Below are 139,787 nucleotides of genomic sequence, written 5' to 3'. Positions count from 1 at the left end.
CAGGTCAGTAGCGAGTGTTAACTCAACACTAAACATTTCTAAGGTCCCTATGTATCTTCTCTTCGTTGTTTTTACAAAGTTTGATCAGAATACAGTACTTTACGTCGAGTGGAAAACAAACAATTGTCCTGTGTAGCAATGAGTTTTGCTAGCTCCAGTGTAACCGATGTAACAAGATGGCAGCCAGAGCTTTTCATTTTATTGTCACTGTAGTACCTTTACATGTGAATGTTTTGTTGACTAACTTAGTTTTGTAACAATATAAAACCATAATGTATGATTAAGTGAGTGAAATTAATCAGTAAAATTATTTGCTTCCTTCATTTGTATTGTTCAGGTCATGTTCCTGGAGCAGTATAGTATAATTGCATCATAGCAATACTTAGATATGGTAAACATGACCTTGACAGTGTTAAAGCTGCTCACAGATATTGTGGAAGCTGGTAAACAACAGTAGCTGAATGTAAGTCACAGTGCACAGTAAGGTTACTATTATTTGGTGACTGAAATATTTCTGTTTTATCTAACAGCATAATTGTACATGCATAAATGGTATGTTAGGCCAGAAATGTACTATGTAGACCTGTACTGTGTAAATGGTAATGTAAATGGTGGATTGCAAAAGTTGTTAAAGGGAGGATTGTTCATTTTTGTCAATAAAAAAACAAAAAAACAGACAACATCCTGCTGAACAAACACAACTAATGTCTCCTGTCTCTGCTTTTCCTTTGCAAAACAGGACATCATCTGTTACCATTGCTCATCTTTGAGGCCTATAGCAGAATTTTGGAGGCACTGCTGGGGCTGGCATGTGAAAGGTCGGATGTTAATCCCTTAATCTATGAACCCAAGACATAACAGGACTGGTGCGGTGGAGCAGCAAATGTGTGACTGAAGCAACTGTGGGACCGTAGATCAAGAGGAGGACCACGGCTGGAGAGGTGCTGTGCATCTGGCATAAAGTGTCACTCAAGTGTCAGGTGATGAAGGAAATTGTTGTAATTGTGATTACATATATGCTTACCAGAACTGAAAAAGTTTTGTGATTTAGAGCAGTGGTTCCCAACCTGGGGTCTGCGCCAGAGATCAGAGAGGGGGCGCAAAACTTTGTCTGCTCTGAGGCTGTGAGGTTATAAAAATTAGATTTTCACATTCTGGATAAAATCAGAGTAACAGACTCACTGTGTCATCACAAGTCTACCTATAAAACAGTTTAAAAAAAATTTATTTGCTCTTTCCTAAAAAATTATTTTGCTGCTTTGATGGTCACACCTCCTTGAACTCTCAACTTCTGTCCATGCATTCTTCAGGTTGGCTCGTTAGCTCATCCCGATTCATTATTTTTGTGTGCAGTTAGAAAATTACGGACAGGAACGATGTTTGAAAAACACAAATCTGATGAAGACTCATTAGTACCTTAAAAAAAACTCCGGCTATACCTCGAGATTTACTTTAAATTTGGTTTTACTTAAGGGCAAGACAGAATTGTGTTTTTTGTGGTGAAATGCTCACAAATGACAGCATGAAACCGGCAGCATCGGGAAACAGAACGCAGTCGGAAAGATACTCACAAATTCGGACTTCCGGCATCAGTAACTCGATATACGTTGTCAAAACATAAATGATGCCTCTGTCAAATCATTGTAAGGTAGACAAAGTGCTACAAGCCCAGTTTTGTCCAGAGTAACTGTTTTCTAAGCTGCAGAAATAACATTGGTGTCTATGTGCAGCCGGCTGTACGGTGAGTGAACAGGGACCGTCTGCAAACTGCAAAATTGCTGCAACAGCGAAGAGAGACACAAATATTCAATAACTTCACACCTATACACTGTAGTGTCACCAAAATCACTGCAGCCAGCAACTGACTTCTGCTGGTCAGACTACAACTCTTGGTTTGATATTAAATATTTTTTCAGAATTTTAAGGAATTTGTATAGTAAAAAATTCAGTAACTTAACTCTTATGTACTGTAGTGTCACCATATTTACTACAGCCATAAACTGCCTTTTGCTTGTCATAGTACAACTCTTGGTTTGATATAAAAAATATTTTTCACAATTTTAGGGAATTTGTATTAATACTACAATTCAATGGGGGGGTCTACCCCCACATATCTCACAGTCTGTTCTCTGTTAGCTGATCATCCATAACACCTACAGATGTTACTGGAGGACCAAAACCATTCTTCATTGCTGGTGTCCACATAACAAGTTGAATGTTCCTCAACAAGCCTCTGAGTGACCTTAAACAACTTAATTTTATTACAAACTGAAGATAAAATAAAAGTAATTATGGTGTTCTGGTTGGTAAACAAAAGCACTACACCTTTGCCAAAGGCCTGGGAGAAAAAGCCGAGTGAAAGGGTACCGCAATAGAGCCACTTAAATAGATATTGGCATAAAAATGTAATATCGGTTGATATCGTTCTCGGTTTTTTTTTTGCCTATCGTGAAAACCGATAAAATAATGCCTGGATTTCGCCAGCATTTACCGACACGCAAATGGTCACATTATCAAACCATAGACTGTATATAAAGATGGACGTAGCACTTGTGACGTCACCCGTTGGTTTCTGCACAGAGAAAATGAAGCCTCTTCTTCCTGGTTGACATCTTGGATTTTTGGAGCCAGTGACGACAACTAGATTCTCAGAGGGCGGAGCCGGAGAGCACTGATTGGTCAGACTGACTGAGAGCCAGAGAGCAGTGATTGGTCAGACTGACTGAGAGCTGAGGACTCTCTGTCCCGCCCTCATTTACCGGATCTGCTGTTTAGCGACGCTGCTGCTAACAATGTTAGCCTCCAAAAGTGAAGATAAACTCTACAGGTAAGTCCTTTTTGTAACTAGTTGTACTCTTCTCCACATCTGGACAACATCACATATGAAGCAGTGACCTACGTTACTGTAGCTGAAGTTACTGTAAGTTAACATCAGACTATAACCTCTGATATAAACATGTTCTAACATCGTGTTTTAAAGTTGTTCTGTAAATCTGAGATTACGTTTCCTCATTTAGTGTTAACGCTGATTCTAAATCAGGTTTGTCAGTGTCATAAACTAGTTAACTGCAAGCTGTAGCTAAGTTTCCTGCAGGTCACAGCTGATCAATCATAACCGATTGATTGCTGTTTTAATTATCAGCAGATATAAATCTACGTTAATGTTCCTCCACAGAACTGTTACTGATGAATGTTAATCTCTCAGTTTAGTTCTGAGTTAATATCTGTTATTTGCTTCAGTTTTTTTCTCTACAACTGTATGGTGAGATAATTGTGGAGCTCATGTTAATGCTAAGGACACATTAGAATAAAACAGAATAAACTTTATTGTCCATCTAAGGCAGTAAAATGTTCTTTGGCCTCAGCCAGGAAAACAAACATTTCCACAAGATTAAAAAATTGGAAAAAATACAACACTCTGTTGTGTTCCATTCATATCCTGCTGTGTTCACTCTGATATTTAATGTTCCAGCAGTTGGAATGAAAGAACCTTGTAGATCTTTTTCTCACTGTTAGTGTCTTTTCCTTCCAGCTTTGGTCTGGATCGTTGGGAACATCTAGTCTGATATGGACTGAGAGCTCCAGAGAACATGAACATCCAGCTGTGGTTGTCTGAAGAGTCTTTTCTCCTTCATCATTGTGAGGAAGAGCAGCACTGATGTCCTCCTCATCCTTCCAGTAATAACAATAATGCTGCAGATTCAGCTCCTCTCTTCAGAATACAACTTGTCTTGTGACTTCAGTTTTTACATTTCACTGTCAGCAACACATTATTTATTTCATCCATTTATTATATGTGTTTACACATCTTTACAGTTCAGAATTGTCGAATGTAGTTTTTAAATGTGCAGTAAAGGAAATAACGAAGCTCTTGACCTCAATGTGTTGATGTTTTAATGCAGCATATCTGCTATGAATAATGGCAACATGTAGTCTGTATTATCATTATGCTACAACAGCAGAGATGAAGTTAAAGGTGATGAATGGAACCTGTGAATACTAAGAACAGAGAATAATAAACTGCTGAGAGTTGGTCTGTCCTTCTGTAAGTGAAAGCTAAACAGGAAGTGGTTCACTGAGGATGTCATCCATTCAGTCTCCTTCTTCACAACCAGATGAGGTTTTCCTTCTGTTGGCTTCACTGAGAAGATCCTCAGTGAAAATGAGACACCTGAGATGAAGACAGACGTCACAGTATCAGCATCAACAGCACAAATTCACATCTGTAGGTGATATGGGGACAAAATTAAGATTTTAATGAAATAATCATATTTCTTGTATGGACCCACAGTGCCACCCAGTGACGTCGGAGGACGTGACGATGTCGGGACAAAACCCGTATTAACCATTTTATCGGCTTCAATTAAGAGTGTAAAATGTGAAGTTGGTATCATTCATAACCGTACACATGAAATATAACGCATATCCTAACAATAATGTATATTTTTAATATCTAAAGCACATTTGATATATAGTTTGTATGTATAAGGTAACTCATGTATTTGTTAAAATGTAAAATCTTGATTTTAGCTTATGTTCTATTGATGGATCATGGTGAGAGACGGACAGATCGTGTTTGTGCTTATATGTTTTAATTCGGTTTAAATAATGCCATTTTTCTTCCATCTGAGAACAAACAGTAGTCAGATTACCAAAAGTCGCGGGAAAGTTTTTCCCCACCCAGAGCTGTCTTCCACTATAAAAGCCCAGACAACGCCTCTCATAGAGCTCTCTTATTCTCTTGTCCTCGCTTAGCTTTTTCACCTTCTCCTGAATGCTTCGTCTACGCAGCAGCTCTGACGCCTCATCTCCATTCTTTTCTTTAAACATTTTCGTCCTTTGAAATTTTACTTTGTCTTGGCGTTCTTCTCTTGAGCCCATTTTTGTCGACGTTTTAATTTTGCGACTTACTTAAACACTGCTCACCTTCAATACAAGCCTGAGTTTATATTTTTAATCTGACTTTCAATAAGAAATAATTTTTTTTCTTTTGCTAAATTTCACCGCGTCCCAGCTCTCAAGTTTCACTTTTTTTGTTACTCTGCTAACGCCAACTGGTAAACAGAACGAGAGCCACCATTAAACAAGTTACTTTTTTTCCATCAACCCTGGGAGACGCACAGACAGAGCGCTGAACACCGGCTTGACTCATCACCTGCGTTCCTACCTCAGACGTCTGCTGGCAGACCCCCGACTGCGCTGAAGAGCTCCTATGGCAGAACACGTTGCTGATAGATAGTTGGAGATAGACCACTCAAGCGCCTCGTGAGGACGTCACTGACTTCCTACTACGTTCCGGCCAAAAGGAGACTCCGACAAAGGCACAGTGCTACAAAAAGGAGGAAACGCTAAATTCTCTCTGTTCCTGATTTGGGTTGATGTCATTTATAACTTGATTGAAATCTAGTCACTCTTTAGCATATCGATTGTAGTCTAAATTACCGGTTCATTGTGTTAGATCGTCCGCTATCTGGCCTCCTTTCACCATAATTCTCTTCCTTTGATATCTTAATTTGATTCCACACACACCCACCCGTACGCACACACACACCATATTTCTCACTGTACATAGCTCACCTGTATTGTCTTGGTAGAGTAGTTAATAAATGTTTCTCATTTAGACCAATTCACGGCCTCTTGCATTTCTTTGTGTGGGAATTGAAGTCAATTTAATCAGAATTCTAGACTTTCAGATATCAGACTTGTCAACTTTATTTTAATCAGAGTCTCCTTGAGATTTTGCTTAAATTAATTATTTCCTCAGACAAACTGAGGATGGTGCCCCTTTTTTAACTGGTGCAAACGCAACTACAGTGGTTACGCTACAGTACATTACCATCAAAATTACAGTTAACACTCCCCTCTCTGGTGTTCAACAGGGTTCAATCACACTGACGGTCCAGTCTTCTCCCAGCCAGCAGACGCAGTGAATGATGATGCTACAAAATGTGACAAGACTCTGCAGGTGAGGAGCACTGCATACACTTCAGTACATGACAGTGAACAAGTATTGTTACAAATGCTGAGACTCTGGTCAGCTGCTGCATTAAAATTATCCTCCTTTTCTGCTGGGCATAGTGTGGTAATAATCAAACCAAATGAGTATCTGAAGAAAAAAAACCCCACTGTTACAGGACCAGTGGTCCAATATGGACAATAAGCTGATTTCTTGCTTACAAATACACCTTTAAAAAAGGACGACTTGTGGTGCTACAGCGAGACCAGAGGTACAAGACAAGGAGAGACAGAAGACATGGGACGAGTGAGGGAGAGGTATAGGAGAGACAGGCCAGAGAGAGTAAGAATAGGAGAGACAGATGGCAGACAGGAAAAAAGGAGGGAGAAAGAATGGAGAAGGATGGAGAAGAACAAGGGCAGGAGCAGGGACCATAACATTACGTAGTGCCAGAAGGAAAAGAGGGAGCGTCTGTCATCGAGTTTGTTAATGAGTTGTTTAAGAGTCACCTCACCCTGCCAGATGGAGTGGAGCCCCAAATCCAGCAAGCACCTAGAGCACTGATTCCAAAACCAGCCGCGACTTCAACTCAGAGATCAATAATAGTAAACTTTTTACAGTTTCATGTTAAAGAACTGATTCTCAGGAAGTCATGGCAGCAGAAGATTGAGATGGATGGCAAACGACTTTACTTTGATAACAATTATGCGACAGATATCATGGAGAGGCAGAAGGCATATGGTCCCATAAAAGCGGTGCTGAAAGAGAAGGGGATCCGATACTAGACACCCTACACGAAGATGCAAGTGTACTGGGACTCCGGACTGCAGATCTATGCGACAGCGGATGAAGCAGCCCAGGACCTGAATCGAAGTGGAGTCAAGGTGACGACCAAGACGAGCGCCGCAGCGGCCGCAGAGGAGCAACTGGATGCAGTGATGCTATGGAAACGTACCAGCGCTTTAGACAGAGCAGCCCATCATTCAAGAGAGAGGCTGACAGAGTTCAGACAAGGTACAGAGTAACAAAACTGAAACGAATGAAGAGATAAACGTGGCCCAGGTGAATTCGCACATTATTATCACTTTATTCGAATGAATACGTACTTTTGTGAAATTTGTTTAAAACACATCACTGAGGGCCACACTGGAAAAATGATTCATGATGTATGTAATTAGGTCAGAGGAACCGATTAGAGGGAGTGCTTTTTATAACACTAAATGTTGGACAATTCTTGTAAAAGTGGGTATTCTCACAGTACTAGGGAGGGCCCCTACAGCGAAGAGGCACTTTATCCTCTTCCCACCATCAGGGACCTTGAGGGAATGTTAACTACATCCCTTTTTTTGGAAGTCACAATGTTCTGTGTTCAAATGATGTTCCACAGTTATGTTACTCATGTTCTGAGTGGGATTGCCACACAAACCCATAAACAGTAATGTCAGAGTACAACATCGAGATATTGTCGTTGAATATTAATGGATAAGTCACAGATTGTATATTTACAGGAAACCCATTTGTCTAGACAGGAAAGTGAGAAGCTTAAGAGATTTGGATATGTAAATTCATTTTATAGTTAATTTCGCCATGGATGTAGAAGAGGCGTAGCCATACTCATTCCTAACTCAGTGAAATTTGAATGTATCAAAGAAATTAGTGATAAAGAAGGGAGGTTTATCCTTGTGAAAGGAAAACTGGAAAATGAAATGGTGACATTGATTAATGTATATGCCCCGCCTAACAGTGGAAAACAATTCTTTAAAACTTTGCTTGATACCATGATCTTAGAAATGGATGGAATTTTAATATGTGGTGGTGACTTTAACATTTTGATAAATAACAAACTGGACACAACAAACAAAAACAATAATACCAACCATGTTACTAAATTGATCAAGACAGCATTTAAAGAATTTGGGATAGTCAACACGTGGAGGGAATTACATCCCTCTAAAAGAGACTACACACATTACTCAGCGCCTAATGACAGTTATGCTAGAATTGACAATTTTTTATGAAGAAGGAACTACATAGAGTAAAGAAGTGCGAAATTCAGGAGGCAGATATATCGGATCATTGTCTTGAAGTCATCTTAAAAGTGTAAAAGAAAAGTACATTATGGAGGTTAAATTTGGGGATATTAAATAATAAACCAATAGTTGAAGAACTAAAGAAAGACATCACAATTTATCAAAATGAAAATGACAACGGAGAAGTCAGCCCTGTTATCTTGTGGGATGCTCTTAAAGCAGTCATAAGAGGAAAACCTATCGCAAAGACAGCAGCAATTAAAAAAAAATAGAGAGGAAGCCTATAAGAAGGAAAAGGAGAAGCTGTTTAGAATTGAAGAACAACATAAATCTACACGAGACTCTATACTGTGTCCAAGAATCAAAGAAATTAAGGATAATATTGATAGAATACTAACCACTGAAATCGAAAAGAAGACAAGATTCCTGAAGCAATCCTATTTTGAAGTGGGGCCAAGGGCAACCAAACTACTGGCAAAAAATGTAAAAAACAACAGGCTGACAGGATTTACAAGATAAGGGATATAGATACAAATCAGATAATCTATGAACCCAAAGAGATTGAAGCCAAGTTCATGAACTATTACAGAGACTTATATGCCCAACCTCCTTCTGCCGACATAGAACAAATGAAAGACTTTCTTGAGGAGCTAGATTTACCAGCAATTGGGAAAAATCAGAATGATCTTTTGACCTCACGCATTACCAAAGCAGAGATAGAGAAAGCAGTGAGTAAACTAAAGACAAACAAATCCCTCGGAAGTGACGGCCTACCATCTGAGTGGTACAATACATTCAGTGAACAACTTATACCACTACTTGAATTGTCATTTAACTATACACTTGAGTATGGTAAAATCCCGCCATCCTGGAAGGAAGCTATAATATCATTGATTCCCAAGAAAAACAATAGTGAGACTTGTTCAGATTATAGACCCATATCATTACCCAATGTAGACTACAAATTGTGTACTTCGATTATACAAAGATATTCAAAAAGATATGAAAACTTTATTAGTGACATTATAGATGAAGATCAGACAGGCTTTTTTAAGGGGCGCCAGACCCATGATAACATAGGGAGAACTCTACACATTATTAATCACATTCAAAATAAAAATATCAGTGCAGCCTTAATAAGCCTTGATGCCGAGAAGGCATTCCACACCGTTAATTGGACTTTTCTATATCAGGTACTTAGAAAATTAGGATTTAATGACAAAGCCATTCAATGTATTAAAACACTCTACCAAAAACCAGCTGCAAGGATAAGAATAAACAGCAGTCTCACTGAGAGCATAAATTTAGAACAACCAAAGAGGCAGGGCTGTTGTCTTTTACCAACCTTATTTATAATCTTCATAGAGCCCCTCGCACAAGCAGTCAGGCAGAATAAGGATCTTAAAGGAATAACAGTTCGGGGAGAGGATCACACCTTTGGACTTTTTGCTGATGATGTGGTCTGCTTCTTAGAGGACCCAGAAACTTCTATCCCCATATTAATTAACCAACTCGAGATGTTTGGCTTCTGGTCTGGCTATAAGCTTAATTTACTAAAACACAAATTTTAACATTCAATTACACTCCATCTAAAAACATATAGCTAAAATATAATTTGAATTGGAGAACAACGAAAATGAAATATCTTGGGGTCACCCTAACACAAAAAGCGGATGAACTATATGAAGCTAATTACATTCAAATGGATAAGGAAATTAGGAATGATTTGGATAGGTGGACTGTACTTCCACTAGACCAGACCTGGGCATCCTACGGCCCGCTGGCCACATCCGGCCCGCTGGATGACCCTGACTGGCCCGTACGAGGTCACTGGAAAATATTAGAAGTCAATGCAAATATATTCCATCACAATACATGCAAACAATACGCCTGTACTGCTTTTATTTTGAAAGATCTGCTAAGTTAACGTTTTTTCGCGCGTGCTTTCCATACTTAGCTGATTGGTTTGTTGGTCAGCTTCAGCCCGGGAAGACGTCAGCTAACGGCAAAAAAGAAAGATTGATTCCGAATGCAGAGTTTTTAATAAGGCATGGACTTCCAAGTATTTCTTCACGGAAGTCAGAGGTAAAGCTGTGGGCTAGTTTGTGGCGAACAGATGGCGGTCCTCAAGGATTATAATATGAATCGACATTACGAGACCAAACATGCGGAGAAGTACAAACATTTGACTGATGCAGAGCGGAGAGGCTATCTGAAGGTTTGCTAGCTAAACTGCTAAAGCAGCAAGGATTTTTTTTTTTTACCAAAGCTCACATCAAAGGATGCAGCAGTCAAGACGAGTTTTCTAATATCCTACAAAATCGCCAAAAGCAGTAAGCCATTCCCTGTTGGAGAGTTTATAAAAGAATGTCTGGTGGACTCTGCAGCGTTTATATGCACGGAGAAGAAAGGAGCGTTCGTTAATGTGGCCCTTTGGAGGCGAACCGTAACGAGGCGGGTGGAGAGCAGCGCCGAGAATCTGGAGCTTCAGCTGCACAACAAAGTGTACGATTTTGACATTTTCTCCTCGGCTCTGGACGAGAACTGTGATGTCCGTGACACAGCCCAGTTACTCATCTTTGTACGTGGACTAACAAAAAACCTTTGAGATGACGGAGGAGCTGGCAGCTGTGCAGCCAATGAAGGGACCACGACGGTGAGTGATTTGTTCCCTGAGGTAAATACATGTATGAACAAGCTGGGACTAAAATGGGAGAATTTGGTTGGTGTTACAACTGATGGCTGTCCAAATTTGACAGGGAAAAATGTTGGACTTTTGAAACGGATGCAAGATAAAGTGACTGAAATAAACCCAGAACAGAAACTGATATTTTTGCATTGTATTATACATCAGGAGGTGCTGTGTAAGTCAGTGCTAAAAATCAACCACGTGACTGATGTTGTAACTAAAGTAGTTAACTTCATCAGGGCAAGAGCACTGAATTACAGACAGTTTGTTGTCTTTTTGGAGGAATGAGAGTGAACATTGTGACCTTGGTGGCCAGACAGCTGTCAGATGGATCAGCCTGGGCAAGGTGCTTAAACGAGTTTGGGATCTGAGAGCAGAGATTCAAGAGTTGGGCACTGTACATCACTGTATTGTTTCATTTACTGTTTTTATTGAGATATATATTGAGCCGAGCTTTTAAGTGTACTGGTCTGGCCCTTAACAACCGTCAAAGTTTCTCATGTGGCCTCATATGAAAATTAATTGCCCACCCCTGCACTAGACATTGGGTCAAGTATAGAGACCATCAAGATGAGTATTCTCCCTTGGCTCCTCTATTTTTTCAGTCTTTACCCATTCAGATACCAGAAAAACAGTTCAGAATATGGGATAAAATCTTCTCAAGGTTTATATGGAATGGTCATAGATCAAGAATTAAATTTGAAACATTGCAGATTAGGAAAGATAAGGGAGGGATGGCGTTGCCAAACCTTAAGGAATATTTTCATGCAGCGCAAATTAGATCCGTGCTTTGCTGGTGTGACAAATTCTATATGGCAAAATGGAAAAATATAGAGCAATTCATACAAGGAAGAGAAATTCGGCCTAATTGGATAATTGAACAAGTGGATACTGTCACTCAGTTTACATTTAAATTGTGGTTTAATTTAGAGATCTTTTTCAGGAACTGATATTTATCAATTAACCACTGATTCAGTAATATAATTTCTCATGGTCTGTTCTCTGTCAGCTGATCACTTCTTGATTCTGTCTTTCAGGAATTCTTAATGGTTCAATGATTCTCAAAGCATTTCTCACCCTTCAAAACTTACTGTCTTTGTTGTGTAGCCTATTGTAAAGTTCTGTCGATAGTAGCAATACAGAGCTAGATGCAGGCGCTGTGTGTGTAAGTGCAAGGGGACGAATTCAGATTCATAAATTAGCAGCACTGGAAGATACCCAATTAAAATACGTGTTAAAAAAAGTTTTAAAACATGCCTTATTTAATGTATCAATATTAAAAATATACTTTAATACACTTCATAATAATGAAAATATTAAGAACCAAATATAACATAAATACAGATAAAATTAAATAAATCGAATGCGTAATATAAGATGCAATGTACCAGATCCACTGGATCCCCTTACTGAGGCTCACTAATGATGTCATTAAGATTATATAGTAAGAATAATAATGGAGAGCTGCAGTTCCTTTGGGCAGCCACATTGGACAAGTCATGTTTTCAGTAAAACATACAGTCAGAAAGACTAACGAGTCTCAGATATTGAGGTCAGTCGTATCCAATACCATGCTCAGTCCAAGAACTAAGACTTTTATTTTCACTATGTTGTAGTGACAGTTTCAGTTCTGTGATATGTTCTGAGGTTTGACAGAAATTCCTCCAGGATATATTTTTTCTCTAACTGAAGAGTTTATTAATTCTTTAAGTTTGCTACTGAATAGAAGCTTGGATATCAGCCTACAGCTCATTAGACTCAGTCAGTGCACCTGTTTTTAGACTTTAGTGGAGCAGCAGCATTTCAGAAACTAATATCAGAGAACATAACTGCCACCAGGTCATGTAGTAACCACTTTTAGCCTGAGTTAAGAGCTGGTCAGCATCAGAAAATAAAACAGTCAGTGATGCTCAGAAATTCAGGTACATAAACATTATCAACGTTCAGTCCTGTTGTGTGTCGTCATACTTATGAGTGGCTTCATTTACTGAGTTTACTCCATAGCTTAGGCATCATTCTTTTCATAGATATGACAGATGTGAATATTTAAGTCTCTGCTCAGGATGAATCTTTGATATCTGATGACACCAAGTGAAATCAGCTCTGAGAACTTCTCAACAAAACATCCTGTGTATCTTGGTGGCCGATACAATGTAATGATGAGTGCTGGTACTTGTGCTTTGAGTTTACCAACAAGGTATTCAGACAATGTAAATTCATCAAGGTCAGTGTCATTTCATACAAACTATAAAGATAAACAGGCTGCAATCTCTCCTGTCATGTTTTGTGTCACACTGTCCTGATCAGTGTCATGCTGCTGTAGCCTATCGCATCATTACCCAAAAAGATTTTTTTGCCAGTGATCTGACATTAAGAAGAGCTCATTTCAGCTGCAGGGATTCTGTCATCAGAACAGAGACTGAATGTGGATGAACATTAATGACTGAGACATGTGTAGATGGTCTGTAATTCCTGCAGCATGTCTGACCATGGTACCGTTTGTTTCAGTCACTTGTATGCATAGAGAGGTGGTATCTCTGGTAGACACCTGAGAAATTATCTCTGTTGTTAGAGCTAGTAAAAAAGTTCAAGCTGCCTGAGTTTCTGTACGGCAGATTTACAGACACTGGTAAAACTCAAGTTTTTTCCTTGTTAGCATGTTCATATGATGGTGTTTTTTATATGATAGAAGACGTAGAGGGACGCAGGGACTTCATAGATCTGCAGATTCTAGAGGAAGCAACAGTGTTCAGTTACATTGAGATCACTTTAAGCAATGAAGCAATATTTCTTTAAAGCATTACATGTATAACGTTAATATACAGATTTAAGTTTCCAGGATTTAAATGCCAACCATAGAGGGACTGTAACTAATGGTTTGACTTGTGTCTATGGTGGGGAGACATACAAGTTATCTGTCTGCGTGTTCTGTCCTCAGTGCTTATCCTCATATGATTGCTTTGGTTTGGCATCCCAAGGACATGATATAAGTTGGCACCAAGTAGTCTGGATCCAGAGATGTCTGCATGACTCTCATCAGATTTTGAACAGTCTTTATAGTCTCAGCAGGCATTGATATTGTCAGAAACGTTATTGCATTTATGAGGTACTCCGATGTCAGCCATGTTTTCGGACCACAGAGTCCCCTGAAAGATCAGATTCTTTTCTCCAAAATCAGCTGTGGAACAAGATGACACATTCTGTGATTTAAACTTGGCTGATCTCTACAGCTGCAGGAGAAAGTCTTTTTCAGCATCTCAGAGCCAGTTTTCTGTTGTAGACACAGTGTGGACAACAGTCCTCATATAAAAATATTCATGTTACTTGGATTTGTAAAGAGGGTACATCACATCACGCTGGGAAAAGGGCTTTGTTTCAGAACTGCACTGACTGTCACTCTAATGCCTCCCACTGATGTAGAGAAATAGCATCAGTTACAGGCTGCAGCTCTTAGATGTGCCTTCGTCACCATGGAAAGAAAGTGTCAACCTTAATGCTGAGAATATATCCTAGATGATGTTACAGCATCTGATAGTGAAGCTGGAATACTTGCATGAAGTTACAGATTTATAATGTTCTGTTATTGTTCAGACACTGTTGGAGAAATGTTACAGCTCTGAGTGTCGTATTGTCCACTTTTAGTAAATGCATCTGTTACTGTACAAACTGAATGAAGTTGGGGAAACAAATCCACATCAAATATGACTTGAAATGATTTTTGTCAACTTCAGACCTTGTCTGTTTAAGCTGCTTAAAATAGGCTTTCATTAACTGTATAAGATCTGCAAATGAAGTACTTGTGAGATTCCTAGAGTCCAAGGAGGGGGTTGCATGATGAGAAGGGGTGTGTTTGTGAGAGAGAAGCTGGGCTGGGTTTCTGTATCTGCAGCTATTTAACAGATGTTGACTCTGAGGATCATCACAGTCAGTCATGGGTCGTCCTGGGATTCAGACGTGGACATGGGCAGTGTGTGCCTTCTGGATGTGTGTGAGCCGAGCACTGGCTGGGCCGTAAGTTTATCTCTACCGTCTGAGGAAATAGCATCATTTGTTTAGTCTTTTTGTAAATGAATTTTTCAGCTTGTTCACATGAATACTGAGCTGAGGTTTCTTCCACACCAGAGTGAGAGTAACAGCTGTGTATGTGTGAATCTGTCTGTCTGTAGGCAGTATGTGGTGACGTTTCCTGCAGTCCTTGAAGCTGGAGCTCAGACCAAACTGTGTGCAAGTCTCATGCAGCCCAGCGAGACTCTGCTCATGACCGTCACTTTGATGTCCGAACGCGAGAACACAACTCTTCTCCAGCGGACATCCAGCACAGACTTTCATGAATGCTCTCGGTTTACGGTCAGCTCTCAACATTGGTTTTGATTTATATGCTCATTTTCAAAAACAGTCTTTGAAAATGTCCTCATTCAAATACAGATTTCTTTAAGTTGGACAATATTTCTTGGATGTTATAACATTTAATACCAGTATATTGATACTACTTTAATACAACAAAAACAGCCTTGCTATTGGCTCTGTTGACTCGTGTTTAAAATATTTTCTCTCAGACTCCTGCAGTGCTCAATGAGGAGCTGCAGAATGTGGAGGTAAAGGTCCGAGGCTACACATTTTACTCAAGAGAGGTCAAGAAAGTCATGATCAAAGCCTATAAATTATTGACATTCGTCCAAACGGATAAACCAATCTACCTCCCAGGACAAACAGGTAACTGCAGGAAGCAGGAAATAGGAACGTTATGTTAAAGAATGCAACACAGATAACAAAGGGGACTGCAGGAGTAAATTATATTCCTTCTAACCTTATGTGATTTGCTGAGATGTAAAAATGGAATCTCTTTGAATTTCTTTCAGTGCATTTCAGAGTGGTCACACTGGACACCAAGTTTAGACCTGCTGATCAGCTGGTGAGTGACTGAACCGTTGCTGTTTTAGAGCTCATTTACTAAGTGTTTGTGATAACGCAGCTGTTCATCATTTGTTCAACTGTTCGCTGGGAAACGTACATCAGCTGGTAGAGTTGAACAGAAGTTAGCCAATCAAGTGACTGACATGGGAGATCAACATGGGTGTGCACTTTAACCTGAGTTAAGTTATGGCCACAATTAATCACCTGTTGGTCGTTCCACCTCAGTTCACCAAATGCCCCACACCTGACCATCTTCAATTTAACAGATTTTTATGTGTGTTTACAACATCATGTAACTAGTTTGAAAAGTTCTGTCAAAGCAGGGTTGTGCCATTGAAGACCAGATGTACAATTTCAGGAGTCAAGCTACATTATTTGTGAAGTTATGGCACCTCATCTTCTTTAAGACTTTCTAACTCAGAAAGTTACAACACCTGTAGCCAAACATTTTACATAATTTACTTAGTAACATAGGTGTGCACAGATAAGTAATCAGACAAATATGAAATGGTAAGGCACGAACTTTTCTTAAAGTTGGTGAACTGAACATTCCTGTCAGTGGATCAGTAGTCGCCTACAGCCAGAGCCTCTTCAGGTCAGCATTGACTGCACTGAAGCTGAAACAAAGGAAACTGTCTCACGCAGACTCATTAAGACACTGAATAATGAGAAAAAGATACACTCTCCTGTCTTTTGACAAATCTCTCTCTCTTTTTTGTTTTTATTTGCAGTACGACATCATTGAGATCGAGGTAAGAAAACCAAACTCATGCATTCTGTGTGATCAACTAAAATAAGTGCATAGTTCAACAGCTATGAGATGTGGATGTTGATTCTAATTAGGGCTGCCACAAACGACGCGTCGACTAATCGCCTGAGCACGATACGTCATCAAAAGCGGAAGTGAGCGCGCAATGCAACAGAAATCACCGTCCGAGTGGAGCGCGGAACACGCATGGACATCCGCGCTGTATCGTGCATATATAGCATATGCACGATGCGGCGCAGATGTCCGCGCTGTATCGTAAACGCGGATGTCCACGCTGTATTGTGCGTATATAATATATGCATATGCTATATATGCACGATACAGCGCGGATGTCCATGCGTGTTTCGCGCTCCACTCGGACGGTGATTTCTGTTGCATTGCGCGCTCACTTCCGCTTTTGATGACGTATCGTGCTCAGGCGATTCGTCGACGCGTCGTTTGTGGCAGCCCTAATTCTAATATCAGTATTTCACAGTTAGCAAGGACTCCTGTCACTGTTGAATATACATTACATACTGGACAAGATCTTTTTACAGTTTTACAGTCTTTCAGCTGTAAAGTGTCCATATTCTGCTTTTGGGTTTTCTCTCTCTTTCAGTGTGTTATGCAGCTGCTTTTCATTCATGTTAAAAGTCTGCAAACTCCAGAGTAGTCCAGAGTACACACCACATTAAAAGTTATTCTCTCCTGCAGAAAACACCTTTCTTTAGCTGTCTGAAACACCTTATTTGAATTTCAGTCTTTTCTTGTCTTACTGATTGACATCATCATGTAACACATTAGCACAACACCTGCCTAGCGGCTAGTGTGGTCCTCTTCCACGCAGTCCGTCATCATTTATTCATTACCACTGCTTCTGTTAGAGCTACATCTCTGCCTACACTCAGAAATGTGGAGTTACTAACTAGGGTTACCTCATGTCGGTTGGGCCGGCTGACCAGTCAGAGGAGACGGGGTTTTCCAGGAGGGGGGCTTTACAGAGACGGGAGCTAAAACGGAGCATTTTAGACAGAGGCTGAGAAGACGAGCTGCATCATGTACACTATGAGTAAAGCAGTGTGTGTGTTTGAGCATTATAACATGGAAACATATACTAGTAGACCCTCAAATACAATTGTGAAACTACAAATGAACATCACAGGAGTTCTCTATTAAGACAATTACAAATCATGACATTAAGTCTAGCAGCAGCTAACATGATTGACAATAAATGTATGTAATGACGACAGTGAGCAGGAAAACCTCGTTCAACCTATGTGTTAAAATTCATTCTTGACTTTGGAAAAGCTTCCTGACTTAAAAGTCATGTTTTAGTTAATGTAGTTCAGCAACCTTACCTCAGTGTTCACTTACTAGCTTTTTCCAGAGCTCACAACAGGTGGAGTTTGATCAGTTTGTAAAATTTGTTTTGCACAACTTCCACCCAACACCTTACACCAGTGAGATTTTTGAAGCAGTTGCTAGTAAATGGACTTCACTAGCAAGTCCATTGAGAGTAGTTTCAAAGTGTGTGAACAAAGAAAGATTCAGCCTTGCTTCACCCAAAAGTACTCTGAGTAATTACGCTCCTCTCAGTCTCATCTGCACTTCTTTGGAAAGAGAAAACAACACCAACAGCATTGTACTTTCATTTGTATTCACAACTTTCCTGTTTGCATCATAAATGCCTGTTGCTTCCCACTGATTTCACTGAACAGGATCCTAACAAGAACAGGATTGGACAGTGGCTGAATGAAGCATCTGATGGTAAAATAGTGCAGCTTTCTTACTCCTTGAACTCTGAGGCCCGTGAGGGAATCTACCAAGTCATTGTGTCCATTGGTGAAGATAAAATACATCACACTTTCAAAGTGGAGAAGTATGGTAAGTTTGGGAGATTGTATTTGTGTGCCAGTTGTGTTCATTTATAATGAAGTACAAATGCTAACATGAATGTTTTGTCCCCAGTTTTGCCTAAATTTGACGTAACACTAAATGTAAGTGAGGAAGTAAGTATTGGGGACCAAGAAATTAATGCGAAAGCATGTGCAAAGTAAGTAAAAGGCCTTTTATGACAAATAAAATCTAAAGTAGGCCCAGTTTGAGAAGTGAATAACTGGTTAATTGTTTCTTTTTTATTTAATTAGTTACACGTTTAGACAGCCTGTGCCAGGATATGTTACAGTTGAGATGTGCCGACCTCTTAATCGATATCTTTCTCGTCCTGATCTCGAGGATGAAGAATTAACTCCCCCCTGCCACATAGAGACAAAGCAGGTACAGTTTCTGTTATTACAGTCTCCTCTTTCATTCTTTCATAAAGCAGAGGCTATGTCAATACAGCATTCTGTACAAGTATCTGTACTACATTCACCATTTAATATAACCTGTAATACGTATATTCTACAACCAACTAATTAGTATCCAAGTATGTCTTTGTTCCACCGACATAAATGACTTCTAACTTTGTGGACTGAATTTTCATCCAGTCAGCACACTTGAGGAGATGACAAAAGTGATATCACACAGACACTAACAGACCTGAGCAGACTCTTGTGGATCCTCGTGAACAATGCATTTTCATAGGAAAAACTTACCCAGAAGAACATGAAGCAATGTGTTGAATTCACCCACAGAGCTCTATGTTCCTCATAGTGACATGCATGATGACCCACAGTCCCCCTTTTAGCCGTCTAGCAAATGTCAGGGGCTTGAAGGTCCTGGGTTCAAATCTCAGTCTGAGATCTTTCTCTGTGGAGTTTGCATGTTCTCCCTGTGACTGTGTGGGTTTTTACCGGGTGCTTCGACTTCCTCCCACAGTCCAATTAACTTCAGGATGTCTCCTGAAGTTAATTAGTGATTCTAAATTGTCTGTAGGTGTGAATGTGAGTGTGATTGTTTGTCTCTATGTGTAGTCCTGTGATAGACTGGTGACCTGTCCAGGGTGAACCCTGCCTTCACCCTAAGTCAGCTGGGATAGACTCCAGCCCCCTGCTGCCCTACAGAGGTTATAGCGATGTGTAGATCATGGTTGGATGGATGGATTATATTGCATGACCTCCATCTCACTCCATCTGATAGTTGAAAGTTTGCATCTCTGATGTATGACATAAATCCTGTGTATTATTTTGTATCTTTGTGTTTTTCCTACTCTGTAGGCAGACAACAACGGCTGTGCCACTTTTGCATTCAAGATGTCAACTTTCACCAAAATTGCTGGAAAGGCATTACAAGATGTGCTTAATGTCAGTGCTGAAGTGGAAGAGGAGGGGACAGGCAAGTATTATTGTTATTGTAATAAATTATATTATTTTAATAGATCACTTTTCTAATCTGAAAGGAGAGTTACTGTTTCAAGACAATATTATGTATTTCAACAATAAGGCATTCACAGTGTTGTAACATGGAGGCTTTTCATATTCAGGTATTTTACGCCTACAAAAGGGCAGAATAAAGATTTCGTATGTTATTGGAAGGCTGTCTTTCTTTGACACGCCCAAGATTCATGAGCCAGGATCAGTTGTGGAAGGAAAAGTAAGTGAAACATGTCTTGTGTTTTTCTGCATCATGTACTGCACAAAGCAGCCTAAATCATGTGCATTCCCAGTGATACAACTTTGTGCTTTCAACAGGTTAAAGCAGTTCACTACAATAATGCACCCATTCCTGACATGCCAGTGTACCTGTTTGAGGGTGAAACATGGTCGTCACGACGACTGCAGAATCTCACCACTGACAGCAGTGGTGTTGCCAGCTTCTCATTAAGCACAGAGAACTTAAATGGGGATATTCGCCTCCATGTGAGTAAAAAGTGGTACTACACTCTAAAAAAAAATAATGTTTCAGCAAAGATAAATAAATGTAGCAGTTAGCATTATATTTAAGTTAAGACAAGTTTTAATAAAATTATGTCCAACCAACAGACTGCATTGAGTTGGGGGATTAGCTTTTCTTCTGCAATCAAAAGTATTTTTAATTAGTACTTAATTAATGAATGTCAGCATTAACAAAGGTTTTTAAGTTGACACATGAACAAAGTAGCTCCAAATAGGTTTCCGTGTTATTTCAAAGAAATGTTGTGTTTTTAGTGTATTGATTACCATAATATTGATCACACGTTGATCGGCATTTAAATAACTTAGTGGCTCCTATTAGACTTTGTTCAGTAGTGTTTTGATTTTCCATATTTTTTCCATCTTACCGCTTTTATGAAATAAATGAATTCAGCAGCAAGATTATTTCCTCTCTTCTAGTTTTTTTCTCATATCACATTTTAAAATATTCACAAAGTTGAATTTATTTGTAAAAGACCTTGAGTTATCAAGTTATCAAGCCAATTTCATAAAGCTGCCTCAATCTGATTTCAGGTTTAAATCAACAGAAGCAGAAATTTAAATTTAAATTCCACACAATATAGCGGTTGATGCAATTATCAAAAAATTCACATCACCCCAACTTATTAAAACAATGTTTGCAACCTAAGAGGTTTGTCTAATCAGTAAAATACTGTTTTTATCTTTCAATAATGCATTTAATTAAGTGATGAGAATATGTCCCTTCAACTTGTTTTTTTACACTGAAAGCTGCCATGAAAGTAACAACACAGACTAAAAACCAACTGTAAAATGATCTCTTAGTATACTGCAGTTATTCAAGATGCTACCATTGTAACTAGTGATCATATTTAAACTGTTTAGTATTTTGTTTATCTACCTTCTCCTCCACAAACAACTGCTAACAATATTTCTTTTTTCCAATGTAGATAAGCAGCTCACCGACACTGAAGTACCCCCCATATAAAACTCCTTTCTATGAGTCTGGATCTCACACACTGTCTATGTTCCAACCTCCGTCTCTTGACACTCAACCAGTCAGCTTCCTGAAGGTGAAGACGAACGATAAAACACTTGCCTGTGATGCAGAAGCAGACATCACCATCCAGTACGTTGTAGTGGGAGAACGCCAGGACACTGTGGACATCATGTATCTGGTGAGTTGGTTGTCAACTTGTCACCGGTTCTCTTCCAGAGACAATGAACAGTTGAAAGATGTTTTTAACAAATGCTTTAATTTCATTTATTGACTTCTTACTTTAAGGAACACTTCCATTGAGTGTACCTCTTATATGGTCAGTGGTACTATTTTAGTGTGGAATAGGTTTAGTCCTAATCTTTACCAGGACCTGCCAGCATGAAGCCTACTGATCTCATGCAGTATTATAAAAGAGTGTTTTTCAAGCTAGTACATTCCTTTTTTTCAACATGAGTTCATTTGGTCTTATCAGTGGTGGAGGAAGTATTCAGATCCTTTACATCAGTGAAAGTACTTTATTGTCAAAGTACTCTGTTACATGAACAGGTCCTGCATGGAAAATGTTACTAAAGTGAAAGTACTAAACATCACAGTATTCAGTGCAGACAAATGTCCCCTTTGACTGTTCTATTACATAATTAGATTAATATTGGCACATGTATTATTACAGAAACAGGAGTTCACTGTTGTATCCAGTTGATGTGGAACTAATTTTGAACTATTTTATACAGACCCAATGGTTATTTAAAATATTATCCATTTATTTACTATTAGTTGCTTGTGTAAAGGCAAAAATCTGAAAATGGTGACAAATACAGACTAATTCTGCAACAGATGATCAATATTTTCTTTCACTTGGCGAATTGGTCGATTTGTCAGTTGATAAATTGATGAGTGGTTTTAGCTTGAACTTGTATAAACTGTCAGGTTTATCAATTTATCAGTTTCCATCAATTCAAAACATCATATTGTAAAAGTTTCTCATGTTTTGGTTGCAAAAATATCAGTTTGTAAAGTAACATAACTTTCACAGTTGAAACTTAAAGAAGAAGTTTCTTTCAGGTTTACAGCTCAGAATATTTGAAAGTGATTCCTCCTCGTGTCAGTGGTGTGAACAGAATTAGTCTTACAGGATCTCAGTACAGTCAGATTAGTGCTTTCACAGTGAAGTGACAACAGAACCAGACATACTGTTACAGTTCTCAAGGAGGCTCAGATGCAGGGAAAGAGAAATGACACACTCGAGGAATAGTATAAGGCTTTTATTTACAATATAAGATACAACAAAGCGGACTACAAATCTAAACCGAGGACTACAAACGAAAGGGACGGTTGTCACAGAATGCAAACTAGAGTGACCGGGAGAACTAAACCCTCAAATGGGTAGGCAAAATAATTAATCGAATTCAGATTTAACCAGAACAAAAGGGCTAATCCATGGAAGGTACTACCTATGCAGGAGAGCAAAAATACAAGAATACTACGGCAGGAAATCTATGGTACGTAGAAATAACAATCTGAGGTGCTCTGCTAAACGGGGCAGCTAAACAACACTAGGAATATCCTAGCAAGAAGACACAACAACTGAAAGTACTAAGCAAGGAACACAAAAAAAAAAAAAAAACAGGAGCTGTACAAAGCAGCGTAACACTACATGACTATACAAAGTACGCAGAAGCAAATACAATAACCTGAATCCAACAATACACAACAGAACTACCAGCCTGGCTCGAGATTGGGGACTTAGCTGATATGGAACCGAGTGGGAAACTGGGGAAGTCGTTGGCAGGTGCAGACGTTGGCAGTGGTGTGGCGTTGAGTGGAGCAGGAGATGGCATGAGGTGGCACGTGGTGGCCAGAACCAGGTGAGGTGTGAATGGGGAAGGATCTAGGAGATGGAGCTGCGGGCGTGACACATCCTTACAAACCAGTACAAACATACAACATTCGTTGGCAGACTACTTGAAATATTAGAAATGTTCACAGAACGAGTGTCACGTTCCTGTTATGAAACAGCCTCTGTAGTTGAAAGATGGTTGTTTACGTACTCTGACTTTAAGTACTGTTTGTCATTGGGCCACATTTTAGTCTTGTCTCATTTTTGTATATTTAATGTTGATATCATATCAGTACTTTGAGGCCAAATCCATCTTTTCGTAAAGTCGCCATGGTAACAGGTGTTATTCTCATCTATGAGTTTAGTGGAAAATGCTGTGTCCAGGTCCCTCTGCAGTGATATAGCAGACAGATTTTCCTCAGCAGATCCATTTGTTATTTAAAAAGTCTGAACTCTGTCACTCTGTCTGTCTTGCTTAGCTTAGCATTAGCATTACCGCAGCTACATGCTCTCCACTGAAGTGCAGCACCTGATGTTGCAGATGATTCATTTTCTTGTCCACTGAAGTCCTTTTTAGTGCCTGGTCTTAGCAATATGAAATATATCAGGCTGAAAATATTGTTCATGTTACATCCTCATCAGTTTTTCTCGTAGACTGAAACACATTGCACAGACTGGCTGCTGACAAACTCCAGACTGTTTCATGTGCACAATCTGTCAGATTTAATCATTTTATAATAGAGCTGGTTAAAGCCAAAATATGTTTAGTGAAACCAAAAACCTCAGACAGACCAAGTTATTACCTGATCAATGGACAGAAATGAAGTGAAGATGTTACCAGTCCATTCCTCATTCTGTCATTTTCTCTCAGGTCTTGTCCAGAGGAGCCATCGTCGATCAAGGACACAAACAGGTTCAATTGAAAAATAAACAAGGTGTGTAAAGACTGGCTTGAAATACCAAATCTTTGACCTGTTAAACTGATTTATGGAAGCCATTGTGGAAGATGACTGTTCAAAGTAAAATGATGTGTAATATTTGGGTTGCTATTTCAGTCAATGAGGGTGAGGTGTCCTTTAAGTTGCTAGTGTCTCCAGAGATGGCTCCAGAGGTCCAGATTGTGGCTTTTGTTGTCCTCCCCAGTGAGAATGTGATCGCCCACAGCGCTGAGTTCTCCACTGAGAATTGCTTCAGTCACAAGGTCAGTGTGGCACCAACAGCACTGATGAGATTTAGGTATAAACACAAAGTCGATTTTAGCTGGTGATACAGAAGATTAATATGTTTCCATTTATTGTCTGTTAAATTACAAATACTTTTACATTCAACTCTTTCAGTTCATGCCATAAATTAAAAAAAAACAAAACAAAAGAAAACATATAAAAATAAGTTTCAGTTCACAGGACATTGCAAAACCGTCAACCGTTTTTCATTCAATTTTGAAGTTTGGCTCTTGGAGCTAAATTTCATAATTTTTGATATTTATTCAGTTGCTTATTTTTCACTACTAAAATCCATAAAGAGCATCCTGACTCCAGGCGGGTTAGGACTGTATGAAGTGCAACCGAGACAGCATCCTCTGTAGATCTGCTCATCTGATACACAAACTGATGTCTGTCCAGATCTGTAGGGATGCTCTCTTTATATGTGTCAAAACCATCCTCTCGAAGCACTCCATAATGACCGGGGTGATGGTGACTGGGCGGTAGTCATTGAGGGTTGTAGTGACAGACTTTTTGGGAACGATGGTGGTTCATTTGAGACAGGTGGGGACTGCAGGTTGTCGTAGGAGAGGTTAATGATCGTTATGAACACCTCAGGGAGCTGGTCAGCACAGGTCCTCAGTCGGCGGCCTGCCAACATTGCTGTTGGATGTACCAGAGAAGTAAGCAGAACACTTGACCACGCTGTCTGTGGCAGTTTAACTGTTGAACTATGTACTGAACAATGATCTACCCTGAAGACACAGATCTAAACTAGTGTGTTGTTGCATGTATAAAAGTTAGAACTTATGGCAACATCGTAAGTTTACATGTGATGCTAATAAAGTCTGACTGGTTTGATGTGTGTTGTGTGTGTGTGTGTGTGTGTGTGTGTGTGTGTGTGTGTGTGTGTGTCAGGTGTCGTTGGAGTTTTCACCATCCTCAGCTGTCCCAGGAGAGGACGTCAACATGCAGCTGACGGCAAAGCCAAACTCTCTGTGTGGTGTGAGCGCCATCGACCAGAGTGTCCTCATCAAAGAGCCTGGAAAGACTCTGAATGCAGAAAAGGTAACTGCTGGTGTTAGCCACAGATAAGATAAATAAACCCCTTTCAGACATGCACTCCTTCCTGATGACATCATCGGAACATGTCGGTCTCATGTCTGAATAAGCACTTGGCTCACTTTTCCTTCAAGGTGTCAGCGGCAATTCATTAATTACTAATAATTCTAAATAAACTTTGACATGGAGACAAGATGGATCAGAATGTAACCACAAATCACACTGTCCTTTTCTTCACCACAGGGAGGTGAGCTGACACAAAGTCACAGTTTATCAGCTGCAGTTCAGTTGTTATTGTTGTTATTGTGTTGTTATTAGTATATTTTATGTAGCATACATCACTTGATGTTCTGTCCAATCTTGTATGTATAACAAATGTCAGTTTATAGCTTTGAAACTTTTTTCTTTTTCAGATATTTCGCTTGTTGCCTGTCAGGAAGGTAACCTTTATCCCATATCAGGTTAAAGACCCCACAGAATGCCTGCATGTGAGACCAAAAAGATCCATTTTTCCCTTTCCTGGTCAAGACATAGACGATGCTCACACCGTGTTTGAGGTAATATACAATACAATAGAGAGACTGATTGATTGATTGATTAATTGATTGATTGATTGATTGATTGATTGATTGATTGATTGATTTCAGCCAACATTACATGTGACAGTTGAAGTCGTTGTACCTGTAGTGAGTTGAATGAACTTTCTGGTGATGTTTCTGTGTTGTTGGATTGTCTAGAATGTAGGACTGAAGGTGGCAACAAACTTGCTCATTGAAATCCCTTCATGCCTCCAGTACAGAGGAAGAGAATACCATCATAACCGCTTTGGTGACTTTTTTTTCTTTTCTACTTGTTTTGATCTGTCCAGTGCCACATACTTCATATTTACTGAATTTAAAATGTCCTTACTGCTCTCTGTTTCTGGTAAAAATGTTTTCTTGTTTCTGTTCAGGTATTGTTACTCGGAGGCGAGGCCCTTCAGCACCCATACTGGAAGCAGCACGTGGAGAAGTTGCTGCTCCTTCTTCTCCTGATGCTGCACCAATAGAAACAGTCCGCACCTTCTTTCCTGAGACTTGGATTTGGGACCTAATGGAAGTTGGGTAAGCTTGAAATGAGGCAAAATTAGAGCACCTTTGAGAATTTTCATGGTGCCATATGCACTTTCAGCCTTCTCATTGAAGAGATAAATGCAGTGAAAGTAATTTTGGTCAGCCACTGAGACGTTGAATTTTAAGAATGTCTGTGATGCTTTGGGAAACGTATGAAATATTTTATAAATGGTTGCATATGGGAAAAGGTCTTTGTGCATCATGTTCAGAATTATAATATTTCTTCACATGAGAATTATTGTCTGAATTTCTTCAACAGCAAGGTATTCTCAGGTCACAATAACTCACTGTTAGACTTGGATTTTAACAAATCTGTTTTTTATAACTATGCTTTACCATCTGACTAAATGTGTTTATGTGTATCTGCTGATCCAGATCATCTGGAACGAAGGACGTGTCCCTCACTGTCCCAGACACCATCACCACCTGGGAGACGGAGACTTTCTGTTTGTCCCCTCAAGGTTTTGGTTTGGCTCCTCGTAAAGAAATCACCATCTTCCAGCCCTTCTTCCTGGAACTCACGCTGCCCTACTCCATCACCCGTGGGGAGCGGTTTGAACTGAAGGCAACCGTCTTCAACTACCTGTCAAGCTGCATCGTGGTAACGAATTATTTCATTTGATCTAAATGTTTTTGGCAAATGCTCATGAAGACACATGATGATATGGTGTGTTAGCATACAAACATTTGCTAATTGGCACCAAACACAAAGCACAGCAGTTAGCTTAGCAAGTATGTGTTTGTCATTAACTGAAGTGAGAAGCAAGCTGACTCAAACATGAAAAGCCAGAGGGTCACCGAAGTTCCAGATGAACCAGTGGTGAAAATACATTTATGTACCAAATTTCATGTAAAATCATCAAATGTTTCATACCATTTGTGGTTAATTTATGATTTGCGATTCACCAATACTTACATACTGTCAGTGCTTCTGTTCTTCCAGAGGAATGAGAAAAAGCTGACTTTATTCATTAGCTTGAGATTGATCAGTGATGAACATGAATGATTTCACTCCTAATTAAATGATTGTATACCTTAAATGTCAGGTCCAGAGATATTGAAATAAGCTGATATTTTCTAACTCATTTTAGCTACCTGCAAATCCTGACACATGTTTGTATTTTTTCCATCTAATTACAGAGAACATCAAGTCTCCCCCTGTAGTGGAATTTACACAGTATTGTGTCTGCGCTTACTGTGGTGGCCCGGTAGTTATTTTTATTAGCCAGTGGAGATATTTCCTCCTAATCAATCGTGAATTATTTTCTATTTTATCTCACCAAGGCCATTCTGCAAAATGAAACTGTAGAACTGTAGAATTTTACCTTACCTGATAATTTCATATCTGACTTTGGAACGCGGGCTGCACAGTGGCGTAGTGGTTAGCACTTTCGCCTTGCAGCGAGAAGATCCCTGGTTCGCGTCCCGGCTTTCCCGGGATCTTTCTGCATGGAGTTTGCATGTTCTCCCTGTGCATGCGTGGGTTTTCTCCCGGTACTCCGGCTTCCTCCCACAGTCCAAAAATATGCCGAGGTTAATTGATCATTCTAATAAATTGCCCGTAGGTGTGAATGTGAGAGTGATTGTTTGTCTATATATGTAGCCCTGCGACAGACTGGCGACCTGTCTAGGGTGTCCCCTGCCTTCGCCCGAGTCAGCTGGGATAGGCTCCAGCGCCCCCCCCGCAACCCTAATGAGGATTAAGCGGTGTATAGATAATGGATGGATGGATGGACTTTGGAACACAGTGTTTTTGCAAAATACACCTTCAGACAATTCAGCCTTCTTTTCTATACTGAAATACAATAATTTTTAAAACCAACAGTGTCGTTCTTCCATTTCCTTCAAGTCCTGATAGTAAATTTTCAAGTCCCTCCATAGTTGTTGATCAAACCCTTAATATCTCATCTCTGTGCATTAAAGTTACTTATTTAGAAGTTTTTTTCCATGAAAACAGTCCCTTTCTGCCTTAAATGACTTCAGTGTTACTCTGCACTGTTTGTGACTGCTGTCTATAGACCATGCAGATCTATGAAGTTCCTGCCTGTCTCTCCATCCATCCCTTCCTGGTGTAGGGTTTGGGGTTAGACAGAGGAAACTATCTGGGGGAGCTGAGGCAATGCACTGACCGACACACATCATCTGCAGCGTTCCATCCCCATACTACCCGTTGAATTGCTTTGTATCTTAATATATACGATTGTCCAGTTATTGGATTTTAAACTTCTGACTTTCAGGTTCTTTTTTCTGTGCTAGGATTAGAGCCGGCTTTGGTATAAATTAAGCTGTTAGATATTAAAAGTTAGGCCTTTTATGGGGATGAGTTAAGGCTATAACAGCCTGTTAGTTTAGGTTTGAAAAGCCTCAACAGAGCAGCCATTTACAAGAGCTAGCTGGGTGAGTGACTGACCGAAAGAGACGTATCACAGCCTCCAGGAGACACTGAGAGAGCTGTATATGGAAAAACCAGCATTGTCCTGCTTTAAGAGTCACAATATTATGATCTACAGGCAATGACACTTGCTAGAGAATGCAGTTGTTACAGAACACATCCTTAGTAGTAAACCTCAAGAAGCATGATATGGCTGGTGATAACTGACAGTATTAGGTTCTAGGACACAATCATCAGTCAAACTTCAGGAGGGTGTTTCACTGCTGGACACTACACAGTGACAAGTTGTAATATTGGAGTAATTCAGCCATACATGTTCACAACAGGAACTTATTCTGAAAAGAATGATGATACACAAAGTTCCAACCTGCAAGTTATCAGGATACAAGTCTGTAAGTCTGAGTGCATGTTTCTGCAGTGTGAAGGTTCATTATGTCTTCCAGCATATAAACCCACGATATGGACATGTTAACATCGTAGAGAGGATAGGAGAAGTCTTTAAAGTACACAGTGACTTTAACACTCAAGGACTGTGGTGACGTTCTACATTTATGCTGTGACTTAAGTTTGATTGGTACAATGGTATTGTAGAAGTGTTACGTAATATATTGTTGTGTTTGTTGAACAGGTCACAGTCACTCCAGAGCTCTCCTCAGATTACACCCTCACCCCCCTCCCTGGTTATGAGTACACTATCTGTCTGTGTGGCAATGAGCGCGAGACCTTCAGCTGGACCATGAACCCCAAAGTCTTAGGTGAGTCTCAGCCTTTCATCCACCTTGGTGTGAAGGTTAAAAGGAGTCTGGGTGGAGGAACTGCTGCCTCTCTTTTCCCAGCACATCTCTTTTTCATCTCTGTGAAATCAGTGAGATTTATCTCAGCTACAATATGTGTTGATACTGGAGTAATTTACAGCGCTGATCTTGTTTAGGGGATGTGAATGTGACAGTGACTGCTGAGGCTGTGACATCTGACGTTTTTTGTAACAATGAGATGGTGAGCGTCCCAGACAGAGGTCGCATCGACATCGTCACCAAAACTCTCATAGTAAAGGTTGGTACCATGTAAACAAAATGGTATATATATCTGTATATTTAAACCTTTTTTTCTAACATGTACAGGGGATTTAATAATGTTTTTTTTACTCATAAAATTTACTGAATCTCATCATCAACATTATATCCCTTTCTCAGGCTGAGGGAGTTGAGATGACCGAGACATATAACTGGCTGCTCTGCCCTAAAGGTCAGTATGATTTACTGCAGACATGAGTGGGGGGAGGACCTGCAGCAAAGGGCCATGGGCTGGACTCCATCCCATGACTACTGAGTCGGGGGACTATAGTCCCTGTCTATGGGTCACCTGCTCAACCAGTTAAGCTACAGGAACACCCTGGCCTGTCAATACTTAGAGAAAGGAGACCCAAATGTTAGAAGTCTGAAGAGGTCTAGTACATTGTATGATTCATAAATGTTAACTGAGAGGTTTATCACCTTCTTTCAAAAGCAATTACTTTAAACATTTGATCACACAGATAGAATAAGTGATGATGCCCAGAGACCTCTCACTTTGTTGGCATCTAATTATCAGTATGGCCGTTTACAATTCATGATCCATTGGACATTGTTTTATAACTGACTTGTTTTGGAGCTTTTCTCTGTTAAATAATTGTCTCTGTCTTTACACAGGAAGCACTTTGACAGAGGAAATAGAGCTACAACTCCCTGAACATGTGATTGAAGGATCTGCCCGCGTTTTAGTATCAGTCCTGGGTAAGCTGAATTCATTTGACCTTGTTTTAGCCAACCAATCAATGGCAAGTTTAACAGGCTCCTAGAAGCCATTCCTGCAAAAATCCAACAGAAATGTACCATTTTTCCAAAATGCTGTTAAATACTGTCAAAACTGATGCTTTATTAGAGGCAAAAATAAGAATCAGAATTAACAGCAGGATACTATATAATCTTATGATGTGATTCAATCAACAGGACACAAAGCATAGCTAAGAATATTATTCCAAACTTTACACTAATGTCTTTAAATAGTTTTTTTTCTCATATTTTTTCTGTTGACTGCAATTTTTTCTCATTTTCTAAAATATATTCATGAGAATACATGTTGTTTTCCATCGTTACCTTTGAATAAATGTTCCCAGTTCATAAAAATGTAACTTGCCTTAGCCCTTACTGTTAATAGTTTTAGGTGTTTTTGAGGTACATGCATTTTAAATGAGTTTGTATATTTCAATTCTGAATCATAAAGATTAAAGACATTGATATTTATTGTATGCGTCGGCAAATAACAGTTAATAGATTTTAAAAGCAGAAATTACCATAATTTCCAGGTAACAGCTACAATGAATTAATGTTGATTATAGTGGCAACACTATATAAATACACTGTGTCATTGGAAAGTCTAGTCACAGTATGAACAGTAAACCTCATATTCTCCTGCCGTACTGAAATCTAATATACAATAATTAACTATGAAAGTGAATTGCGATTATTACAATTATCATGGTATATAGAGAAAATTATAAGTAATTCTGGGCATTTTTGTGCATTACTGACTGTTTTTTTCAAAATATGTTGACCTGTGTTAGACCACCTGTATGCTGGAGAATTTATCTGGATACATGCATTTCTCTAATCCATTTAAAATCATAGGCTGGGTTAGTTGTATCTGCTATGTCTGACTGATTTGGCGTTTTGTACAGGTGACATCCTCGGCCGGGCTCTGAAGAACATAGATGGTCTTCTGAGGATGCCTTATGGATGTGGAGAACAGAACATGGCACTCCTGGCCCCCAACATCTACATCCTGCAGTACCTTAAATACACAGAGCAGCTGACTCCAGCCATCAGACAGAAGGCTTCCAACTTCATGACCAGTGGTGAGTCGGACAGTTAAGGCATTCAGGACATTCAAATCTACCATGTGACAGTCCTATAACAGTGTTCACGATTCTAGTTAGTGGCTACAGATGGTTCCAATCACAGCATTTCTCATTTGTGTTTGTTAATTGTCATTCCTCCTCACTCTCCATTCATGTCTTTTTGCTTTTCTTTTGTCAGCCAATGGCACCAAATTGCCACCAGTTTTTCTTTACATCCCCAGATAACATAAACAAATCAGCTCAGAAGCTACACATACAAAAATTCTGTTAATCTGACAATGTGTGTCAGTAATGTCCTAATTGGGGTGTTTCTCTTTTCACACAGGCTACCAGAGACAGCTAAACTACAAACATCAGGATGGTGCATACAGCACATTTGGTGCAGGAACAGGAAACACTTGGTGAGAAAACTACTGATCAGTAACAAAAAAAAAAACATATATATATATATATATATATATATATATATATATATATATATATATATATATATATATATATATATATATATATATGTATACACACCAGTAGGAGAGACTGTCAGTGACTAGTGATATGAAAGATAAACAATTGCTACAATAATTCGAAGAAAGAAAAGTCATGCACCTGTTAAAGCTACTGGTGTTGATGCAGATGTCACTGATTATGATGAGCAGTCATGACAGATCTACAGTGTATTACTTGAGTGAATGTATTCAGTTACATACCAACACTACCTTTACTGCTAAAACTGCATGAAGTAGCTTAACTTACAACCTTAAGAATAACTTATGTTCATAACGCAAGGGGTATGAGTCTGTAAGTGTATTTGTAACTATGTGTTTCCCTAGGTTGACTGCTTTTGTGTTGAGATCTTTTGCCAAAGCTAAATTATTCATCTACATCGATCCCACAACGATTGAACAGTCCAGGAAGTGGCTGGAATCGAAGCAACGAGAAAATGGTTGTTTTGAAATGTCAGGAAAACTTTTCCACAACAGAATGAAGGTAAGCTGATGGTCCCTGTCGAGTTTGTACAGAACAGAAATGGTAATTTTCACAGAGGAGCATCTTATTGTAGAAGAACCTAAATCAGCTCCGCTTTATTCATGGATCTATAGCAAATAACACCAGCCTGGATCACATTTGCAACATGAGCTGATTCCCTCTCAAGGTGTCTGTGTAGATGTTCAGTCCTCCAGGTCATCATGGTGATCCTAAGTGCTTCAGTAGAAGGCAACTGGACTTCATTCAGGTTCTTGAAGACATTTGACCTGCCATCCAAGATGCTTCCTTGGTTCTAACCAATGTATATACAGATGGACAGACCATTTGTGATGTCACCCATAGGTTTTCTGAGCAGCTGTTTTTAAGCTCAGTGTGGTGATTGCAGATGTTGCCATCTTGGCAGTGCCTGACTCCTCAAGTCCTGCTAATTCAAGTATGAGCAACTATGTGGAGTGTGAGTGGACCTGAGGTGTTCCATACAAATTTCTGTGGACTATGGACTGTCCAATGGCTGCACACCTTTATTGTACATATTTTTGAGAATTATTTCAAAATAAACAGGTGAGTTCTGGACAATTAAGCCTCTGTACTGATGTGAAGAATGGGTAACATAAGCGAACGAGACCAAAACACGTTTTTGAACCCGTCTGTACAATGTTTATACTACTGTGAAACTGGAGTAAACCTCCCCAAGTGGACATTAAGGAAAATGCAGATTTTGGTACACTTCATTTTTCAGCCCCAGAAGTTGCAGCTTGGATCTGATTAAGTGGTGGGGAGTCCCAGATATTTATTGTCACTCCCAGCTCACGTGAGTCCAGGCTTGTAATGACCTGAGACCCAAAAAACATCCAGTTGCCTTCTAATGAAGCAGTCAAGTTAGATTTTGCAGGTTTCACCTCTGTTAACGCGACTCCTGACTGAGCATGCAACGGCTCGGTTGGACTCGCAAAGTTATTGCAAGTCTCTATCATCTGTGAAACAAACTACTATTTGCAATATGCATATAAGCAGTGTTCAAAATGACTTCTGGGATTAAGTCCTTGAAATCAGCAAATACATTGATGACAAAGTCTGTACGATGTTCTCTCTACAGGGCGGTGTGTCTGACGAGGTGACTCTCAGTGCATATGTCACTGCTGCCTTCTTGGAAATGAATGTGTCTGCAAAGGTGAGTAGTCTAGAGTAGGGCTGCAACAACGAATCGATTAAATCAATTAAAATCGATTATTAAAATTGTTGGCAATGAATTTCACTATTGATTTGTTGTGTCGCGCGTTTCATGCGTCACTCGCCATGTCGCGGAGCCGTCTACTTCACCTGCAGATCTTTGTCAATGCTGGTTGACTGAAATAAAGTTTAAAAAAAAACTCCAACTGCAGAGTGAGTTCAACAGAGCGAGATGGAGGCAGAGCGGAAGAGTAAATTCAACAAATGAAACATGACCGGCATGGAGAAAACAGTTTGACCGAAGTCCTAATAAGTGTGGGAGCATTTTACGCTTCACAAAACAAAAAACATGCCGCCTGTCCTCTACATGTGATTTTCCCACATGGGAATGCACGCATCTGAAAATCGCACGGACGGCGGGCGGTCACTAGCAGGCCACAACATTGTCACATGACCGAGCTTTCAGCTCGACAGTCCGGCAGATGAGTCGGATAAACACAGCGGATTCAGCAGCAGTGGGCCGCCATTCCTAAATCCTAGCCGCTGCTCCTTAAAATTTCTTTTTTTTTTTATTGTCGCAAACACCACCGCCGCATGTCTCCACCTTCACAGCAGAGTCCTGCACTGTGTCGGGTACTCGCGAGTACTAAGGTACACTACAGATAACTATCTTGCTCAGTATTTACTCTTTGATAAGTTAGGTTCATACGACGTTGATGTCACGAGAGCGTGGCCTTGAAAGTGACGTCACGTCAAGCATCCAGGCAACAGGTCAGAGAGTCAGAGGAGTCTTTGAAAATAGAGCAGCGACTTACCAGAGAAAAGTTATTAGCTGAAGATAACTCATAGATTTTACAAGGTAAATAGACATTCGCAAAATATTGATTGCCAGTAAACGTTACAAGACATATCGGTAGCTTCAGTTAATTTTGCCCGCTGCCAAGTCAGTGGCGCTAACGTGAGTAAACTATTGATAGCATTAAGCTAATATCTACACTCCATGATGTAACTGCTGACTGCGTTTTCAGATGAGCTTGTTCAAATCTTTTTTTTTTTTTTTTTTTTTTACATTCAGACTTTAAAAAGCCATTTTCAACTGGCCATTCAATAAATAGGTTGTAAAAGTAAAATCTGCAATCAAGTGTCATTTGTTTAAGCATCACAGCTCCCCGGAGAGCCTGCCGCTGCTGCTGAAAAAAATCCTAGAGGAAACACTGATCACTACAATAATCTTATTTGCTCTGTCAGTCCAAATCTATTTCTGAATAAAGAGGCGGAAATAAAAATTTGGGTTTTTTTGGTCCGATTAATCGAAAAAAAAATAATCGACAGATTACTCCATCATTAAAATAATCTTTAGTTGCAGCCCTAGTCTAGAGGTAAAGGTCATCTGTTGGACAACAACACAGGAAACATAAATTGCTCGATCATTTATTTAACAAAAATATCAGTAGATGTTATATTTGTATGTCTGTGGCAAGAGTAAGTATACCTTTGGCCTCAACAGCTACTATTGCCCCCTTTAACATAAATAACTTTGTACAGTTGTCCACTGCAGGCTTGTTGACAGTTTTGACATCTCTCAGACAAAATCCCTTCAGTTTCAAGATGCGTGGTGGCTTTCTTGCATGTATGACTAGTTTCAAATGTCCTCACAACAATCCAGTGAGGTGTTTTAGTTTTTACTAGTCCATTTCATAACTCATTTCTTCTGCAAGCTGCCCAGTCCCTGGTTAGTGTAGTGCTGTCACCATCATCCATTGGAGCTGTTTGCCTAAAGTTTCCTGGAATATAAGATTCAGTTAACATAGTAATCAAACACAAAGTCAACACTTTAATTTACTACTTCTATGCCCTCAAAGGTTGAATTTTGTTTCCTTTTAATCTGTTAAAGAGTCCTGTGGTGAATAAGAGCCTGTCGTGCCTCAAGGAGTCCATCAGTGACTTGAGCAACACCTACACCACAGCTCTGATGGCGTACGTCTTCACCTTGGCAGGAGACATGGAGACCCGTGGTGTCCTTCTGGATCACCTTGACAAGGTTGCAATCAAAGAAGGTAAAATATCCTCATGCAGGAAGTCATTCAGGCTTTGTTACTGTGACTGTAACTTACTCTGTGTGTGTTTGTGGATGGCTGTTTTTAGGGGGTTTCTTGCACTGGTCTCAGAGATCAGCAGAAACATCAACTTCTCTGTCTGTGGAGATCAGCTCCTATGTGCTGATGGCCAAACTCAGCGCCTCCCCGACTAATGAAGATCTGGGCTACGCCTCGGGCATCGTGAGGTGGTTGACGAGGCAGCAGAACTATTACGGAGGCTTCTCCTCCACACAGGTACTGCACAGCTGGAATGGCCAAAAGCGGGACTTTGATGTGAACAGATTCTGAGACAAACTTGATGAAAACCATGTTTATTTACCTGTCAGAGACCAGCTGAGACCCAGAATGGAAGCTTTGCTGTCCAGTCTTGTGAAAACCAACTATCTCCAAAATATCTACTTTTCTTGAGAAACTTCTGTTGTTGTTTAATTCAGCTTTCAGCTGATTTAGTGATCTTTTACACATTTTATGTTATGAAATGGTAGGTTTGTCTCAGCCTCGAAATGAATACTCCAGGCATGGCAATTTTCCGCTGTTCGGCGGAAATCCGCCGTTTTAATTTTCAAATTGATCATTTCTGTGAATCGTCCAAATCCGTTGAGAAAATTTTAGGGGGGGTGAGGTATGTTTTTGTTACTCTTGCTCCCGGTTTTTGAGAAGCGCGCAGCGTTTCTCCCGCAGCGTAACAGACAAAGAGAACCAGTCTAGCTCCTGCTACATTGTAAAAGGCCTTGCGATTGGTCGAAATTGGTTAGCTGCCACCGATTGGACCAATCAAATTGCTCGATGCATTCTTTTGTTACAATTCATGGCGGCATGTTTGTGTTGGAATTTTGAGCTATTGGGATCGTCTTCGGTGGAATCATGAGGTTTTTATCGAAAGATCAAGAGTCATCGGTGCTAGAAATAGATAAAAGTGTCACAAACCAGTTCCGATGGAATTGGCTTGAGAGAAAAGTGACGGTAAAGGTGAAAACATGACAGTTTGAAACCTTGAGTCAAATATTATCAGAGTGGGTCAGTTTGCTTTAAAATAATCATTTTGATTTCTCAAGCCATGAGTCAGAAGTACTCACTATAAGTAAAATATTTGAGTCATTTAACAAAACATTGGGTATTTGACTCATGACTCAGGGCAAAATGAATCCCTGATAGTGTTTAAAGAGTGTTCTGGAAATGTAAAAAAAACTGACACAGCTGACTCCATAGAGGAAACTGTGACATTAGAAGTGACTTTGTGACCAGTGTAGAACTCCAGTGTAAATAGTGTTAAAAGACCTATAGAACTGTAAAAATTGTAGGACTAAATGCAGTGAGACAACATTGAAGAAAAAGTAAGTTAACTTTTCATTAAATTAACTTATTCATTACAATCTAGTCTTCTGTAATTCTATGCATGTTTTTCATTCTAAATCACCTCTATTTTACTGAAAACCTCTCGGCTTCAGGGGGGCTGTACCCCCCTGGACCCCCCCTGAAGATTGTATACCGAATATTTTCAGCTGAAATCAAAATTTGCTGTTGCCATGCCTGATACTCTCATCCTTCCATTTATCAGAAAATGTATTAGTTTGACAGAACAGCAGAGTTACCTTATGTCTTTTCTACTTGATGATTCCAGGACAACAGAAGTCTTACAGACCATCTATCACTACAAATCAGAGGACCTTAACCCTCCTAATATTTGAACCAGTTAGGTTAATTTGTAATGTCAGTCACATATTTATTTGTGTTTTTTTACTGGTGTAGGGAAGATGTTTACTCCACTGTGTTCCAGTTGATCCTACACTGGAAAGCACTTTAGTACAGCAGCTGTTTTAATTGTGCTAAACCAATAATAATGACTTGAGCAGACTAGAGATATTTAAATAAGATGACATGAAAATTGTCTGCATTCTCAAAACTGAAATGTTATCTGTGCTACAGTACTTTGAAGGAATAATACTCTTTACATGGCTCATAATATGGACTCCTGCAGAGACTTGCTCCTATTGTCAGAGTTTGCTTGGAGAGGACCCAAGCACAGACACTGATGAGGACCAGAAGCTTGGTGATACGGTGTTTATTATCAATATGTGCAATAACTGGGGGAAATACTATAAACTGATCCAACAAGGTGAGCTAAACAAACCAGTGGAGTGAGCTAGGAAAAGTGAGAAAACAAACTAAACTAAAGGCCAAGTTGACCAGAGGGAAGTGAACACAGAAAACCAAAAACACTAAACTCACAGAAGAGCTACTAGGAATAACACTAAGTGGATTCCAAGAACTGATTGAGTGAATAAACAAAACTGACAAAAGACACGGCACACTTAGCTAGCAGATTGGGGCTGGAACGGACTGGCAGGAAAACCTGAAGGTTAGTGGAGAGTCTGGAGGTTTTGGGCTGCATGGCAGTAGAAACAGGCAGTGAATGGACAGGGTGAAAGTAGAGGGAAAGGCAGGGAACCAGCCAGGACATGTGCAGAAGTTGACAATCTGACAGAGTGGAGTTGGAGCCAGGGTTTTATTGTGTGTGTGGTCATTTGTGGCAAGTAACCGGCCTCTGCTCAGGTGTTCACACTTGCTGTTGATTCGGCAGCAGCTCACCAAGACCAGGAGGAGGGAAAGGAGAAGCAGAGACTGTCAGCAGATCAGGGGCTGGGGCAGGGATCCTGACACATATACAATGTTTACATTTGTATGAACTTAATAGCAGCTGCTGTTTTGTGTCTGTGTGTTGTAGGACACAGTGGTGGCTCTTCAGGCTCTGGCTCTCTACGCCACTCTGGTGTTCAGTCCTCAGGGTTCAAGCACAGTGAAAGTCCAGTCTCCCAGTGAACAGCTGACATTTAACGTGAATCAGGACAACAGACTGCTCTACCAGGAGAGAATCCTGCAAGACGTGACTGGAAAGTTCAGCCTGGAGGTGCAGGGCACTGCATGTGCTTCAGTGCAGGTCAGTGAACAGTAGACTCACGTAACAATACCAATCTCCACAGCACTGAAGCACTGGGTCAGTGCTGGAGAATGGTCTGACTGAACCTCATTATCGTTCTGATGTGGCTCATTTGTGTCAAATAGTGGGGCACGCCCCCCTGGGGGGACCCAGAGGCATGACAAGAGGTGCGTGAGCAATTGGAAGGAAAATGTACGTCTACACGGAACTAATTTGCTGAACTATTGTTTTAACATCAGTGGGGTTTTTTGCGGCGCACAAACTGCACTAGCCTTTGTGGAAGTACCGACTCCCGAGAACTGGATAACGCATCTTTAATGTGCAATTGGAGCACTGGCGTACTTGATACAGTCACCACCTCGGCCCATCTACTTCGATTATTTTTACCAGGGGTATCAAACATATGGCTCGTGGGCCAAAACCAGCCCGCCAGATGGTCCATTTTAGGAAGGGCATTTTATGAGATCTGATCAGAGAAGTGACTGTGGTTGAGCACCCAGCATTTGTGGCCAGAAAAAACGTTTCTCATTCTCCCTCTGCTCAGTCCACCTTCTGACATGGCTGCCTTCATTAATGTCTGCTCAATGCAGATGTCACACCAAGTGCCGGACCACTCATGGCTGGAGTAGTGGACAACGTGGTTCCTGTGGGCAGTGAAACATTCTAAGGTGTCCTTGTGAGCAGGCAAAGTTTCAAGTTCCTTCATGAGTTGACAGTACAGCTGTGCACCCTTGGCTTATTGATGATGGCCTGCAGCAACAAAGATGAGAAGCATCTTGGCAACAATGCAGGACAGATGCCTTCGATTCTGACAAAGACCCTGATCACACCTACCATGTGGTGGTACTGCACCCAGAGTGCAGGTGTTCTTCCTCTTTCTGCGAGTCATTTGAAGATTTCTTCAAACCTCTGCTCAAACACTGATACTACTGAGTCTGTGTGTCTGGCTCCCATGTTCCCATCAGCTACCTGCTCCGTGAAGGTCCTCATGTCACAATGCTCCTTCCCAGTGAAGGCAAGTTTCATGATGTCCTGATAGATGACTGCATCGATCAGAAGGTGAGCATGGATTGCCTTGTCAAAACATCCTCCATCTAGGATGTGGTTGGCTGTCGTACTTCCAGGATAGATCAACTGGATCACCTCTAGTAGTCTAGAATCTTGCATGATGTTACCCATTGATCCAAGACAGAAGAAGCTTCTGACATTGTGAACGAGAAATAACTGAGTATTATATAAGTATGTGAAATAAAAGCTACTTTGTAAGTAAATGTAATAATGAGTGTGGCCTTTTTCCATGATGGAATGTTTGTGGTGAAATGTGAATGCTAACAATCAACTCAGAATCATGAAAAAACCCTGATTTGACCCCTCATAAGTTACTTAAGGCCCAATTTAAATTTATTTTTCACCAATCATTTATCGGTACCCGAGCTCGAACAGGTTTTTTCAGGGTTTCCCACGGGAGTTGAATTTCAACATTTTAAACCATGTTATAACACACTCTTAAAAAAGTATTGGTGAAGAAATTGTTGGGTAACAAATTAGCTGGCCAGATATTCATATGTTTCCTTTACTATTGGCGAAGGATAAAAATTACAGAGAGGACATTAACTGTAAATTTGTAAAACTGTAAATTTATGCTGTGATTTTTCTGGTGCGGCCCACTGGGCATCAAATTGGGCTGAATGTGGAACCTGGACTAGAATGAGTTTGACACCCCTGATCGTTACTGTGAAAAACAAAATAAAATCTGGAAAAAAATAACACAGCCCAGCATATTCACGTTTCAAATATATATATATATACATACATACATACATACATACATACATACATACATATATATATATATACATACATACATACATACATACATACATACATACATACATACATACATACATACATACATACAGATATATATAAAAATAAACTCCGTATATATACAAAATTGTTGCGGGGGGGAGAGGGGGGTGCGGAAGTGTTTTGTCCTCCGAAGGGGAGCCCGACAGAAAAAATTTGAGAACCACTGCTGTAAACCAATCACATTCATGTCGTGTGGTGCCGAGTCCAGGATGCAGCAAAGAATCCCCTGCAAAATAGTGTTGTTTTTGTGGAACATTTGCACACAGGAAGTGGTGTTATTAAAATGGCTAATTCACTGAAAGAACTAAGCAGGCCAACCTTACAGCGTTTTAATTCATTAATGAATGGCCTTTAAAACTTTCTGCACATTCTAAACATATCCACATATTGCTATATCGACACTCTGAAATGTGCCTCAAGCAACTATTTCCACTGCTTAATTAATGTATGGATGCAAGATAAATATTCTAATTTACTAATTTAGATCAAGCTTTTAAGTTGCTAACATTATTTGGTGGAATCTGTTGACCTAAAAATGTTGGTCATTCCACCAATTTAATATTGTGTGGAATTTAGGTTAGGGTCATTTCTTCAAAGAAGTTTTTTCAGTGTGCAAGTACCCTTTACTGTGTTTTGTTTTGTTTTTGTTTTTCAAAATAAAAGCCGTTTTTTTCTTGTTTCTGCTAGCAGAAGACAAAGATACATTTTCTAAATATTGAAGCTGAAGAATCCCCACTGAAATTTACACCTATGCTTCTCTGCTTGATGCTTTTGTTCGCTGCTCATGAATCTCAAACCTTTCTTGGTTTCCTGCCTCCAGATTTCTCATCTCTACAACGTCCCACCTCCTGCTCAGTCCAGTGATTTCAGTGTGGAAGCTACCACAGAGGTCAACTCCACTGGGGCCAGACCCAAGTTCATTCTGAAGCTCAAGGTCCAGTAAGTAGTCAAGAATCAGGATGCAGATGTGATGGAAGAATTTAGTATCTACCAGTGAGCCAAAGTAGGTGGATTAAAACACCTCTTTTCATACAGTTCATCAGGTAACATCACATTCTTTTGCTTCCATTACAGATACAATGGAAAAGAGAGCAGTACAAACATGGTGATCCTGGATATCCAAGTACTCTCTGGATTTGTCCCAGACTCGGAGTCTTTGAGGAAGGTGAGTTCTTACAGTGACTTTCACTTAAATAAAAGCGTGGTGACAATGTGACAGTCATGTTGACAGTGATGATGAGAATAAGAATATCATCTCCTCGCAGCTCAAAGTTGCCAAGCTGGTGGACCGTGTTGAACAAAAGGATGGTGGCGTTCAGGTGTACATTAGAGAGGTGGGAGAAATCCACAGTGGGGAAACCTACATGATGCTCTTTGAACTTGGTGCTGATTGTGTTGTCTGTTTTTCTGTCTTCTTCAGTTACCACAGAACACAGCCATCTCCTACACCTTGAAGTTCAGACTGGACATCCCAGTGCAGAACCTGAAGCCTGCCTTGGTCAAGATCTACGACTACTACCAGCCAAGTAAAAGCAACATTCCTAAACCACATTTTAAATGTTTTGGACACATAACCAGTTTTTTACTAATACTTTTTCTTTTCCTCAGGTGACCATGCTGAGACAGAATATACCTATCATTAAAAGGTAACAAACTGAAATCACGTCGCAACATTTCTTCGAAAATTTGGAAAAATATGCCATTTTTTTCCGAAATGTTGAAATCGTGTCTTTCGTTAATCCTAAGAGATCTGTCTAACATGCATGCACTGCATTTTAAAAATCAATTTAGCTTTTTTAAATGGAGTTTAAGCCAAGGACTAAGGTCATTCTTGAGTGAGTTATTTATTGTTACTTTCTATTCTTTTCTTTGCAACTTGAGGAGAGACGTGGGATCAGTCCTGAGGTCATCACTGAATCCATTATGATGTTAAAGCCAGCATTTCATTAAAGATCCCATTTCCGTACATTGCATCTCTCATTAACATGTACAGTGTAACATAATTGGCTGTTAGTATTGAGTCACAAACTCCACACAGCTGTGTAAGTGCTGTTGGTGTTCAACATGAACAAGAAATAAAATCATCAGAATTGTTTCACTGAATTTCTAGCATTAATTTAGGGTGTTTTTAATCTCTGTTTAAACACTTGTGTGTAATTTTTTGTGTATGTACTTGTTTATTTGTTATCTTTCTTCCTGCTGGGGCCTCTTGCCAGGTCATCATTGTAAATGAGAAATTGTTCTCAACTGATCTTACTTGGTAAAATAAAGAATTTAAAAAAAAATTCTGAATGTTCTCCTAAACACTGGTCTCTGTTTCTCCACTGCTTCATCTGCCAGTACAGCTTTATAATTTTACAGTTCTTTGCTTGTCTCATGTATTTTATCCACCAGCTGGAAACAAAATTATGCAACTAAACTTGCGCTGTAGAGTTTCAACATGTTTACAAAAGAAAAATGTTACTTTTTTAGATTACTCAGTTTACAGTGTAACATATGAGCAAACAGTCACAGTCAATAGTAGCAAGCTCTTTAACTGCTAAATCTTCCACAGTCAGGTCCATAAATATTTGGACATTGACACAATGTTAGGCTCTGTACACCACCACAATGGATTTGAAATGAAACAATCTGTGCTTTAAGTGCAGACTTCCAGCTTTAATTTGATGGTATTTATGTCCAAATCAGGTGAACGGTGTAGGAATTACAACACATTTTAGATGTGCCCTCCACCTTTTTATGGGATCAAAAATGTTTGGACAAACATAATCATAAATTATCACTTTTAATATTTGGTTGCAAATCCTTTGCAGTCAATGACAGTCTGAAGTCTTCAACCCACAGACATCACCAGATGCTGGGTTTGGTCCCTGGTGATGCTCTGTCAGGCCTCTACTGCTGCTGTCTTCACTTCCTGCTTGTTCTTGGGGCATTTTCCCTTCAGTTTTGTCTCCAACAAGTGCAATGCAGGTTTGTGGGATTCGGGTCAGATGACTGACTTGGCCTTTGCAGAACATTTCACTTCTTTACCTTAAAAAACTCTTTGGTTGTTTTCATGGAATACTTCAGGTCATTGTCCATCTGCACCATAAAGCGCCATCCAATGAGTTGTGTAGCATCTGGCTGAACATCAGTAGATAATATGGCCTGAAACACTTCAGAATTTATCCTGCAGCTTCTGGCTGCAGTCACATCATCAATAAATATAAGAGAACCACTTCCATTGGCAGCCATACATGCCCACGATATTATACTACCACCACCATGCTTCACTGATGAGCTGCTATGTTTTGGATCTTGTCCCAAAACGCCATCATATACATCGTATATTGTACAAATAACAAGTCAAAGCAAAGAGACATACATTGTAGAATTGTAGTAATTGTGGGCTGACTGATTTACTGATTATCAGTATTTTATTTTTTACTGATTTACGGTAATAAATACATTTAAAAATGGTGCTACTTTGGCTCTGAACCTTAATCTACCTGTGGTCGCTCTGTCTTCTGGAGTGATTTGATTGGTTATACGTCACAAATAAAACTCCTTTAACTTAACATCTGTAAACAAAACAAAAACGTATCAACAAAGTTTTCTGTTAGAGTTTGTGTTCTTCTAAGTTTAACTCCAAGATTTTAAATACTTTCATTTACTGCAAATGAATATCTACTCCAAACGTCTCAGTAATAATCATTATCAGCCTTAAAAACCCACAAAACACCCCTCTATACTCGACCACACTTAGTACAGTCCGCTTCCCCCTTCTATAAATCTGCTTGGAATCTTCCACTTCCTGTTTGTCAAAGTGGCTTTCTACCTGGGCGGGTTTTGTTGGAGCTCATGCAACAAACATTTTGGGTAACTGCACTTTAATATGGATGGATGACACTGAATTAGAGTCTGTTTTAATGAGACCGAGTTAAGATGTGTAGCTCTGTCATTAAATAGGAAATTATTTCTCAGAATTCACAGAGAAAAGTCTGAAATGTTTGCTAGGTTAGCGTCCCGCATGTTCTTTGGCTCAGCTAAAGCTAACTCTCTCCAACTTCTGGATCTCTTGAGTTGCTTGTTGCTGAAATATCTTGCTAGAGGTGCTGAAGCTCAGAAAGTCTGAGATGTTTGTTCAGAATAAGCTCATTCTCAAGTCTTCTCTGAACTGTCCTCTTTTGTTTTAACTTTCCCTAAACTTAAGAGTTAATGACAGAGCAGCACATCCAGACTCAGTCTCATTTATGTAGAGATTAAACTTCAGTGTCATTTAAAGATGTTAAAGTGCAGTTTTTCAAATGTTTGTTGCACATGCTCCCGACTAAACCAGTCCAGGTGGAAGATGATGTGAAGAGAAAGCTCCAGAGGATGAATATCGCACATTTATGTTGGAAATTAATGTCCTTTAATTAGACATTGTCATGCAAAAGTTGGATTTCCCTTTAATGATGTTCAAATCTTTGTTGAGTGCTTTGTTGATGTTGGTTTCTAAATGTTTTTGACACTCGGCCCCAAAGATTAAAACCTTCTACGGCTCACAAGCTGCAACAATTCACACATTATCAACTATGTTTCTGACTAAACTAAGATAAAAAGTGAAAAACTGCCTGATTCCTGCATCATGAATGTAAATCTTTTTGGTTTTTATGACAGTAAACTGAATATATTTGTGTTTGACATTTTATAAACCAAAACAAGAAATGAATTACTGGAGAAAACAATCAACAGATTAATGGACAAAAAAAATGTGTTTTCCAACATATATGGCTGAATTACTCCAACATTACAAGAAACATACCATTTTAATTCAATTTTATTTATATAACGCCAATTACAGGTCAAATTGTCTCAAGACTTTATTTTTATATTTTTTTGTCATATTTAAAATATGACGATGTAAGAAATTTAAACCTCTTGACTAATCCAATTTATTATTTAGTTTTTAAGAGACTAATTGACAATTAAAACTTTCTCCACTGAAACTAATAAACATGAGGTCAAATAGAAGGAACAGTTTTAAATACTGCAGTCCCACGATGACAAGAATAAAGTTTGTCAACAAAAACAAATCTGCTGGTGGATTCCATTAAAGTCATAATAAATGATAAAGTGTGATACTAAAGGTTTGTGGTGCTAAAAATGTCAAAGTAAAGATATGAAGTTGAACATCTGGATGGAGGTTGATAAAAGTTGACCGTCCTTCATTTCTCTGGAGTCGACTCCATGGATTTTATGGATGGTGGTTAAAGACCTGCTCTTCTAGTCGTCTTCCTTCTAGTCGCTGTAAAAAGTCAGTCCATGCTGGCCGACTTCAACACCTCTTCATGACAACTTGTTCTGCCTCCGACCTGGTGGAAACTCCAGAAACTCGGGAAAACCTGTCAAGACTCGAGGAACTCATCGAGACTCGAAGAACTTGTTGGGTGGGGGAAGGTGTGGTGGGTGGTGTGGGGAGGTGGGGGAGTAGAGGGGGGAGGCCGCCACCCACCTCCCCGCCTACTCTCCGCCCTGACTCCACCCAGACTCCGCCTTGGCTCCACCCATGTGGTCAGTTCATGAACTACCATGTCAAAGGGACGACGAATTTATTTCTTTTTATCTGATCTGTAGCTCAGTGAGTTAAGGATTTGCCTGTGGAGCTGCAGGTCGCTGGTTCAAGACCAGACCCTTCTTAAATTTTATGAAAATCCTGACAAAGACAAACAAAGAAAAAGGCCAGTGGTGGGTCTTGAACCTGCGACCTTCCACTTGGTAGTCTTCTTCTTATCCTCCTGAGCTACTCGCTCAGATACTAATTCTTCATTTTTTTGCGGATTTATCATCTATTTTTTGTCGTTTTCAAGTTGTTTTTTTTTAACTCGAGTCTCGACTCGACCGTTTTTCTCAGGAGGTTGGACTTCAGCCTTTGTGCTGGAGGGTGGAACCCTCAGTTCCAAGACTTTCCAAAGCCTCCACACCTCCCGAGTCCTCAGGACCTGAGCTTTCACACAGTCTGAGGGCTGAAATTTTCTAAGTCCCACAGTAGTTCTCTGTTAGATTGAACTTTCAGACAGTCCAAGGACTGATATCTTCTAAGTTCCTGAGTAGTTCTCTGTTAGTTTGAACCTTTCGACAGTCTGAGGGCTGAAGTTTTAAAGGTTTCTCAGTATTTCTCTGTTAGTTTGAACTTTCTGGTCACATTTAGACCATCCATCTGAGTTCTTCTCAGACCTTCACCTGTGGGTTTTTTAGAAATCCTCAACAAACTTTGATTCTCTTCACTGAACAGTAAAGTTTGCGGAGATCAGAAGGTAACATTAGTTTGATCGATGCCTTCAACTGCTAGTAGACTTTATCTGGAAAACAGTTTTCTGAAATGAGTTCTTAGTAAATCTATCCACAATCAAACCAAGAACATAGAAAGAGGAAATGTTTGAAGAAACAACTTGATGTTTTCGTTTCAGACTAGAAAACGCTTTAAGATCTTCATCTGTTTTCTCTCTTTTTGATCGTTTTATTGTCTCTTCTGTTGAATTTGATCTTCTAAAGTCTAACTGATGTCTTTTCAAATGTTTTGTCTTTAGTTTGATTCTTCTTAAATGTTTAGTTTTGCTCTTTTCTCACCTTTTATTCTTTTCTAATGTCTGATTTGATTTCCAAATGTTTTGTCTTTTTAATGTTTAATTGTTTTTTCAAATGTTTTATCGGCTTGTTTGAGTTTCTTTTTCTTTCCCAATATTTAATGTTTCGATTAAATCTTTAAGGTTTTTCTTTTTAAATGTTTTACCACCTTTTAATGTTTAATTTTCTTTTTAAATGCTTCATTGTATTTTCTGTGTAATTCCTATTTGAAGTTTTATTGTCTTTAAGATGTAATTTTCTAATTAAACATTAAATTTTTTAATTAAACGTTTTGTCTTTTTAAAGGTTTAATAATCTAATTAAATGTCTTGCATTTTTAAAAATGTTTAATATTCTTCTTGTTTAATTGTATTTTTTAAATGTTTAATTATGGAAAATATTTTATCTGTAATTTTTAATATTTGTATTTTTAAAATTTTGTTTAATTTCATAATGTCATGTATTGTATCTTGTTGAATTATCTAATTCAACATTTTGTCTGTTTAATAGAGTTAAACATTAAATACAATTAAATTATATATATAAATCTTTTTAATAAAACTTTTTTAAAGTTTTATTGTATTAATTTTTTTCCTTTGATTTAATTGCTTTTTGTTCTGTAGTTTATTTCTTTAATCTTCTTTTTCTGTCAAGATTTTTACCCCAACCTTAAAAATGATATAAACCCTTTAATCACAATGAAAATACTTCTGTTGTCACAATCATGATTTAGTCAGTTATTCAGTTTATTAATTCAACATTACTGGTTTAGCACCTTTTACACAGATGACAAAACTAAACAAGCAAAGAGAAAAAACTATGCTAAAACTATGATTAAAACTCAAAAACATAAAAAAAAAACAAAAAAAAGATTTAACATGGTAATAAAATATGTTGTGTCCAGGGGATTGAGGGAGTTTATTGAAGTCTTCTTGGGCTCACATGGGAAATCATTTAATATATAAACTTGATATTCAGTCTAAGGAAACTGCAGAGCGACAGAAAAACCAACAATATCTCCTGTTTTCTCCTTTAATGAGTCGACTCTTCTTGTGCTTTCAGACCAAAGAACTACAGACTCTTCACAACCTGCTCAAACTCTTGGTACAGGACCTCACCACACGGGTCAAGAAGGTTTCTGTCTCATTTCTACTCTGAAGCTCACCTTCTCCTGCTCAAACTGCTGACAAATGTTTCTGCTGCTCTAAAGTCTGCTCTCCAGAACTTCCTAAAAACTCTCAAAGTCTTTTCTGCTGCAGGTTGCTATGTAGAACTGTTCCAGAAAACCTCACTAAACCACATGGAGGGGCCTCAGGATAGTCGTCCAAATGAAACCATACAAAAACCAAACTAGCACAACCCAAACGTTAAAGTCTCCTGCAGCCTACCAGAGAACCTCTGAGAACAGAGAATCAGGACAGGAACTCTTACCTTCTGGACAACCAATGTGGGTTCTCAAACAAGAATACAGAATGTGTCTGACCAAAAACCTCTAAAGACTCACTACAGCCAAGATAAAGACACAACTCAGCTGCACCAAATCCACTAATCACTGCAAATATTAGCACCATGTGCTAACTGTGGCTAAAGAACCACATTTACCAAGACAACTATCCAGTACAAAGCCCTAAAACACACCAAGAAACACATTAAAGATGATTTTACTGCTGGAAGCTGCAAGCCAACGCCTAAAGAACAGACTAAAGCAATGGAGCTAAACCCAGTTCACTGGTGAAGAGAAACAGAGGAAATGTTTGTCTGCAGCTAAATAAAGCAGGAAGACACTGAGCTGCTCAGGTGTTCCTGATAACACCAAGCTGCTCAGGTGTTCCTGATAACACCAAGCAGCCACCTGGACAGCCAATAGGAACACAGCTTACTGGAAGTCCAGAGGGCTGGGTTAGTGAAGGAATTTTAATTTAAAGTTGAAGCAGAAAGTTAATAAAGAAAGTTGAAAACCACCTTCTGATACCTGAAATCTCTGAGTTTTCACACAAAGAACACCTGAACATGTCAAACTGGTTTCATAGTAGAACCATCATTGTAAAAACGTCATAGTATGGTGTGTTGCTCAAAAAACATTAGGACCCGGCTGTCAGGGGACAAACATGTAAGAAACATGAGAACAGAGAGAATCCAACCAGTTGGTCACAGTTTATCATCCCCCAGTCATCTCCTGAAGTCCATATGGTGAGAGACATCAGTATCTGGTTGTTAATTTACCAGAGGATGCTTATAATCATGCTGATGTGGTCTGTACTCTACAGTATTTTAGTGACTCAATAAATGCCTAAGTTGTTTTTTTAAAATGCTTTTTAGTTTTTAATAAACATTTAAGAGCCTATATGTGATCAATAAATGGCCTTTGCCTATCTTAAGAAAAATTCACTCAGAACTCTGATATGTTAACAGTACTAAATAAATCAATAAATACATGCATACACACAAAAATAAGTTAATACATTAACTGTGTTAAGATAAGATTTAGATTTTAAAAAAAGTTGTTTATGTTTGTACAGAATCCAGTATTGCTCACTGGTTGGTCATTACATTTTATTAGTTTGATTTCACTGTTTAAAATGATGCCACCTCTTTTCAGACAGAACCTGTGATAATAAAACAATACAAAATTTTTAGTTCCGTGTTAATAAAGCACTTAAAGCTTTAAGTATGGCTAAATGCTTTTTTCAAAATTAAATATATCACTCCTTAGGTGGTAGTGGCCCCAAGTTCAGTAAAGTTGGAAAGATATTCACAGATTCGGACTTCCAGCATCGATAACTCATTAGATATAGGTTGTGAATACATAAACAGTGCCTCTTTCCCATCGCTGTAAGGTAGACAATGTGCTACAAGCCCAGTTTTATCAACAGTAGCTGTCTTTTAAGTTGCAGGAATAACATTGGTGTCAACAGGAGCCAGTTGAAGGCTGCAGTGATTTTGGTGACACTACAGAGTACAAGGTTTAGGTTATTGAATTTTTGTGTCTCTCTTTGCTGTTGCAGCGGTTTTGCAGACAGTTCCTGTGCATTCGTCACACAGCCAGCTGCATATAGACATCAATGAAAGACAGCTACTGTTGATAAAACTGGCCTTGTAGCACATTGTCTGCCTTACAACGATGGAAAAGAGGCATTGTTTATGTTTTGATAACCTATATCTAACGAGATTGACAGGATTTAGGCCTGCGACAAGACAGTGGCAGTGTGGAAGGAGGACAACACTGATCTCTGCAAAATCCTAGAAGGGCTCAAAGGCACCACCATGAAGAAGTTGGAGAGAATGGGGGATCTGTAATATGCCTATGGAGCAGGAAGGTTCAGAGTGGTCGAAGGTTAGCAACCTACTCCGTTAATTCCCACCAAATCCAGACGGCAGACAGAAATAGATTGCTTAGTCAAGGAAAGGAGGCAGCTGAACAAACAATGGAGGAAGGCCACAAAGGAGGAGAAGGAAGGCATAAACCTGTTACAGGGCGAGATCCAGGGGAGACTTGTAACATTGAGGAGAGTGGAAAACCTTCTGAGGAAGCGCAGGAGGAAGGAGAAAAAAAGAGCACACTTCTACAAGGAGCCTGTTCGCAAAAGAGAAGAGTGGAAGTCTCTCAGTGTCAAAGGCCACCCTGGAAGAATACCAGAAAAAGGCCTGCACAGACGACTGATACTATGAAGAGGTGACGCTTTCACCCGACATGCCACCACTCAATGTTAGGCCTGCCACAATGATCACATTACCAGCTCATCTTGAACAGAGTCAGAGTCCAGAACATTTTATTTATTGTCTTAGATTTGTGGTTTTATTTTTTGATGCTCTTTATTTGGGACATTTCTTACATTTTTTCCACTCTATAATTCCAATATTTGGATATTCTTAAGAATTAAGGATCTACTTATCATCTTAAAGACTAACTACATCAGATAATAATTTGTCCAAAAGTAATTATTGCAACAGGTGTACCTCTTACTCAGATATATTATACTGAAGCAATATTCATACCATGTTGACCAGTTGGACCAGAGATAGTCTCTGATTTACTTTTCTCTGTCTGAGCTCTACATGCCTTCATTTCTTTCTCTCTCTCTGAACTCTTCCTCCTCCATCTCCTCTCTGGGATGCTCTTCCTCCTCTCTTCTTTTAGGCTGGGAAAAGCTGCTGGTGGTTCCCTTCCTCTTCATTGTTTACTGTCTCCTACAAGATCCACACTGACTTCACTATGTTTTTCATTTGATAGTCTTCATTATTCACTATGATACAATCTTATGTGCACAGCTTAAAGAGGTACTTAACATCTAAACATTTGACTGTACTATGATGAAACACATCAAGGCTGGTGTTACTGTGACACTAAATTTATAAAACCAGCGTTAAACAAGCAAGATGTACTTTTCAAACAGTGCATGAAAACCTGGTGTGACTGGAAGTTTAGTTACACTTTAATGTCATGTAAAGTCTGAATGAATGTGTGATGTGTGGGATGCTGCTGCTGACCTTCCTCCAGCCCACTGCTAAAGCATCTTGAGACAATTTAACCTGTAATTGGCGCTATATAAATAAAAAAGAATTGAATTGAATTTCTTTTGACTTACAGTCTGATTTCAGAACCACAGGATGTAATTATCAAAAAAAAAAACCTTTCACTAACGATCCCCCCCACCATCCTTGTGTGGCTGTTCTCTAATGTTAGCTAGTTACATAAGTGAAAATTAGCAAGGCCCAGACTCACTGGAAACCGTGGCTCGTCTCACAAGCAAACTACAGTTTATGGTCAGATAACTGTGTGGAGCTCATGTTAATGCTAATGATACATTAGAATAAAAAAGAATAAACTTTATTGTCCATCTAAGGCAGTAAAATGTTCTTTGGCCTCAACCAGGAAAACAAACATTTCCATCCATCCATCCATCCATTATCTATACACCACTTAATCCTCACTAGGGTCGCGGGCGGGGCTGGAGTCTATCCCAGCTGACTCAGGTGAAGGCAGGGGACACCCTAGACAGGTCACCAGTCTGTCGCAGGGCCACATACAAAGACAAACAATCACTCTCACATTCACACCTACGGGCAATTTAGAATAATCAATTAACCTCAGCATATTTTTGGACTGTGGGAGGAAGCCGGAGAACCCGGAGAAAACCCACGCATGCACAGGGAGAACATGCAAACTCCATGCAGAAAGATCCCGGGAAAGCCGGGATGCGAACCAGGGATCTTCTCGCTGCAAGGCGAAAGTGCTAACCACTACACCACTGTGCAGCCCCAAACATTTCCATAAGATTAAAAAATTGGAAAAAATACAACACTCTATTGTGTTCCACTCATATCCTGCTGTGTTCACTCGCATATTTAACGTTCCAGGAGTTAGAATGAAAGAACCTTGTAGATCTTTTCCTCACTGTTAGTGTCTTTTCCTTCCAGCCTTGGTCTGGATCATTGGGAACATCTGCTCTGATGGACTGAGAACTCCAGAGAACATGAACATCCGGCTGTGGTTGTCTGAAGAGTCTTTTCTCCTTCATCATTGTGAGGAAGAGCAGCACTGATGTCCTCCTCATCCTTCCAGTAATAACAATAATGCTGCAGATTCAGCTCCTCTCTTCATAATACAACTTGTCTTGTGACTAAATAGAGAGAGTAGTTGTATCTATTCTATCCAGCCCTTCTGCAATATCCTTTTTAAATTGCACAGTTTGTTCCTTATCATTGAGATCCACATTATACCACCTTCCTAAGCTCTTGACTGACTTCTCCCTAATGGTAGGAATTTCCTCACCATCTATGGAAACCTTCTTATCACTTACTTTACCTCTGTATATCAAAATGCTCCTTGATTTACTAGGCTTGATCCTCTTACTAGCACATTTGAGATTCCAATTTATTCTATCTAACAACCTCTTTGTAAATGGCACTGTTGTAGTTGTCAGTGTCATATCATCCATATAAGCTCAAACTGGTGGAAGACGCATTTCCTTGTGCCATCTCTCTCCACCTACGACCCACTTGGAAGCCTTGATAATTAACTTAACGCTCTATATAAAATTCAATATTGATTTATTTTAATATCGGCCACCTGATCTCTCATTTTGACCATGAAAACTAACGAAAAAACATCCTGAGCCGTAGAAAAGCAGTCTATCGAATTTTATTTTTTTATGTGTAAAATTGGGGTCTATGGAGCTTTTTGGAGCCAGCCCCTGGCGGACGGTGCGATATTGCAAGTTTGTGACACTTCCTTGTAGGAAGTGTCATTTTTGGAGCCAGGCGCTACGTCCATCTTTATTATACAGTCTATGGTCCCACCTTCCTTTTCTGGTCCGTGTAGTCATTTTTGAGGTGTTTTAAGTTTGTTGAAGAGTTAGTCGAGGCTTCGCTTGTACCGGCTGCAGCCATCTCCTGCTGAATCTTTTCGAATACCGGCTTGGTCCGAGAGGCTCCCTCAAACTTCAACTGAATTTCATATGAAGACTACAGTTCCAGGAAGCATTGGGTCTCCTCCTCAAACCACTGCTGCTTGGATTTGGCATCTATATTTACCAGTTTTCAAAACACAAACATTTAACACTACTACCACTACTACTACTCGCTCAGCTGTTTAAAATGGCTGTTCTGTGTTTTCACCGTTGATCGTCGGTCACCATAACCCCACCCCCAGCCCGTGACGTACTCGGTTCTTTACTCTGGTCCAGCAAAGAATTGGTGCCTGAAAAGCACCAGTTTTTGGAGCCTGGAGTCGGTGCTCAGTTGGTGGAAACACAAACAAGTAGTACTAAATCAGGCACTGGCTCCGAACTAGAACTGGAACCAGCTTGATCCAAAAGGGGCCAATAATACAATAATATAATAATTCAATTCCATATAATGCATATATTACTGAAATTTAGCTCAGCCAATTCGGATCATGTCAGTTAAATTCAAATATTTCAGAAACTGCAACCTAAAAACCCAAATGTCTACATCGTATATTGATTATAGTCAATTAAACTACTCTGACAAAAGAAAACTTTGAGTGACTTTTTGCAAAAACAACTAATGCAAAACGCAATAAAACGCCAAACCACATGAGTCAAATATTCAAAGAAGTGCCATCAGTGAAGTCATCAGCTTCCTCAGAGGGACGGGTTTCCACCTGAGGGCCGCCCTGCAGATAAAACACAACAACTAACTTCAGAGCAGCTGCTGGAAATGACTGTTTTTATTTGGACATGTTCACACTGTGACGTCTAGAAAACATTGCGCTGTAATGCTCCATCATTTCTGCCAGTTCTTCTGCAGATAAGTGAAAAACGAGGGCTGTCTGACCAGATGTTGTTGAAATCCAGCAAATACTTGTTTTTATAGATCTGAACCTGAAAGTTGTCAGGTTGAAAAATGAACCTAACGATTGATCAGTTTCTGCCGGTTGAATAATCACATGTAGGGAACTGGGAGGACAAAAATACATGATTATAGTGCACTGGTAAGGTCCATTTAGTGGCTGTTTTTGATTATTTCATATAATCTTCACGAGCAGGTGGATTTTCCAATTTGTTATGGAATTGTAGGCATTCAAGTTTGTTAATTTTAAAGAACTTTAAGGATTTTTTCTTTCGATGTTGGTTCTGAAAGATGAGATTCAACGACTCAAACGGATTCCATGACAACATGGAGTTAATGCCACATGACCAACAGCTCCAGATCAGGACAGGTACTGAATTGATCTTCAAGACTAAACTGTGAACGTCTGCATTGGTATATTTCTTCATTAAATCATTGTCATTTCCACTAATTATTGTATTCAAGGATCAAGTACAGCCGATGCCAGCATTTGATGGTGGATTAGAACGATTTTGCAGCAAGTGGAAAAATCTTTCTTCGAAAAAGTCTTTTAAAACCTATAAGATAAAGCTATCAATACTTTTTGTGTCAAACAATTCTACAAAAAAGACCACAACCAGCTATACTTTTGAAATAACCTCCTATGTCTTTTTTTTTCAGAAGAGACGGCGCTTCATGGTGCAGATGGACAATGACCTGAAGTATTCCATGAAAACAACCAAAGAGTTTTTTAAGGTAAAGAAGTGAAATGTTCTGCAAAGGCCAAGTCAGTCATCTGACCCGAATCCCACAAACCTGCATTTCACTTGTTGGAGACAAAACTGAAGGGAAAATGCCCCAAGAACAAGCAGGAAGTGAAGACAGCAGCAGTAGAGGCCTGACAGAGCATCACCAGGGACCAAACCCAGCATCTGGTGATGTCTGTGGGTTGAAGACTTCAGACTGTCATTGACTGCAAAGGATTTGCAACCAAATATTAAAAGTGATAATTTATGATTATGTTTGTCCAAACATTTTTGATCCCATAAAAAGGTGGAGGGCACATCTAAAATGTGTTGTAATTCCTACACCGTTCACCTGATTTGGACATAAATACCATCAAATTAAAGCTGGAAGTCTGCACTTAAAGCACAGATTGTTTCATTTCAAATCCATTGTGGTGGTGTACAGAGCCTAACATTGTGTCAATGTCCAAATATTTATGGACCTGACTGTGGAAGATTTAGCAGTTAAAGAGCTTGCTACTATTGACTGTGACTGTTTGCTCATATGTTACACTGTAAACTGAGTAATCTAAAAAAGTAACATTTTTCTTTTGTAAACATGTTGAAACTCTACAGCGCAAGTTTAGTTGCATAATTTTGTTTCCAGCTGGTGGATAAAATACATGAGACAAGCAAAGAACTGTAAAATTATAAAGCTGTACTGGCAGATGAAGCAGTGGAGAAACAGAGACCAGTGTTTAGGAGGACATTCAGAATTTTTTTAAAAATTCTTTATTTTACCAAGTAAGATCAGTTGAGAACAATTTCTCATTTACAATGATGACCTGGCAAGAGGCCCCAGCAGGAAGAAAGATAACAAATAAACAAGTACATACACAAAAAATTACACACAAGTGTTTAAACAGAGATTAAAAACACCCTAAATTAATGCTAGAAATTCAGTGAAACAATTCTGATGATTTTATTTCTTGTTCATGTTGAACACCAACAGCACTTGCACAGCTGTGTGGAGTTTGTGACAGAATACTAAAAGCCAATTATGTTAAACTGTTTGTACATGTCAATGAGAGATGCAATGTATGGAAATGGGATCTTTAATGAAATGCTGGTTTTAACATCGTACTGGATTCAGTGATGACCTCACGACTGATCCCACGTCTCTCCTCAAGTTGCAAAGAAAAGAATAGAAAGTAACAATAAATAACTCACTCAAGAATGACCTTAGTCCTTGGCTTAAACTCCATTTAAAAAAGCTAAATTGATTTCTGAAATGCAGTGCATGCATATAAAGGCCTCTAAAATCTGTGCGATTTTAACAATCTTATAAGTTCACAGCTGGCTACGCTGTACGACATGAATCTCGTAATCTTTGGGTACGATGTGAAGTTTGCTCTGTGCAGATTGCACAATGAAAACACAGCTGAATCACAGCCTCGATGTATGTGAGTCGACATGAATGCACAAGAATAAAACGTCATAAGCGTGTGCCATCCATCCATGAAAAATAAACAACTGAAGCATAAACAGAGCGCCTACAATCACAGGGGAACTAGCGAAGCATGAACGGGGCCCTCGAACTCGTGACACTTATGTGTTTGTGTGTGTTTGCTAGCAGGTAATGTTAGGTTATTAACCCAGAAGTTGCAATTCTGCCACTATATTCTTCTATGCTTTGTCCTTTTTTGTCCGGCTGTGGTACGAGCTGGAGGACATGTCAATAAGGCTTCTGCTGCCACAACTCTGCTATGCTGTCTTCTTTGTTTAAATCTGTTTAAATTTGTTTAAATTGATGGGTTTTGCCATTGTCACCGCAAAATCATCTATTTGGGTTTTAGCGCCACGATTCGCTCATGATTGTTGTCGTTCGTCTGGGACGGCCGAAAATCACACAGTGTGTAGAGGCCTTTAGACAGATCTCTCAGTGTTAAATGAAGACATGATTTTAATATTGAGGAAATCAATGGCATATTTTTCCAAATTCTTGAAGAAATGTTGCGACGTGATTTCAGTTTGTTACCTTTTAATGATAGGTATATTCTACCTCAGCATGGTCACCTGAGGAAAAGAAAAAGTATTAGTAAAAAACTGGTTATGTGTCCAAAACATTTAAAATGTGGTTTAGGAATGTTGCTTTTACTTGGCTGGTAGTAGTCATAGATCTTGACCAAGGCAGGCTTCAGGTTCTGCACTGGGATGTCCTCTCTGAACTTCAAGGTGTAGGAGATGGCTGTGTTCTGTGGTAACTGAATTGGACGGAAAAACAGACAACACAATCAGCACCAAGTTCAAAGAGCATCATGTAGGTTTCCCCACTGTGGATTTCTCCCACCTCTCTAATGTACACCTGAACGCCACCATCCTTTTGTTCAACACGGTCCACCAGCATGGCACCTTTGAGCTGCGAGGAGATGATATTCTTATTCTCATCATCACTGTCAGCATGACTGTCACATTGTCACCACACTTTTATTCAGGTGAAAGTCACTGTAAGAACTCACCTTCCTCACAGACTCTGAGTCTGGGACAAATCCAGAGAGTACTTGGATATCCAGGATCACCATGTTTGTACTGCTCTCTTTTCCATTGTATCTGTAATGGAAGCACAAGAATGTGATGTTACCTGATGAACTGTATGAAAAGAGGCGTTTTAATCCACCTACTTTGGCTCACTGGTTGTGACGAAGGACGACAAGAAAAGGCCTGCTAAACAGATAAGACATTGGCCAATCAGAGGCCACTGTGCTCTGCTGCTCTGCAGAGGAGAACTCTCTTTCCGTGTTCGTGAAAGTTTCAGAAGAGAGTGTTTGCTGGGACTATTCAGACATATATTTGGTGTTGGTTGTCATTTTTCTCTGTGTGCGTGCATTCTACCGGTAGGTTGAATATGCTCTTTGTCTATATTTATAATGACAGTTGCATGTTTATGGAGTTTTGTGTACTTGGCTTCTTTCTATTTGTTTCTTGTTTATGGAACCACACATTGAGATGCATATGTGTAACCTCTGTTACGAATGAATAAAAAAGAAAAAGGGAACACCTTGTATTGCATTCTGACCGAATGCCCCCTGGCGGCCACAACCCTATTGATCCAGGAAAATTTATACAGTCTTTGAATCTCCAAAACAACTGGTTGTTTGAGACGGATAAGATAGGATAAGATAAGATATACTTTATTGTCCTCGTAGGGAAATTTGTCTTGGACTTGTGCCGAAGTGCCCTTAAAAAAAAAAAATTTTTTTTAAAAAGTAATACATATTCCATACATCATACATCAAATAGAATACAAAAGTTATCAAACATACAACACCATAGTGATTCTCAGGCGTCCCTATTTAAAAGCATTACTGATTTTGGCAAGAAGGAGTTTTTAAATCTCTTCAAACCCATATGTACCCTGTATCTCCTCCCAGAGAGTAGCAGATCATATTCTGGATAGAGCACATGTGAGGGGTCAGCCAGTATCTTCTGAGCCTGCCTCAGAACAGATTGCTCATACAGTGCATTGAGGGGCTGATGATTCTTCACCCCCATGAGTTTCATCGTGCTGTTGATGTGGCTCTGTAATTTTGTTTTTGACTGCACAGTGAGGTTTCCATACCAGGCACTCATGCCATACCTTAGCAGACTCTCAATCACTGCCTGGTAGAACATGAACATGAGCTTTCTGCTGACTCCATACACCCTAAATCTGCACAAAAAGTAGAGCTGCTGTTGGAGCCGAGAGCACAGACTATCAACAGGTGCTCCAGGTAAACTTGTTGTCCATGTGGAGCCCGAGGTATCTGTAACTGGAAACCTGCTCAATTGCAGTGTTGTGTATAACCACAGGACTATGATCCCCAACTAACTTTGGGTCTAAGACCATTTCTTTAGTTTTAGTGACATTTAAAATCAAATTATGGCTGTCACACCAATGGATAAATTGTTCGACTTCTGAAAAGTAGTTTGAGGAGTTTTCATTCTTGTGCAAAAGGCCTAATATGGCAGGATAGAGCATGGTCACTGTGGGATTGATTCAAGATGTTCCCTGATCAGCATAGAAGCACACAGTCTGCTGATGTTTGACCACAGAGAAATACTTGGCCACCAGTTTGGATGGAGGATTATTTCGTGTTCGTTCCACCACAGCGTGCCCTTCCAGAGCACAGAGAGTGTTCCAGTGAAACACGTCAGGATGACGCCTCTCACACCTCCTCTGCTGGAGGAAGACTCTTATTCCGAGTCTGTAGAAGGAGGAGGAATTTTGTATTTGCATCAGTCAGGACATACAGACCGAATGGTCTGGAGTACGCCTGCCCCACCACAGCGGGGGCCCACACCAGAAACCCTGCCCGAGGTTCTTAAAGCTTTTCCAAGGTCTAATGGACGATAATTAGAGGTTGCAGTGACAAATGATGGGGTTACACAGGAGACTTCATACTCACACTACACTATCTTTGCAGCAGTCAGTTCTTTATTCTGCACAGACATTTGAGCCATCTCGACTGCAGCAACACATAGAACAGGACGAGTTGTTCCGACCTCAGTCATTCCCACCACGTGTGCATGCGAGTGGTCACACACTGCCTGAAGAAGATAATGATGACTGGCCACTGTCCCCACCCCCTGTACCAGACGATAATCATCATCCACCACCAACATCACAGGACCTGGTGGGAGGGCTCACAACATGGATGAGAGGAATGGGCATCGCCCCCCAGGAGCAGTCTTTCTATCAACCACAGCCACATTTTACAGGGTTCAGACACCAGAATATTGTGCACCCTATATTCCACCAAGGCATGTATCCCTGCCCAGTTGGTCACTACCATCCCAGCATCACGAGACAGTGTAATGTGGCCCTAAGCCCACTATCCCGGCATTCAGCAAAGGGGATCCAAGAGAATTTGCCAGACTTAGGGTTGCATTGGATCACCTGCTGCCTTAGGATGCAACAGAGCGCTTCAAGTATGAGATACTGGTGGATCATCTGAAGTATGAGGAAGCACTGCTCATAGCGGACTCCTATATCAACTCATTGCAGCCTTACACAGACAGAATGAACAGTCTAACTGAACACTAAGGTCAACCTCACCAGCTTGCTCTCAGAAAAATTGCTGATCTGATGGAAGCCCCAAGCATCGCTCATGGTGACACCAGTGGATTTAAGCGGTTTGCATTGAGGGTGCGAGCACTAGTGGGAAGGTTTGACCAGCTAGGGGACAGTGGACAGATTGAGCTCCAGTGTGAATCATATGTGACACGGCTGCTATCCAAGCTGCCTCAAGACTTGCAGGCAGAGTTTCAGAGGTTCCTATACCCTATTCGTGTTACCATCCCCAATCTCTTGTATTTCTCTGACTGGCTTGGTCATGAGCTGAAAATACAAGAAATGGTGTACGAGTCAGTATACAGTGAGGATCAGAATAAGGCAGGTTCCAAAACAGTTCCATTGAGATGGCAAGAGTGGCAGGAGCACCAGCATCCTTCATACCACAGACCAGCCTGAGAGCACATCAGCCACAGGAACGCGACCTCCCCAAACTGAACAACCTGAGAGGACAGCATTTTGTCCTTACTGTACCATCACACAGCACTTTCTTGATCAATGTGCTAATCTTTCACAGCTGACAGTAGACCAAAGAACAGCGTGGATTAAGACCAATGAAAGGTACTGGCGATGTGGTCGCTCACACCAAGCTGGACACTGCCGTCTGAAGTTGACATGTCAGAAGTGTAAAGGGCAACATCTGCAAGCTTTGCACGATGATAATGTGAAGCCTACAGCGGACAACACATCCTGCCTAGTTAGTACAACCAATGAAGTTCTGTACCTGGATAGATGGTCTGGGTGCAGTCAGGTCCTGCTCAAAGTAAGTAAGGTGCTGCTGCGTAATGGTCAGCACAGCATAGAAACCTATGCCATCCTAGATGATGGGTCGGAGCGCACCATTCTTCTCCCGTCAGCAGCTCAGAGCCTGAGGCTCACTAGAGAGCCAGAAGACCTTTCTATCAGAACTGTTAGGCAAGATCTCAAGGTTTTGGCAATGCAGTGTCTTTCTCCATATCCCCCAGCCGACCAGCCCCACAAATCCTTTAAGATTCAGCAAGCATTCACTGCTGATCAGGTGGGCCTAGCTGAACACACATAAGGAATGAAGGCTCTGCAGAAGAAATACACGCACCTAAGCGGCCTCCTTCTCCAGACATTCACTGGAGTGCAGCCCTTGCTGTTGATTGATTCAGATTATCCGCACCTCATTACACCAGTAATGCCCGTACAACTGGGACCTCCAGGAGGGCAGTTAAAACAAGGTTAGGCTGGACACTTCAGGCGCCACCTAAGTACATGAAGAAGCAGCCAATAACACAGCAGTGCCTGCGTATCTTCACCCTCTCGCCCACTGCTGAGCTGTTGCAAAATGTAGAAAGACTGTGGCAGTTAGATGTCCTCCCCTACAGAAGTGAGCAATTAGTCACACGCTCCAGGCAGGACCAGGAAGCAGTCCATCTGTTGGAGGCAAAGCCTATTTGTCAGTCTATCCAGGACTTTGCGGGTGTTTTTTGAGATTGTTGTGGCCAAAAATGCCTTAATTCATGGCAGTTTTTCTAAAAAAATTACGATGCAAGTTGCGATGTTTTAAGTGTATTTGTATACACTTAAAACAGGATATTAAACTCTAAGTCACTGGGTTACGTTTCATTAGACGTAGCTGATGTTGATCCTGTGACCCCCAATTTGTTCCTTATAGGGCGGCTCCATCCTTCACTACCACAGGCTGTATATACAGAGTCAGAACTCCTGAGTCACCGCAAATGGAGACACTCACAGGTGTTAGCTGACCAATTTTGGACTCAGTTCATCCAGCACTACCTTCCAGCCCTTCAAACCCGTTCCAAGTGGCACAAGGACCCTACACATCTACAACCAGGAACCATCGTCATGGTAGTTGACCCTCAGCTGCCGTGAGCCCAATGGCCACTGGACCATGTCACTGGAGTCATCAAAGGATAGAAGAATCAGGACTGCAGTGGTCCAGGTCAAGAACAAGATGTACACCAGGCCTGTTGCTCGCCTTGTGGCTCTGCCTTGCATACCACACACTGATGCAGATAGTCCTTCTTAGGGTGACAAATTCGATGGAATGAATTTAGGGGCGGCTGTGACGAAGGATGACAGGAAAAAGCCTGCTAAACAGACAATTAAGACACTGGCCACTCTGCAGAGGAGAACTCTCTTTCTGTGTTCATGGAAGTTTGCTGGGACTGTTCAGACATATATTTGGTGTTGGTTGTCATTTTTCTCTGTGCCTGCATTCTACCAGTAGGTTGAACATGTTCTTTGTCTATATTTATAATGATAGTTGCTGTTACATGTTTACGCAATTTTGTGTACTTATTGTTGGCTTCTTTCTATTTCTTTCTTGCTTATAGGACCACACATAGAGATGCATATGTGTAACCTCTGTTACGAATGAATAAAAGAGAAAAAGGGAACACCTTGTATTGCATTCTGACCGAATGCCCCCTGGCGGCCACAACCCTATTGACCGGGGAAAATTTATACAGTCTTCCTATTCTTACATCACATCTGCATCCTGCTTCTTGGCTACTTACTGGACCTCGAGCTTCAGTGTGAACTTGGGTCTGGCCCCGGCGGAGCTGACCTCTGTGGTAGCCTTCACATTGAAATCACTGGACTGAGCAGGAGGTGGGACGTTGTAGAGATGAGAAATCTGGGAGGCAGGAACCAAGAAAGGTTTGAGATTCATGAGCAGTGAACAAAAGCATCAAGCAGAGAAGCATAGGTGTAGATATCAGTGGGGATTCTTCAGCTTCAATATTTAGAAAATGCACCTTTGTCCGCTGCTAGTAGGAACAAGAAAAACAGTCAGGGCTTTTATTTTGAAAAAACAACAAAACACAGTAACAGATATTTATATATGAAGACTATGTTCTGGGAAAATAAACAAAGGACAACAAAACAACTAGAAAAATAGTTTTGTGTATATTAATAGTTTGGAGTTATGACAACTTCTGATGAAATTATGTTCAACCAAACAAACTACATTGGGTTAGGGGAATTTGCCTTTACTCTACAATCGGAGATATTTAAGTATAGGATGTCCCAAAAAATTTGACATCCTCTCATCACCACTCAATTAGTTTAAATTTGGTTGCCCCTTTTGCTCAAAAAAGTGTATGGATTGGTATTGCTAGGTGAGTCTGCTGTTCACTGACCTGCACTGAAGCACATGCAGTGCCCTGCACCTCCAGGCTGAACTTTCCAGTCACGTCCTGCAGGATTCTCTCCTGGTAGAGCAGTCTGTTGTCCTGATTCACGTTAAATGTCAGCTGTTCACTGGGAGACTGGACTTTCACTGTGCTTGAACCCTGAGGACTGAACACCAGAGTGGCGTAGAGAGCCAGAGCCTGAAGAGCCACCACTGTGTCCTACAACACACAGACACAAAACAGCAGCTGCTATTAAGTTCATACAAATGTAAACATTGTATATGTGTCAGGATCCCTGCCCCAGCCCCTGATCTGCTGACAGTCTCTGCTTCTCCTTTCCCTCCTCCTGGTCTTGGTGAGCTGCTGCCGAATCAACAGCAAGTGTGAACACCTGAGCAGAGGCCGGTTACTCGCCACAAATGACCACACACACAATAAAACCCTGGCTCCAACTCCACTCTGTCAGATTGTCAACTTCTGCACATGTCCTGGCTGGTTCCCTGCCTTCCCCTCTACTTTCACCCTGTCCATTCACTGCCTGTTTCTACTGCCATGCAGCCCAAAACCTCCAGACTCTCCACTAACCTTCAGGTTTTCCTGCCAGTCCATTCCAGCCCCAATCTACCAGCTACACAAGTGGACAAAATTGTTGGTACCCCTCGGTTAATGAAAGAAAAACCCACAATGGTCACAGAAATAATTTGAACCTGACAAAAGTAATAATAAATAAAAATTCTATGAAAATTAACCAATGAAAATCAGACATTGCTTTTGAAACTTGATTTAACAGAATTATCTTAAAAAAATAAACTCATGAAACAGTCCTGGACAAAAATGACCCTTAACTTAATATTTTGTTGCACAACCTTTTGAGTCAATGACTGCAATCAAACGATTTCTGTAACTGTCAGTGAGACTTCTGCACCTCTCAGCAGGTATTTTGGTCCACTCCTCATGAGCAGACTGCTCCAGTTGTCTCAGGTTTGAAGGGTTCCTTCTCCAGACAGCATGTTTCAGCTCCTTCCACAGATGTTCAATAAGATTTAGATCAGGGCTCATAGAAGGTCACTTCAGAATAGTCCAATGTTTTCCTCTTAGCCATTCTTGGCTGTTTTTAGCTGTGTGTTTTGGCTCATTATCCTGTTGCAAGACCCATGACCTGCGACTGAGATCAAGCTTTCTGACACTGGGCAGCACATTTCTCTCTAGAATACCTTGATAGTCATGAGATTTCATTGTAACCTGCACAGATTCAAGACACCCTGTGCCAGATGCAGCAAAGCAGCCCCAGAACATAACAGAACCTCCTCCATGTTTCACAGTAGGGACAGTGTTCTTTTCTTGATATGCTTCATTTTTGCGTAGTCTGTAGGACTTCCTTTTTCCACCTGAGAAATATTGTGAAAATCAGGAACATCCTGTCTCAGAGTGATGCAGAAAAACTAGTCCATGCATTTGTTACTTCTAGGCTTGACTACTGTAATTCCTTATTATCAGGTTGTCCCAATAGCTCTCTGAAACATCTACAGCTGATCCAAAATGCTGCAGCCAGAGTACTGACGGGAGTTAGCAAGAGAGATCATATTTCTCCTATATTGGTTTCTCTTCATTGGCTTCCTGTTAAATCTAGAATAGAATTCAAAATCCTTCTTCTGACATATAAAGCTCTTAACAACCAATCTCCATCATATCTTAAAGACCTGATAGTACCATATTATCCTAGCAGAACTCTTCGCTCTCAGACTGCAGGCTTACTTGTTGTTCCTAGAATCTCTAAAAGTAGAATGGGAGGCAGAGCCTTCAGTTATCAGGCACCTCTCCTGTGGAACCAGCTCCCAGTTTGGGTTCGGGAGGCGGACACCCTCTCTATTTTTAAGACCAGGCTTAAAACCTTCCTTTTCGACAAAGCTTATAGTTAGGGCTGACTGGGGGACCCTGACGGGGTGAGCTGGTGTTTTCATTTGCACAACTGACTTCCCCTCTTGACGTCCCTTTAGTTTGCCCCTAGTTATGCTGCTATAGGCCTAGACTGCTGGGGAACCTCTCTTGATGCACTGAGCCCTTCTCTAGCTACCTATGTATTTACTATATATACCATTATTGCATTACATTCACTCTGTTTCTTTCTGTGTCCTTTCTCCGAGTGTCCCTGGTCCCAGAGCTGGATGCTGGATGCTTCAGATGTGTGGCTGTGTTTTATGGTCCTTGTGTCCCACCCCCCACCTCTCTATCTCTACCCCTCTATCCCTATTCCTCTATCTCTACCTCTCTACCTCTACCCCTCTACCTCTATCCCTCTATCTCTACCTTTCTACCTCTTCTGTCCCTCTCAACCCGCCCGGCCAGCAGGCAGATGGGTCCCCCCATATTAGAGCCGGGTTCTGCTCGAGGTTTTTTTCCCTGTTAAAAGGGTGTTTTCCTTGCCACTGTCGCCTTTTGGCTTGCTCTGGGGGTCAGGCATATGGGTTCTGTAAAGCGTCTCGAGACAATTTGACTGTAATTGGTGCTATATAAATAAAACTGAATTGAATTGAATTGCGTCTGTGAACATAGAGCTGATGTGTCTTGCCAAAAGGTTCCAGTTTTGTCTTGTCTGTTCATAGGACATTCTCCCAGAAGCTTTGTGGCTTGTCAACATGCAGTTTGGCAAATTCCAGTCTGGCTTTTTTATGATTTGTTTTCAACAATGGTGTCCTCCTTGGTCGCCTCCCATAAAGTCCACTTTGGCTCAAACAATGATGGATGGTGTGATCTGACACTGATGTACCTTGACCTTGGAGTTCACCTTTAATGTCTTTAGAGGTTGTTCTGGGCTCTTTTGTTATCATTCGTATTATCCGTCTCTTCCATTTGTCATCAATTTTCCTCCTGCAGCCATGTCCAGGGAGGTTGGCTACAGTTCCATGAATCTTAAATTTCTGAATAATATGTGCAACTGTAGTCACAGGAACATCAAGCTGCTTGGAGATGGTCTTGTAGCCTTTACCTTTAACATGCTTGTCTATGATTTTTTTCTCATCTCCTGAGACAACTCTCTCCTTGGCTTCCTCTGGTCCATGTTTAGTGTGGTACACACCATATCACCAAACAGCACAGTGACTACTGTAACCCTATAAATAGGCCGACTGACTGATTACAAGTTTGTAGACACCTGTGATACTAATTAGAGGACACACCTTGATTGAACATGTCCTTATGGTCACATCATTTTCAGTCTTTTCTAGGGGTACCATCATTTTTGTCCAGGCCTGTTTCATGAGTGTATTTTTTAAAATAATTCTGTTAAACCACAGTTCAAAAGCAATGTCTGATTCTCGTTGCTTAATTTTCATAGAATTCTAATTTATTATTACTTTTGTCAGATTCAAATTATTTCTGTGACCATTGTGGGTTTTTCTTTCATTAACCGAGGGGTACCAACAATTTTGTCCACTTGTGTAAGTGTGCCGTGTGTTTTGTCAGTTTTTATTCCTAGTAGCTCTCCTGTGAGTTTTGTGTCTTTGGTTGAAAGCATCTCTGGTCTGTGTTCACTTCCCTCTGGTCAACTTGGTCTTTAGGTTAGTTTGTTTGTTTTCTCACTCTTTCTAGATCACCGCCCTGATTTGTTTAGCTTTAGGTTTATAATATTCCCCCCAGTTATTGCACATATTGATAATAAACACCGTATCACCAAGCTTCTGGTCCTCATCAGTGTCTGTGCTTGGGTCCTCTCCAAGCAAACTCTGACAATAAGAGCAAGTCTCTGCAGGAGTCCATATTATGAGCCATGTAAAGAGTATTAAGGTCCTCTGATTTGTAGTTATAGATGGTCTGTAACGCTGTTGTCCCGGATGGATCAAGTAGAATAGATATGAGGTAACTCTGCTGTTCTGTCAAACCAATACATTTTCCGAAAAAATGGAAGAATGAGTATTCATTTTTAGGCTGAGACAAACCTACCATTTCATAACGTAAAATGTGTAAAAGATAACTAAATAAGCTGAAAGCTGCATTAAACAAAGAAGTTTCTCAAGAAAAGTTGACATTTTGGAGATAGTTTTCACAAGACTGGACAGCAAAGCTTCCATTCTGGGTCTCAGCTGGTCTCTGACAGGTAAATAAACATGGTTTTCATCAAGTTTGTCTCAGACTCTGTCCACATCAAAGTCCCGCTTTTGGCCATTCCAGCTGTGCAGTACCTGTGTGGAGGAGAAGCCTCCATAATAGTTCTGCTGCCTCGTCAACCACCTCACGATGCCCGAGGCGTAGCCCAGATCTTCATTAGTCGGGGAGGCGCTGAGTTTGGCCATCAGCACATAAGAGCTGATCTCCACAGACAGAGAAGTTGATGTTTCTGCTGCTTTCTGAGACCAGTGCAAGAAACCCCCTAAAAACAGCCATCCACAAACACAGAGTAAGTTACAGTCACAGTAACAAAGCCTGAATGACTTCCTGCATGAGGATAATTTACCTTGTTTGACTGCAACCTTGTCAAGGTGATCCAGAAGGAGACCACGGGTCTCCATGTCTCCTGCCAAGGTGAAGACGTACGCCATCAGAGCTGTGGTGTAGGTGTTGCTCAAGTCACTGATGGACTCCTTGAGGCATGACAGGCTCTTTTTCACCACAGGACTCTTTAACAGATTAAAAGGAAGCATAATTCAACCTTTGAGGGCAGAGAAGTGGCAAATTAAAGTGTTGACTTCATGGACTTCAGGGATGGGGCACTTTGTGTTTGATTACTATGTTAACAAAATCTTATATTCCAGGGAACTTTAGGCAAAGAACAAAGAGTCAAATGTAAATCCAAATGTGTGAAAAGAGCAAACATTACTCGATCAACAATGTCGTCCATCTTTCACGACTGTAAATATGAATATTTTAGGAAACAGGAAGAAGCCATAGATTGAAAGGATTCAATAAAAGGAAAAATAATTGACAGTTTGTGTAAGTCTTCTTAAGTTGTATAAAACTATTTGCGTCTACTCACCTTTGCAGACACATTCATTTCCAAGAAGGCAGCAGTGACATATGCACTGAGAGTCACCTCGTCAGACACACCGCCCTGTAGAGAGAACATCGTACAGACTTTGTCATCAATGTATTTGCTGATTTCAAGGACTTAATCCCAGAAGTCATTTTGAACACTGCTTATATGCATATTGCAAATAGTAGTTTGTTTCACAGATGATAGAGACTTGCAATAACTTTGTGAGTCCAACAGAGCCGTTGCATGCTCAGTCAGGAGTCGCGTTAACAGAGGTGAAACCTGCAAAATCTAACTTGACTGCTTCATTAGAAGGCAACTGGACGAATTTTGGGTCTCAGGTCATTACAAGCCTGGACTCACGTGAGCTGGGAGTGACAATAAATATCTGGGACTCCCCACCACTTAATCAGATCCAAGCTGCAACTTCTGGGGCTGAAAAATGAAGTGTACCAAAATCTGCATTTTCTTAAATGTCCACTTGGGGAGGTTTACTCCAGTTTCACAGTAGTATAAACATTGTACAGACGGGTTCAAGAAGTGTTTTGGTCACATTAGCTTATTTCCCCCATTCTTTACATAATTCATAACTCACCCATTTATTTTGAAATAATTCTCAAAAATATGCACAAAGAAGGGGTGCAGTCATTGGACAGTCCATAGTCCACAGAAATTTGTATGGAACACCTCAGGTCCACTCACACTCCACATAGTTGCTCATACTTGAATTAGCAGGACTTATGAGGAGTCAGGCACTGCCAAGATGGCAACATCTGCAATCACCACACTGAGCTTAAAAACAGCTGCTCAGAAAACCTATGGGTGACATCACAAATGGTCTGTCCATCTGTATATACATTGGTTAGAACCAAGGAACCATCTTGGATGGCAGGTCAAATGTCTTCAAGAACCTGAATGAAGTCCAGTTGCCTTCTACTGAAACACTTAGGATCACCATGATGACCTGGAGGACTGAACATCTACACAGACACCTTGAGAGGGAATCAGCTCATGCTAAAAATCACTGCCTGCATGTTGCAAATGTGATCCAGGCTGGTGTTATTTGCTATAGATCCATGAATAAAGCGGAGCTGATTTAGGTTCTTCTACAGGAAGATGCTCCTCTGTGAAAATGACCATTTCTGTTCTGTACAAACTCGACAGGGACCATCAGCTTACCTTCATTCTGTTGTTGAAAAGTTTTCCAGACTGTTCAAAACAACCATTTTCTCGTTGCTTCAATTCCAGCCACTTCCTGGACTGTTCAATCTTTGTGGGATCGATGTAGATGAATGATTTAGCTTTGGCAAAAGATCTCAACACAAAAGCAGTCAACCTAGGTAAACACAAAGTTACAAAGATGTGCAGACTTACACAATGTTGACAAAAATATTGGGACAGGTGTTCAAATAACTTCCATGGCCACAAGTGCATAAAATCAAGCACCTAGGCATGCAGACTGCTTCTACAGACATTTGTCAAAGAATGTGTTGCTCTCAGGAGCTCAGTGAATTCAAGTGTGGTACTGTGATAAGTTACCACCTGTGCAATAAGTCCATTCATGAAATTTCCACTATACTAAATTTTCCATGGTCAACTGTTTGTGATAGTATAACAATCAAAGAAATTTGGAACAACAGCAACTCAGCCATGAAGTGGTAGGCCACATAAAATCACAGAGCAGGGTCAATATGCACACAGTGCATAGAAATTGCCAACTTTCTGCAGAGTCAATAGTTACAGACCTCTAGGCTTTGTGTGGAATTCAGATTAGCTAAAGAACAGTGTGTCGAGAGCTTCATGGAATGGGTTTCCATGGCTGAGTAGCTGCATCCAAGCCATACATCACAAAGTGACATATAAAGCACTGGATGCAGGGTGTAAAGCACGCTGCCACTGGACTCTAGAGCAGTGGAGACGTATTCTCTGGAGAGACAAATCATGCTTATCTGTCTGGCAATCCGATGGACGATTCTGGGTTTGGCCGTTGCCAGGAGAATGGTATTTGTCTGACTGCATTGTGCCAAGTGTAGAGTTTGATGGAGGGGTAATCATGGTGTGGGGTTGTTTTTCAGGGGGCTCAATTCCAGTGAAACGATCTGTTAATGCTTCACCATACCAAGACATTTCGGACAATTTCATGCTCCCAACTTTGTGTTAACAGTTTGGGGATGGCCCCTTCCTGTTCCAACACGACTGTGCACCAGTGCACAAAGCAAGGTCCATAAAGACATGGATGAGTGAGTCTAGTGTGGAGGAACTTGACTGACCTGCATGAGTCCTGATCTCAAACCGATAAACACCTTTTGGATGAATTAGAAGAGACTGAGAGCCAGGTCTTCTCATCCAACATCAGGGCTTGGCCTCACAAATGCGCTCCTGGAGGAATGGTCAAAATTCCCATAAACACGATCCTAAACCTTGTGGAAAGCTTTTCCAGAAGAGTTGAGGCTGCTATAGCTGCAAAGGGTGGTCCAACTCCATATTAAACCCTACAGACTTAGAATGGGATATTATTGAAGTTCATGTGTGTGTAAAGTCAGACATCCCAACACCCAACAGTGTGTGGGGAGGGTTTATAAAGACTTAAAATATATATCAACAAGAAAAGCACTCAGAGAGCGCAATACTCCACCAAGACTGTTCATTCTCTGACCTTGTGCTGAATACAGGCATGTGTTATGCATGTGTGCAGGGGGAAATGCATACATGAGCATGCTGGGTAATGCGTGAGCTGGTACAATACAGAGGGCAGTGTGTGTTGTTCTGGATACAAAAAGATTCACTTCTGTCCTGCCAAACCATTCCCATATCTGAGCCACCACCTCAACCCATTCCCTCACTAGGGGTACCCCTCTGGAGAGAAGGACTGCACCCTGGATCAAGTGACCAGGTACATGGGTGGCTCTGATGGACAGGAAATGAACACTGCAAAAGAGAGTGAAAGAGTTTTAACAGTGGATATGAATGGGTTCCTCCCTGCCTCTATGTACAATACCACCATTGTATTATCTGTTCTAATCAGAACATTATTGCCTGTCAGAACTCAGCAAAAACCGCTAGCAGCTACAGGTGGCTGACTGTTGTACCATCCCAACCCTTCAGGTAGGTATCTGTGGACTGTCCCGACTGAAACTGAGCGAGGCAGTGGTGAAACACGAACACACTGTGCTCCGACAGATGTGCTCGACCTATAACAGAGCATATTTCCAGTCTAAAAAAAACCCAAAAAAACTGCTGACTTTGGGTTAGCGAGCTTTTCTGGAAATTAACTGAAAAAACTGCTTAAATGTGTGACATAGCTACCAACAGCTGTGTCTTTGTCTGCTCTCTGGAACTGGCTATTAGAGCCCAGTTGTTCAGATAAGCTAAAATGTGAACGCCTTTCTCCTGGAGAGGAGATAACACTGCCTTGAAACATTTGGTGAAGCTGTAGGGGAGAGTGACAGACCGAACATCAGTACTAGGTATCTGTAAGCCGTGCCTTCGAATGTAAACCTTGGAAACTGTTTTTGGTCGGGTTGTACCGCTACATGAAAGATTTTAGATCTTTAGTTGTAAACCAATCCCCAGGATCGACCACAGTCTGAAGTTGTCTAAATGTCAACATTTTGAACTTGCAAGTTCATAGATATTTGGTCACCACTCAAGTCCAAAATACAATGGAATCTACCCCCTTTTCTTTGGAACAACTAAAGAACAGCTACACCAGCCTTTGTTCACCTCCGAAGCAGGGCCACTCACATTGCTCTCTTGTGGAGGAGATTGTATTTCCTCCTTCAGTACTGCAGCGGCCTTGTTTGTTACTACAGTGTTTATCACCAAGAGGAAACAAGGAGGGAAATACCGTAATCCAGGACATCAGACAGTGTCCACCACAGGTGTCCCTGCCCCAATCGCCGAAGTCATTCCTCTGCTGAGGGAGAGCGCTGCACAGTGGGATATATAGAGAAAGTAATCTGTAGCGACTCTGATGTCATCAAGGAGGGGTGCCAGTGGACTGTTGGGCATGTTTGCAGCATGTTGATGGAATCATACGGCTGTGCCTGCCTGAGCTTGGTAAATTTTCTCCAGCTGTGAAGCAGAGCACCTGCAGTGCTTGGATGAGAGAGTTGTACAGTTGACCACACCATGGTTGTGGGACAGAGCCAGACAAGCATCCAGGCCAGCTTTTTCAGCATCATCCAAATGCAAATACTGCCCATAGACGGGCACAGAGACATGGGTGGACAATAGTTTGCACTACGTCAAGGTTAATTCCGAGAGAAAGTCTACGTACATGGGCAGGCAGTTTTCAGTTGCTGGTTCAGGGGGAAGAAAGAATCCCGCAAAGTGTGCTGGTTTCTGATTTGGCAGAGAGGATGACCAATCCACCTCTGGTGTCTTGGCTGCTTTGTACAAAAGGAAGCAGAAGGATTTATCATTGCGGTGATAGCTATTAGTGATAGTGATAGCTATTTGTCCCAAGGAAAAAGCCTTGTTCTCCGATAAACAATAAATATCCAAGCCAATATCCAGCACGTTATTGTCATTATGGTGGGTTTCCAGACCAAACTGAGGCCAGCTAGCTCCCTCGGAGGGCTCAGGCTTGAGCTAACCTGTCAATATATTCCTGATGGTCTGCTCAGCTGCAGCGGGGACTTCGACTGTGAACCTCTTGTTGTTGGACTCAGACTAAGCCTCACAAAGTCCCTCAACTTGGAGGAGGCGGTCGTGCGGTGGTGGCTGTGGGACGCAGTACATTTTCCAGAAACATGACCCCTCCAGGGTTGAATGCAGATGCTGGTGAATGACTCACACGCCTCTGGCTAAGTCAATACTCTCCTGGCATGGACAATCCCTTGACAGACTGGACATGCTTAATGCTGGCCTTGATTGTGCAGGAAGAAGTCGCACCCCTGTATCAATATGATGCATCTCATACATTTCTGATCATAATTTTACTCTTTTACTGAGGTAAAAATTCAAACACAGGATTTTTTTTTTTTTTTTTTACTAATGTAGTATTTTCAATTTGATATTAGTGCTTTCACTCAAGTAAAGGATCTAAATTCATCTTCATGGCTGGTAAATTGTAAATGACCTTTTTCTAATTTTGTAATTTTGCAATGCAGTTAGTCGCAGTGCAACTACATCGACTACAACCTCAGCTCAGTCTCTAACACTAGCATAAAGTATAAAGACTTTTGTTTTTGAGGTACTATCTAAGTATGAAATGGTACATCAGGTATGTGTGTGTGTGTGTGTGTGTGTGTATGTGTATAATGAATGTGGATGATTGATCAGTAGTTTTCTCACCAAGTGTTTCCTGTTCCTGCACCAAATGTGCTATATGCACCATCCTGATGTTTGTAGTTTAGCTGTCTCTGGTAGCCTGTGTGAAAAGAGAAACACCCCAATTAGGACATTACTGACACACTTTGTCAGATTAACAGAATGTTTGTATGTGTAGCTTCTGAGCTGATTTGTTTATGTTATCTGGGGATGTAAAGAAAAACTGGTGGCAATTTGGTGCCATTGGTTGACAAAAGAAGAGCAATAAGACATGAATGGAGAGTGAGGAGGAATGACAATTAACAAACACAAATGAGAAATGCTGTGATTGGAACCATCTGTAGCCACTAACTAGAATCGTGAACACTGTTATAGGACTGTCACATGGTAGATTTGAATGTCCTGAATGCCTTAACTGTCCGACTCACCACTGGTCATGAAGTTGGAAGCCTTCTCTCTGATGGCTGGAGTCAGCTGCTCTGTGTATTTAAGGTACTGCAGGATGTAGATGTTGGGGGCCAGGAGTGCCATGTTCTGTTCTCCACATCCATAAGACATCCTCAGAAGACCATCTATGTTCTTCAGAGCCCGGCCGAGGATGTCACCTGTACAAAACGCCAAATCAGTCAGACATAGCAGATACAGCTAACCCAGCCTATGATTTTAAACAGATTAGAGAAATGCATGTATCCAGATAAATTCTCCAGCATACAGGTGGTCTGACACAGGTCAACATATTTTGAAAAAAAAACAGTCGGTACAGCACAAAAATGCACAGAATTACTTGTGATTTTCTCTATATGCCATGACAACTGTAATATTCACAATTCACTTTCATAGTTAATTATTGTATATTAGATTTCAGTACGGCACGAGAATATGAGGTTTACTGTTCATACTGTGACTAGACTTTCCAGTGACACAGTGTATTTATATAGTGTTGCCTTTGTAATCATCATTAATTCATTGTAACTGTTGCTTGTAAATTATGGTAATTTTCTGCTTTTAAAACCTATTAACTATGAATTGCTGACATACAGTAGTGGAAAAATATTTTCGGACAGCCCATGCATTTGTGAAATATAGCATTAAGTGTACTCTAAGTCTTCAAGTGCAATTTCTTTTAGTACAGTCACAGCCAAAATACTGAACAAATCCTAAAAAAGTCATTAAAGACCTAAAATTGATTGGCTCCATCAAAATACATAAGAAATTTTGAAGATTGGGTCATTTTGGTACCAGTGATCCACTAATTAAAGTTGTGCTTTTTATTAAAAGACAATTTTTGTTGCTGTGCTTTGTGTCTACATAAAGCCAGCACATTTGAAAGTTCGTCAGAGACAAAAATAGCTAAAACAAGGAATCTAACGCATGAAACACACCTGAAGATACAAATTCTCAGCCAGCTGCCACCAGACAGTCAGGAACTAAGGGTTTCTTCAGCTAGACATGATCACATTCTGATCTGCATGTGCCGGGAAAACCGCGGAATGACATCACAGGAGCTTCATCAGCAGTGGTCAAACCAAACTGGGGTCCAGTGTTCCACCCACACTGCATGTGGTCAACTTTTAGATCATGGCTTAAGTTCCTACAAGGCCGTCAAGAAGCCCCTGATCACTGACAGACAGATGTTAGCCCGGCATCGTTGGGCCCAAGCACACAAGAACTGGACAGCCTGGAATTGGAAGAAGATTCTGTGGTCAGATGAGTCTAGTTTCCAGCTTTATCTTCCTCCTGCTAATGTGAGGGTATGCAGAAGGACAGGCGAAGCATTATCTCCAGCATGTACAGTACCTACTGTCAAGCATGGTGGAGGCAGTATCATGGATTGGAGATGCATGAGTGCTGCTGGAGTTTGTCATCTCACCATCTGTGATGACACATTCAACTCTGCCAAGTATTGTGCCATTCTCCAAACTCACATGCGCCCTTCTGCATGCACTCTGTTCCATTGAGGTCAAACTGGATGTTTCAACAAAATAATGCCCCTTGAACACATCCAGGGCCAGTAGAACTTGGCTGCAGGAGCACAGTGTCCAGGTCTTAGAATGGCCAGTTCAATCCCCGAACACGAAAGCCATTGAAAATCTGTGGTGGATCATCAAAAGGTCTGTTTCAAAGTGTAAACCAAAGAATTAAGAAGAATTAAAAGCAGTAATTCAAGAATACTGGGACAAGATTAGTCCTCAACATTGTGAAAGGGTGGTGGGGAACATCCAGCCAGGATTAGAGCTCTACTGCGTGCAAATGGCAGGACTACTAAATATGAATTTGATGATATAATGGTTTATTTATTTCAGTTTTGAACATATTCTGTTATTTGTTGACTTCGATATTGAAAATGTTGAGAATTGACATGTTGAAACTGTCAAGAATACAGTTTTGTTAGTTTTTCTTGAAAACAATAAACAAAAAAATATCATTCTTAGACAAATGGAAATGGAAAGACATTTCCACAAATATTTCATGATAATATTTGAGTTTGGGTAAAATTTTAAGGGTGTCTGAAAACTTTTTTCCACCACTGTATACCATAAATATCAATGTGTCTTTAATCTTCATGATCCAGAATTGAACTATACAAATTCATTTAAAATGCATGTACCTCTAAAACTATAAACAGTAAGGGATAATGCAGGCAATATTTTTATGAACTGGGAACATTTATTCAAAAGTAGCAACGTAAAACAACATGACAAAGTGAATTACACTGAATATATTTTAGAAAACAAGAGAAAAAATTGCAGTTAATAAAAAAAAGAGAAAAAAACGATTTAAAGGCATTAGTGTAAAGTTTGGAATAACATTCTTAGCTATGCTTTGTGTACTGCTGTGTGAACCACATCATAAAATTATATAGTAGCCTGCTGTTTATTCTGATTCTTATTTTTACTCTGAGAAAGCATCAGGTTTTACAGTATTTAACAGCCTGGCATCGCCCTGAGAAGGGGATAATTACTGGCTGTACAGTCTTGGTAACCCTCTTCTCACTGGCCATGAATATGATTGTTAAGTCTGCTGAGGTGGAATGCAGAGTGCCCAGGTCAAGATCTGGGGCTGCTGCCCCCATAAGAGCTTTTATGGATGACTTAACAGTGATGACAATATCTGTTCCAGGGTGCAGGTCGCTCCTTCAGGGGCTTGAACGGCTCATCTCCTGGGCAAGGATGAGCTTCAAGTCTGCTAAGTCCAGGTCTCCGGTCCTGAAAAAGGGATAAATGTCCGACTGGTTCTGCTTTGCCCTGGGACAGACCACCATTCCATCAGTGAATGAGAAACTGGTCAAGAGCCTGGGCAAGATCTTTGACAGCTCCCTGAAGGACTCAGCTGCCATATACCAAACCAAGAGCAACTTGACCACCTGGCTCTCAGCGATTGATAAATCTGGCCTCCCCGGAAAATTCAAGTACCAATAACAATGGTAGAGGCTCTAGAGAAGTCTATCAGCCAGTTTCTCAGGAGATGGCTGGGGCTCCCTCAGTCCTTGAGTAGCATCGCCCTGTACGGCCACTCGACCAAGCTGCATCTTCCTTCTGGTGGACGAATAGAGGAGTTTGAAGTCACCCATTCCAGAGAGGTGTTGATGTACAGGGACTCCGCAGACACCAAAATCACAGCAGCAGCAGGAATCCTCATGAAGACCGGGAAGAAGTGGCAGGCTCAAGAAGCCGTCACTAAAGCTGAGGCGCGACTAAGGCACAAAGCGCTGGTGGGCTCTGTGGCAATGGGAAAAGCAGGTCTGGATTGCTTTCCTAAGCCACATTGCGATCTGGCCCGTGGAAAGGAGAAGCGCCGTCTAATCCAGAGCAAGATTCGAGCAGAGGTGGAAGAAGAATGCTACAGCAAGATGGCATGCATGCCCAAACAAGGAACGTGGACCAAGTGGGAGCATGCAGATTCAAGTAAAATCACCTGAGCAGAGCTCTGGAAAGCAGAGCCATAACACATCAGGTTTCTCGTTCAATCGGTTTACGATGTCCTCCCAAGTCCAGCCAGCCTGCACACCTGGGGCTTGGTAGACACTCCCAAGTGCAAGGTGTTCCAGAAAACAGGCACCCTTGAGCACATCTTGAGCAGCTGCTCAAAAGTACTAGGGGAGGGGCAGTACCGCTGGTGCCGCGACCAAGTTTTAAAAGCTTTGACGGACTCTATCTGCACATTAATCCAGCACAGCAAGACCCAGGCAGCCCCCAAACAATCAATCACTTTCATTAGGGTAGGGCAGAAGGCACAACTCCATCAGCCTAGCTCTACAGGGGGGTCCTCACCATCCCTCGTGACTGGCAGCTTCAAGTCGACCTTGGAAGACAGCTGAAGTTCCCAGCCATCATCACAACCACTTTGCTCCGCCCAGACGTGATACTAATGTCGGACTCCACCAAGCAAGTGGTCATCCGGGAACTGTACCCTGGGAAGACAGGATCAAAGAAGCCCACGAGCGTAAGAGGACTAAGTACGCAGAGCCCAGCACAGAGTGCCGGAACAATGGCTAAAAAACCTGTTGTGAGCCAGTCGAGGGCGGGTGCGGAGGCTTTGCTGGCCACTCACTTTTGCAAACCCTCAAAATACTTGGAGTTAAAGAACAGCAACTGAAGAGAGTCATCAGGAACATCTTCGAGGCCGCAGAGAGGGCCTCACGGTGGCTGTGGATCTGTAGCGGGGATCTGTGGAGCAACTTGCCACTTGGACATAAGCCAGGGACTGATCACCCCTATCTGTGTCGCCCAGGCGAGGGTGTATGAAGATTAAAGACCCAAAACACCCTATGACCCCAGGTTCTTCACTGATGACATTTCCAAGTAGTACCAGAAGGTGTATCCAAACTCAAACAATATTTGGAAAAATGGTACATTTCTGTTGGATTTTTGCAGGAATGGCTTATAGGAGCCTGTTAAACTTGTCATAGATTGGTTGGCTAAAACAAGGTCAAATGAATTCAGTTTACCCAGGACTGATACTAAAGCGCGGGCAGATCCTTCAATCACATTTCCAGGGAGTTGTAGCTCTATTTCCTCTGTCAGAGTGCTTCCTGTGTAAAGACAGACAGAGACAACTATTAGACAGAGCGAAGCTCAAATACAAGTCAGTTATAAAACAATGTCCAATGGATCATGAATTGTAACCGGCCATACTGATAATTAGATGCCAACAAAGTGAGAGGTCTCTGGGCATCATCAGTTATTCTATCTGTGTGATCAAATGTTTAAAGTAATTGCTTGTAAAAGAAGGTGATAAACCTCTCAGTTAATATCACATTTTTGAATCATACAATGTACTAGACCTCTTCAGACTTCTAGCATTTGGGTCTCCTTTCTCTAAGTATTGACAGGCCAGGGCATTCCTGTAGCTCAACTGGTTGAGCAGGTGACCCATAGACAGGGACTATAGTCCCCCAACTCAGTAGTCATGGGATGGAGTCCAGCCCATGGCCCTTTGCTGCAGGTCCTCCCCCCACTCATGTCTGCAGTAAATCATACTGACCTTTAGGGCAGAGCAGCCAGTTATATGTCTCGGTCATCTCAACTCCCTCAGCCTGAGAAAGGGAAATGACATTTACAATGAAATGAAAATATTATTAAATCACCTGTACATGCGAGAAAAAAGGTGTGTATATATATATATATATATATATATATATATATATATATATATATATATATATATATATATATATATATATATATATAAAGCATTCATTTTATTTACATGGTACCAACCTTTACTATGAGAGTTTTAGTGACCGTGTCGATGCGACCTCTGTCTGGGACGCTCACGATCTCATTGTTACAAGAAATGTCAGATGTCACAGCCTCAGCTTTCACAGTCACATTCACAGCCCCTAAACAAGATCAGCGCTGTAAATTACTCCAGCATCAACACATATTGTAGCTGAGATAAATCTCACTGATTTCACAGAGATGAAAAAGAGATGTGCTGGGAAAAGAGAGGCAGCAGGTCTTCCTCCCTGTGTCCTTTTAACCTTCACACCAAGGTGGATGAAAGGCTGAGACTCACCTAAGACTTTGGGGTTCATGGTCCAGCTGAAGGTCTTGCGCTCATTGCCACACAGACAGGAAGTGTACTGATTGTCAGAGAGCGGGGTGAGGGTGTAATCTGAGGAGAGCTCTGGAGTGACTGTGACCTGTTCAACAAACACAACAATATATTACTAAACACTTCTATAATACCATTGTACAAATCAAACTTAAGTCACAGCGTAAATGTAGAACGTCACCACAGTCCTTGAGTGTTAAAGTCATTGTGTACTTTAAAGACTTCTCCTATCCTCTCTACGATGTTAACATGTCCACATAGTGAATTTATATGCTGGAAGACATAATGAACCTTCACACTGCAGAAACATGCATTCAGACTTACAGATTTGTATCCTGATAACTTGCAGGTTGGAACTTTCTGTATCATTATTCTTTTCAGAATAAGTTTCTGGTGTGAACATGTATGGCTGAATTACTACAATATTACAACTTGCCACTGTGTAGTGTCCAGCAGTGACACACCCTCCTGAAGCAAGTGTTTTGTTAGCAAATGTTTGTATGCTAACACACCATATCATCATGTGTCTTCATGGGCATTTCCCAAAAACTTTTAGATCAAATGAAATGATTCGTTACCACGATGCAGCTTGACAGGTAGTTGAAGACGGTTGCCTTCAGTTCAAACCGCTCCCCCCGGGTGATGGAGTAGGGCAGCGTGAGTTCCAGGAAGAAGGGCTGGAAGACGGTGATTTCTTTACGAGGAGCCAAACCAAAACCATGAGGGGACAAACAGAAAGTCTCCGTCTCCCAGGTGGTGATGGTGTCTGGGACAGTGAGGGACACGTCCTTCGTTCCAGATGATCTGGATCAGCAGATACACATAAACACATTTAGTCAGATGGTAAAGCATAGTTATAAAAAACAGATTTGTTAAAATCCAAGTCTAACAGTGAGTTACTGTGACCTGAGAATACCCTGCTGTTGAAGAAATTCGGACAATAATTCTCATGTGAAGAAATATTATAATTCTGAACATGATGCACAAAGACCTTTTCCCATATGCAACCATTTATAAAATATTTCATACGTTTCCCAAAGCATCACAGACATCCTTAAATTCAACGTCTCAGTGGCTGATCAAAATTACTTTCACTGCATTTATCTCTTCAATGAGAAAGCTGGAAGTGCATATGGCACCATGAAAATTCTCAAAGGTGCTCTAATTTTGCCTCATTTCAAGCTTACCCAACTTCCACTAGGTCCCAAATCCAAGTCTCAGGAAAGAAGGTGCGGACTGTTTCTATTGGTGCAGCATCCGGAGAAGGAGGAGCTGCACCGAAGCCGGGAGATATCCCGGCGACATGCGCTATGCCCATTCTGGCTACTGGATGGTCATACTCATAAGCAACAACTGGAAAGAAACAAGGAAACATTTTTACCAGAAACAGAGACCAGAAAGGACAAAAATTAATATTTTAATTTCAATAAATATGAAGCATGTGGCACTGGACAGATCAAAACAACAAAAACAAAGTCACCATAGCGGTTATGATGGTATTCTCTTCCTCTGTACTGGAGGCATGAAGGGATTTCAATGAGCAAGTTTGTTGCCACCTTCAGTCCTACATTCTAGACAATACAAAAAACCAAACGTCAGCAGAAAGTTCATTACACGTCCAACAACTTCATCTCACTATACACTGCCAGTCAAAAGTTTGGACACACCTTCTCATTCAATTGTTTTTATTTAATTATTTCATACACTGAAGGTGTGTCCAAATTTTTTGACTGTATATACGTATATATACAGTCAAATATATATATATATATATATATATATATATATATATATATATATATATATATATATATATATATATATATATATATATATATATATATATATATATATACACATTTGCTCTCAGCTCTCGTAGGAGGCGGTCGCACTTTTCCTTGCTCCGCTATCTCTGTTCCTCCCTACCCTCATGTCTCCCTGCTTGCTGCATTTCTTCGTCTCGTCTCGTCTGTCTGACTTGGAGCGATCGCTTGGCACTGGACCTTCGAAACACTGATCATGGAATTGATTAACTGGTCTCTCAACGCAATTGACAAGATTGTCGCCACAAAGAGCACAGGCCTAGGGGAGCCTACCTGCCCGGATGGGAGTTTTGCCTCTGGTTACGTGATCGACGCCTGGGAGAAGTGGAAGGGGATCATGTGCCTGGCACCCCTATCCGTGAAGGATGTGGAAGATGTTTATATATTCGGATTTATGATGACAGGCCTGCTGATAATTGGCTTGTTCACTGGCCTGAGCTTCTGGAAAATCAGGAAGACCGCAGACAGAAACGACGTCCAAACTCTGCTGGTCTATGCAAACGATCGGATCACGGCTGCCGATTCTCGGTATGACGAACTCAATCGTAAGCTTGGTGAGTCGCAGATTGGAATCGCTACAGCTGAGGTCTAAAATTGTTGAGAGCAGTAGGGAGAAGGTGAAATTACTTCTCTCCCGCCCAAACATGTGAATAACTGATTACATTCTGGCGCCCCTGGAACAATAACAAACTCCTCTGGAAGTTTCATGGCCAAGAGATAGCTCTCCTAAACCCCCCCCCCCACCTTCCCAAGGACACCTGTTGACTTTTGGACCGGGCCAACCGAGGACGTCTCCATAGCAACCTTGCTGTGTTATCGCGCTCCCACCCTCGCGAACTGAGACACCGGAGGTCTGAGACGGAAGAAGATGGGCTACACGCATACACAAACATTCGGACTCATGAACTGAGGACTGAGCTAAACATTCGCACACACATTCCCATATCCCCCCCCCCCCGCCTCCACAAACTTCCCTCGCTATGCACAGGAGCCAGGAATCCGTGCACCTGCACAGGAACCGGCTAACTGTGCAGTGCTCCCCCCCTCCACCACCCCACATCCTTATCCCAACTATCCTTGTCTAACGTCATGCTTTGCCTGTTTGCGGGTTTGTTTTTTTAGGTTCCTTCTCAAATTGAATTTCCCAACATTGGAGGTTACATTTGGTACAACGAGCCTTTTTTTTTTTCTTTTACCCTCTGCTATCCCTACCCAGATCCCAACATGTCCTTTTTCTTCAAGAAAGGTGCGCAGCAGCCGGAGCTGTCATTGGCAGGGCAGCTCAAATGAAATTTCGTTGTATATGAAAATGTGCAATGACCAATAAAGATTGAGATATATATATATATATATATATATATATATATATATATATATATATATATATATATATATAGATAGATAGATAGATAGATAGATAGATAGATAGATAGATAGATAGATAGATAGATAGATAGATAGATAGATAGATAGATAGATAGATAGATAGATAGATAGATAGATAGATAGATAGATAGATAGATAGATAGATAGATAGATAGATAGATAGATAGATAGAAATGTAGATATTGATACACAGTGCTTAAAAAAATGTAGACTCCCTGTCATTGAAACGAGAAAACACAAATATTTTACAAATCTGTCAAAAAAAATCAATTGTACTGTTATTTATTAGGCAAATAAACTGGAACAATTAAATATTCCTTATTCACATATATTAACTAAAAATCTCAATATTTTGTATGACCTCCTTTGACCCTGATAACAGCTGCATTCTTGTTGTCATTGTTTTTATGGACTTTTCAACAGTCTCTTTTGTTATTGAGTCCCAAATAGTTTCTAGCTGTTCCCAGAGACTTGCTTTGGATGAAACTCAGGTTCAGTCCAGAAGGGGAAGGGATTCCATGATGCACCAAGATGTTGTGGTAGACCACCTTGTTCATGATACCATCTATTTCAACTAATTTGCCCATGCCGTTTACACAAATAGAACCACATACTATAATGGAATCTCCACCATGTTTCGCTATGGGTGTAATGCATCTAACATCAAAATGTTCTCCAGCTTTTCTGAGGACAAAAACATGACGATGCTGACTGAAGAGCTCAAACTTGGACTCCAGAGTACCTTCTTCCAGTCATCTACAGTCCAGTATTTGTGCTCGATGACAGATTTTATGAGTTTTTGGATGCTTGCAGGCCTCAATAATGGCTTAATAGCAGCTATTCTTCCCTTTAAACCTTGTTCCTTCAGTCGTCTGCTTATGGTCATTCTGATCTAGAAGCATTAATCTCTGCCTGAAGATCAGCAGTGGTCTTCCTTCTGTCTCTAGTACTTCAAATCTTGAGGTGTCTGACATCTGCTTCAGTCAGCTTTCATTTTCGGCCTCTTCCTAGACACATTTTGTAAGTATCAGTCTCTGCAATCTAGTCCAAGGCATAACTGACCACACTGTGAGAACACTTTATGTCTTTCCGTATTTGTGTCAACGACCATCCAGCATCATGAAGTGTTTTAATTCAGACTCTGTCTTTCTCAGTGGTTCCATATGCTTCACCATTTTGAACAGGAGTGAGAAATTTCCAACTAGATTCATTTTATACCCAAATTTGTGCCAGAACACTGGAATTCTATGAGAAGTCAGAGATTATTCAAGAATAACATGCAACCACTAAAGAAATTTTTACTGTTCAGGAATGCAAACAAATAACTGTAATTTGGCATCTCAGTCAAAAAATAATAATGTGCTTTCCTAATTTTTCTGCTTCTTTGTAAAACAGTAAATTTGATAATTCATTGATAACAACAATAACTATATTTTAGCATTAAAGACATCATTTGATTCAAGAGCTTGCATATACTGATTAACCATTACAGAAACATAAAAAAATATTTTGGTAATCAGCAATACTGTTAATGGTCTAATACATTTGTTAAGCACGGCATATCACACACACACGCAAATTGTATATTACCTTGAAAACTGTGTAAGCATCATCTATGTCCCGATTAGGATGAGGCAAAATGGATCTTTTTGGTCTCACATGCAGGCATTCTGTGGGGTCTTCAACCTGATATGGGATAAAGGTTACCTTCCTGACAGGCAACAAGTGAAATATCTGAAAAAGAAAAAAGTTTCAAAGCTATAAACTGACATTTGTTATACATACAAGATTGGACAGAACATCAAGTGATGTATGCTACATAAAATATACTAATAACAACACAATAACAACAATAACAACTGAACTGCAGCTGATAAACTGTGACTTTGTGTCAGCTCATCTCCCTGTGGTGAAGAAAAGTACACAGTGTGATTTGTGGTTAGACTCTGATCCATCTTGTCTCCATGTCAAAGTTTATTTAGAATTATTAGTAATTAATGAATTGCCGCTGACACCTTGAAGGAAAAGTGAGCCAAGTGCTTATTCAGACATGAGACCGACATGTTCAGATGATGTCATCAGGAAGGAGTGCATGTCTGAAAGGGGTTTATTTATCTTATCTGTGGCTAACACCAGCAGTTACCTTTTCTGCATTCAGAGTCTTTCCAGGCTCTTTGATGAGGACACTCTGGTCGATGGCGCTCACACCACACAGAGAGTTTGGCTTTGCCGTCAGCTGCATGTTGACGTCCTCTCCTGGGACAGCTGAGGATGGTGAAAACTCCAACGACACCTGACACACACACACACACAACACACATCAAACCAGTCAGACTTTATTAGTACAGATGTAAACTTATTGTAAAAAGGATTTTACTGCAATTGTCTTTCTCACTAGGTTACACTCTCTCTCCCACTTAACTGACATGCCTTCCCCTCATGACACCTCAGCCAGCAGCCAATAGGATCACACGGCTATCAGCAGTGTAATTGACTGTAGTGGATTTGACTGTAGTTGTCAACAATGATTGTTTGTGTAGAGTTGTATTCTTGTGTTGGAGTTAAAATGTTTAAGTACATTGCAGATCTTGTCTTTGCTTGTGTTATCTTGTTGCTAGGTTGTAGCTCATCACCGACACACAGTTGTTAAGTTAATTACTGAGGATCCTATTTGTGTGGAGTCCTCTTTGTAACTAATTGTAAGGCTGTAACTGTTCGCTTGTGCATTTATTTAGATTGTTGGGCTAGGCTACAGAGCAGTTTCAGCAGAAGAGCAACATAACGCATCACGGCGTGTTTAGACCAGCAGAGGGCAGTATTGATGGTGAAGTGTCTACAGTTAAAGCAGGAAGAAGGTTCATGGTTCATGTCATTGAAGTTACCATAACCTGGATACAGTTGTTATTTCATTGATGTTACTATATACATATAAAGGGAGTTTATTTCATTGTTAAGAATTTGGTTTGTTTCTCTTTGTAGAACCACACATTACAACTTCGACTGAAGGTGTTACTTGTGAAACTGTGCTCAATAAAGACGTCAAACTGCAGTGGCATCTGCACGTGTTTCTGACCGAACACATTGCAGTGGAACAGCACATATAACCATCTCAACATTGGATAGTGATACGATCCTGAAATCACTACAATACTTCAGATGTTGCCACAAGTTGTAACTTTAATACATGCAACAACACACTAGTTGAGCTCTGTGTTCAGTATATAGTTCAACAGTTGAACTGCCACAGACAGTGTGGTCAAGTGTTCTGCTGATTTCTCTGGTACATCCATCAGCAATGTTATCATCCATTCCACATGAGTTGGATGACTGACCTTACCCTGGATTTGTATGCCACGGCTTCAGAAAATGAACATGCTGTACCCTCAACATGAATTACCCTGTGGTGAGTAGTGTAACTAGAGAGACTGCACACAGATTGCACCACCACACCACAATGCCTCTAGAGCAGGGGTCGGCAACGTATGGCTCCAGAGCCGCATGCAGCTCTTTCATCCCTCTGCTGCGGCTCTCTCTGGCTTTGGAAAATAAATAATCAAGATTTGATTAAAATGTATTTTATTGTTAGTTTTTATAATGTATTTCTAAAGTTGAAGATTATTGTGCTCTTGTAAAATCTAAATAAAACGTGTTAAAGATTTTTGTTGCTCTTAATATGCATCACAACCGCGAATGTGCGACACCCGCCGGCACGCGATTTCTTGAACTTTTCGACCCCAGGCAGGCAAACTATGGAGAATTCTATGAAAAGTGTCTGAAAGAAACAGAACTTTTAATGCTACGCGGGCAGATTCATTTGCTTTCACTGCTGATGAGACTGATTTACCAGTATGCTTAATATGTAATGAGAAACTTGCAAACAACAAAAAGTCAAATGTCGCAAGACATTTCCAGAATAAACACACAGCCTTTGCTCAAAAATATCCAGATGGAGATGAGAGAAAAAAAGCCATTTCGGAAATGATGCGTAAGGTTGATCTGAGCAAAAATCACTTCAAGAAGTGGATGAAGTCTGCAAATTCAACTACATATGCTAGTTTTGTGGCCGCTCAGGGAATAGTCAGGCACTGGAAGTCGTTCACAGATGGAGAATATATAAAAGAATCTTTCATTAAGATTTCTGAACATCTATTCATGGACTTTAAAAACAAGAGTGAAATTGTGCAGAGAATCAGGGATATGAACCTCTCTGCAAAGACTGTCAAAGACAGAACCATTAAAATGGCAGAAGACATCACCAGACAGCAGAGTAAAGACATCAGTTCAGCTGTGGTACTCAATAGCCTGTGATGAATCTAAAGACAAAGGTGATATTGAACAAATAGTGCTGTATGTAAACTCTGCTGGACCACAGGAAGAAATGATTGAGTTCATACCACTAAAAGGCCAAACACGGGGAGAGGACATCTGTGAGGCTCTCTTGAACACCACCCACCTGGTGTCAGTGGCTACTGATGGGGCACAAAGTATGACAGGAGAGCAGAAGGGCTTTGTGGATTTACTGCAGAAGTCACTGGACAGAAAGCTGCTGACTTTTCACTGCATCCTGCACCAAGAGGCACTGTGTGCTCAAACATTTCGTCTAGAATGCGCAGAAGTAATGAATGTTGTCATTCAGATTGTCAATAAAATCATGGCAAAAGGTTGAAATCACTGTCAGTTCCGTTTGTTCCTGGACGAGATGGAAAGCACGTATTCTAATCTCCTGCTGCACAACAAGGTCTGGTAGCTGTCCAGAGGGGAGGTGCTGAAACGCTTTGCTGTGTGTCTGGAAGAAGTGAAAACTTTCCTGGGCAGCAAAGGGCTCACCTTTCCTGAACTGGAACAGCCAGAGTGGCTGGGAAAGCTACACTTCATGGTAGACATGAGAGCGCACCTGAACACGCTGAACACAGCTCTTCAGGGGAAAGGAAGCACAGACCCGCACATGCTGGAGGAGGTTTTGTACTTTGAGCGCAAGTTAACAGTGCTTGCAAGAGATTTACAGAGAGGTACACTGTGTCACTTCCCCAATTTGAGGGAGTTCAAACAAGCTCACAACATGATAAATTCAGAATATTTATACTCTGCAATCATCGCAATGCAATCTGTGCGTTCAGAGAGGAAAAAAAACACATTATCCTTCCCTGCCACTCCCCTAAGCATCGATCCATCCCAACTGAATATGACTGCATTGGCAGGTGTGAGTCAACCTGATCTTGAGATGGAACTGGCCGACATAGCCGACAAAGGGTGTCCAAGTTTAAACGCTTGACAGCTGATCTTGAAGATGTTGTCCGTCAGAAGGCCATTCTTGCTCAGAATCACAAATGCAGCGATATTGAAAACCTCCCCAAAACGGACAAACTTGTGTTCGAAACATGGAATGCTATCCTCGACATTTATGTGAACATGAACAAGTATGCGCTTGGAGTCCTGTCGATCTTTGGATCCACATATGTATGTGAGCAGGTGTTCTCCAACATGAACTTTATTAAAAACAAACACTGCGTATGCCTAACAGATGACAGCTTCCGATCCTGTGTAAAGATGAAGGTGACGTCATGCAGCCCTGATGTCCAGATGCTGTGCACTTAGCTCCAGGAGCAGAAACCACATTAACCAAGTATGATAAATATTTTAATTGCCTATTATTTTGCATATATTCATATTTTTTCATTGTTCAGTGAAATAGTCCTTTTATTATTCAGGTTAACAGCTGACTGTACGTGCCAATAAAAGGATGACGGCACACAGAAGAGGATGGCATTTTTGGTTTGCTGCCGGTGGATAATTTAAGTTCGGCATTTTGTTCATAAATACAAGAAGGACTTGATTAGACACTGAGTATTTTACTTGAAAGTGACCTTCAACCCAACGTCTTTTTTTCGAAGTTCAAAATGTTTTTGTTGCATGCAGAAATGTAATTTCGTTTTCTCTGCAGGAGTTCAGTGATTTCGTACATGCAACACATTTCATCTTGTTTATACATATCATAAAGGCAAAAAAAAAACAAAGCAAAACAAAAAAATGTTATATGCAGTGTTATTTCATTTCAAATGTCAAAAGGGTTTTGTGGCTCCCAGTGTGTTCTTTTCTGTGGGGAAACGGGTCCAAATGGCTCTTTGAGTGGTAAAGGTTGCCGACCGCTACTCAAGAGCATTCATGCCAACTCACCTAACCATAATCTGTGTGCTGTCAGCGTCACAAGCGTGAGAAATATTCGTTTACAGAAAATGATTTAATGATTCAGTAACAGAAATTTACTATGAATTTGAATTAATATGAATTATGAACACCTACTATGAAAGATAAAGTAGTAGCATCACCTTTGAAAATGTAGACACTTTGTCAAAGTAGAATTTATGGCAGAGCTGTATTGGATTGCATTAGATCTCAGTTATATCTCAAAAAGTGAAGCTACATGTAATGCTTCTGATACATTTCATTGATCTATTGGAGATAACTACAGTTACAGAACAGAATCAAAACTGAATGTTAAAAATTCTACTATTTTTTTTTTTTTAATTGGGGGTTGCTTGTTCAGATTGAGGAAAAATGATGGAGTCACATAACATCTTTCATATATCTGTAATGGATGGTAACATGATCCAACAAAAGAGCTTCCAGGAACTGGAAATAGTTTTTCTGGCAAAAATCAACAGTCAGATTACTTTAAAAAGTGGAATTATCAGCTCTGAAGCTACATTTAACAAGATCCTTGACAGTCTGTTTCAATGTAGGACCAAATAACGTCTAGACATGATAGAACTTTATTAATGATACACAAAATTAACATTTTCTTGCTAGAGATTGAAAATTAATACATCATTCTTGAAAATCTAAGATTTTTTATTTGACAAGATAAATATTCATTGTTGTTAATCTGATTTCTATTAAACTGTAATGTAGTATACATAAACTATCCTCAGCGTTTTGGAGATGTTCATCACGAATTTCATCCCAGTCCAGTGAAAAATAAGCAACTGAATACGTATCAAAAATGATGAAATTTAGCTCCAAGAACCAAACTTCAAAATTTCTGAGTGAAAAACTAATTTCTTGATGGTTTTGCAATGTCCTGTAAACTGAAACTTAGTTTTTACATTTAAAAAAAATTATGACATGAACTGAAAGAGTTGAATGTAAAAGTATTTGTAATTTAACAGACAATAAATGGAAACATATTAATCTTCTGTATCACCAGCTAAAATCGACTTTGTGTTTTTACCTAAATCTCATCAGTGCTGTTGGTGCCACACTGACCTTGTGACTGAAGCAATTCTCAGTGGAGAAGTCAGCGCTGTGGGCGATCACATTCTCACTGGGGAGGACAACAAAAGCCACAATCTGGACCTCTGGAGCCATCTCTGGAGACACCAGCAACTTAAAGGACACCTCACCCTCATTGACTGAAACAGCAACCCAAATATTACACATCATTTTACTTTGAACAGTCATCTTCCACAATGGCTTCCATAAATCAGTTTAACAGGTCAAAGATTTGGTATTTCAAGCCAGTCTTTACACACCTTGTTTATTTTTCAATTGAACCTGTTTGTGTCCTTGATCGACGATGGCTCCTCTGGACAAGACCTGAGAGAAAATGACAGAATGAGGAATGGACTGGTAACATCTTCACTTCATTTCTGTCCATTGATCAGGTAATAACTTGGTCTGTCTGAGGTTTTTGGTTTCACTAAATGTATTTTGGCTTTAACCAGCTCTATTATAAAATGATTAAATCTGAGAGACTGTGCACATGAAACAGTCTGGAGTTTGTCAGCAGCCAGTCTGTGCAATGTGTTTAGTCTATGAGTAAAACTGATGAGGATGTAACATGAACAATATTTTCAGCCGGATATATTTCATATTGCTAAGACCAGGCACTAAAAAGGACGTCAGTGGACAAGAAAATGAATCATCTATGACATCAGGTGCTGCACTTCAGTGAGAGAGCATGTAGCTGCAGTAATCAGTCCCTCCAGGATTTTGCGGGCGTTTTTCAAGATTGTTGCACCCGAAAATGCCTGAATTTGCCGCAGCTTTTCTAAAAAAAATTGCAACTTAAGTTGCGATGTTTTAAGTTTATTTGTTGCGATAAGATTGCGGGAGACAGTGATAGTTGCTAAAAAGCTGCATTTTTTCAGCTTTTAGAACATGTTACAACATTGCAATTGACAATATTTATTCCGAAATTAATTCTTTAACGCTCCAAACCATTTATACAAAAGCTGGCATACCATGGTGGTGAATTAGTGGCAGCCAGATACTGGTTTAACATGAAGTGGTTGGTAGATTTAAGGCACAAAATGATAATTTACTGTGGAATGAATCACATTTGGGCATATCTGTCAGTGGCTTAAAAAGTTAATTTCACTCATCTCAATGGGAAAAACTTAACAAATCCGTGGATCCAGGTTTTAAGCCGCATCACTGCCAAAATAGAATCACTTGGTCCTTGTGTCATTTCTGACCTTCCCTGAAAACTTCATCCAAATCCCTTAGTTCATTTTTGAGTAATGTTGCCAACAGGAATGATTCACATATGCCGATCGACACATAACTCCACTGTGTTTCTTGGCGGAGAAATTAATCTAACTTCCCTTCATTCTTTCAGAGCTCCAACAGATCTGGATGCTACAGCTTCCATCACCATGACTTGTCTGGTCTGTGGTCCAGTCCTTTGAGCCGTTCCCCTGATATGTTTCATGGTAGAAAAGTGTTTATCAAATGATGATTTTTTTTTTTTGTATTCCACCACAGTATTGCACGGGTGTAAAACAGTTTACTTCGGCTTTGGTGAAGGACATCAGGGAATTAATTGTTTTTCACTGTCTGTAGCAGTAATTTTTGTTGGTAAATGAGTGACATTAGAATGGGACATGTCTGCATCTTCAAACCATAAACAAGGACGTGAATTCGGTAACGTACGTGCAATACGTTTGCGCTGGGGACTGCTATGATTGGTGGAACTCACGGGAGGCTGGCCAAAATTGCAGAAAAGTTGCAATGACTGGACAAAATTGCAAGGTCATGCAGAATTCGCGGAGATTGGTTGAATTTGCGTGATCGCAACATCGCAAGTTCCTGGAGGGACTGGGTAATGCTAAGCAAGACAGAGTGACAGAGTTCAGACTTAAGTAACAAATGGATCTGCTGAGGAAAATCTCTCTGCTATATCATTGCAGAGGGACCTGGACACAGCATTTTCCACTAAACTCATAGATGAGAATAACACCTGTTACCATGGCGACTTTACGAAAAGATGGATTTGGCCTCAAAGTACCAATTAACATTAAATATAGAAAAATGAGATGAGACTAAAATATGGCACAATGACAAACAGTATTAAATGCCACAGTACGTAAATAACCATTTTTCAACTATAGAGGCTGTTTCACTACAAGAATGTGACACTCTTGTGCTGTGAACATTGCTGATATTTCCAGTAGTCTGCCAGCGAATGCATCATGTTTGTACTGGTTTGTAACGATGTCTGGTTCTGTTGTCACTTTACTGTGAAAGCACTAATCTGACCGTACTGAGATCCTGTAGGATTAATTCTGTTCACACCACTGACACGAGGAGGAATCACTTTCAAATATTCTGACTGTAAGCCTGAAAGAAACTTCTTTAAGTTTCAGCTGTTGACGTTATAATTTACTTTACAAATTGACATTTTTGTAACCAAAACATATGAGGAACTTTTACAATATGACAATATTGTACAATTGGTTCTATATAAAATGGTTCAAAATTAGTTCCACATCAACCAGATACAACAGTGAACTCCTGCTTCTGTAATAACACATGTGCCATTATGAATCTAATTATGTAATATGTAATCGAAGAACAGTCACATGGGACATTTGTTTACACTGAGTACTAAGACGTTTAGTAATTTTACTTTAGTAACATTTTCCATGCAGGACTTCGTGTAACAGCGTACTTTCACAATGAAGTACTGACCATTGTCGGGTGTGTATCTGAGGGGAACTAGCGGAAGTACAGGGCCGTCATCTCTGACTTCGTTGACTGGTGTGAGCGAAACCATCTGCAGCTAAACGCCAGTAAGACGAAGGAGATGGTCATCGACTTCTGCAGGAGGAGGACACCTCAGTCTGCACCGGTGAAGGGTTTGGACATTGAGATGGTGGACTTATACAAATACCTGGGTGTTCACCTCAACAATAAACTTGACTGGACACATAACACAGAGATCCTGTACAAGAAGGGCCAAAGTCGTCTCCACCTGCTGAGGAGACTGAGGTCCTTTGGAGTGTGCAGGACTCTGCTCTGGACATTTTATGACTCTGTGGTAGCGTCTGCTATTTTCTATGCAGTGATCTGCTGGGGAAAAAGGAGCACTGAAAGGGACAGAAAGAGACTAAACAGAAGGTCAGGAGGTCCGGATCTGTCCTGGACTGTTCCCTGGACTCCATAGAGGAGGTGGGTGAGAGGAGGATGTTTTCAAAGCTCACATCCATCATGGACAATCCCTCTCACCCACTGCATGACACTGTGGGGTCTTTAAGCAGCTCCTTCAGCAGCAGACTGAGACATCCACCCTGCAAGAAGGAGCGCTATCACAGGTCCTTCATTCCATCTGCTGTAAGACTTTACAACATCAGCATCACTGGCTGATGTTAACATAAACTGGACTATATCACATCATCTTAAACCATCTTAAAATCTTGCAATCTTGAACTGCTGGCACTTGTTTGCACTTTTACAGTTACTTTTTTTTTTTTTTCAAAAGCCACTTTATGCTGATGTCACTTATAGTGTAGTAATACTGAATTTATTCATTTTTTTGTCATTCATTCTTTTATATATTTTAAATATTATTCTTGTTATAATTATTATCATTACTGTACATATGTTTAGTGCTGCTCTGAAAGATGTTTGCTGCTGTAACACTGGAAATTTCCCCTGATGTGGGGAGTAATAAAGGATTATCTTTTACTTATGTAAAGGATCTGAATACTTCCTCCACCACTGATAAGACCAAATGAACTCATGTTGAAAAAAAGGAATGTACTAGCTTGAAAAACACTCTTTTATAATACTGCATGAGATCAGTAGGCTTCATGCTGGCAGGTCCTGGTAAAGATTAGGACTAAACCTATTGCACACTAAAATAGTACCACTGATCATATAAGAAGTAGACTCAGTGGAAGTGTTCCTTAAAGTAAGAAGTCAATAAATGAAATTAAAGCATTTGTTAAAAACATCTTTCAACTGTTCATTGTCTCTGGAAGAGAACCGGTGACAAGTTGACAACCAACTCACCAGATACATGATGTCCACAGTGTCCTGGCGTTCTCCCACTACAACGTACTGGATGGTGATGTCTGCTTCTGCATCACAGGCAAGTGTTTTATCGTTCGTCTTCACCTTCAGGAAGCTGACTGGTTGAGTGTCAAGAGACGGAGGTTGGAACATAGACAGTGTGTGAGATCCAGACTCATAGAAAGGAGTTTTATATGGGGGGTGCTCCAGTATCGGTGAGCTGCTTATCTACATTGGAAAAAAGAAATATTGTTAGCGGTTGTTTGTGGAGGAGAAGGTAGATAAACAAAATACTAAACAGTTTAAATATGGTCACTAGTTACAATGGTAGCATCTTGAATAACTGCAGTATACTAAGAGATCATTTTACAGTTGGTTTTTAGTCTGTGTTGTTACTTTCATGGCAGCTTTCAGTGTAAAAAAACAAGCTGAAGGAACATATTCTCATCAGTTAACTAAATGCATCATTGCAAGATAAAAACAGTATTTTACTGATTAGACAAACCTTTTAGGTTACAAACATTGTTTTAATAAGTTGAGGTGATGTGAATTTTTCGATAATTGCATCAGCTGCTATATTGTGTGGAATTTAAATTTAAATTTCTGCTTCTGTTGATTTAAACCTGAAATCAGATTGAGGCAGCTTTATGAAATTGGCTTGATAACTTGATAACTCAAGGTCAACATTATGTCTTTTACAAATAAATTCAACCAAAGCAAAGCATTTGTGAATATTTTATAATGTGATATGAGAATAAAAACAAGTAGTAGAGAGAAAACAATCTTGTTGCTGAATTCATGCATTTCATAAAAGCGATGATGAAAAAAATATAGAAAATCAAAAAAAAACTACTTAAAGTCTATTAGGAGCCACTCAGTTATTTAAATGCTGATCAATGTGTGATCAATATTATGGTAAAACACTGGTACACTAAAAACACTAATATTTCTTTGAAATAACACGGAAAACTATTTGGAGCTACTTTGTTCATGTGTCAACTTAAAAACCTTTGTTAATGCTGACATTCATTAATTAAGTACTAATTAAAAATACTTTTGATTGCAGAAGAAAAGCTAATCCCCCAACTCAATGCAGTCTGTTGGTTCGACAGAATTTTATTAAAACTTGTCTTAACTTAAATATAATGCTAACTGCTACATTTATTTATCTTTGCTGAAACATTATTTTTTTAGAGTGTAGTACCACTTTTTACTCACATGGAGGCGAATATCCCCATTTAAGTTCTCTGTGCTTAATGAGAAGCTGGCAACACCACTGCTGTCAGTGGTGAGATTCTGCAGTCGTCGTGACGACCATGTTTCACCCTCAAACAGGTACACTGGCATGTCAGGAATGGGTGCATTATTGTAGTGAACTGCTTTAACCTGTTGAAAGCACAAAGTTGTATCACTGGGAATGCACATGATTTAGGCTGCTTTGTGCAGTACATGATGCAGAAAAACACAAGACAACATGTTTCACTTACTTTTCCTTCCACAACTGATCCTGGCTCATAAATCTTGGGTGTGTCAATGAAAAACAGCCTTCCAATAACATATGAAATCCTTATTCTGGCTGTTTGCAGGTGTGAAATACCTGAATGTGAAAAGCCTCCATGTTACAACACTGTGAATGCCTTATTGTTGAAATACATAATATTGTCTTGAAACAGTAACTCTCCTTTCAGATTAGAAAAGTGATCTCTTAAAATAAAATAATTTATTACAATAACAATAATACTTGCCTGTCCCCTCCTCTTCCACTTCAGCACTGACATCAAGCACATCTTGTAATGCCTTTCCAGCAATTTTGGTGAAAGTTGACATCTTGAATGCAAAAGTGGCACAGCCGTTGTTGTCTGCCTACAGAGTAGAAAAAAAACACAAAGATACAAAATAATATACAGGATTTATGTCATACATCAGAGATGCAAACTTTCAACTATCAGATGGAGTGAGATGGAAGTCATGCAATATAATCCATCCATCCAACCATGATCTACACATCGCTATAACCTCTGTAGGGCAGCAGGGGGCTGGAGTCTATCCCAGCTGACTTAGGGTGAAGGCAGGGTTCACCCTGGACAGGTCACCAGTCTATCACAGGACTACACATAGAGACAAACAATCACACTCACATTCACACCTACAGACAATTTAGAATCACTAATTAACTTCAGGAGACATCCTGAAGTTAATTGGACTGTGGGAGGAAGTCGAAGTACCCGGTAAAAACCCACACAGTCACAGGGAGAACATGCAAACTCCACAGAGAAAGATCTCAGACTGAGATTTGAACCCAGGACCTTCAAGCCCCTGACATTTGCTAGACGGCTAAAAGGGGGACTGTGGGTCATCATGCATGTCACTATGAGGAACATAGAGCTCTGTGGGTGAATTCGACACATTGCTTCCTGTTCTTCGGGGTAAGTCTTTCCTGTAAAAAGACCTATGAAAATCTATGGGCAGACGAGGCTGTCGACCAAACATAAGCTCATAAGGACTAAAACCAGATGTGTCATTCTTTGTACAGTTGTAAGCATGTACTAAGGGTTTAACAAAGTCTTTCCAATGAGATTTGCCTTTGTTATTTCCAGTACCAAGCATCTGTGGGTTTCCTCTGGCATGGTAAGGGGGGGGTTCGTGTCTTTTCTATTCCATACAGCTCTTTTATGGTTTTGGACTCAAAGTCTCTTCCTTGACTACTGTGGAGGCATTCAGGGAAACCACAATGAACCAGAAAATAATCCAAGAGTGCTTTGGCAACAGTACAAGCTTTTTGATTTGGAGTGGGTATAGCAACTGCATATTTGGTAAAGTGGTCAGTGATTACCAAAATATCCTTTGTGTTGCTGTGATCTGGTTCCAGGGACAAAAAGTCCATGCAAACCAACTCTAAGGGTCGGCTGGTAAGGATAGCAACCATTAGAGCTGCTTTTTCTGGCATAGTCGTGCGGCACACACAACGGTTACAGGTTTGTACTTTCTTTTCAACATAGGTTGCCATTTTCGGCCAGAAGAACCAAGCTCTTACAAGGTCAAATACTCGTTCGACTCCCATATGTCTCATGTCATCATGAAGACTTTGTAATGCAACTTATCTTAATTCGGTTGGCAATATCAACTGATGGCTGGTATTTGCACCTTCATGACGTTTTCTGTACAGAATTCCATTTTTCAACACAACCGATTCAACTCTCTAAGCAAAAGAGGAAGTTCTGGAAGTTCAGCTTGGACTGTAGGGGCTGGTGTTGCTCCTGACTCCAGCTGATTGATGACCTCTCAGATACAAGGATCACACCTTTGTTTGTGTTGCAACTTATCCTCTGTTAGACGAGACATAACAGAGAGATCACTTTGGGGTTCATCAAGAAGAGTGTTTGGAACAGCATCTGGATGACAAACAAGCGATTCAATGAGTGGCAAGGAACTGTAGCCATCACCATTATCAATCATGGAAGCGTTAGAAATTAAGTGTTTATCACAAATGGCCTGAGCATCAGACTCATAATTGGTGAGTAGTAAACTGACAAATTCTTTCACTCTCCTTTGGGGGAAGAATCATCATCAGCACGGTCACCACGAGGACATCTTGATAATGCATCAGCATCAAGATTCTGTCTGCCTGCTCGATACTGCAACTGAAAATTGAAGTTAGAAAGAGCAGATAGCCATCGATAGCTTGTTGCATCCAGTTTAACTGCTGTCGAGACGTAGGTAAGGGGATTACTGTCAGTAACAACTGTAAAAGGAGTACCATAAAAGTTAGTGACTTAAGAGCGAGAAACTAACTTGTGTGCAACATACTTGAACTCACTGCAAGATAATCCCCGACTGGCAAAAGCAATAGCTCGCAGCTTCCTTTCCTGCTTCTGATACAGTGCAGCACCCAACCCTGTTGTGCTTACATCTGTATGCAAAATGTATGGCAAATTGAGATTGGCAAATCCAAGAACAGAGCCATGGAAAGCTTCTCAGCGAGAGTTGCAAAAGCTTGTTGACAAGCTGAAGTCCACCGAGATCCAAAAGGTTCTTTTGGGTTGTGATACTGTGAGTTTAGTCCTCTCTTTCCCCGACTGTGAAAGGGTGGATATCCTGCCGTCAGGTCATTTAGAGGTTTGACTAACTGAGAGCAGTCCTTAATAAACCTTGTGTAATAACCAGAGAAACCAAGGAATGATCTTAATTCTTTCAGAGTTTTTGGTTGTGGCCAGGTCTTTAAGGATTGTCTCTCTTCTGCTCCAGCTGAAGGTCACTAATGAGGGCGTTGTCTCAGCAGCCACAACAAAACTGCTTCAAGAGATGCCAGTTACATTCAGCAGCTGTGACACCTCCGCACTTAATAGCTGCGTTCAAAACAACTTGAAGACGATGCAAATACTCTGAAGTTTTTCACCAGAGTTTTATAAGTGTAAAAAACTTTGCAAAACACTCATCTCCATCTGCCACAGTGCTGAATGCTGAATCAAGAAGGTCCAGATAAGCAGCAGGTAAGGCTTTAGGGCCTAAATGCTTGAAAATATGAGCAGCTGGTGGCAGGCAGACTTTCAAAAATCTTTCAAGATCTCTCCCAAGTCAGAAATTGAAGGATCTATTTCACGTAACACATATGATGTGATATTTAATTAATATTTATAATAAAAATGTATTAAAGAATAGCTCTTTTTTGTTGGGCTAGTTTCAGCTTCTGGAGCTGGGGGAAAACTAATGAAACACCAGAAACAACACAAAGTTCTTTTCAACCAAAAAAACACGTGATGCAAATCAAGGGGAAAAAAACAAATACACTTAAATGAAAAATAAAACAAAAAGGATCTAATCTATACAATTCAATGAATCTGAGTTCTTGAAGTTCAAAACCAGAATCAGACAATTTAAAAAAAAGAAGTTCAACTAGTGTCCAGTAGAGATTTCCTAAATCTCAAGAGAGAGAAAAAAAAAAAAAAGAACAATAGCGGGATAACTGTTAGCACAGCATGTATGCCCCTACCACTACACCACAGTACTGCAACCAGGAGTGAGGCCTGCATCCAACCAGGAGTGAGGTCTTCACTGAACCATCATTTCCAGGGTTGTCTAGCTCGCCATCATCCACACAAAAAAAACCTGATCATCTATCCAAAAGCTTGACAAACAGAGGCTGTCCTGAGCAGTCCAGGTTCAGGTCTTCTCCAGGATTAAAAATGAAGTCCAGCTTGGGTGTGCAGTCCTTCAGGGCTTTCTCTGATTGAGAGCATGCATGCAGTAATTTAGTTGCACCAGGTGTAGGGCGGAGCCAAGGTGTGCTACCATTGGTCTGTTCTCATTGACTGACGGCTTAGCTGTCCAATATAAACGGAGCAGCTTGATGACCAACAAAAATTGTTTCAGAGGGTCTCAGTTTACCTGGGTTACACCTGTACATAGCTTTAGCAGAAAGAGGAGACTGTAATAATAGAAACTGTACCTGCTTTGTCTCTGTGTGGCAGGGGGGAGTTAATTCTTCATCCTCGAGATCAGAAACAGAGTAATAGCGATAAAGAGGTCGGCACATCTTAACAGTAACAGATCCTGGCACAGGCTGTCCAAACGTGTACCTAATTTTTTTAAAAAGCAACAATTAACCAGTTATTCGCTACTCAAACTGGGCCTACTTTAGATTTTATTTGTCATAAAAGGCCTTTTACTTACTTTGCACATGCTTTCGCATTGATTTCTTGGTCCCCAATACTTACTTCCTCACTTACATTTAGTGTTACGTCAAATTTAGGCAAAACTGGGGACAAAACATTCATGTTAGCATTTGTACTTCATTATAAATGAACACAACTGGCACACAAATACAATCTCCCAAACTTACCATACTTCTCCACTTTGAAAGTGTGATGTATTTTATCTTCACCAATGGACACAATGACTTGGTAGATTCCCTCACGGGCCTCAGAGTTCAAGGAGTAAGAATGTTGCACTATTTTACGATTAGATGCTTCATTCAGCCACTGTCCAATCCTGTTCTTGTTAGGATCCTGTTCAGTGAAATCAGTGGGAAGCAACAGGCATTTATGACACAAACAGGAAAGTTGTGAGTTGCAGGTGTTGTGCTAATGTGTTACATGATGATGTCAATCAGTAAGACAAGAAAAGACTGAAATTCAAATAAGGTGTTTCAGACAGCTAAAGAAAGGTGTTTTCTGCAGGAGAGAATAACTTTTAATGTGGTGTGTACTCTGGACTACTCTGGAGTTTGCAGACTTTTAACATGAATGAAAACCAGCTGCATAACACACTGAAAGAGAGAGAAAACCCAAAAGCAGAATATGGACACTTTACAGCTGAAAGACTGTAAAACTGTAAAAAGATCTTGTCCAGTATGTAATGTATATTCAACAGTGACAGGAGTCCTTGCTAACTGTGAAATACTGATATTAGAATCAACATCCACATCTCATAGCTGTTGAACTATGCACTTATTTTAGTTGATCACACAGAATGCATGAGTTTGGTTTTCTTACCTCGATCTCAATGATGTTGTACTGCAAATAAAAACAAAAAAAGAGAGAGAGATTTGTCAAAAGACAGGAGAGTGTATCTTTTTCTCATTATTCAGTGTCTTAATGAGTCTGAGTGAGACAATTTTCTCTGCTTAAGTTTCAGTGCAGTCAACAAAGACTTCAATTTTTGCAGTGATTTAACAACAGGAAATACACTCATTGGCCACTTTGTTAGGTACACCTGTTAAAACAGGCCTGTTTCATGAGTTTATTTTTTTAAATAATTCTGTTAAACCACAGTTCAAAAGCAATGTCTGATTTTCATTGGTTAATTTTCATAGAATTTTTATTTATCATTACTTTTGTCAGATTCAAATGATTTGTGTGACCATTGTGGGTTTTTCTTTCATTAACTGAGGGGTACCAACAATTTTGTCCACGTGTGAATGCCATGAAGAATTAAGGCAGTTCTGAAGGCAAAATGATTTAGGTGCACCTTATAAAGTGGCTAGTGAGAGTATGTAACACACATGACATGAAAAAAAATTCAATAAAATGTCTATAATTCACATGAGAAGTTGAGGGAACAATGTTACACTAAAGTTTGTTATACCTTATGGTTATCACTACAAAAGTTACTTTCTGCAAAAAACATGTTGCAAAATGACCAGCTCGGACGGTTGAGAGAATAATTACAAGGTCAGCAGAAAAGTTTGAACTCAACACAGGCAGTATGACACGAACAAGCCCTCGTTGTACTATTGATCCTTTGGCAGGAGCTGATTGGTTGTGGACATAACATAGCTCAGGTTAAAGTGCACACCCATGTTGATATCCCATGTCAGTTACTTGATTGCACAAATTCTGTTCAACTCTGCCGGGTGGTGCACATTTCCCAGCTCAGTGCCACACAAATAATACAAATAGAAACACTAGAGTTCAGTCACTCACCAGCTGATCAGCAGGTCTAAACTTGGTGTCCAGTGTGACCACTCTGAAATGCACTGAAAGAAATTCAAAGAGATTACGCGTCACAATTTCGTGTCTCATTAAATTACATAAATTCACAATTACTATAATTTATTATTCCTTCTGTTATTCTGTTATTTGTGTTACATTCTTCAAGCTAACTTCCCTGTGCCTCTTTAAAGTTGGTAGTTTTATGGTTGTCAAAAGCTGTCCATCAGCATCACGGACATGGACATGTATCCAGTAATATTCTAGATGTCCTGTGAATTACTGAATACACATTTATCAACCCTAAGCCTTACATATTTTTGCATTGTTCTAATTTTCAGTACAGTGTGAAGTGAAGCTCTACAGTTTTAAACAAAATCTGGTTGCAGCTTCACAGCATGACTTTACAACGACCCACTGGTAGACAGCATGTTAGCAAACTGCTCTGACAATAGTCCATTAAACATAATGTGCTCCATTTCTTTAGAACAACCATTCCAGCATGTGGAGGCTGAAGTCAGGAAGGTAAAGGTGACAGAAACCCAGGGGACAGAAATAACTAGCTTTTTTTCATAAAAGGCATCATTACCTTTTTCATGTAACACATGAAGACATTATTTTTTCCATATATTTTCCAACATTGTTTTTTTCACTTATTTCATTTTTTCCAATATAATGTTTCATCTATACTTATTCCACTTTTTCCATACATTGCAAGACTGCTTTTCTATTCATGCATTTTTTTACACATGCAAATAATTTCTTGGCAATTTATATTTACTGAGTTTTTGTGGAAAAAATATGCTTTGAATACAAACCAATATCATATACAATACTACATGATAATACAGTCAGGTGTCTTGGCAATTGTGAAATGGTCATGACATGTTTCAATTTTATCAGACAAATAACAAATAAATATGAAATGCTGATTTTTTTTTACAAGCTGCAATGAGACTTTGTAGGTCAACGTGACTTTTTCACTTTCCAATTTTAAGTACTTCTTTTGCAAATGTGTTGTTTGGGCTCTAACTACCAATTTTACTAACTTCAACACAGCATGCTAGAAAACCTTTGTGCAAAAATACTTTTTAGAAGAATGTGTGCTGCATACAGATTTACTTCTAGACAGAAGTTTTACTGTTTTTTAAATAGACTTTTTAAATATATACTGATCATATGCACAACACATCAAATATTGTGGGAATCAATTTTCTATCCTCCTGCTGCATGACTGTTCTTTATTGTTTATAGAAGAGGAAATCTGTCTGTATGTAGTGTACACCATCAGCATCACATATCATCAACTCATAGTTACCTGTTTGTCCTGGGAGGTAGATTGGTTTATCCGTTTGGACGAATGTCATTGGTTTATATGTTTTGATCATGACTTTCTTGACCTCTCTTGAGTAAAATGTGTTGCCTTGTACCTTTACCTCCACATTCTGCAGCTCATCATTGAGCACTGCAAGAGGCTGAGACAGAAAGGTATTTTAAACATTCAACAGAGCCAGTAACTAAGCAAAATACCACGGCTGTTTTCTTTGTATAAAAGTAATATCATTATACTGGTATTAAGTGTCATAAAATCCCCAAAATATTGTCCAACTTAAAGAAATCTGTATTTGAATGAAGACATTTTCAAAGACTGTTTTTGAAAATAAGCACATAATCAAAACCAATGTTGGGAACTGACCGTAAACAGAGCACATTTACGAAAGTCTGCGCTGGATGTCCGCTGGAGAAGAGTTGTGTTCTCGCGTTCGGACATCAAAGTGACGGTCATGAGCAGAGTCTCGCTGGGCTGCATGAGACTTGCACACAGTTTGGTCTGAGCTCCAGCTTCAAGGACTGCAGGAAACGTCACCACATACTGCCTACAGACAGACAGATTCACACATACACAGCTGTTACTCTCACTCTGGTGTGGAAGAAACCTCAGCTCAGTATTCATGTGAACAAGCTGAAAAATTCATTTACAAAAAGACTAAACAAATGATGCTATTTCCTCAGACGGTAGAGATAAACTTACGGCCCAGCCAGTGCTCGGCTCACACACATCCAGAAGGCACACACTGCCCATGTCCACGTCTGAATCCCAGGACGACCCATGACTGACTGTGATGATCCTCAGAGTCAACATCTGTTAAATAGCTGCAGATACAGAAACCCAGCCCAGCTTCTCTCTCACAAACACACCCCTTCTCATCATGCAACCCCCTCCTTGGACTCTAGGAATCTCACAAGTACTTCATTTGCAGATCTTATACAGTTAATGAAAGCCTATTTTAAGCAGCTTAAACAGACAAGGTCTGAAGTTGACAAAAATCATTTCAAGTCATATTTGATGTGGATTTGTTTCCCCAACTTCATTCAGTTTGTACAGTAACACAGATGCATTTACTAAAAGTGGACAATACGACACTCAGAGCTGTAACATTTCTCAAGTGTGACGCTTTCCTTCCATGGTGACAAAGGCACATTGTAGAGCTGTAGTTTGTAACTGACATTATTTCTCTAAATCAGTGGGAGGCATTAGTGTTACAGTAAGTGCAGTTTTGCAACAATGCCCTTTAGTCAGCGTGGGATGTTTGCTTTTGTCTGCAAACTCCTCTTAACCTTATTACGGGGGCCAAAGAACACATGTTCCCCAGTAAGTAAACTTTTGTGTAGTGATAGCGTCCTCAAACATAACTCATGCATTACAACACAGTAAGAAATGTGCTTACTCTTTCAATTTTCATTAACATAAGCATTTGTCACATACAGACATTGTATTCCAACACTTTATGTTAGTGATATGCAAATCATTTAGCATGCAGTAGCTGGAGTGACTTGATCATCATTGTAAGGATAAATATGTTTGAAATGGCTGCTCTTGTTGTTCTTCAGGTATAAACTCTACAGTAAACACAACAGATGATACTTTAACCCACTGAAACACTGGCAACAGCTTCAGGAACAGAGTCAGTGTTACTCCATGTGTTCTGTTTAACCGTGACCTTCTTTGACCTTGATGGTATGTTTTTACTGGAAGAGGAGTTGCATTTGACCACTCTACATTTTAGGGGAGGGGGAAACTTAAACACAAGAATGTGCAAAACTAATTGCAGAACAAGACAACTTTAAGGCATAAAACTGACACCTGATGTTTCCTCTACATTCATTCAGCAGCAGCGGGCCGCCATTCCTAAATCCTAGCCGCTCCTTCAAATTTTACTTTTTTTTTTGTTGTTGTCGCAAAGACACCACCGCCACATGTCTCCACCTGCACAGCAGAGTGCTGCACTGTGTCGGGTTCTCGCAAGTACCAAGGTAAACTACAGATAACTATCTTGCTCAGTATCTACTCTTTGATACGTCCGGTTAATACGACATTGATGTCACGAGAGCGTGGCCTTGAAAGTGACGTCATGTCAAGCATCCAGGCAACAGGTCAGAGAGTCAGAGGAGTGTCGTCCTGGAAAATAGAGCAGCGACTTACCGGAGAAAAGTTATTAGCTTAAGATGACTCATAATAGATTTTACAAGGTAAATAGTCACAAAATATTGATGGCCAGCTAACATTACATAACATATTGGTAGCTTCAGTTAATTTTGCCCAGTGCCAACTCAGTGTCGCTAACGTGAGTAAACTAACTGATAGCATTAAGCTAATATCTACACTATGATGTAACTGTTGACTGCATTTTCAGATGAGCTTGTTCAAATATAAATTTTTTTTTACAGTCAGTCTTTAAAAAGCCATTTTCAACTGGCCATTCAATAAATAGGTTGTACACGTAAATTTTCAACAGTCAAATGTCATTTGTTTACGTTGCCACGGCTCCCCGGAGAGCCTGCTGCCGCTGCTGAAAAAAATTCTAGAGGAAACACTGTGACACCCCAAAAGCATGCTGATGGAGAGAGTTTGAAATGTTGCTTTTTGTTGGGAGACTCTTTTTTTCACCTGTAGACAGGTGGGGATTTTTGACCCTGAGTCATGTCAAAAGAGGCTTGTTGAGGTTATGTGGACACCAGCAGTGAAGAATGGTTTTGGTCCTCCAGTAACATCTGTAGGCATTATGGATGATCAGCTAACAGAGAACAGACTATGAGATATATTAGTGAATCAGTGATTAATTGATAAATATCAGTGAAAAAGAGTAAACAAACCTGCTCACCATGAAACCAGTTCAATAATTATTCTTTCTGTGCACTCCACAGTAAAGTGATAAAAAAACTGAGTTTTTAAGTTGTCCCTAACTATCACACTTGAAGGCCAAAAGCTTTTGTTCACAGTAAACACTTTAGATTACACAGAAGACTGTACCATGACTGACTGTGACTTTACTGAAAGACGTTCACACGTGTCTGGAGACATTTTTAGTGAGTACACAGTAAATTTGCCTGTACTCACCCTACACCTCTGATCATTCCTGAACTTTTCTCTTCATACTGTTTGCACTTGTCAGTCTTTTAGTGAGCAGTGAGGAGTGGGAGATTGTTGAGTCTTGTCCTTCTTCTTCTTTAAGGGTGTATTTGTAAGCAAGAAATCAGCTTATTGTCCATATTGGACTACAGGTCCTATAACAGTGTGTTGTTTTTGTTCTTCAGATACTCATTTGGTTTGATTATTACCACAATATGGTCTGCAGAAAAGGAGGATAATTTTAATGCAGCAGCTGACCAGAGTCTCAGCATTGGGAACAATACTTGTTCACTGTCATGTACTGAAGTGTATGCAGTGCTCCTCACCTGCAGAGTCTTGTCACATTTTGTAGCATCATCATTCACTGCCTCTGCTGGCTGGGAGAAGACTGGACTGTCAGTGTGACTGAACCCTGTTGAACACCAGAGAGTGCTAGAGAGCGTTAACTGTAATTTTGATGGTAACGTATACTACTAAAGCACAGAGCTGGATGCTTCAGATGTGTGGTTGTTCTCCCACCAACTAGCTTAGTCTCCATCATGTCCACTGTGGGATGCTGCTGCTGCTGACCTTCCTCCAGCCCACTGCTTCCAGCTGCCCATTTCCACCAATCTACTCTGCATCACCCTCACTATACTTGATATGCTAATCTACATACTGTTTGAATTTTACTACCAGCTATATATGTAGTATATTTAATGCCAGAGCCTTACACCATAACAGTAAACTATGAATCAGTTTCAATGTTGGCTTTTACTTTGTATGTATCATCTAGGTAGTCATACATACATCCAATTGTGTGTTATACGGTCCGTGTTCCCCACCCTCCTCTTCTCCCATACTGCATTAGATCATTTCAGGCCACTGGTATGTGCATTTATCATCTTGCCTTTTTGCTTTTATTTTTTTTTCTTGACCAAAGTTTATGTTTAAGTGATATGATGTATATGTGGTTTCTTTGCTTTGACTTCTCTTTAAATACAGTAAGATCAAAAGTATATATATATATATATATATATATATATATATATATATATATATATATAGATATAGATATAGATATAGATATAGATATAGATATAGATACAGATAGATATATTGTCTGTTTCAACATGACATACCAAGTTACAGTGTAAGCTTCTATGAGTTTCTTTCATTATATCATTTTGTTTTTAGAATATTTTTTTATGTTGATCCTTCTGTATTCATGCCATTACCAATGCATGTATCTTAATTTTGTATTTCTACATGCATAATTAAATAGATTTTTTTTTATGTTTAAATAAGTCAATTTGTGAGACACTCTGTGGTAAAAAAAAATAAATAAATAAAAATAGGCGTCCTTTCCAAAAATGTCTCTATTACTGTGACTTTGACAACATCAGGTTTAAAATGCTAGTTACTCATTTAAAATTTTAGAATAATATTCAAGTAACTTGTTGAGGACTTTTATATTTTCTAAGACTTTTCAATTTGAAGTACTTTCTAAAGTGTGCAGCCATTTCTTTAAAAGTATTTTTTTTCAAATCCATTAAAATCTTTAAAAGGCAAAACTATTTGTCGTTTCTTAAAATGCATAAAGTTGCATGCAACATCACCAACTGTTGCAGAAAAGGGAAACAAAGTGTGTATGTTATCTCTAGAACAATCCTGTAAAAACTCTGTATTTTCTACATTACATTTTGACTTATTTTTGATCTATGCTGAGTACTCCAGGTTTAGCAACATGGAGACTGATCACCGCTGTGTGGCAGAAGTCAGTGGTACAATGTACTTCAGACAGACATTCAAAGTGTTAGAGTGAAGCAGCTGCGTAAGAAAACCCACACTCTAAGAAATTTCCCTGTAAATTTACAGTAAAGAGCTGGCAGCAAAAGTTGCCAGCAGCGCACTGTTATTTTACAGTAATCCTACCGTATTCTAAAACAACAGTTTATTACTGTAAAAAAATATTACAGTATTATGCTGTTTAGAGAGCTATTTCCTGGGGCTTTCAAAATGAAAGCCCCAGGAAATAGCATAGCATAGAAATGACTCAGACAAGAGATGACTTTTTCAATGTGGTGTCTTCGGACATTAGAATCTTTCAGCGCTGCAAAGCACTCGTTGCAGAGTAAACGCATTGGTTTGGCGTTCGGACTTGGTGGTAAATAAATAAATACTTGTCAGTCCACGCAGGATTAAACCGACGGTTTTCCTCGCCGATTTGTCGTTTCAGGATAGAAAAAGACATGCTGCTATTTTCACCTATATAGAACTGCTAATGTTAACTTTTCAAACGCGTCTCCTCAACACAATGCATTGTGGGTTAGTTGCTAGGTTACGGTAAGTGTTGCATTCAATGTTTGCAATAATGTTGGAATTTTTGTAAGAACTTGTCAGTGTTACTGAAAGATGTTTTTCTGTTTTTCTCGGACCCAAGTCCCAGTCACTCGGCAGTTGCTTTAGGGCCACTCGAGGGTTGCTTTCGGGCCGCTAATTGAATAGGGCTGCTCTAGAGGGTAATGCTGTGAGCCAGAGGTGGACGGCTGGGGGCTGGTGCTCCTTTCTGGCTGGGCAGCGCGTACCTGTGACGGATAACTTATGCTCAAAATGCTGACTGACTGGTGTTATTCATTTAGTCATTTGTTGTATTTATTAGAATTACAGTAAGCTACTCTCACAGGAGGCAGTTGTCTGTCAAAATAGATTTCAGCACAGTGTTTAGGACGACTGACCTCCGGCTGGGATGGTTCCTGGCCTCCACGCTGAGAGCCAGAGGTGGTGCAGGGCCGCTTGGCTGGACGCTCCTGGTGGGCTGCTGGGCTGTCGTCTCGCTTTCGCTAGTTAGAGAGTAGAGAGAGGAAGAAAAAGAGAAATTGGAAGAAATTTGTCATTTCATTTTAAGCACAAAAAGGTTTGCTTGTTTAAAAAAAAAAATTGACATTAGATGCATTAGATTAAAATGAAAAAGATATTCTACAAATCTGTTACATTACTAAATCCAATCCAAATATTCACTTTAAATAGCAATGCATTCCATGTTTAACTATTTAAACCTATTTAATAGTCAGCAAAAACTTCTGCATTTTTCTTGAAATAATTAAGAATTCCATCCATCTATGCATAATCTAGAAACCACTCAATCCTGTGTTGGGTCGCGGGAGTTGGAGCCCATTCCAGCTGACTCAGGGCGAAAATTCACCCTGGAAAGGTCACCAGTCTGTCTCAGAGCTACAGAGGGAGACAGCTTATAAGAAAAATGTGTTAATTTTCAAACCAACAACCTTCAATACCATTCACATAACCTTCGCATCACAATTTAGTTTTAGCAGGAATTTCTTACTGTGAAGAAAATGTGAAACATGACAACATTCAAATGACATCATTAAGCAACTCACATCTGAGGAGCAAATGCTCAAATAAAACCATGACAGTAGGTGGTGCTTCACAGAAGGATTTCTGTGGCATTTAAAACATTTTCTGTTTCAACAAGTTCATATTGCATATTTTTGATTTCACTTTTTTTTCAAACTCTGTTATTAAATATGATGCAGAAAAAAGCATGATTGTGATTATTGATCATTTTCTATTAAGGATGTTGAGTTAAAAGGGGATTATCTGTTACAAACCAATCACTCAGGTCATATACATATACAACTGCTTTTATCTGAGTAAAACAGTCATCAAGAAGTCCTCTCTTTTGTGGCTGTCCTTAGGCGATGTCTCTGCATTATTTTACCTGCCCTGTGCCCTAAATTTGAAACAATCTATATTTTTTACCTGTTCAAATAGTTTTACCTCACCAATTCAAATAATACAATGCACTTCTTCACTTGTCCAAATGTGACTGTAGCTCTACATTCTGAGTGAAATGGGATAAATGCTGCAAAATAACTTAAAACTTAAAAAAAAAAAAAAAAACATTATTGAGGACTATATTATAAAGATTGAATTCAACATACTAAAAAATCAGCTAGCAAAAGCAACAATTTGAAATGTGATTAACACTACAAAATACCTTAAAAATTTTGAAAAATAACATTATTGAGTACTATGTCTTAGATATGAAAAATAACAGGAACTAAAACAAAAGGGACAATTCGACATGCGATTAATGCTACAAAATAACGTAGAAAAACTTTAAAAATAACATTATTGAGGACTATATCTTAAATATTAAAGACAACAGGATAAAAAAGATCGCAAAAGAGACAACTTGAAATATGATTAATGCTACAGAATACCTTTAAAAACTTTAAAAAAAATAACGTTCTTAAAGACTGTATTATGAAGACTAAATTCAACAGAATAAAAAAAAATCAGACAGCAAAACAGTCTATTTGAAATGTGATTAATGCTACCAAATATCATAAAAACTTTAAAAAATAATATTTTTGAGGACGATATCTTAATTATTAAAGACAACAGAATAAAAAAACGTAGCAAAAAGGAGAGTTTGACATGTGATTAATGGTCCAAAATAACTTAAAAACTTTAAAAAAACCCATTATTGATGACTATATTATAAAGATTAAAGTCAACAGACTAAAAGAAAAATCTGCTCGCAAAAGCAACAACTTAAAATGCCATAAAAAACTTCATTCTTAAGGACTATATTTTAAAGATTAATCTCAACAAAATAAAAAAGAAATAGCAAAATAGACAGTTTGAATTGTGATTAACGCTGCAATATACCTTAAATTAAAAAAAAAAAAATAACATTATTGAGGACTGTATCTTAATTAATAAAGACAACAGAATTTTAAAAAAACATCGCAGGAGGGACAATTTGACATGTGATTAATGGTCCAAAATAACTTTACAAACTTTTAAAAAATAACATTATTGAGGACTATATTATGAAGATTAAAGTCAACAGGATTAAAAAATAATCAGTTCGTAAAAGCAACAATTTAAAATGTGATTAATGCTACAAAATGCAGCCTACTTCGACTGGTCGGACCCTCACCTTCCAGCCTCGCTGTTTTGCATCGGCGGCAAGCTCCAAGCTCCCCAGCTTCTTCCACAAGTCTGTGCACTCTTCGCTGCATTGGACTGCATGTACAGTGTCACTCAGTTTGAGTTGAACCAGTTTTTGTCACAAAGTGTTACCGGGTCTGAAAGACACTGATATGTTATGTTTGAAGAATATCCTCCTGAGTTTTTCAGATACTCCAGCTACGTATGAGATGACAATGTTGTTGTTGTTATTCCTTTATTCGCTGTTTATTGTGGTGTTGTGCTTTCTGGATCTTTTTCCTGATTTGATGAAGGCCTAGTTCAGTAGCCACAGTTCCTCAGTGCTTTCCTAATGTGAGTGTACTCCTTTTCCATTCCCTCTGCAATGGAAGAAATCGTAATTTTGAAATTCTTGAAACAGGTAATTAAGAATTGATTTATCAATCAAAACTCATTATTGATTTTTTTTTGAGACTGACCACCTGCTCTCTGGGTTTGACCAGGAAAAGTAACCAAGACCTGTAGAAAAATGGTCTTTTGTCATCTGTGTTTTGTGCTGTAGAACTGGTGTTAATTAGAGCTAGAGTTTTTTGGAGTCAGCCCCCGTCAGCCGCAGTGGTACTGCAGGCATCTGAAACTTCCGGGTTGGCTTCACTTTTAAAGGCTACATCCATCTTTCTCATATAGTCTACAATATGAAGGCAATGTAGGGTACAACTTGATAACCCACCTCAAATGAGTAGTTTTGTCTGTATTGTTGCCAACCTGGAATGAAAGACGACAACCAGAATGCTCAGAGGTCATCTGGCAGCACTGGATAACCACCAGACTCTGCCACTACGACCTAGTGCTGCATCCCTGCTCAGGGACTGAGGCCCATGAACTCGTAACTCTCTTTGGAAGGCCACATAACTCTTAAATAAGTATCACTCTGCTTTAGTTGCTTTGTTTTAGTTTGAATAAAAAATTTAGTGTTGGGTCCCATCGATCAAAAGCAACGAATCAAGCCCGCAATGATTTTTTGTTATACTATTCTGCCGGCTTAGTGCCATAATTGCGTTGTGTGTTTTGCCAACAGAACATTGTAAGAGAAACAGAAAAATTAGAGAACACACTGACTTTCAATATCTTTCTGTGTCTGTGCTTATCATGTCAAAGGTCAATACACCTAATAATTTCTGATATTTGCATCTCCTAATGTTTTGGTGCATCTTGGAACAAGAAGACCACTAAAGTGATTCAAGACAAATATTAAGCTAATCAGAAATACCATATTAAAGTTAGTAGGGATAAAGAACTCAGGATAGAGAACTCCTCCCCTCTACTAGAATAGAGGGGAGGAGGGCTGCATATGTATTGATATGTACTGTGTTAGTGCCATGTACACTGTAAACTGGCTGTAACCTAAATTGTTGCCACCTTTCTCCTCCCAATTAGTGACTGTAAAGAATTAACATGTTTGAAAAGAAAAATAGATATTTCCTCTCTACAGCGCAGGTTTAGTTGTATAACTTTGTTTCTGGCTGGTGGATAAAATACACAAGTAAAGAACTGTAGAATTATAAAGCTGTACTGGCAGATGAAACGGTGGAGAAACAGAGACCAGCGTTTAGGAGAACATTCAGATGATTTTATTTATTGTTCATGATGCTTGAAGTTCATGTTGAACACCAACAACAGTTGCACAGCTGTGTGGGGTTTGTGACTGAATACTAACAGCTAATTATGTTAAACTGTTTGTACATGTTAATGAGATATGCAATGTACGGAAATGGAATCTTGAATGACATGCCGGTTTTGACGTTATACTGGATTCAGTGACGACCTCGGGACTGATCCCACTTCACTCCACAAGCTGCAAAGAAAGAATAGAAAGTAATAAATAACTCTCAAGAATGACAGTAGTCTTTGGCTTGAACTCAACTTAAAGAATTATTGGTTGATTATTAAAATGCAGTGCATGCATGTTAGACAAATCTCTTAGTATTAACTGAAGACATGATTGTTGTTGTGGCCCCTGGTGGCCTTGTGCTTTTTGTTTTTATGGTGAATTCTTTGTGGCCACTATGTGGGGAGATGGCTGGTGTAGACTTTGGTTGATGGCTGGCTATGGAGCAACAACAAACAAACAACACCTAGCTTTATGTTTTTCCTTTTGTCCTAGCAAAGCTGGTATGTAACAATGCATTTAGGGGAAAAAAAGTCAGCGATTAAATGTTTTTTGAAAAATGTTGTGGCGTGAGTGTTTGTTACCGAGAGGACAAAAGATATATTCTGTCTCAGCATGGTCACCTGAGGAAAAGAAAAAGTATTAGTAAAAAACTTGGCTATGTGTCCAAAACATTTAAAATGTGGTTTAGGAATGTTGCTTTTACTTGGCTGGTAGTAGTCGTAGATCTTGACCACGGCAGGCTTCAGGTTCTGCACTGGGATGTCCAGTCTGAACTCCAAGGTGTAGGAGATGGCTGTGTTCTGTGGTAACTGAAGAAGACAGAAAAACAGACAACACAATCAGCACCAAGTTCAAAGAGCATCATGTAGGTTTCCCCACTGTGGATTTCTCCCACCTCTCTAATGTACACCTGAACGCCACCATCCTTTTGTTCAACACGGTCCACCAGCATGGCACCTTTGAGCTGTGAGGAGATGATATTCTTATTCTCATCATCACTGTCAACATGACTGTCACATTGTCACCACGCTTTTATTCAAGTGAAAGTCACTGTAAGAACTCACCTTCCTCAAAGACTCCGAGTCTGGGACAAATCCAGAGAGTACTTGGATATCCAGGATCACCATGTTTGTACTGCTCTCTTTTCCATTGTATCTGTAATGGAAGCACAAGAATGTGATGTTACCTGATGAACTGTATGAAAAGAGGTGTTTTAATCCACCTACTTTGGCTCACTGGTAGATACTAAATTCTTCCATCACATCTGCATCCTGATTCTTGACTACTTACTGGACCTTGAGCTTCAGAATGAACTTGGGTCTGGCCCCAGTGGAGTTGACCTCTGTGGTAGCTTCCACACTGAAATCACTGGACTGAGCAGGAGGTGGGACGTTGTAGAGATGAGAAATCTGGAGGCAGGAAACCAAGAAAGGTTTGAGATTCATGAGCAGCGAACAAAAGCATCAAGCAGAGAAGCATAGGTGTAAATTTCAGTGGGGATTCTTCAGCTTCAATATTTAGAAAATGTATCTTTGTCTTCTGCTAGCAGAAACAAGAAAAACAGTCAGGGCTTTTATTTTGAGAAAAAAAAAAACAGTAAAGGTTACTTTTACACTGAAAAAAAAGAAACAACCTAAATGTAAAGAAAAATAAGTTATCAAGCCAATTTCATTAAATTATCTCGATTTGAATTTTTAAAGCAGAAATTTGATTTGAAATTCCTAACAATATTAAACTTGTGGAATGACCAACATTTTTAGGTCAACAGATTCCACCAAATAATGTTAGCAACTTAAAAGCTTGATCTAAATTAGTAAATTAGAATATTTATCTTGCATCCATACATTAATTAAGCAGTGGAAATAGTTGCTTGAGGCATATTTCAGAGTGTCGATATAGCAATATGTGGATATGTTTAGAATGTGCAGAAAGTTTTAAAGGCCATTCATTAATGAATTAAAACGCTGTAAGGTTGGCCTGCTTAGTTCTTTCAGTGAATTAGCCATTTTAATAACACCACTTCCTGTGTGCAAATGTTCCACCAAAACAACACTATTTTGCAGGGGATTCTTTGCTGCATCCTGGACTCGGCACCACCCGACATGAATGTGATTGGTTTACAGCAACACAAATTAGCCACATCAGAACGATAATGAGGTTCAGTCAGACCATTCTCCAGCACTGACCCAGTGCTTCAGTGCTGTGGAGATTGGTATTGTTACGTGAGTCTACTGTTCACTGACCTGCACTGAAGCACATGCAGTGCCCTGCACCTCCAGGCTGAACTTTCCAGTCACGTCCTGCAGGATTCTCTCCTGGTAGAGCAGTCTGTTGTCCTGATTCACGTTAAATGTCAGCTGTTCACTGGGAGACTGGACTTTCACTGTGCTTGAACCCTGAGGACTGAACACCAGAGTGGCGTAGAGAGCCAGACCCTGAAGAGCCACCACTGTGTCCTACAACACACAGACACAAAACAGCAGCTGCTATTAAGTTCATACAAATGTAAACATTGTATATGTGTCAGGATCCCTGCCCCAGCCCCTGATCTGCTGACAGTCTCTGCTTCTCCTTTCCCTCCTCCTGGTCTTGGTGAGCTGCTGCCGAATCAACAGCAAGTGTGAACACCTGAGCAGAGGCCGGTTACTTGCCACAAATGACCACACACACAATAAAACCCTGGCTCCAACTCCACTCTGTCAGATTGTCAACTTCTGCACATGTCCTGGCTGGTTCCCTGCCTTCCCCTCTACTTTCACCCTGTCCATTCACTGCCTGTTTCTACTGCCATGCAGCTCAAAACCTCCAGACTCTCCACTAACCTTCAGGTTTTCCTGCCAGTCCGTTCCAGCCCCAATCTGCTAGCTAAGTGTGCCGTGTGTTTTGTCAGTTTTGTTTATTCACTCAATCAGTTCTTGGAATCCACTTAGTGTTATTCCTAGTAGCTTTCCTGTGAGTTTAGTGTTTTTGGTTTTCTGTGTTCACTTCCCTCTGGTCAACTTGGCCTTTAGTTGACAATAAGAGCAAGTCTCTGCAGGTGTCCATATTATAAGACATATAAAGAGCATTATTCTCTCAAAGACTGCAGCACAGATCACATTTCAGTTTTGAGAATGCAGACATAATTTTCATGTCATCTTATTTAAATATCTCTAGTCTGCTCAAGTCATTATTATTGGTTTAGCACAATTAAAACAGCTGCTGTACTAAAGTGCTTTCCAGTGTAGGATCAACTGGAACACAGTGGAGTAAACATCTTCCCTACACCAGTAAAAAAACACAAATAAATATGTGACTGACATTACAAATTAACCTAACTAGTTCAAATATTAGGAGGGTTAAGGTCCTCTGATTTGTAGTGATAGATGGTCTGTAAGACTTCTGTTGTCCTGGAATCATCAAGTAGAAAAGACATAAGGTAACTCTGCTGTTCTGTCAAACTAATACATTTTCTGATAAATGGAAGGATGAGAGTATTCATTTCTAGGCTGAGACAAACCTACCATTTCATAACGTAAAATGTGTAAAAGATGACTAAATAAGCTGAAAGCTGCATTAAACAAAGAAGTTTCTCAAGAAAAGTAGACATTTTGGAGAGTTGGTTTTCACAAGACTGGACAGCAAAGCTTCCATTCTGGGTCTCAGCTGGTCTCTGACAGGTAAATAAACATGGTTTTCATCAAGTTTGTCTCAGAATCTGTTCACATCAAAGTCCCGCTTTTGGCCATTCCAGCTGTGCAGTACCTGTGTGGAGGAGAAGCCTCCGTAATAGTTCTGCTGCCTCGTCAACCACCTCACGATGCCCGAGGCGTAGCCCAGATCTTCATTAGTCGGGGAGGCGCTGAGTTTGGCCATCAGCACATAGGAGCTGATCTCCACAGACAGAGAAGTTGATGTTTCTGCTGATCTCTGAGACCAGTGCAAGAAACCCCCTAAAAACAGCCATCCACAAACACACACAGAGTAAGTTACAGTCACAGTAACAAAGCCTGAATGACTTCCTGCATGAGGATAATTTACCTTGTTTGATTGCAACCTTGTCAAGGTGATCCAGAAGGAGACCACGGGTCTCCATGTCTCCTGCCAAGGTGAAGACGTACGCCATCAGAGCTGTGGTGTAGGTGTTGCTCAAGTCACTGATGGACTCCTTGAGGCATGACAGGCTCTTCTTCACCACGGGATTCTTTAACAGATTAAAAGGAAACAAAATTCAACCTTTGAGGTCATAGAAGTGGCAAATTGAAGTGTTGACTTCATGGACTTCAGGACTGGGCAGCTTGCAGAAGAAATGAGTTATGAAATGCACCAGTAAAAAATTAAACACCTCACTGGATTGTTGCGAGGACATTTGAAACTAGTCATACATGCAAGAAAGCCACCACGCATCTTGAAACTGAAGGGATTTTGTCTGAGAGGTGTCAAAACTGTCAACAAGCCTGCAGTGGACAACTGTACAAAGTTATTTATGTTAAAGGGGGCAATAGTAGCTGTTGAGGCCAAAGGTATACTTACTCTTCCCACAGACATACAAATATAACATCTACTGATATTTTTGTTAAATAAATGATTGAGCAATTTATGTTTCCTGTGTTGTTTTCCAACAGATGACCTTTACCTCTAGACTACTCACCTTTGCAGACACATTCATTTCCAAGAAGGCAGCAGTGACATATGCACTGAGAGTCACCTCGTCAGACACACCGCCCTGTAGAGAGAACATCGTACAGACCTTGTCATCAATGTATTTGCTGATTTCAAGGACTTAATCCCAGAAGTCATTTTGAACACTGCTTATATGCATATTGCAAATAGTAGTTTGTTTCACAGATGATAGAGACTTGCAATAACTTTGTGAGTCCAACAGAGCCGTTGCATGCTCAGTCAGGAGTCGCGTTGACAGAGGTGAAACCTGCAAAATCTAGCTTGACTGCTTCATTAGAAGGCAACTGGACGAATTTTGGGTCTCAGGTCATTACAAGCCTGGACTCACGTGAGCTGGGAGTGACAATAAATATCTGGGACTCCCCACCACTTAATCAGATCCAAGCTGCAACCTCTGAGACTGAAAAATGAAGTGTACCAAAATCTGCATTTTCCTAAATGTCCACTTGGGGAGGTTTACTCCAGTTTCACAGTAGTATAAACATTGTACAGACGGGTTCAAAAACGTGTTTTGGTCTCGTTCGCTTATGTTACCCATTCTTCACATCAGTACAGAGGCTTAATTGTCCAGAACTCACCTGTTTATTTTGAAATAATTCTCAAAAATATGTACAATAAAGGTGTGCAGCCATTGGACAGTCCATAGTCCACAGAAATTTGTATGGAACACCTCAGGTCCACTCACACTCCACATAGTTGTTCATAGTTGAATTAGCAGGACTTGAGGAGTCAGGCACTGCCAAGATGGCAACATCTGCAATCACCACACTGAGCTTAAAAACAGCTGCTCAGAAAACCTATGGGTGACATCACAAATGGTCTGTCCATCTGTATATACATTGGTTAGAACCAAGGAACCATCTTGGATGGCAGGTCAAATGTCTTCAAGAACCTGAATGAAGTCCAGTTGCCTTCTACTGAAGCACTTAGGATCACCATGATGACCTGGAGGACTGAACATCTACACAGACACCTTGAGAGGGAATCAGCTCATGTTGCAAATGTGATCCAGGCTGGTGTTATCTGCTATAGATCCATGAATAAAGCGGAGCTGATTTAGGTTCTTCTACAGGAAGATGCTCCTCTGTGAAAATGACCATTTCTGTTCTGTACAAACTCGACAGGGACCATCAGCTTACCTTCATTCTGTTGTGGAAAAGTTTTCCTGACATTTCAAAACAACCATTTTCTCGTTGCTTCGATTCCAGCCACTTCCTGGACTGTTCAATCGTTGTGGGATCGATGTAGATGAATAATTTAGCTTTGGCAAAAGATTTCAACACAAAAGCAGTCAACCTAGGGAAACACATAGTTACAAATACACTTACAGACTCATATCCCTTGAGTTATGAACATAAGTTATTCTTAAGGTTGTAAGTTAAGCTACTTCATGCAGTTTTAGCAGTAAAGGTAGTGTTGGTATGTAACTGAATACATTCACTCAAGTAATACACTGTAGATCTGTCATGACTGCTCATCATAATCAGTGACATCTGCATCAACACCAGTAGCTTTAACAGGTGCATGACTTTTCTTTCTTCGAATTATTGTAGCAATTGTTTATCTTTCATATCACTAGTCACTGACAGTCTCTCCTACTGGTATAATTGTTTTTGTTTCCGAAGTACTATGTATATATGAAATGGTACATCAGGTATGTGTGTGTGTGTGTGTGTGTGTGTGTGTGTGTGTGTGTGTGTGTGTGTGTGTGTGTGCGTGCATGCATGTGTGCGTGCGTGCGTGCGTGTATGTGCACAATGAATGCGGATGATTGATCAGTAGTTTTCTCACCAAGTGTTTCCTGTTCCTGCACCAAATGTGCTGTATGCACCATCCTGATGTTTGTAGTTTAGCTGTCTCTGGTAGCCTGTGTGAAAAGAGAAACACCCCAATTAGGACATTACTGACACACATTGTCAGATTAACAGAATTTTTGTATGTGTAGTTTCTGAGCTGATTTGTTTATGTTATCTGGGGATGTAAAGAAAAACTGGTGGCAATTTGGTGCCATTGGCTGACAAAAGAAAAGCAAAAAGACATGAATGGAGAGTGAGGAGGAATGACAATTAACAAACACAAATGAGAAATGCTGTGATTGGAACCATCTGTAGCCACTAACTAGAATCGTGAACACTGTTATAGGACTGTCATGGTAGATTTGAATGTCCTGAATGCCTTAACTGTCCGACTCACCACTGGTCATGAAGTTGGAAGCCTTCTGTCTGATGGCTGGAGTCAGCTGCTCTGTGTATTTAAGGTACTGCAGGATGTAGATGTTGGAGGCCAGGAGTGCCATGTTCTGTTCTCCACATCCATAAGGCATCCTCAGAAGACCGTCTATGTTCTTCAGAGCCCGGCCGAGGATGTCACCTGTACAAAATGCCAAATCAGTCAGACATAGCAGATACAACTAACCCAGCCTATGATTTTAAATGGATTAGAGAAATGCATGTATCCAGATAAATTCTCCAGCATACAGGTGGTCTAACACAGGTCAACATATTTTGAAAAAAAAACAGTAATGCACAAAAGTTCACAGAATTACTTATAATTTTCTCTATATACCATGATAATTGTAATAATCGCAATTCACTTTCATAGTTAATTATTGTATATTAGATTTCAGTACGGCAGGAGAATATGAGGTTTACTGTTCATACTGTGACTAGACTTTCCAATGACACAGTGTATTTATATAGTGTTGCCACTATAATCAACATGAATTCATTGTAACTGCTGCCTGTAAATTATGGTAATTTCTGCTTTTAAAATCTATTAACTGTTATTTGCCGACGCATACAATAAATATCAATGTCTTTAATCTTTATGATTCAGAATTGAAATATACAAACTCATTTAAAATGCATGTACCTCAAAAACACCTAAAACTATTAACAGTAAGGGCTAAGGCAAGTTACATTTTTATGAACTGGGAACATTTATTCAAAGGTAAAGATGGAAAACAACAACATGAATTCTCATGAATATATTTTAGAAAATGAGAAAAAATTGCAGTCAACAGAAAAAATATGAGAAAAAAACTATTTAAAGACATTAGTGTAAAGTTTGGAATAATATTCTTAGCTATGCTTTGTGTCCTGTTGATTGAATCACATCATAAGATTATATAGTATCCTGCTGTTAATTCTGATTCTTATTTTTGCCTCTAATAAAGCATCAGTTTTGACAGTATTTAACAGCATTTTGGAAAAATGGTACATTTCTGTTGGATTTTTACAGGAATGGCTTCTAGGAGCCTGTTAAACTTGCCATAGATTGGTTGGCTAAAACAAGGTCAAATGAATTCAGCTTACCCAGGACTGATACTAAAACGCGGGCAGATCCTTCAATCACATGTTCAGGGAGTTGTAGCTCTATTTCCTCTGTCAAAGTGCTTCCTGTGTAAAGACAGAGACAATTATTTAACAGAGAAAAGCTCCAAAACAAGTCAGTTATAAAACAATGTCCAATGGATCATGAATTGTAAACGGCCATACTGATAATTAGATGCCAACAAAGTGAGAGGTCTCTGGGCATCATCACTTATTCTGTGTGATCAAATGTTCAAAGTAATAACTTGTAAAAGAAGGTGATAAACCTCTCAGTTAACATTTATGAATCATACAATGTACTAGACCTCTTCAGACTTCTCGCATTTGGGTCTCCTTTCTCTAAGTATTGACAGGCCAGGGCATTCCTGTAGCTCAACTGGTTGAGCAGGTGACCCATAGACAGGGACTATAGTGCCCCGACTCGGTAGTCATGGGATGGAGTCCAGCCCATGGCCCTTTGCTGCAGGTCCTCCCCCCACTCATGTCTGCAGTAAATCATACTGACCTTTAGGGCAGAGCAGCCAGTTATATGTCTCGGTCATCTCAACTCCGTCAGCCTGAGAAAAGGAAATAACGTTTATAAGGAGATTCACAGTCAAATTTATGAGTAAGATATATTACTAAATCCCCTGTACATGTAAGAAAAATACTGTATATATATATATATATATATATATATATATATATATATATATATGTATGTATGTATAATTTTATTTACATGGCACCAACCTTTACTATGAGAGTTTTAGTGACCGTGTCAATGCGACCTCTGTCTGGGACGCTCACGATCTCATTGTTACAAAAAACGTCAGATGTCACAGCCTCAGCTTTCACAGTCACATTCACAGCCCCTAAACAAGATCAGCGCTGTAAATTACTCCAGTATCAACACATATTGCAGCTGAGATAAATCTCACTGATTTCACAGAGATGAAAAAGAGATGTGCTGGGAAAAGAGAGGCAGCAGCTCTTCCTCCCTGTCTCCTTTTAACCCCTTGATGTCTATTTTCGCGAATTCGCATCACACCACTTTCATTCAGACTGCAGCCGAGATAGCGTACCTATTACCACAATGTCGGTTTGTGCATATTCAATATGTACCTTGGAACCTTTTGCACTTACTGGTTTCTCATAGGACTGGTCGGAGTGGGACCTAATTATTATATGTCTGTCATTATTATAATTATATATCTGTTCTATGTGTAACAGAGAAATTAACAATCCCCACTTATTTTAGCATCAGCTGGAAAGCAAAAGCACACGAAAGTTTTTTTTAATTTAATCGTAAATAAATTCAGGCGTCAAGGGGTTAACCTTCACAACAGGGTGGATGAAAGGCTGAGACTCACCTAAGGTTGTGGGGTTCATGGTCCAGCTGAAGGTCTTGCGCTCATTGCCACACAGACAGGAAGTGTACTGATTGTCAGAGAGTGGGGTGAGGGTGTAATCTGAGGAGAGCTCTGGAGTGACTGTGACCTGTTCAACAAACACAACAATATATTACGTAACACTTCTATAATACCATTGTACAAATCAAACTTAAGTCACAGCATAAATGTAGAACGTCACCACAGTCCTTGAGTGTCAAAGTCACTGTGTACTTTAAAGACTTCTCCTATCCTCTCTACGATGTTAACATGTCCATATCGTGGGTTTATATGCTGGAAGACATAATGAACCTTCACACTGCAGAAACATGCATTCAGACTTACAGACTTGTATCCTGATAACTTGCAGGTTGGAACTTTGTGTATCATCATTCTTTTCAGAATAAGTTCCTGTTGTGAACATGTATGGCTGAATTACTCCAATATTACAACTTGTCACTGTGTAGTGTCCAGTAGTTAAACACCCTCCTGAAGTTTGACTGATGATTGTGTCCTAGAACCTAATACTGTCAGTTATCACCAGCCATATCATGCTTCTTGAGGTTTACTACTAAGGATGTGTTCTGTAACAACTGCATTCTCTAGCAAGTGTCATTGCCTGTAGATCATAATATTGTGACTCTTAAAGCAGGACAATGCTGGTTTTTCCATATACAGCTCTCTCAGTGTCTCCTGGAGGCTGTGATACGTCTCTTTCGGTCAGTCACTCACCCAGCTAGCTCTTGTAAATGGCTGCTCTGTTGAGGCTTTTCAAACCTAAACCAACAGGCTGTTATAGCCTTAACTCATCCCCATAAAAGGCCTAACTTTTAATATCTAACAGCTTAATTTATACCAAAGCCAGCTCTAATCCTAGCACAGAAAAAAGAACCTGAAAGTCAGAAGTTTAAAATCCAATAACTGGACAATCGTATATATTAAGATACAAAGCAATTCAACGGGTAGTATGGGGATGGAACGCTGCAGATGATGTGTGTCGGTCAGTGCATTGCCTCAGCTCCCCCAGATAGTTTCCTCTGTCTAACCCCAAACCCTACACCAGGAAGGGATGGATGGAGAGACAGGCAGGAACTTCATAGATCTGCATGGTCTATAGACAGCAGTCACAAACAGTGCAGAGTAACACTGAAGTCATTTAAGGCAGAAAGGGACTGTTTTCATGGAAAAAACTTCTAAATAAGTAACTTTAATGCACAGAGATGAGATATTAAGGGTTTGATCAACAACTATGGAGGGACTTGAAAATTTACTATCAGGACTTGAAGGAAATGGAAGAACGACACTGTTGGTTTTAACAATTATTGTCTTTCAGTATAGAAAAGAAGGCTGAATTGTCTGAAGGTGTATTTTGCAAAAACACTGCGTTCCAAAGTCAGATATGAAATTATCAGGTAAGGTAAAATTCTACAGTTCTACAGTTTCATTTTGCAGAATGGCCTTGGTGAGATAAAATAGAAAATAATTCACGATTGATTAGGAGGAAATATCTCCACTGGCCAATAAAAATAACTACCGGGTCACCACAGTAAGCGCAGACACAATACTGTGTAAATTCCACTACAGGGGGAGACTTGATGTTCTCTGTAATTAGATGGAAAAAATACAAACATGTGTCAGGATTTGCAGGTAGCTAAAATGAGTTAGAAAATATCAGCTTATTTCAATATCTCTGGACCTGACATTTAAGGTATACAATCATTTAATTAGGAGTGAAATCATTCATGTTCATCACTGATCAATCTCAAGCTAATGAATAAAGTCAGCTTTTTCTCATTCCTCTGGAAGAACAGAAGCACTGACAGTATGTAAGTATTGGTGAATCGCAAATCATAAATTAACCACAAATGGTATGAAACATTTGATGATTTTACATGAAATTTGGTACATAAATGTATTTTCACCACTGGTTCATCTGGAACTTCGGTGACCCTCTGGCTTTTCATGTTTGAGTCAGCTTGCTTCTCACTTCAGTTAATGACAAACACATACTTGCTAAGCTAACTGCTGTGCTTTGTGTTTGGTGCTAATTAGCAAATGTTTGTATGCTAACACACCATATCATCATGTGTCTTCATGAGCATTTGCCAAAAACATTTAGATCAAATGAAACGATTCGTTACCACGATGCAGCTTGACAGGTAGTTGAAGACGGTTGCCTTCAGTTCAAACCGCTCCCCCCGGGTGATGGAGTAGGGCAGCGTGAGTTCCAGGAAGAAGGGCTGGAAGACGGTGATTTCTTTACGAGGAGCCAAACCAAAACCTTGAGGGGACAAACAGAAAGTCTCCGTCTCCCAGGTGGTGATGGTGTCTGGGACAGTGAGGGACACGTCCTTCGTTCCAGATGATCTGGATCAGCAGATACACATAAACACATTTAGTCAGATGGTAAAGCATAGTTATAAAAAACAGATTTGTTAAAATCCAAGTCTAACAGTGAGTTATTGTGACCTGAGAATACCCTGCTGTTGAAGAAATTCGGACAATAATTCTCATGTGAAGAAATATTATAATTCTGAACATGATGCACAAAGACCTTTTCCCATATGCAACCATTTATAAAATATTTCATACGTTTCCCAAAGCATCACAGACATTCTTAAAATTCAACGTCTCAGTGGCTGACCAAAATTACTTTCACTGCATTTATCTCTTCAATGAGAAAGCTGAAAGTGCATATGGCACCATGAAAATTCTCAAAGGTGCTCTAATTTTGCCTCATTTCAAGCTTACCCAACTTCCACTAGGTCCCAAATCCAAGTCTCAGGAAAGAAGGTGCGGACTGTTTCTATTGGTGCAGCATCAGGAGAAGAAGGAGCAGCAACTTCTCCACGTGCTGCTTCCAGTATGGGTGCTGAAGGGCCTCGCCTCCGAGCAATACCTGAACAGAAACAAGAAAACATTTTTACCAGAAACAGAGAGCAGTAAGGACATTTTAAATTCAGTAAATATGAAGTATGTGGCACTGGACAGATCAAAACAAGTAGAAAAGAAAAAAAAAGTCACCAAAGCGGTTATGATGGTATTCTCTTCCTCTGTACTGGAGGCATGAAGGGATTTCAATGAGCAAGTTTGTTGCCACCTTCAGTCCTACATTCTAGACAATCCAACAACACAGAAACATCACCAGAAAGTTCATTCAACTCACTACAGGTACAACGACTTCAACTGTCACATGTAACGTTCGCTGAAATCAATCAATCAATCAATCAATCAATCAATCAATCAATCAGTCTCTCTATTGTATTGTATATTACCTCAAACACGGTGTGAGCATCGTCTATGTCTTGACCAGGAAAGGGAAAAATGGATCTTTTGGGTCTCACATGCAGGCATTCTGTGGGGTCTTTAACCTGATATGGGATAAAGGTTACCTTCCTGACAGGCAACAAGTGAAATATCTGAAAAAGAAAAAAGTTTCAAAGCTATAAACTGACATTTGTTATACATACAAGATTGGACAGAACATCAAGTGATGTATGCTACATAAAATATAATAATAACAACACAATAACAACAACAATTGATCCGCAGCTGATAAACTGTGACTTTGTGTCAGCTCACCTCCCTGTGGTGAAGAAAAGTACACAGTGTGATTTGTGGTTAGACTCTGATCCATCTTGTCTCCATGTCAAAGTTTATTTAGAATTATTAGTAATTAATGAATTGCCGCTGACACCTTGAAGGAAAAGTGAGCCAAGTGCTTATTCAGACATGAGACCGACATGTTCAGATGATGTCATCAGGAAGGAGTGCATGTCTGAAAGGGGTTTATTTATCTTATCTGTGGCTAACACCAGCAGTTACCTTTTCTGCATTCAGAGTCTTTCCAGGCTCTTTGATGAGGACACTCTGGTCGATGGCGCTCACACCACACAGAGAGTTTGGCTTTGCCGTCAGCTGCATGTTGACGTCCTCTCCTGGGACAGCTGAGGATGGTGAAAACTCCAACGACACCTGACACACACACACACACACAACACACATCAAACCAGTCAGACTTTATTAGTATCAGATGTAAACTTATGATGTTGCCATAAGTTCTAACTTTTATACATGCAACAACACACTAGTTTAGATCTGTGTCTTCAGGGTAGATCATTGTTCAGTACATAGTTCAACAGTTAAACTGCCACAGAGAGTGTGTATTTTACGTACTTTTTTCCTTAAGAGACCCCACATTTTAATATAACGTTGCCACAGTTTTACCAGTCACTAGGGTGTAGTTTCCTAGTTTCACACAAGGGGAGAGTCTACTGAGGTGAGCACGGGTTGTGTTATGGGAGCGCTCTTGCTGCTAAGACAGAGAGCGGCCTGCTATGTAATGACACCTGACATCTCTCCATTTTCTCCTGCGTAAAACAGGTTAGTAGTGTGTTTCAATTCGTCACTATGCATTCCTACGGACTTAGCAAACCTGTACATCATGTGATGAAGTTTTGAGAAGGTTTGGAGTAAGAAGTAGTCATTTTGGTGATCTGAGGACTTTATAGTTGCCTGCTGCTACTGCTTTGCTTGCTCCCCTGCGAACGAGGTAACAAAATGGTGGCCTGTAAGATATTTTCGTGCATTTTAATAGTAGCTCCTTGACACATATGCCCTTGCTTAAGAGTTTTTATGTTAAGATTGTATTTGAAATGTATGTATATGAGATTATTTAGTTGTTATTAATACTGCATTAAGGTTGTGTTTATTACTGTGTTCATGAATTTTGTAAATAGGTTCACTTGTGTTTGTAGAAAAAATATTAAAAGGGAAGGCACAGCATTAGAAACAATTGGTTTATGCAAATATGTAGCAGCAATTCAACAGACAGCAGATGGCAACATATTAATCTTCTGTATCACCAGCTAAAATCGACTTTGTGTTTATACCTAAATCTCATCAGTGCTGTTGGTGCCACACTGACCTTGTGACTGAAGCAATTCTCAGTGGAGAAGTCAGCGCTGTGGGCGATCATAGTCTCACTGGGGAGGACAACAAAAGCCACAATCTGGACCTCTGGAGCCATCTCTGGAGACACCAGCAACTTAAAGGACACCTCACCCTCATTGACTGAAACAGCAACCCAAATATTACACATCATTTTACTTTGAACAGTCATCTTCCACAATGGCTTCCATAAATCAGTTTAACAGGTCAAAGATTTGGTATTTCAAGCCAGTCTTTACACACCTTGTTTATTTTTCAATTGAACCTGTTTGTGTCCTTGATCGACGATGGCTCCTCTGGACAAGACCTGAGAGAAAATGACAGAATGACAATAACACAAGTAATAATGTGCAGACAATATTTTAAATAACCATTGGTTCTATATAAAATGGTTCAAAATTAGTTCCATATCAACCGGATACAACAGTGAACTCCTGCTTCTGTAATAATACATGTGCCAATATTAATCTAATTATGTAATATGTAATCGTAGAACAGTCACATGGGACATTTGTTTACACTGAGTACTAAGACGTTTAGTAATTTTACTTTAGTAACATTTTCCATGCAGGACTTCATGTAACAGAGTACTTTCACAATGAAGTACTGACCATTGTCGGGTGTGTATCTGAGGGGAACTAGCGGAAGTACAGGGCCATCATCTCTGACTTCGCTGACTGGTGTGAGCGAAACCATCTGCAGCTAAACGCCAGTAAGACGAAGGAGATGATCATCGACTTCTGCAGGAGGATGACACCTCAGTCTGCACCGGTGAACATCCAGGGTTTGGACATTGAGATGGTGGACTTATACAAATACCTGGGTGTTCACCTCAACAATAACCTTGACTGGACACATAACACAGAGATCCTGTACAAGAAGGACCAAAGTCGTCTCCACCTGCTGAGGAGACTGAGGTCCTTTGGAGTGTGCAGGACTCTGCTCTGGACATTTTATGACTCTGTGGTAGCGTCTGCTATTTTCTATGCAGTGATCTGCTGGGGAAAAAGGAGCACTGAAAGGGACAGAAAGAGACTTTACAACATCAGCATGACTAGCTGATGTTAACATAAACTGGACTATATCACATCATCTTAAACCATGATAAAACCTTGCAATCTTGAACTGCTGGCATTTGTTTGCACTTTTACAGTTACATTTATTCCACAAGCCACTTTATGCTGATGTCACTTATAGTGTAATAGTACTGTATTTATTTATTGTTATTCATTCTTGTATATATTGTACATATTATTCTTGTTATAATTATTATCATTACTGTACATATGGTTAGTGCTGCTCTGAAAGGTGTTTGCTGCTGTAACACTGGAAATTTCCCCTGACGTGGGGAGTAATAAAGAATTATCTTTTACTTATGTAAAGGATCTGAATACTTCCTCCACCACTGATAAGAACAAATGAACTCATGTTGAAAAAAAGGAATGTACTAGCTTGAAAAACACTCTTTTATAATACTGCATGAGATCAGTAGGCTTCATGCTGGCAGGTCCTGGTAAAGATTAGGACTAAACCTATTCCACACTAAAATAGTACCACTGATCATATAAGAAGTAGACTCAATGGAAGTGCTCCTGAAAGTTAGAAGTCAATAAATGAAATTAAAGCATTTGTTAAAAACATCTTTCAACTGTTCATTGTCTCTGGAAGAGAACCGGTGACAAGTTGACAACCAACTCACCAGATACATGATGTCCACAGTGTCCTGGCGTTCTCCCACTACAACGTACTGGATGGTGATGTCTGCTTCTGCATCACAGGCAAGTGTTTTATCGTTCGTCTTCACCTTCAGGAAGCTGACTGGTTGAGTGTCAAGAGACGGAGGTTGGAACATAGACAGTGTGTGAGATCCAGACTCATAGAAAGGAGTTTTATATGGGGGGTACTTCAGTGTCGGTGAGCTGCTTATCTACATTGGAAAAAAGAAATATTGTTAGCGGTTGTTTGTGGAGGAGAAGGCAGATAAACAAAATACTAAACAGTTTAAATATGGTCACTAGTTACAATGGTAGCATCTTGAATAACTGCAGTATACTAAGAGATCATTTTACAGTTGGTTTTTATTCTGTGTTGTTACTTTCATGGCAGCTTTCAGTGTAAAAAAACAAGTTGAAGGGACATATTCTCATCACTTAATTAAATGCATTATTGAAAGATAAAAACAGTATTTTACTGATTAGACAAACCTTTTAGGTTACAAACATTGTTTTAATAAGTTGGGGTGATGTGAATTTTTCAATAATTGCATCAGCTGCTATATTGTGTGGAATTTAAATTTAAATTTAAATTTAAATTTCTGCTTCTGTTGATTTAAACCTGAAATCAGATTGAGGCAGCTTTATGAAATTGGCTTGATAACTTGATAACTCAAGGTCAACATTATGTCTTTTGCAAATAAATTCAACTTTGTGAATATTTTAAAATGTGATATGAGAAAAAAAACTAGAAGAGAGGAAATAATCTTGCTGCTGAATTCATTCATTTCATAAAAGCGACAAGATGAAAAAAAATATAGAAAATCAAAAAAAACTACTTAACAAAGTCTAATAGGAGCCACTAAGTTATTTAAATGCTGATCAACGTGTGATCGATATTACGGTAATCAATACACTAAAAACACAACATTTCTTTGAAATAACATGGAAACCTATTTGGAGCTACTTTGTTCATATGTCAACTTAAAAACCTTTGTTAATGCTGACATTCATTAATTAAGTACTAATTAAAAATTCTTTTGATTGCACAAGGAAAGCTAATCCCCCAACTCAATGCAGTCTGTTGGTTGGACATAATTTTATTAAAACTTGTCTTAACTTAAATATAATGCTAACTGCTACATTTATTTATCTTTGCTGAAACATTATTTTTTTTTAGAGTGTAGTACCACTTTTTACTCACATGGAGGCGAATATCCCCATTTAAGTTCTCTGTGCTTAATGAGAAGCTGGCAACACCACTGCTGTCAGTGGTGAGATTCTGCAGTCGTCGTGACGACCATGTTTCACCCTCAAACAGGTACACTGGCATGTCAGGAATGGGTGCATTATTGTAGTGAACTGCTTTAACCTGTTGAAAGCACAAAGTTGTATCACTGGGAATGCACATGATTTAGGCTGCTTTGTGCAGTACATGATGCAGAAAAACACAAGACAACATGTTTCACTTACTTTTCCTTCCACAACTGATCCTGGCTCATAAATCTTGGGCGTGTCAAAGAAAGACAGCCTTCCAATAACATACGAAATCTTTATTCTGCCCTTTTGTAGGCGTAAAATACCTGAATATGAAAAGCCTCCATGTTACAACACTGTGAATGCCTTATTGTTGAAATACATAATATTGTCTTGAAACAGTAACTCTCCTTTCAGATTAGAAAAGTGATCTATTAAAATAATATAATTTATTACAATAACAATAATACTTGCCTGTCCCCTCCTCTTCCACTTCAGCACTGACATTAAGCACATCTTGTAATGCCTTTCCAGCAATTTTGGTGAAAGTTGACATCTTGAATGCAAAAGTGGCACAGCCGTTGTTGTCTGCCTACAGAGTAGGAAAAACACAAAGATACAAAATAATACACAGGATTTATGTCATACATCAGAGATGCAAACTTTCAACTATCAGATGGAGTGAGATGGAGGTCATGCAATATAATCCATCCATCCAACCATGATCTACACATCGCTATAACCTCTGTAGGGCAGCAGGGGGCTGGAGTCTATCCCAGCTGACTTAGGGTGAAGGCAGGGTTCACCCTGGACAGGTCACCAGTCTATCACAGGACTACACATAGAGACAAACAATCACACTCACATTCACACCTACAGACAATTTAGAATCACTAATTAACTTCAGGAGACATCCTGAAGTTAATTGGACTGTGGGAGGAAGTCGAAGTACCCGGTAAAAACCCACACAGTCACAGGGAGAACATGCAAACTCCACAGAGAAAGATCTCAGACTGAGATTTGAACCCAGGACCTTCAAGCCCCTGACATTTGCTAGACGGCTAAAAGGGGGACTGTGGGTCATCATGCATGTCACTATGAGGAACATAGAGCTCTGTGGGTGAATTCAACACATTGCTTCATGTTCTTCTGGGTAAGTTTTTCCTATGAAAATGCATTGTTCACGAGGATCCACAAGAGTCTGCTCAGGTCTGTTAGTGTCTGTGTGATATCACTTTTGTCATCTCCTCAAGTGTGCTGACTGGATGAAAATTCAGTCCACAAAGTTAGAAGTCATTTATGTCGGTGGAACAAAGACATACTTGGATACTAATTAGTTGGTTGTAGAATATACGTATTACAGGTTATATTAAATGGTGAATGTAGTACAGATACTTGTACAGAATGCTGTATTGACATAGCCTCTGCTTTATGAAAGAATGAAAGAGGAGACTGTAATAACAGAAACTGTACCTGCTTTGTCTCTATGTGGCAGGGGGGAGTTAATTCTTCATCCTCGAGATCAGGACGAGAAAGATATCGATTAAGAGGTCGGCACATCTCAACTGTAACATATCCTGGCACAGGCTGTCTAAACGTGTAACTAATTAAATAAAAAAGAAACAATTAACCAGTTATTCACTTCTCAAACTGGGGCTACTTTAGATTTTATTTGTCATAAAAGGCCTTTTACTTACTTTGCACATGCTTTCGCATTAATTTCTTGGTCCCCAATACTTACTTCCTCACTTACATTTAGTGTTACGTCAAATTTAGGCAAAACTGGGGACAAAACATTCATGTTAGCATTTGTACTTCATTATAAATGAACACAACTGGCACACAAATACAATCTCCCAAACTTACCAAACTTCTCCACTTTGAAGGTGTGATGTATTTTATCTTCACCAATGGACACAATGACTTGGTAGATTCCCTCACGGGCCTCAGAGTTCAAGGAGTAAGAAAGCTGCACTATTTTACCATCAGATGCTTCATTCAGCCACTGTCCAATCCTGTTCTTGTTAGGATCCTGTTCAGTGAAATCAGTGGGAAGCAACAGGCATTTATGATGCAAACAGGAAAGTTGTGAATACAAATGAAAGTACAATGCTGTTGGTGTTGTTTTCTCTTTCCAAAGAAGTGCAGATGAGACTGAGAGGAGCGTAATTACTCAGAGTACTTTTGGGTAAAGCAAGGCTGAATCTTTCTTTGTTCACACACTGAAACTACTCTCAATGGACTTGTTAGTGAAGTCCATTTACTAGCAACTGCTTCAAAAATCTCACTGCTGTAAGGTGTTGGGTGGAAGTTGTGCAAAACAAATTTTACAAACTGATCAAACTCCACCTGTTGTGAGCTCTGGAAAAAGCTAGTAAGTGAACACTGAGGTAAGGTTGCTGAACTACATTAACTAAAACATGACTTTTAAGTCAGGAAGCTTTTCCAAAGTCAAGAATGAATTTTAACACATATGTTGAACGAGGTTTTCCTGCTCACTGTCGTCATTACATACATTTATTGTCAATCATGTTAGCTGCTGCTAGACTTAATGTCATGATTTGTAATTGTCTTAATAGAGAACTCCTGTGATGTTCATTTGTAGTTTCACAATTGTATTTGAGGGTCTACTAGTATATGTTTCCATGTTATAATGCTCAAACACACACACTGCTTTACTCATACTGTACATGATGCAGCTCGTCTTCTCAGCCTCTGTCTAAAATGCTCCGTTTTAGCTCCCGTCTCTGTAAAGCCCCCCTCCTGGAAAACCCCGTCTCCTCTGACTGGTCAGCCGGCCCAACCGACATGAGGTAACCCTAGTTAGTAACTCCACATTTCTGAGTACAGGCAGAGATGTAGCTCTAACAGAAGCAGTGGTAATGAATAAATGATGATGGACTGCGTGGAAGCAGTTTGTTCTTTGAGGGCCAGACTAGCCGCTAGGGAGGTGTTACGTCGATCAGTAACACAAGAAAAGACTGAAATTCAAATAAGGTGTTTCAGACAGCTAAAGAAAGGTGTTTTCTGCAGGAGAGAGATGTGGTGTGTACTCTGGACTACTCTGGAGTTTGCAGACTTTTAACATGAATGAAAACCAGCTGCATAACACACTGAAAGAGAGAGAAAACCCAAAAGCAGAATATGGACACTTTACAGCTGAAAGACTGTAAAACTGTAAAAAGATCTTGTCCAGTATGTAATGTATATTCAACAGTGACAGGAGTCCTTGCTAACTGTGAAATACTGATATTAGAATCAACATCCACATCTCATAGCTGTTGAACAATGCACTTATTTTAGTTGATCACACAGAATGCATGAGTTTGGTTTTCTTACCTCGATCTCAATGATGTCGTACTGCAAATAAAAACAAAAAAGAGAGAGAGATTTGTCAAAAGACAGGAGAGTGTATCTTTTTCTCATTATTCAGTGTCTTAATGAGTCTGCGTGAGACAGTTTCCTTTGTTTCAGCTTCAGTGCAGTCAATGCTGACCTGAAGAGGCTCTGGCTGTAGGCTACTATTGATCCACTGACAGGAATGTTCAGTTCACCAACTTTAAGAAAAGTTCGTGCCTTACCATTTCATATTTGTCTGATTACTTATCTGTGCACACCTATGTTACTAAGTAAAATGTGTAAAATGTTTGGCTACAGGTGTTGTAACTTTCTGAGTTAGAAAGTCTTAAAGAAGATGAGGTGCCATAACTTCACAAATAATGTAGCTTGACTCCTGAAATTGTACATCTGGTCTTCAATGGCACAACCCTGCTTTGACAGAACTTTTCAAACTAGTTACATGATGTTGTAAACACACATAAAAATCTGTTAAATTGAAGATGGTCAGGTGTGGGGCATTTGGTGAACTGAGGTGGAACGACCAACAGGTGATTAATTGTGGCCATAACTTAACTCAGGTTAAAGTGCACACCCATGTTGATCTCCCATGTCAGTCACTTGATTGGCTAACTTCTGTTCAACTCTACCAGCTGATGTACGTTTCCCAGCGAACAGTTGAACAAATGATGAACAGCTGCGTTATCACAAACACTTAGTAAATGAGCTCTAAAACAGCAACGGTTCAGTCACTCACCAGCTGATCAGCAGGTCTAAACTTGGTGTCCAGTGTGACCACTCTGAAATGCACTGAAAGAAATTCAAAGAGATTCCATTTTTACATCTCAGCAAATCACATAAGGTTAGAAGGAATATAATTTACTCCTGCAGTCCCCTTTGTTATCTGTGTTGCATTCTTTAACATAACGTTCCTATTTCCTGCTTCCTGCAGTTACCTGTTTGTCCTGGGAGGTAGATTGGTTTATCCGTTTGGACGAATGTCAATAATTTATAGGCTTTGATCATGACTTTCTTGACCTCTCTTGAGTAAAATGTGTAGCCTCGGACCTTTACCTCCACATTCTGCAGCTCCTCATTGAGCACTGCAGGAGTCTGAGAGAAAATATTTTAAACACGAGTCAACAGAGCCAATAGCAAGGCTGTTTTTGTTGTATTAAAGTAGTATCAATATACTGGTATTAAATGTTATAACATCCAAGAAATATTGTCCAACTTAAAGAAATCTGTATTTGAATGAGGACATTTTCAAAGACTGTTTTTGAAAATGAGCATATAAATCAAAACCAATGTTGAGAGCTGACCGTAAACTGAGAGCATTCATGAAAGTCTGCGCTGGATGTCCGCTGGAGAAGAGTTGTGTTCTCGCGTTCGGACATCAAAGTGACGGTCATGAGCAGAGTCTCGTTGGGCTGCATGAGACTTACACACAGTTTGGTCTGAGCTCCAGCTTCAAGGACTGCAGGAAACGTCACCACATACTGCCTACAGACAGACAGATTCACACATACACAGCTGTTACTCTCACTCTGGTGTGGAAGAAACCTCAGCTCAGTATTCATGTGAACAAGCTGAAAAATTCATTTACAAAAAGACTAAACAAATGATGCTATTTCCTCAGACGGTAGAGATAAACTTACGGCCCAGCCAGTGCTCGGCTCACACACATCCAGAAGGCACACACTGCCCATGTCCACGTCTGAATCCCAGGACGACCCATGACTGACTGTGATGATCCTCAGAGTCAACATCTGTTAAATAGCTGCAGATACAGAAACCCAGCCCAGCTTCTCTCTCACAAACACACCCCTTCTCATCATGCAACCCCCTCCTTGGACTCTAGGAATCTCACAAGTACTTCATTTGCAGATCTTATACAGTTAATGAAAGCCTATTTTAAGCAGCTTAAACAGACAAGGTCTGAAGTTGACAAAAATCATTTCAAGTCATATTTGATGTGGATTTGTTTCCCCAACTTCATTCAGTTTGTACAGTAACACAGATGCATTTACTAAAAGTGGACAATACGACACTCAGAGCTGTAACATTTCTCCAACAGTGTCTGAACAATAACAGAACATTATAAATCTGTAACTTCATGCAAGTATTCCAGCTTCACCATCAGATGCTGTAACATCATCTAGGATATATTCTCAGCATTAAGGTTGACACTTTCTTTCCATGGTGACGAAGGCACATCTAAGAGCTGCAGCCTGTAACTGATGCTATTTCTCTACATCAGTGGGAGGCATTAGAGTGACAGTCAGTGCAGTTCTGAAACAAAGCCCTTTTCCCAAGTAACATGAATATGTTTATATGAGGACTGTTGTCCACACTGTGTCTACAACAGAAAACTGGCTCTGAGATGCTGAAAAAGACTTTCTCCTGCAGCTGTAGAGATCAGCCAACTTTAAATCACAGAATGTGTCATCTTGTTCCACAGCTGATTTTGGAGAAAAGAATCTGATCTTTCAGGGGACTCTGTGGTCCGAAAACATGGCTGATATCGGAGTACCTCATAAATGCAATAACGTTTCTGACAATATCAATACCTGCTGAGACTATAAAGACTGTTCAAAATCTGATGAGAGTCATGCAGACATCTCTGGATCCAGACTACTTGGTGCCAACTTATATCATGTCCTTGGGATGCCAAACCAAAGCAATCACATGAGGATAAGCACTGAGGACAGAACACACAGACAGATAACTTGTATGTCTCCCCACCATAGACACACGTTGAACCATTAGTTACAGTCCCTCCATGGTTGGCATTTAAATCCTGGAAACTTAAATCTGTATATTAACGTTATACATGTATTGCTTTAAAGAAATATTGCTTCATTGCTTAAAGTGATCTCAATGTAACTGAACACTGTTGCTTCCTCTAGAATCTGCAGATCTATGAAGTCCCTGCGTCCCTCTACGTCTTCTATCATATAAAAAACACCATCATATGAACATGCTAACAAGGAAAAAACTTGAGTTTTACCAGTGTCTGTAAATCTGCCATACAGAAACTCAGGCAGCTTGAACTTATTTACTAGCTCTAACAACAGAGATCATTACTCAGGTGTCTACCAGAGATACCACCTCTCTATGCATACAAGTGACTGAAACAAACGGTACCATGGTCAGACACACTGAGTTTGAAGCTGTTTGAATGAATGAGCAGAGGCAGTTAAATGTCAGAGCTGCACACATTATTATTAGGTTATTCCTGTTATTCCTTTCAATCGGGCACACTTTAAGGTTTTCTCTCATTTGTTTTCTCCTGATAGAAATATTTAGAATATGTACAGTTATTTATATATCCAGTGATTCAATAGTTCAATAGTGTTTCTGCAGATTTCCAGTGAAATTTAACTTGAACCAGCAGCTCTATGACACTTAAAACAAAAACGTAGAGGTCCAATACTGCATGGATGTCGTACTGAAATGTTTCTACTTCACAGGTGAACTACAGATCAGATTAATACCACCAGGTAATCCACTGTATAAAGACGCAAAATAGAGATAATTAATAGAGCTGCTTCTTATGGCTCAGCTCACTAAAAACAGCTCCCAAGTGGCTCCTCAGATTTTCTGTTGCTTAAATGAATTTATTACCAAAAATAATGTAAAATTGTGTGTAAAATGAATTCCTAATGTACAAAACATACATGATATGAAATGTTTATTATCTATATGGCTTATTATACTCCACATGGAAGAGAGCTAAAAAAATAAACTTTAAAGTACAAAAACAAACAAATACCATCTCAATTTGACAAAAGTGTGTGTGTGTGCGCGCACGCGCACGCAGTTCAATCCTACTGCATTCAAAGTAGATGGTGAAAATAGGAGGGTTCCTTAGTTCACAGTAGTCCAACCACCGCCAACAGGTTGTGGGCTGGGCTCTAGGTCCAGTACTGGAAAATGTTCTCTCTGGAGTCTCTGAAGTTGTTCTCAAATTACAATCTTCTTTGATGGCTCTGAGATCTAATCTGAGGTCTCAGCCCATCTGAAAAAAGGCTTCAACTAAAAATCTTGATCTACATATACAAGGTCATTAAAAATAACTTTATTGTTATCCTATGAGCATTTCAGCTCACAGGATAGAGCTCATGAAATCATCTTATTCTCAAATTCAAGTGCTGTTATACGACACAATTCATTTGTTTCAAATTCGCAATATCATTCAATAATTTGCTCAGAGAGTTTATGCTTTAAGCAAAAAATCAGTTGAAGCCAGACATAATGGAAAATCTAAAACAAGGGATACAAATTTAACTGCAGAAAACACCATATAACAGTGAAATTTACCAGCAAAGTACATCTTATCCACCAAAGTACATCTTAACAAGGAGCTAGGCTGCGGCTAATCATAATAGCTCTGAAAGTGCACAAAAAAGGAAAAATAAGTGTCTTTAATATAGGGAAACACGACTGACAGGTCTGCTAATCAGCAATATCTGTTCAACTCTTTATAAATCCAACATTCAAGTCTAATAGTGTGATAATTTTATATGTAATTGTGATTTTACACGGCACTAATTAGCATTTAAGCTAGCACACGTTTGTGGCGCTAACATTTCAGTAATGGTCAGTTGGGTTTAATATGGTGCAAATTAACGTCGGCTAGAGAACTTTAAGACCACAGTTTACTCCACGTCTCATGCTATAAATTAACTCAACTCACCAGTGAAATGAACTGCCACAGTGAAGACCGACTCAGTGTTTTACTGGAACAAAATGTGGTACTTCTCTGTACTCACTTCACTAACAGAACTCTGCTCTCACCATCACTGTTTGTTACTTTGATCTTTAACCTTAACTGGCGCAGTCGACCGTTAGGAGGCGGGCTGAAGCATCTGATTGGCCAAAGTGAACGCAAACTACTTTGCTTTATTGGCTCGTTGACATGGTCTTCACAGAAACGTTGTTTGAAATCTGAGACTATACTAATGCACTGTGGTATATTAAGTAATATTAAATATTTCTTTATTATATTATTTACTTTTGCTCTACATCAAAAAAGACATTTACGTATTCATTTTTGTTTTGCTCATCTAACCACTCTGGGCTAAACCCTTCCACTGTAAAGCCAAACACGTCCAATGCAAGGCAGTGGCTGAGTGGACACTATTAGGAGAGAAGGCTTCAGGTAAGGCTCTGGATCTTTGGTTTCTTGTAGAGCATCAGTGTTAAGGACTCAAATTCATTATGGTTAAAATGTGTGGAATTTTATTTTGAAATATACTTCTTATGTTTTATGTTTCCATTTCCTGTTATAAAGGAAGTTTATTTTGAAAGGTCATTTAACGCGCACAGCGAACTACAAAAGTAAACGATACACGGTAATGATTATAGACTGTATATACAGTCCATAGACTGTATATACAGTCTATGGGTAATGACGGTAACAAGCACAGAGGAAGTAACGAGTGATAAAAAGAAAGGCAAAGATAAACGGGAGAGTAAAGTGTAACAAAGAATTTAGCTCCAGTTGAAAGTGGCAACAAGGTACGGTAATTATATCTTCTCAAGGTTATGGTTTAAAGGACAAACGGTGGTGCTTTTGAAGCAAACTAATGTGACATTTCTGTGTTTAATTTTATTTATTATTTTTTTAGCTCCTACGCTGGTCCTATGTTGAGCTACGGTGGTCTAAGTTGGACTTGTAAACTGCAACCTGGCATGTGACCTGTAATAAAAGACATTTGACCATCAGTCTACTTTCACTGATTTCGACTGGCACGCTACAATCAGTGATACTGCTTTCACACAGGACACGGTATATGCTGTGTTCACCAAGGGTTTCGGCATACAGCTCCTGCAGAGTTGTGGTCTCGGGAGCAAAATAGGCAGTTTTCAAAACTTACAGCAGTGCGACGTCACCATCCTCTCAAGTACGGTGGCCGAGAGGTGCAAACCAAATTTACATAATGCAACACACTTTTACAACCTCCAAGACAAATTTACAAGCGACAAAACACTTTTACAAGTTCGAAAACACTTTTACAAGTCCGAAAACACTTTTACAAATCAAAATGTAACCGGAAAGGGAATGTCCCAACTCCAGGGCTGAAGCGGAAGTGACGACGAGGAGCGGCTAATGCACTCTGTCGGTCTGATCTGCGCCATTTAAACACTCTAAAGACCGACCACACGAAAAACAAAACCGCGTCAATCGGTTTATATGTTCCCCACAAAACGGGCAAAACATCACCCGCTCGTTGTCCGTTGCATTAGCCGCTCCTCGTCGTCACTTCCGGTTCAAACCCGGAGTTGGGACATTCCCTTTCCGGTTACATTTGGATTTGTAAAAGTGTTTTGTTGAAATCCAAAAACACTTTTACAAATCC

At 39.9% G+C, this 139,787-nt stretch overlaps 3 protein-coding genes and 1 long non-coding RNA gene across 5 annotated transcripts; 2 read left to right on the top strand and 2 right to left on the bottom strand.

The window, feature by feature from the left end:
* Nucleotides 1–2,216: 2,216 nt before the first annotated feature.
* On the top strand, nucleotides 2,217–3,875 carry LOC129349314 (uncharacterized). Its single transcript, XR_008602283.1, has 2 exons — nucleotides 2,217–2,827; nucleotides 3,533–3,875. It is a non-coding gene; the product is annotated as an uncharacterized LOC129349314 (long non-coding RNA).
* A 10,655-nt stretch (nucleotides 3,876–14,530) lies between these two features.
* On the top strand, nucleotides 14,531–42,816 carry LOC111580895 (alpha-2-macroglobulin-like). Its single transcript, XM_023288811.3, has 36 exons — nucleotides 14,531–14,686; nucleotides 14,842–15,022; nucleotides 15,232–15,388; nucleotides 15,535–15,587; nucleotides 16,321–16,341; nucleotides 18,056–18,221; nucleotides 18,306–18,390; nucleotides 18,485–18,614; nucleotides 19,496–19,613; nucleotides 19,762–19,871; nucleotides 19,970–20,137; nucleotides 21,100–21,327; nucleotides 23,858–23,921; nucleotides 24,042–24,187; nucleotides 25,107–25,256; nucleotides 25,664–25,807; nucleotides 25,988–26,078; nucleotides 26,203–26,353; nucleotides 26,738–26,963; nucleotides 29,383–29,509; nucleotides 29,686–29,807; nucleotides 29,948–29,999; nucleotides 30,443–30,526; nucleotides 31,471–31,647; nucleotides 31,976–32,051; nucleotides 32,481–32,637; nucleotides 33,734–33,808; nucleotides 35,702–35,864; nucleotides 35,953–36,140; nucleotides 38,632–38,844; nucleotides 41,534–41,652; nucleotides 41,788–41,878; nucleotides 41,979–42,047; nucleotides 42,134–42,239; nucleotides 42,322–42,359; nucleotides 42,589–42,816. Exons 1-35 carry the CDS (start codon nucleotides 14,607–14,609, stop codon nucleotides 42,354–42,356), a joined length of 4,323 nt encoding a protein of 1,440 aa, XP_023144579.2. The 5' UTR covers nucleotides 14,531–14,606; the 3' UTR covers nucleotides 42,357–42,359; nucleotides 42,589–42,816.
* A 13,461-nt stretch (nucleotides 42,817–56,277) lies between these two features.
* On the bottom strand, nucleotides 56,278–103,966 carry LOC111580890 (alpha-2-macroglobulin-like). Of its 2 annotated transcripts, none has more exons than XM_023288804.3 (36): nucleotides 103,812–103,966; nucleotides 103,476–103,656; nucleotides 103,098–103,254; nucleotides 101,774–101,826; nucleotides 100,844–100,864; nucleotides 100,192–100,357; nucleotides 100,023–100,107; nucleotides 99,799–99,928; nucleotides 96,098–96,215; nucleotides 95,840–95,949; nucleotides 95,571–95,738; nucleotides 94,353–94,580; nucleotides 90,590–90,653; nucleotides 90,324–90,469; nucleotides 85,204–85,353; nucleotides 84,651–84,794; nucleotides 81,332–81,422; nucleotides 81,039–81,204; nucleotides 80,430–80,655; nucleotides 79,813–79,939; nucleotides 79,515–79,636; nucleotides 79,279–79,330; nucleotides 78,743–78,826; nucleotides 74,223–74,399; nucleotides 73,819–73,894; nucleotides 69,700–69,856; nucleotides 68,524–68,598; nucleotides 68,005–68,167; nucleotides 67,733–67,920; nucleotides 63,561–63,773; nucleotides 62,937–63,055; nucleotides 57,839–57,929; nucleotides 57,670–57,738; nucleotides 57,478–57,583; nucleotides 57,358–57,395; nucleotides 56,278–56,509 (listed from the first exon to the last, which is right to left on the bottom strand). In XM_023288804.3, exons 1-35 carry the CDS (start codon nucleotides 103,889–103,891, stop codon nucleotides 57,361–57,363), a joined length of 4,338 nt encoding a protein of 1,445 aa, XP_023144572.2. In that variant the 5' UTR covers nucleotides 103,892–103,966; the 3' UTR covers nucleotides 56,278–56,509; nucleotides 57,358–57,360. The 2 variants fall into 2 exon arrangements, with proteins under 2 accessions (XP_023144572.2, XP_054867922.1); XM_055011947.1 differs by having other exon boundaries at nucleotides 56,278–56,503.
* Nucleotides 103,967–112,739: 8,773 nt separating this feature from the next.
* LOC111580892 (alpha-2-macroglobulin-like) lies at nucleotides 112,740–135,236 on the bottom strand. The gene is made up of 36 exons (XM_023288807.3): nucleotides 135,081–135,236; nucleotides 134,745–134,925; nucleotides 134,379–134,535; nucleotides 134,180–134,232; nucleotides 133,426–133,446; nucleotides 131,953–132,118; nucleotides 131,784–131,868; nucleotides 131,560–131,689; nucleotides 130,561–130,678; nucleotides 130,303–130,412; nucleotides 130,034–130,201; nucleotides 128,817–129,044; nucleotides 127,361–127,424; nucleotides 127,095–127,240; nucleotides 125,993–126,142; nucleotides 125,443–125,586; nucleotides 125,192–125,282; nucleotides 124,919–125,066; nucleotides 124,309–124,534; nucleotides 122,150–122,276; nucleotides 121,530–121,651; nucleotides 121,303–121,354; nucleotides 120,780–120,863; nucleotides 119,659–119,835; nucleotides 119,257–119,332; nucleotides 118,605–118,761; nucleotides 117,434–117,508; nucleotides 116,824–116,986; nucleotides 116,548–116,735; nucleotides 115,047–115,259; nucleotides 114,094–114,212; nucleotides 113,868–113,958; nucleotides 113,699–113,767; nucleotides 113,507–113,612; nucleotides 113,385–113,423; nucleotides 112,740–112,986 (listed from the first exon to the last, which is right to left on the bottom strand). The coding sequence occupies exons 1-36, from the start codon at nucleotides 135,158–135,160 to the stop codon at nucleotides 112,946–112,948; spliced, it is 4,365 nt and encodes a 1,454-aa protein (XP_023144575.2). The 5' UTR covers nucleotides 135,161–135,236; the 3' UTR covers nucleotides 112,740–112,945.
* Between the last annotated feature and the right edge of the window lie 4,551 nt (nucleotides 135,237–139,787).

The sequence above is a fragment of the Amphiprion ocellaris genome, chromosome 7, assembly GCF_022539595.1.
Source record: "Amphiprion ocellaris isolate individual 3 ecotype Okinawa chromosome 7, ASM2253959v1, whole genome shotgun sequence".
NCBI classification, from domain to species: Eukaryota; Metazoa; Chordata; class Actinopteri; family Pomacentridae; genus Amphiprion; species Amphiprion ocellaris.
The sequence above is the reverse complement of the archived record's forward strand: the minus strand, read 5'-3'. Positions and strand labels throughout refer to the sequence as shown.

What these genes read in the sequence shown, in the direction of transcription:
- LOC111580890 (XM_023288804.3), bottom strand. Translation starts at nt 103,891, where the DNA reads ATGGGTCGTCCTGGGATTCAGACGTGGACATGGGCAGTGTGTGCCTTC. An exon ending in TTCCAACTTCATGACCAGTG is followed by an intron (nt 73,895 to 74,222) that starts GTGAGTCGGACA and finishes CTTTTCACACAG; the next exon opens with GCTACCAGAGACAGCTAAAC. An exon ending in CTATGACTACTACCAGCCAA is followed by an intron (nt 57,396 to 57,477) that starts GTAAAAGCAACA and finishes TCTTTTCCTCAG; the next exon opens with GTGACCATGCTGAGGTAGAA.
- LOC111580895 (XM_023288811.3), top strand. Translation starts at nt 14,607, where the DNA reads ATGGGTCGTCCTGGGATTCAGACGTGGACATGGGCAGTGTGTGCCTTC. An exon ending in GCCACATAGAGACAAAGCAG is followed by an intron (nt 18,615 to 19,495) that starts GTACAGTTTCTG and finishes CCTACTCTGTAG; the next exon opens with GCAGACAACAACGGCTGTGC. An exon ending in GATCAGTTGTGGAAGGAAAA is followed by an intron (nt 19,872 to 19,969) that starts GTAAGTGAAACA and finishes TGCTTTCAACAG; the next exon opens with GTTAAAGCAGTTCACTACAA.
- LOC111580892 (XM_023288807.3), bottom strand. Translation starts at nt 135,160, where the DNA reads ATGGGTCGTCCTGGGATTCAGACGTGGACATGGGCAGTGTGTGCCTTC. An exon ending in CTGTGGACATCATGTATCTG is followed by an intron (nt 127,425 to 128,816) that starts GTGAGTTGGTTG and finishes ATTTTCTCTCAG; the next exon opens with GTCTTGTCCAGAGGAGCCAT. An exon ending in CTAAAACTCTCATAGTAAAG is followed by an intron (nt 121,355 to 121,529) that starts GTTGGTGCCATG and finishes TCCTTTTCTCAG; the next exon opens with GCTGACGGAGTTGAGATGAC.